Source organism: Argopecten irradians, chromosome 4, assembly GCF_041381155.1.
Source record: "Argopecten irradians isolate NY chromosome 4, Ai_NY, whole genome shotgun sequence".
Classification (NCBI taxonomy): Eukaryota; Metazoa; Mollusca; class Bivalvia; order Pectinida; family Pectinidae; genus Argopecten; species Argopecten irradians.
Window position 1 is genome coordinate 46068909 of NC_091137.1, and position 144179 is coordinate 46213087.

At 34.0% G+C, this 144179-nt stretch overlaps 4 protein-coding genes and 1 long non-coding RNA gene across 7 annotated transcripts; 3 read left to right on the top strand and 2 right to left on the bottom strand.

The window, feature by feature from the left end:
* Positions 1–596: 596 nt before the first annotated feature.
* On the bottom strand, positions 597–2114 carry LOC138322536 (uncharacterized). The gene is made up of 3 exons (XR_011208418.1): positions 1868–2114; positions 984–1161; positions 597–606 (listed from the first exon to the last, which is right to left on the bottom strand). It is a non-coding gene; the product is annotated as an uncharacterized lncRNA (long non-coding RNA).
* An 11304-nt stretch (positions 2115–13418) lies between these two features.
* LOC138321834 (myc box-dependent-interacting protein 1-like) lies at positions 13419–52515 on the top strand. Its single transcript, XM_069265823.1, has 14 exons — positions 13419–13571; positions 20971–21051; positions 22728–22782; positions 37792–37886; positions 38196–38291; positions 40420–40527; positions 41011–41096; positions 41780–41855; positions 42331–42425; positions 43162–43316; positions 44165–44316; positions 44717–45112; positions 45637–45738; positions 46321–52515. The coding sequence occupies exons 1-14, from the start codon at positions 13503–13505 to the stop codon at positions 46402–46404; spliced, it is 1650 nt and encodes a 549-aa protein (XP_069121924.1). The 5' UTR covers positions 13419–13502; the 3' UTR covers positions 46405–52515.
* A 2585-nt stretch (positions 52516–55100) lies between these two features.
* Positions 55101–88221, bottom strand: LOC138322327 (SWI/SNF complex subunit SMARCC1-like). The gene is made up of 39 exons (XM_069266361.1): positions 88086–88221; positions 87638–87757; positions 86365–86450; positions 85581–85828; positions 84406–84472; positions 83765–83837; positions 82857–82931; positions 82272–82325; positions 81683–81786; positions 81307–81440; positions 80887–80975; positions 79840–80054; positions 79300–79413; positions 78354–78510; positions 77681–77806; positions 77247–77445; positions 76727–76849; positions 76071–76235; positions 75306–75430; positions 72840–72953; positions 70969–71168; positions 70541–70693; positions 70029–70252; positions 68176–68200; positions 68042–68045; positions 67453–67667; positions 66966–67079; positions 66007–66163; positions 64361–64486; positions 63927–64125; positions 63407–63529; positions 62749–62913; positions 61981–62105; positions 59789–59902; positions 58777–58974; positions 58017–58151; positions 57652–57802; positions 57180–57449; positions 55101–56336 (listed from the first exon to the last, which is right to left on the bottom strand). The coding sequence occupies exons 1-39, from the start codon at positions 88197–88199 to the stop codon at positions 56266–56268; spliced, it is 5271 nt and encodes a 1756-aa protein (XP_069122462.1). The 5' UTR covers positions 88200–88221; the 3' UTR covers positions 55101–56265.
* A 182-nt stretch (positions 88222–88403) lies between these two features.
* Positions 88404–98649, top strand: LOC138321835 (coatomer subunit zeta-1-like). 3 transcript variants are annotated; one of them, XM_069265827.1, is made up of 8 exons: positions 88404–88504; positions 90067–90135; positions 90593–90674; positions 90890–90981; positions 91469–91602; positions 92348–92438; positions 94424–94480; positions 96986–98649. In XM_069265827.1, the coding sequence occupies exons 1-7, from the start codon at positions 88487–88489 to the stop codon at positions 94448–94450; spliced, it is 513 nt and encodes a 170-aa protein (XP_069121928.1). In that variant the 5' UTR covers positions 88404–88486; the 3' UTR covers positions 94451–94480; positions 96986–98649. The 3 variants fall into 3 exon arrangements, with proteins under 3 accessions (XP_069121928.1, XP_069121925.1, XP_069121927.1); XM_069265824.1 differs by lacking the exon at positions 94424–94480 and adding an exon at positions 95552–95572; XM_069265826.1 differs by lacking the exon at positions 94424–94480.
* A 1190-nt stretch (positions 98650–99839) lies between these two features.
* On the top strand, positions 99840–100376 carry LOC138322328 (antho-RFamide neuropeptides-like). Its single transcript, XM_069266362.1, has one exon. The coding sequence runs from the start codon at positions 99840–99842 to the stop codon at positions 100374–100376; it is 537 nt and encodes a 178-aa protein (XP_069122463.1).
* The last annotated feature ends 43803 nt before the right edge of the window (positions 100377–144179 follow it).

A 144179-nucleotide genomic window follows, 5' to 3' on the forward strand; every position in this document is an offset into this window, starting at 1 on the left:
AAAAGACACATGTGATGATGAAGTTAACAAAGACATATGTGCTGAATGAGACTTTACAAAAGAACACATAGTGTGATGAATTTTACAAAAGACACCATGTTCAGGTGTGAAGGTACAAATAGAAGACGCAGAAGAAAAAACAAAGACGATGTGCAAGTAGTAATCGAGTGAGGGTCATGAAAGTAGAGAAAGTAACAAAGAAGGTTGAGGGATAAGTTACCATTAATTAGTAAATAAGAAAAAACCACATTTTTGTTTCTAATTGTCCTACAATATACAATTGAATTTATTGTTAAAAGACAAGAAAGAAAATACAGAAAAAAATAACCCGGTATTAATAAACATCTGGTGGCACAAAAAATGCACAATAATAGCGTTGGTAGATGGTGTCAGCCCGCGACGACGCATGCTACATTAGGGCCGGCCTTAAGTCATATAAAGCTTGATGCTGCTGAACATGTTGGTGATACTACACACGCTTGTATTGATGAGGTACTGCGCCAGGCCGATTGTCCACCGGGGTGCCGAGATGTGTACGACCTTCCTGTCGCGCTGTCACCGTCTTCTGCGTTCGAGATCTTGATAATTAGCTCCATTGACATTTGTCTATGGGAAAAAGATGCCATTAGGATTAAGAATATGCAGCCTAACTTATCTTGAACTTTGACCACACCAAAAACCCTGCTTAATATGATGTAGACTTATAAACATTATATATCCCCCATTCTTGTAGGGTTTATCTTTGCCCTAATTAATATAAAGGGCTGGATTCAATGATTTTCCATGTAATTATCCACTCCTGGGTTTCAGCTATCAACATACTATGAAACATACATGAGTTTCGGGCACTCAGATTTCCTCCCACTTTTAGATCCCTCTTAGTGATATATAAGTTGTATAACTTGTCTCTCACAATCGACGTAAAATTAATTAAGTTTATATTTTATCAAACTTCAGTATGAAATGTGAACCTGACGTTGTACCTGATTTCGTTAATCTTCTGTCCACCTCGGCCGATGATGCAGCCAATCAGGTCGTTTGGAATTGCCATCTCGTGTGACTGTTGTTGGTGGTGGCTATTTGGAATGGCCGTGTTGTTTGGTCGCTGATACGCCATCGCTGGGATACCTGGTGCCGTCATGGCGGGTATCATCCGGTGATCTGTTGTACAAAATCAGTGTTATAGATTACAAATAATTTATATTTTTACAGAGATTAATGTAGCTTATTTTTCTATTATAATCCATTTTTCCTTGAAATAATTTTCTAAAGTATCTTTAGAACAATAATTATATTTAAATAAGAAAGAGAGGTTTGAAAGCAGCAAAGCTTGCTTCTTGCTGCTTTAACGAACAAGAGCTAAACAATTTTGCAATATGGGGTCTTGGATATCTTTTTCTCAAACTCCTCACTTCTCTCCCTAAAATGGTTGTCAATATCATGGGCAACACTTAAATCACTGCAAGATCAAATGTCAATTTTTAAAGATGCTAACATTTCAACACTTGCACAAAAACCTTAATCAGTGGCCAATGAATCCATAAGTTGTCTCCCTTTGAGAGGTGAGCTTAAAAGCTGAGATAGATATATCAAATACATTCTAATTAAAGAAATTGCAATTATAAAATATGAAATATGGCTATATGTCATCCATTTCTTAAGGTCAGCCTCAGTACCATAGGTTTTTTATTTTTCATCCTATTACCAATGTGATGCATCAGTTTTGATATTGAATTTCTTATGAATAACACACTTACAAAATTTTGAAATATTTTGTAAGTAAATTTTGAAATATTTTGTAAAGTAAATTTTTGAAATATTTTGTAAGCTATTAATTTTAAGACTTTTTGAAATCATTTTTACATACCTGGTAGTATCGTTTGTGACTGTGGAATTAAAGGTATAGCCTGACCTAGCGACAGCTGATGTAGTTTCGACAGCTGTAAATAAATAAACAAACCGTTAGTAATGTAGTCATAAAATAAACAATAAAGGAAAGCAAGTCATCTTCTCCATTCTTCAATATTTCAAACAAGAAAATACATTGCATTAAGCCTATTTAAATCTTTTCCATTCTTCAATGTTTCAAACAAGAAAATACATTGCATTAAGCCTATTTAAATCTTTCTATTAAATTTTTTTTATTTCATACTCTTATAAAGTTTCTTCTCTTTCTCTGAATTGAAAATCTCAACTTTTAATGTACTATGTACAGTTTTTTGAATCTATTAATAATGCTTCAGTTGTCATGGTTTTACTATATGAATAATTAATATTACATAGTCGGATATGTCTTACAAAAGCAGCATGCAGTTATCATGCAAACATTCCTGGCTAGAGTGGACCTAAAAATGATGTTCAAAAAACGAAAATATTCACAGAAATAGCCTCCATAAATGTTAGAAAGTTGATGGAAATGCAAAATTCATCTGTATTAAATAATTTTTAACATAAAACTCCCCGACTGTTTAAGCATGAATCTTAAGACACAGTGGTGATTTTATGTTGGTTCATGTTTGATTTTATTCTCGACAGATCTCATCGACAATTTTTTTTTTGTTTTGTGAAAATTGGTTTTATTTTTAAGTTAGCCATACTACCCACTAAAAGTCAATCATAAATCCTGTATTACAGATTAGCGAAATTGATTTTAATGAATAAAGTCAGTACCATCGCATGATGGTCTGAGCTGCTACCATCAGAACTAAAAGGTCACCTGACATTTCGTATCAGTACATGTTCTCTGACAAGAACTTGTTTCCTGAAATCATGAAAATGACACATACTAAAGCCATATTAGTTGCTATGAAATAAGTGAAAATTACTCGCGATTCGCCATCCAATGGCCCCCACAAGGGTAGTAGTTTCTGTGGCATTTAACAGTAAAAACCTCAGGTCTGCAGGACTTGATAAAGTCGGCGTTTCTACCCACTCACTAGAGTCATTTGACATTTACTCATTTCTGGACTAAAGTGCTTAACCGTTTAAACTGGTTTTAAATCTAGTCAACTTTTTAAGAAGGTTTCAGTTAAGTACAACATATATTGCCACTAGCTGCAGTTAACACTAAAGTATGCTCTTTTAAAGTATGAGGGAATTTTAATCAATTCAATATGTCCCAACAGGCTATGCTGATTGGGCTCGCTATTTCCATAATGCTGGTTCTGTTGTTGTGGGTGAAAAATATTTGCTGTGTCATGCTCTTGTCATGATAATGCACACCAGCGGTCAAATATTTAAAATGGACAAATTGTTAGTTGGGATGGTCGTTGTTTAAAAACAATACAAAACATCAAAAGCATCCACATGCATTAGTCTGTAGTGTGTGAACAGCTCGTCGTTAAATAGCAGTGTCTAAATTGACCTAATTTACAGGTGTAAAGAAAACGAGCTAGAGCTTAAAATAAATATCTTAAGAATTTCCTACTTGTGTTGATAGTACAAACTTAAATTAAATGAAAAATATGACAATTTAACAGAAGTTAACTAAAAAAAAAAAAAAATGAAATGATGATGAATATCTGAGAAAAATGAAATGTATATGGTAATAAATTTGTTTGAAAAATGAGCCACCTACATATCCCATTTGTCACTTGAGCATGCATGGATGTAGGTATGTCAGGGTAAAGGATATAGGGTACGAGTTACAGGGTACGGGTGCAAAGTTCGGGATACATGGTACAGGGTACGATATACAGGGTACATGATACCGAGTTCAAGATAAAACGTACGGGATACAAGCTACGGGACCCAAGGGTTACGGGATTCAGGGTAGAAGATACAAGGTACGGGATACAGGTTACACGATACAATGAACAGGATACAGGGTACGGGATACAGGGTATAGGATATATGATACAGAGCACGGGATGCAAGGTATGGGATACAGGGAACAAGATACAGAGTACGGAATACAATGTACAGAATTCATGCAGGGAACGGGATACGGGGTATAGGATACAGGGTATATGATTAGGGTTACGGTTTACAGAAAACGGGAAAAAAAGGTACATGATACACGGTAAAGGATACAGAGTACGAGATACAGTGTATATGATTCGGGGTACGGGATACAGAGAACGAGATACAAGGTACAGGATACAAGGTACGTGATACAAGGTACAGTGTACGGTATACAAGTTACGGGAAACTGGACATGAGATTCGGGGTACGGGATACAGGGTATTGGTTACGGGATACAAGGTACGGGATTCAGGATACATGGTATGGAATAGAGGAAACAGGATACGTGGTACAGGGTACGGGATACCTGATACGGGATACAAGGTACAGGATACAGGTTATGTGATACAGGGTATAGGACGCAAGGTACGAGATTCAGGTTATATGGTGCGGGGTACAGGGTACAGGGTACGGTATACAGAGTACGGTGTACAGGATATAGAATACAAGGTACTGAGTACAGGGTATGCAGGGTATATGGAAAAGTTTATATGGTACAAGGTACATGGTACTAGAATCAGTTACATGACGGATGAACAGAGAACCATTCATTTTTACGAGACACAGAAAGTGAGATGTCCGCTAACATCGAAAACTGTCCACTACAGAGACATGGCCATATATGTATAACAACATTATGCACGATAATATCACCAAGAAATCTATTATATTATTTTTCTTGAACAAAATGCTTGCGCCTGTGTTCAAGACGATTCCAATACTAACGAGGCTCTGAGGAATACAAACGTGAACCATGTGGTCTCGTATATCATCAACACCAGTGTGGAGTCCCACAAGGCTCAATTCTTAGTCCTCTTCTTTTTGTTATCATTATTAGCGATATTAAAAAATATATATGCTAATGCGTGATGCCATTTAAGATTGATAAGCCATTCATACGATCTGTTTAAGAGATTTGAATTTTGTGTTTTGAAATAGATTCTGATAAGTTAGAAAGAGAACAGAGATAAGTAGCTAGAATAATAACGGGTTCGTCAGCATTTGCAAGATTGAACCCCAGATAAATAATATTTATATATAAAAACAATAACACAAACTCAAGTTAACAAATATATTTTATTAATGTGAATATCATTTGGTATTACTACTAGTTATCAATCATAAATGTAACAAAGTCATTAGATGTCTTAACCAAAATACTTCGTTTCTCTCAAAACTTCAATAATCTTTGCTGTTGGTCATTTGCTTCTGGGATCACTGTATTCTGGTGTTGCTGTTCCTTTCCTTGAAATATTGATCAGTTTCTCGTTCTTCATTTCTGCGTCTTGTGTCCCTTCGTTTCTCAAAAAGGAATTTAAAGTTTCTGGCAGGGACATACTGTCTTGCCATGAGCCTTTGACACGCACCGCAGTCGTTTTGATGGTTCGCCTGGCGGAAGCAGAAGATTCTTCTTAGGTCTGTTTTTGCGTGGAATCGAAGATAATTTCGGAACATCAGACTTCTCCTTTTTCAGAAGTGGAGAAGGTGGTGGTGGTGGCGGACACGGATAGATTATAGGGTTCCTGTCCACAACCCAGCAAGTGGGTTTAACTTCCCGTACAACGATAGGCAAGGCAAATAGGATCCTTAGTCCACGCGGCGGTGGGGCAATTTCCAGACGGAACCACTTCTTATCGTAAGGCTTTTGTGGTTTCATCCCTTCCATTTCCTCCTCTGTCATGTATGGGTGTATTTTCGGCCTTCTATTGCGCTTTAGACACTTAAAAAAGTCAAAGCAGCCCATTTTTGGTCTCTGATAGAGATATGGTCAGTGTGTATGTTGATTTCAGGATATCAATTATGACGTCATCTGTAGTTACTAATGCATTGTGACGTCGTGGGTTACCGTAAGCTCGCGTGACGTGATTGCAGCCGGAATATTATTGAGGTTGAAGTTAGTTTGGTGTGCCATCTGTTGTATTTGGGTTGCCCGTCCCGTTTAAGAAATGAAAGGGGAGAATGCTCAGGTAACATAACTTTACTAGATTAGCAATTCGATTATCAATGGTCAAGTAGGCTGCAACGTTACGCGTATACAAGATAGACGAATTATAAAACTAGTGACAATTCAAATTTGCACATAATCTACATATATCGAAAATCATATCATTATGGACCCATCAGAGTGCACATATACCATTTTAGACGTTTTAATAGGGGTACATATAAAAAAAATCGGTTAAAATCATACTCTGATCAACGTTGTAGGCTACTATACACGTAAAGGGTGGAAAGCTCCCTGACACAAAACTTCCACCCCGCCTTGCTTTATCGACAAAACAATCGCATAAAACTGTTGGAAAGAGCGATAATTTTCCATTCATTATTATCCTGTACAACTTTACAAGGTGCCGTCACTAAGACGATAGCAAACCCGTTCATTTTAATCTCACTGCAGGGTAACGATGGGGTCATATTATGACTAAAACTGTCAGAAGCGTCCACACTTGTCCCGACTATTTTGATGTACATGTGTAGTGAAACGAAGGGAAGTAACTCTGGTAGAACAGAATTGAGTCTCGGCAAGTGAAGGCTCTACTCCATCAACAGAATTGCATAGATTATGTTTTTCTTAGGTGCAAAGTTTCCATCTGCTTAATTAACAATATGATCATTATATTTTGTTTCGTGAATTTTCGAGTATAGTTTTAAATACTCATATAAATGCAGTGCATATGTTATAAATTCATGAATCTACAAAAACATTTTTTTACTAACAGAATTGCAATGTCTCCATTATATTTACGGGGGCATCAATCAAGAAAATGTGGAGTCAGGGGCCGCTTCATGCGCCCTAGAAGAAATTAAACTTTAATTTGTAATTTGTTTTTATTTCAACTTAAGCCATCTTTATATTTCATGTTGTACTGCACAAAGAAAAGAATTAAGGCAGTGGTCTGTTGAAGGCGAGACACTGTGGAATCATGTTCCTTTTTTTTTTATACAAATAAGAACACTTTGAGAAGGCGTTTGTATGTAACAATTAACTTTGCCCGACCCTGTTGCTAATATGTCCCTTGTGGTTTTCCTCCACCATTAGACAACAACAGGTGTCAGTGCATTCTTGGGGGGCTGGGTGTATATATGGTAATAGTTAAATTAATTGTTCTCTGTGTATGGTTGCATGTGCATGTCTGTATATAAATTGTAGTTAGTTTGTGTTGGTAGAGTTGGTTGTTGGATGCCATAGACACTAAACCCAGTAATCCCTTGTGGAGTGTAGCTGACTTCGCTGTACCGTCATATAGGCGGGTGCTCCGAAAAATAAACGGAGGAATTTACGTTGTTACATACATACATATGGCAATAAAACTATGTTTAAACTAACGATTTTCAAGGGAACAATCCATTTTTAAGGTGTATATTATCATTTACAAAATGCCCTATTTTGATATATTATTTATAAGATGTGTTGCTGATGGAAAAAATTAAGCGGGGAATTATGTATTATGGCCTCGAAGTTAATTAATCCATTAATATCCTAATTAGGACCTCTTTGTGTGTGTATTTTATTATTTTCATACATTATCTGTCACATATGATAGTTTTATATTGATTTTTTTTCCCAATGGGATCACTTCGGACAAATTAAAGGAGGCAGTGGATCTGGTGGCTGCGAATATAATTTCATTTTTTTTTTTCAAATTTCGAACAGGAATAAAAACGCAATGGTGGAATTTGATTAAAGATTAAAAAGGCCAAAACATCACAAAACAACAAGACATGGCTGATCTAAATCATATTTCAATTGAAATTGTCATTTTGTAGTTTCACGTCATAACAACGTTTTTTTTTTTTTTTTTTTTTTTTGAAAAATGACAACTTGGAACGGCAAAGACATTTATAACTTTCTCTGTGCTTTTTACTTGTACAATGTATATATCCGTGTGTATATCCTTTGTATAAACCCTTTCCTTCTTAGCTTCTTTTCTTCCCTTTTTATATTTCTCCTTCTTTAAAGCTGACAATTCAAGTTAAAAAGTATTGTTTATTAAGATAACAAATATGTGCATGCTTTTTCTTAACTTGCATTGTCGGTAAAACCTGGTTTTACCAGTATTGGTAGAGTGAGGGTACGTAATTTCGCACAGTACGTAATTTCGCACACCTGACGATTTTTCGCGATCTTCCTTTAAATGTCAGAACGATTTGCTCTGTTGTTTATGTTGTGACTAAAGGAGGCCTCTCACTGTGATTTTGTCATATTTAGTTAAACTTTTCAGGATAAGTTTGTTTTGAAAAAACGAAATCGAAACAATACGGCCTATCTCAGTAAAGAAATTTATAGAAAATAAACCACTTGACATAAAATAATTCTGGGTGATAAATAACTGATTCACGTACAAATATGTAGAGAAACTATCCTTTTTTAGAATATATCGAAACCCGTATGAAAATCCATCAAATATAAGCGGAACACAGATATTTTCTGCGGACACGCTATGACTTTCTTGACCTCGTTTACATTGTTTACTATGGGGAGCGGTCGTTTTTCGTAACGAAAATGGCGGCGAAATGTCACTTTTTCATTTAGAAATATAATTGTGTTTTGATGTCATTTCAAGATTGGAACTGTATTTAATCTTTGTTTATGATGTTGTTGGTCCATGAAATGTTTGAAAATAATTATTTTCTCCAAACTCAAGAAAGTTTGAGGGGTGTGCGAAATTACGTCCCCCAAACCCGTTCAACTACATGTTAACCTCAAGTTAATAACAGCTCCCGTGCGCAGTGATACGTCTGCGCATATCCGGTTACATACTCGTGTGTTGTGAAGCACTTGTACATCTGCCGATGTAAGTCCAGCCTTTTTGGTTCGGAATGAAAGTATTTGAAATTCATTAAAATCAATGCCAAAAGTGTGCGAAATTACGTACCCCCACTCTATCGCAATTCCGGAACTAGCTTTTTACCCCCCCCCCCCCCCCCCGGCTGGTGTCGTGAAGAATAAACTGAATAACCACACATTTGTGGTATATGTAGTTGTAATTTGCACCCAGATACAATATAAACTAGTTTAGAATCATTCTGTAAACTTATTCAGCAGCATCAATATCATTTTAAGTGGATTGCGAAGAAAATAAGAAAATATAGTGAACTGCATTTCATTAGTAACTTAATAATATTCCCAAGATAATTATCAAGTACAAGTGGTGTCGTGGTAAGTCCTGAGCTTTCTAAGCTGACGGCCCGGTTTCTACCCTTATCGTCGGCAGGTTAATTTTATTTTTTTTTTATTTCATATTTTTATTTGTTGTTAATTCACCATGCTTGAAAATATTCTTTATTTTGTCTTTATATTTATTTTTGTTTTATTTTATTTTTATTTTCCAAAAGTTTATTCCAAACATAGACATGTATAGCATATACACTAAATTACGAACATCCCACTATTACGGCCACTTATTTTCAGTTCCGATTTTTTTTTTCTCTTCAGAAATACAATCACACCGCTATTCCGTTTTACGACCAATTTTAATAGTCCCAACGACCACTAAATTAACACTAATTGACCATTTGATTATGACCACAGGCACATGTGACTTCACACCTCGCTGTGCCTCACCTTCCCGCACGCAGCAACCCGTGAACAACTACCCGCAGGTACATCAGTCAGTCTTTTGTTTCCGTCGACCTAATTATCAGATTATCTACATGTACTAGGAGAGTGTTAATCGCCATCATTTGCATACTTGTGACTGGCAGTTGACGTGATCGAAACCACAAGTAATGCAACGTTCTTTCGATAGCTCTGGTGGCGAGATCGAACGATTTAGGCAGTTCTTTCTCATACGTGTAACGCCAATGGAATTAAAATTCTTTAATGTATGAGATATATTGATCTTATTTCAGATATTTATGAATTACCGTACGTCAATCATCTCATTTCAATAGATGTGTCATCTATTTTGTTGCGGTAAACAATCGGTGTTTTGCATTAGTTAAAAGTACGCTTGACTATTGCACAGTAGTCTTTCAAACACTTTACCGATTGTGATCGTAAGTTATTATTTGACCAATCATTGCACATGGCGGGGTAATTAAAATCGATTTACGTAAATATTAATAATAATTTACACAGATCAATACCAATTTTAAAACACATAGATTCTCATTTACCTCAGGTGATACTATGTGATAATTAAACCAGAGACATAGATAGTTTAATAACTATCTAAATTTCTGATTAAACTAACGATATGTATTTGAATTATATAATTAAAACATAATAGAAAGTAATGTCTAGAAAAAGTATTTTCATTTAGATTGTCAACAATTACTTCAGTGAAATTCAGTTTAAGATTTAAGTAAGCACACACCATTAACTTAATTTAATGAAAAAAATATGTCTATGCTCTAGAAATAAATGGTATAGTCATTATATGTCCCTAATTTAACAATCTTTAAAAAAATATTTGTAAATTATTGGTTTTGATTAGATACGCATGCATTAAAATATGATATGATTAAGATTCTAATGGCCGACAAAACTAATTGATCAAATATAGTAATTTGCAAATTTGTCTTAACCAAAATATATCAAACTGGTTTTTTCCCCACACGTACATGTACATACTCAGCATGCTATGTTATGTTTCTTATGTTTTTTATATAAATGTAATGTATATGTCATGTCAAGTTTATGTTGATGTCCCATGTATTTGTAAATGTGTTAAATGCAAAAAAATGAACAAAAAAATAAAAAAAAAATATATATATAATATACATTTATATATACATGTATATTGCATTTTTCATAAAATTTCAATTTTGAAACAAAAATACAGTACATATATTATGTACCGGTCAGCTAGGATACAGAGTTTCTGTTCTTGATCGTCATGATCATAGAAGAAACCTGTGTCCACCTCAGAATTAAGACCACCTCGCTATTAAGACCACTTTTACTCGGACCACTGGGTGGTTTTAATAGATAGGTTTTAATGTAAATACTGTTATACATATTCTCAACACATGTTATATAATGTTTCTGACGTCCCTTGCTCATACACATTTTCATTTACAGCGGTTCGGGGCGGTAGGGAGCTGGGTTTTCGAGAAAAATATTTCAAAGATTAAAGGATAGATAACCACCCCATATATACATCTCTTCGTATCTGTAGCAGTGTGCAGCCAAGCGTGAAGGTGTGATACATTGATCATGACCACATCAAGTTTCTTTATTAGTTCTCTTTGACAAATACATTGTATAGAGAAACATAATATATAAATATCAATTTCAAAAATTTGACAAGTAGAAAATATGTACATATAAGGAAGGACAAATCATAAATTCTTTTGGAAAATATCAAAACAATAAGCAGTGATCTAGAGTTGGCTGTTCTATTGTTTAGAGGATTAAGTGTCATTTTATAACGAAATCTTATCGTTTGGTTGTTTATGCAAATGAAATGAAAATTCGGAGGTGTTTAAAATATAAATGAAATTGTAATACATGTACGTACTATTCTGTACTAGGCAAATGTACTTATATAATTTGTAACACAATGTTTTTTCAGAGTAGATTATCATGTCAAAGTAAAATTGCTGAGTGAATCTTCTATAATATATATTGAAACCACTGAAGCTTATAATTTTCGTTACTGTAAAGGAAATTTTAGAAATATCAACCCATTTCAAATGATTCGACTGAACTAATTAAGTCTTCCCATCTTCTCCTCCCGGTAGGAGTATGTTATTTTTTCATTACATTGTACAGATCAATATGAAATATTTAATGTAAGTAGGAAACAAATTTGACATATTTCAGAGTCAGCCTAATTCAGGTATTCTCTGATAGCAGATACTAAAACCGTGATATTCCACAAAATTAGTACTAATCTGATAGATTTGTATCAATTCATCAAAACAGTAAAAAGTAAGCGTGTCACTATCCTTCATTAATTCATATATACTACAATTATGTTTTTCTTGAACCAAGCCTTATAAGAACAGTTTTTCTACCAATATTCATATTTCAAAGTAAATTATCATGTTCAAGCCTTATGAAAACAGTTTTGGAACCAATAGTCAAATTTCAAAGTAAATTATCATGTCAAAGTAAAATTTCTGAGTGAATTTGCGATCCGAATTTTGGACATATCCTTGCTCCAAATTTTGCTGAACAACTTTCCATAATGTTTAATAAGAAGATATTTACAAATTGTTGTTAGAAAAGGACATTGATGACAATATCTGTCATTTAGGTAACTCGTGCCGTTACCGTTTGTTAGAATATATGTTGTAATGTACTACAAACTTGATAGACATAGAGAAAAAATATTAACATGTTTTGACAAAAAACATCCTTCGTGCCATTTACATGTCGTTTAGTTAATTAACTCGGGTTTTTAGTTCTTTAGTTAATATATATATACATTCATGTACTTGAAACTTGATAAAGCATATACCGGTAAACAGCTGATAGCTGACAGAGATTTTTTTTCTCTCTTTCCCTCTCTTTCCCCTCTTTCTCCCTGATATGTTGCCAAAGTAGTATTCGTGAAGTTATGAAGCATGAAAGTCATCCTTTATGACAAAATACGTTAGTTATATATGTTACACGGTCTGACAACCATTAAATTTTGTACTTATAGATAGTATGGTGTTCTTAAACTTGCTAGATACATTTTTGTTAAAAAGGAAATCCTTGATGTCATTCATTTTAGTCATTAAAGGTCAAATACGTGTACGGTATCGCTTAAACATTATATGAGATTTTATATAATATAACCAGTAAGTTTTTTCTTGATATCTGAAGAATGCCTGTTTAGTTTTTAACAAACAAAAAAATCAATTTAATTTGACATTACAAGTCACCATGATGCTGAAACTTTTCTTTATATAAACTTGACAACATAAATACTTCCTCTTTGATTGAAGGTTCTGCACTGAAATGCATTATGTGTATTTAGAATAACTGGACCTGTACAAAATGTGAGAAAATAAATCAATGTGATAAAATATTACGACCAAATAAAAAACAATTATTTGTATTAGTTTTTCAGCCTTAGTTTAAGTCCTGTTTTCTTTGGATCGTTTTCCAATTTGCAGTTATACTGATAATATAACCATTGACTTATCAATCTTTAACACTCGAATCAACTCCTATCATCCAGAAGTTTTACCGCAGCAGTACTTTCAGTACTTTGATTCTTAACTTGCATTGTCAGCTTTAAAGAAAAAAATCTTAATGTTTTACTGTTTCAATCTGTCAAATGAACGACCGCTGTCACCCAGCTTGCAGTGTTTTAAATCTTTATTTATTACAAATTATCGGTAATTTGATATCACCTATCCTTTCTCCATTCATCTTTTTACTGGAAATAGTTTACATAGTTGTGCTGGCGTAGAGTTGTTTATTATAGCGCACCCTAAACTTATAGTGCGTATCATATTAATACAATAGCAAGTGAGCTTTCCAATTTCACTGTCACTGTCGACGGGCCGCAGGCAACACTGGAACGGACTATAGAAATGTACATCGCCGCCAACAGCCAATCAGAAAAGTTGTGACAAGGTCAGCGTGAAAAATCAACATGGCAGAGCACAGTAAAGGAGGCATTTTCACGAGAGCGCAAAAAACTTTAACTCGTACTAAAGCCAAGGTAAGTGGCATTTTTAAATTGTCATAAACGACTTGAATTATTGATATGAATATGCTTTTGTCATTTTAAGAAAGAAAAACAAACGCTCGAGTGTGAATTTAGCCGTTGCCGGAACAGGTGTTGTCGAATGACAGCAATATGTGTGTATTATGTATACAGGAGTGTATCGCCTTGTGTTCTGTCGGGGCTCAGCGTGAAATCTGTGTCACACATTGTCAACACGTACCTCTCAGTCAGAGCCAAGCCCTTGTCCTCAGATATCTTATTGTATATTCTGCCATTTCATTTTGTTTAAAACAATATCGCGTGATAATTACAGATAGCAGTGAAAACGAAAGTAACTTGTGTTGTAAACACGGAAGTCTTTTAATGGCCTACACACAGAGAGAACATTTCCAAAGCGTGATGGATTGTGTATTGTTAAAGCTAACGTAATATGTGTTAGTACATTTCACAGATTAACAGTTTAATGTTTACGTTACAGTGATTGTCAAAAAACATTGACCAAACTTCAGGCCTTGAGCCAAGTCGAGGATCAACTACATAATGACACCTAAGAGGTGTTGTAAATAAATACCTTATGTAGACTCAAGAGATTAAACTTCTACTTAGTTCGTCTATCTAGATCTAACAAACCTTGTAGCGGGTGAAATAATTCATGTATTCCCAAGATGACATGATATCTCTCTAGCTTGTAATTGTTTGATGATTTGGCATTTATTAACTTCGTTATTGCCTGAATGAGAAGTATTGAATGATGTGACAATGATACCTTTGTAATTGTTTTGTAAATGTAATTTAGAATGACAGCAGGTAATGAATTTTTGTGAGACAGAAAACACTTTCGCTGTCATGTACTTCAAGCAGGCCATAGGAATCATATTAGAGGGGACCCTAGCTATTGTCATATCGCATGGACCCCTGAATTTTTAAATGGCCCCTATGTTACATGGAACTGCTTAATTACTTGCTCCTTAACATTGTATTGTCAATGACTTGTAAAGTTTGAGTTCACAAAGTTATTAAACAATTAAGTATACATATTACTTTTCCTTGTAAACCCATTTAGAATAGCTCTGAAGGCTCCAAGCTGTTCCGATCTGTTCTAATCTGCACCAGTATCGCCGATGTTGATCATGTGATGCAACTCAGGAATCTCTGATCAGGATGGGTATATATTGCCAATGTCAATCACTTGATGCAGGTTTCCGATATTACCCAAACATTTTAAATATGACATTGATCTGGGTCGGCTATCTGATCTGAGGCGGCTATTTCTGATACCTCTGTTTTTATTAAAACAGCAAGCTGGACTTTCCAGTAGTGTATATTATAATTTTGTAAAAAAGATCATTTATTATGTGAATTGATAACTTTCTAATTGCATGAGTCACCTGGTAAAGAATTGAGACCTCCTTGTCATTTGAAGATTATGGCCTGTCACTTACACAATACACAATGTGATGTAAAAATTATGAAATGCTGACATACCGTATTTGACCCTATAAGCACTTCCATCCCTGTAAATGCCCCTCCTCAATTTTAGGCTTCAATTTCACTTAATTCGAATCAACTGCAGATTGAAAATATTCAAAATTTTTGTTAAATTCTGCTGATTTCTTTTGCAATTTGAATCATGACTTTCTTTGTAGAATAATTTTAAGAAAGGCTAGCTCAAATGTTTTTCTTTTAAACCCTTACTTGCTTCAATTTTTAAGCGGCCTGGTCACTTACTGGGTCAAATTTGGTGGCTTGGATTTAAGTATTTCATAACATTTTTATTGAAATTCTTCTTTCTTAAAAATTTGTTTCAAATAGAAATAAAAACAGCTTATTTGTGTATTGGTGATCATGATTAACAGGAAATTATTATGTAATATTTGAGAAATTGTTTATTTTGATTGCCGGTAAATGTACAAAGTCCAGTATTTTATATAATTGTTTAAGTCCAATTCACAAGTGCATTATTGATTTTAAGTGCTTATACATGTGCAATCGAAAGGGCAAGCGATTATGACAAGACAAAAATCACAGAATGAATTTAATCAACATCTTTTGGCAAAATTTCAACACATTTTCTAAAGCATGTTTTTGCTTTTGTTTCTCTTAGATATTTCTTAGATCTGGCAAACATTCAATTTCATTTGTCGACATGTTTTTGCCATTGTTTAATTAAAAAGACTCTCCATGAAATGGACACCTTTAAAATTGACACCTATATATGCATGTTAGGTAGATTCTGTGATAAGACAACATGTATGGTGCCTGGCATGTCCTGGTATAATACCAAACCTATTGACTATGAATTACCAATACCTAGGGTGATGATTGAAATGAATGTGGTCGTTGTTTGTTGACATGAGTGGACACGGGACGTTGATTAAGGATATCCGATAACTGACCGTGATAGCCACGTCCGTCCTTGATACTGATAGCTCCAATGGAGCGTAAGTATAGCCTTTGGTCGGGCTGAAAAACAATTGAAAGGCCATACCTGTCACTCAGACTGTGGCCGAGTGTTAGCCAGGTACACACGTTAGAGTATATAGCTTACAGGCATCGGACAGCTTTACAAGGGCTTAGTATTGATGTACATTGTAAAATGGATCTACAGGTGGTCGGGTTAAGATGTACTATCTCTTTATCCCTTACTTATCTTATAAATGATAGAAAATTATAGGGCCCTGCATCAAATACTGAATCGGCCAAAACCCTACAGAGGTCTTTTAAAAGGAGGCTGTATATTGTGCAATTGCTTGCTAGATTGGTATTACAACTCTATAATATAAGGAAACAAATCTCACTTTAAAATTGATCATACATGTATTTGATTTTTGTTCCTGACAATGATTTGAGAATTAAAGTTATTTGTTAAATTCATTGAGTTGTTCTAGAATTTGAGGAGTTGTATTTGAGGAATTGTTCCTGAATTGAAAGAGTTGCATTTGAGGAGAATGTTGTTCTAGAATTTGAGGAGTTCTTTTTGAGGAGTTGCTCTAGAATTTAAGGAGTTGTTGTAGAATTTAAGGAGTTGTATTTGAGGAGTTGTTCTAGAATTTAAGGAGTTGTTGTAGAATTTAAGGAGTTGTATTTAAGGAGTTGTTTTAGAATTTAAGGAGTTGTATTTGAGGAGTTGTTTTAGAATTTAAGGAGTTGTATTTGAGGAGTTGTTCTAGAATTTAAGGAGTTGTATTTGAGGAGTTGTTCTAAAATTTAAGGAGTTATATTTGAGGAGTTGTTCTAGAATTTAAGGAGTTGTATTTGAGGAGTTGTTCTAGAATTTAAGAAGTTGTCCCAAGTTTCCTATATGAATTGACTGATTGTTGGAATTTGATCATGAGGATATTTCTATAATTTTAGGAGTTGCTCTAGAATTTAAGGAGTTGAATTTGAGGAGTTCATTAAGAATTTAAGAAGCTGTCCCAAGTGTCCTAATATGAATTCACTTCATATTGATCACGATGATTTTGCCTGGACCCTGTACCCCAGGTTTGACCTGGATAAGGTCTACTGGTAATGGCTATAGGATTAACCCTGTCAGTTGGGACTATATGAATGCAGTGGGATGTGTCCGTCTAATCTAAGATTGATCTCCGATTACTATCTGATTTACAATGGAGCTTTTAAATACTGTACTTTCTGAAGGGACTCGATGTCTTGTGAGGGTACTCCTATGTATTTATTTAAGAAACAACGAAACCCTTGTGGTGGTCATGTTCGTATTGAAGCTATTACTAAATTCAAAGTGTTTAACCCTGTCCAGATTTATACCAAAATAACTCTTACTCATGACAGTGTATTGGAACATGTGATACAAGGTAATGGAGTATGATGGGTAGAGGAGTGTATCAGAATTAGAAATTAATTATTAGGGTTGAAAAATTTCATGAAAAATTGTCTTGAAAAAGCCCACATGTTCAGGCGAACCAGTTGATGTACAGAAAATAAAGAAAACCAACTATGACTATCCTCGGCTTATTGTGATTGAATATTAACTTTTGAATAGTATATATTAGCATGTATTATTAGGATGACAAGGTTTCAAACCTCAGTCTAGCTATACTTTTATTTCTGCTGCTCTACGTTAAGAAAAAAAAACCAAACTTCTGAATGTTTGTTTAGATAATCAACTTATGTTGATCTCTCCTTGTAGATTAGAAATCAACAGAAATAAGAACTTCAGGTGAGAAGGAACAGAATGTATACTAGTATATATAATTACCATATTCAGTACCCCTCATGTCCCTGAATATTGATTAAGACATATGACCGATCCATCTGACTGACCACACAGTTAATAGAATGTCTTTTTCTCTCCCTGGCCTAGAGGACACTATACATCAGTATGTATATAAGGGTCAATCCAGCCCATTTCCTTTGGTCAATGTATTATAGATCTTGGCTGCTTTGTGGTTTGACCACTCTCAAACATGTACATGTAGGCAAACGTCTTTAATTTTGAAAACTTTAGTAGGACTGAAGTAAAATCCGTGAAATAATCATTAATTAGAATTTTTCAATATCAAAGTAAATTTGCGAAGATTAACATCCACGAATAAATTAACATCTACATCATTTAAATCCATGAATATTGATCTTTACAAATTTGCTCTGAAATGAAAATCATAAAATTGAGTGGCTGCGAATTGAAAGAAAGTTTGTTCACAATATTGAAAGTGTCATCGAAACTAAACAGTACCAAAACGGTACTAAACAGAGTGTTCATATATGTTGATAAGATTCATGCTTTCATTTTAACTCATTCATCCCTGAAATTTCAAAATGGACTGGTCTAGTCTTTGATTAAGAAGAGTCTAAATGTGTCTTCAGGGGTGAATGTGTTATCTTTCAGGCAGAAATTTTTGAAAATATATTTTATTTTATTTGGAATGAATACCTGTATACTGTGAGTTATGTACGTCAGCTTGCAGATTTTTGTAATTTTATGTCCGGTAAAGAGTTGTTATATGTAATAGGTGTTAAGTAACGTTAAATCCTTAGATTACAATCATATTCAAAGTGTCAGTTACTCAGGGACATGAAAATGCATTTTAGTGTGTATTATAGAATAATTAGATACAGGCTATTTATTTCTAGTCATGATGAGTAATTTCTGGAATTAAAATTTATGGATGTACAGGTACATAATGGCTGCTGTTTATAAGTGATAGGGTACATTCGGGATGCAGAGGAACAATTTCCAGTACAAACATATTGTATTTTTAGATCTGCAAGCTATAAGGGTTAAGGGGGAAAGGGGAGTAGGGAGCGTCATGGGGGAGGGGTTTAGAGTGGATATGGAGCAGTGGAGTAGGGAGGATGAGTGTGGTGGGGTCTTGGGGGAGGTGGTTAGTGAGCAGGGCTGTTGGAGCGGGTTGAGTGGGTGGAGCAGTAGGAGGGAGGGGGTTGAGGATATGGAGCAGTGGTAGGGAGGATGAGTGTGGTGGGGTCTTGGGGGAGGTGGTTAGTGAGCAGGGCTGTTGGAGCGGGGTTGAGTGGGTGGAGCAGTGGGGTAGGGAAGATGAATGGTGGGGGTAATAAATGGGGAGTTGGGGAGGGGGATCAGTTGGTGGGGCTGTGGGAGAGGTGGTGAGAGGAGGGTGTGGGAGGGGGCTGGGGTGTAGGGGGAGGGGGATAAATGGGTAGGCCGTGGGGGAGGGGGTGAGTGGGTGGACTATGGGGGAGGGGGATAAATGGGTTAGGCCGTGGGGGAGGGAGGATGTTAACTAGAGTTCCGGATTTCATTGATATATAGATTGAAATGAAACCAGTTTGGTTTGACCAAGTTAAAGGCTAACTGAATATTGGAAAAATGTTTTAAAGTTTTTATTCAGTGTCACACATAACTCTGTGGTAATTATAGGTCATTCACCCAAATCTGTATAGTATCCATTCTTGCACTGTAACAATATGTCTAAGTTTAGTGAATATAAATGAAGTCGTTGCCCTAGGCGACGTTCTGTACCACAGAAAAATTGCCTCTGAAGGTGTAGCTGATAGCAAAGGTGTCCTCGGGTCCCCTCGGTAGTGACACCTTGGTCTAGAAACTCGTCAGTTATGGTAAACAACAACAAACGCTAAAGAAAGTGGTGTAAGTGTCATCTTCAGTGTGACTGTCATATCGTAAGAGAAGATGTCAGGTTCACTTAGCATGTTATGATAAAGTATGGCATAATGTTACGGTCAAATTTTCTAGGAATTTTGTTTTGGTTATCCATAAAACCATGAAATGTATATGTGTCACTGATGAAATCTTACTTATTACTGAATTCTGTAATTGTATACATGTGTATATTTCAGTAGGGGTCATATTTAGTGCTTTTTGCTCCAGAAATTTATGTAAAAATATTTCAAAGGTCAAATTTCACTGCTTTCATATCGTCAAAATCAGCATGATTCGCAAGTTCACAACTTAACATTTTTCGGTTAGCCAGTTGTTCAAAAGTGTTTGGCCAAAGAAGTTATCATGCCAAAATGCGGTCATTTAGACTGCATATTCAACAAACAAAATGATGCAGGCGACTTCCTAATATTCTACCACTTACTAGTATTTTATATCTGGATTGCGAGTATAAAATCCAAGTTTACCAGTTGCTGACCATTGGTTGCTGCTTTTTCTTTGGTTACTGCAGCTTTCCTCTATTTCTAAAATTTGTAACACCCTGAAATGGCTTTTGCTGTAATGAGAAGACAATGACTTTATATTATCTACTTCTGGTTCCATAGAAATATAATATGTACTAATTCCATAGTAAGATGGCCAGTTGAGGACATTGTGTCAGTAATCCAGTACATCAGGTTAACTAGTATAAAAGTATACCTGTATTGATATATCTATGGCTAGTATATCTTGTTTCAGAATCCATGTATACTTATACCTGTCTAATTGTTATCTATAGATATAAATCCAAGTGTGTGTTTAGGCGTATCTGTTATGAGATGAAAGACAGAGTAGCAGTCCCTATGGATGATATTGTTGTTATCTACATGGTGAAATGTTTTCTATAAACAACACTTTGTTTACATGATAAAGTCTAGGGCATTGTGTCTAATGGAGAAATATCTTACACAAATACAATTTTGATATCTTTGTGATAAAACTGATTTCTTTTGGAGAAATCTACAGTCAAACTTGTCTATTAAGACCACACATGACCGAAGGGAAAAAAATCCTGTCTTTATAGCCAGGTGGTCTTTATACACAGGTCAAATTGTGTTGGTATACAGAGGTTGGTGCCATTTGGACCCAAGTGGTCCTTTTAAGCAGGTCATCTGTATACAGAGGTTGAATGATGTTGGTATTGTCCATTTGGACCCAAGTGGTCCTATAAGCAGGTGGTCTGTATAAAGAGGTGTCTGTTTAGGCAGGTTTTACTGTTGTTTTCTTTGTTATTTACAGGTACTGCAGAATCTTGGGAAAGCAGAGAAGACGTCAGATGAAAAGTTAGACGAATATGTTCACAAACTCGACAAACAGCAGGTACGGTTACATAATGACTGTAAAATTGATTGAAATATGGAAAATACGGCAAAACATGAAATTTTCCTTGTGTAAGAATAAAATTTGTTTTCATGGTTTCTATGACAATGAACCACAAAAAGGAAAAGAAAAGGGAGCATGGGAAATATTTTTATCAAAAAAAAAAATGATATGAAAGCCGCTATATATATCTTGCACCTCGGGAAGAGTAAATCACAAATATTTGATGTTATCTAGTATGCCTATATGCATAATTGATTATTAATTATCATACAATTTAATTGTGAAAATAAAAAATGAAGAATGTCATTAAAATATTAGTTTCAACACGGTCAGCTAGTCCATAAAGCGCCTGAAACTGTTTCGAATTTACAGTATTCAATCCAATGTGCGCCCTCATCCCTATAAGTGCCCCTCCCTCTTTTTTAGGCTTCAATCTCACTGACTTCAATTTAATGTATGCTGCTTTTCTTACCAATTTCTTTTGCAAATTGATTTATGGCTTACTTTGAAGAATAATTTTATGAAAGGAAAGTCCAGATTTGTTTCTATTAAGTGCCCCTGATTTGTTTCAATTTTTTTAAGCACCTCGGGTGTATATCATATAGAATACGATAAGTTGCGTTATTAGAAAATTTTTCTGAATTTTTGTCCGTTTCCTGAATTTTTCGTTGGATTAAGGTACTGGAGTTAATAAGTGCATTTACTTTATTACATAATTATCACATGACATGATAGCGGCATACCTGACTAGCTACTCAATGTAGTAGATACCTCAGTTTATCTGGCTAGCTAGCCAGGTAGAACTTGAATCGTTGTGGGGAGTTTTTCTGTACTTGTGGTTTGACATGTCTTGTCACTTTAACGTAGACTTATGAATCATCACCATATAAAAATGATCACCGAAATGTTACTATCTATATCGCTTCAATTACATGCCAAGTAAGAAATATGCAAATTTAGTTTAATGAAATGTGAAAAAGATTTTATAAATTTTTTGTTAAAATTTAAAGAGCAGTTAAAAGTAATCTGATATTTGTTTCTCAAAATTATATAATTTGAGTTTGTTGCAAGTTTCAGTTCATTTGTAGCACTGTGTTGCTCTCTTATATTTTCTTGAGAAATCTGCTTGCAGCGATTATGGAAAAAAGTTACATATCTGGAATAATGATATAATTTAGAAAATAATGATATAGTTTTAAATTGATTTCTGGATTTCTTTATGAAATAAATTTTGTGAGAGTTCTAAATTTTGCATCATGTCTTATGTAGAAACTTTGTAGCACTCAAACACATATTGTGATAATGTATCGCCGTGTATTTTAAGATATACCGTTTTTAACCCTATAAGTACCCAGGGTGGTTAGAAAATTGAAAAATGATAATAGCACTTATAATAGAACTGAACTGTGCATGGCTAAAACTTCACAAAATTATTGCACAGAATAAGCCATTGATCAATTTACAATCAAAATAAAATGGAGGAATCTTACTCCACAGTTTTCGTAGCTTCAGTCTGTATTTAAGTCAATGAAAGTATTAAGTTGAAGCCTCAAAATGAGGGAGGGATACTCATTAGGACGGAGGCTTTTATTGGGTCGAATACGGTATCACTTTCTGTAATATTTATTGTTTTCATGCTGAAGTAAATATTTCAAATTTTATTTTCCAAACAGGAAATTGCACACAAGTTCCAGAAGGAACTGCGTACCTACATCAACGCGGCGAAAGGTAAGCTTGTAATGCTTCGTCTCATCAGGCTCTCGGCGGGTCGTATTACTAATCCTCGCCAGCCAGTGTAAAATGATATGTGCAAATGCACATTGTTTGTAAGAAAATGCTGCTCTTGTGCAACCATGCATATAAAATGTTTCTAGGTCGTGATGTGATTATACTAAACATGATATATATACCATAATTACTTACGTACATTTTACACATTTCGTATTACCAACAGTACACCAGATATTGGATGCCAAGCAATCAACCGTGATCTTTGTACCTCGTATCTGTTTTAAAATAGACTCTCTCAGTGCTGTCAATGGAATGGCAAGCCAAAAACATACAACATTATCAACATATCGTATTTATCCCCCAAAATTGGCATCTTGTTGTTATAACTTAAGTTTGTTAAATCATTGTTAGCTTCGTTTACATCAAGGCAATGGTAGCAATCTGGTTGCTATTTGAATCCTGACAAAGAGTGTTGGTGTTTTCTGGAACATGTAACTTTAATAACTTCTCTTGACTCATTTGACTTAATTGTGAAAGAGTATATGGCTAAACAATGCAAGAAAAGGTGTTTGTAAGTTTTGAGGGACTAAATGGCAGTCCCGACTGGGTACACATTAACCCCCCCCCCCCCCCCCCCCCCCCCCTCCCTTGTTGAGGTTAGTTTTGTTTTCGGAGGTGGAGGATATTATTGTCTCCGGTTTCATTGTTATTCCACGTTTGCAGGGTATGGGGTTTAGCTATTGATTGTGACATGTGTCTGTGAGTGTAACGTCATACTTTTCAGAGAAAATGACATGAGTTTGGCTCACAAAATAATGACGTCAAAATGGATACCTACCCATATGGGAGGTGCACGGATGGAATAGACATTTGTGACACCTGTAAACTGTCTGTCTTTAACCAATGATTACAAACTCTTAAATGAGAATTTAATTATCTACAAGTCACTGGAAGATAGCCGTAGGCCAGATGCAAATGTTCAACAGTAAGACTGTTTTTTCCCAGTTTTTTTTTTATCCTATATCATCTGTCATGAAGCAGAGCTGAAACCAAGCTCAGGAGATTTTTTTCTGAAAATTGTGTGAAAAGATACACTTAGATTGTTTTGGTATTTGGAGAGATCACATGGTTTGTGATACAGGATAAGGTCTAATTGTAGGGACAGGTAAATGTCGGGGATGTCACCTGTAACGAGATACTCAGGTGTGTCCCTATACAGGTGTTGTAGTGTGAAGCTGTCCCCAAAGTCAATGCAGGTGGTATTTTAACTTATTGACCCCTGAAAATCTGTAATGAACTCTTCCTGCCTTTGAACAAGAAAAGTTCAAATGTATCTCCAGGGGTAAAGGAGTAAATCACCAGGTTTGCACATTTCCAAACCTATTTCCCCCCCCCCCCCAAAAAAAAAAAAAAAACCCAAAAAAAAAACCACTTCAACACTTCAAATACACTGTATACACATTTGCACATGAAAAACTACTTAGCAGGATATTGTAGATATGAAATATATTTGAACTTAATAAAATCAATTTGCAGCGCCCTATAAGATACACTCTTGATGTTTATTATGGTACAAGCTGGCCATATTATACCTACATTTTACAAATAGATATGTTGGTTAGTTGTAGGCAACATCTGCATTCAAAATGTTACTAGAATCAATAGAATAAATATCTCTCTGGGAGTAAATGTGATTATCATACAGGGTAGGGGGTTAAGTAGATTACTATGGTAATGAGCCCCCACCCACACAAAAAAGTGGAGTGGATGGGGTGGGGTGAGGTACCCGTACATCATTTTTACTTCAGGTTCCCATCAGACAAAATATTATCCACATCTAGTCACCATATGTGGGGAAACTAAACTCTAAGATAGAAGGAAGGACTGAGTTTTTGGTTTTTTTTTGTGGTTTTTTTTTGCAGCCGTGATTTCCTGTTTATGCAATAACAAGAAAACTTCCCATGCTTAAAAACATTCCACAAGGAAATGTTTTTAAGTTTTACAAAAAGACTAAAGGCCATGTTATACTTTACTCATGAAAGGCATGAGAATTTCCGGAAGTCTAAGTATTAGGGAAATTTTGTGTAGGTCTGGGACGTTCAAGATATATTTGTACATAGAAATGATAGTGACTCGAAATACACAACACTGTCTTGATATGTATACGCCTGACCTACATTACATACATACAATGAAAACTGATATTACATGCATCAATGACTTTGTAGTATTTGTCTCGGTAGGTATGTAGGTATATTGTAGTAGTAAAAATTCTCAACACTTTGGTTACAGACTACGGGAGGGGCAGGGGAGGTCATCGTTCTTCTACACCTGTTCTAATCACTTCACATGTTTAATTAATTGTTTACTGATTTCAACGTCAGTTTGAAAGTTTTAGTTTTAGTTTAAGGTAAATGTTTTGAAGACATAATTAATATCACTACAAATTAGATGCATACATGGTTGATTGGATGCAAGAAATTTAATATGGAGGTGCTTTTTCATGTTTTGATGGAAATGAAGATTATCTTATTTTTACAAAAATGAGAATGAAGAGATATATTACATCCATAGTTTGTGGAATGCTATAAATGACTGATGACCTTGATAGAAATGAAGACATACATTTTGTAAAAATTGAAAATGAAATTCTGTGTCCTTTTATTTTGAGGAATGTACATAAGTGATGGTCTTTCATATGATAAAGCTATAAAACTACCAGAAACATTTGAGAAATTTTAAATGAAATTGAAAGCAAAAGGCTTTTAACCGATACGGCCTGAAACTTGTGTCTGTGCTTGAGATTCGGCACCCAGAGTGACTTCCAGGGGAGAAGTCCCCTGGGAAACAGCAGGTCGACAAAAATTGCAGTGTCAGGTAGAGACAGAAATGACCATGCAGGGGAGAAGTCCCCAGGTCACTCAACCTCTGAAACTATATCCTATATTTGTTGTAATGTTATTGAAGTATAGTCATAAATTTATATCATACAGACGCTATATATATCCTCTTGTGACCTACTTGCGTTATGTAACATTTTAAACCGAGGTTTAAGTTCAATCTGCTGAGATTTCAAAGTAAGCATACCTTTAGGATATATATCTTTATAAACTTATTTTCAAAAAGCATGAATAACCAGATTTTCAAAAATTGTAGTAAAACAGCACAGCTCACTGAAAGGATGAATTTGGGTGGTCCCATTTTACTTGGAAACAAATTAGGTTATATTACCATTTAGATGTTATATACAGCTGTCACGGCAAACTGCTCATCTGTGGCTAGGCAGACATATAGGACAGGCATACATTGCTTCTAGGAAACGCTCGCTTGGCCAACAGGTTCGAAGTTGTTATAATTAATATACAGATTTTCTCTCAGCAGAGTTCTAATAATAGATTATCTCCCCCTAGTTTGAAACTTTAGAATTGGATATGTCGTAGAGACAAAAATTATTAAACTATACATTTTAGTGATGCTTTTAATATTCTGGGGACTGGTGACTTGTTTTGTATTTTACTGTCTCATATTCTTGATAAAATTACACACAGGCATTCTTTCTTCAGTCTGTTTTATTTCTGAGTTTATCACTATGTAAATTGCAAATGTTTTCACGCTTTTTCTCGGTAGTAGCTGGTGGCTACCTTACCAAACAACATAATTTAGTCTTTTCTTAAGAGTTATAACTGCTGATGTAAGACGATGGAGGACGGTTGGTTCTGTATGATTTTGTTTTACGTTTTGGAAATAGAAAGAGTCGTTTTTGGATCTGCCAGGATTTTATGGTGAAATACATGAACCAGAGTAGATGTAGAAAAGTGGGCCTCGATCTTATGATGCTTATTAGTGATATATAGTCAGATTTTATAGTTACCCCAACTCCAAGAAGATTATTTGCGTTTCATGTCTCCTGAACAAGATGTCAAAAGACACAAAATGTCATTAGATACAAAATGTCAAAAGACACTGAAATGTCAATAGACACTGAAATGTCAATCTCAATAGACACAAATGTCAATAGACACAAATGTCAAAGACATTGACAAAATGTCAATAGACACAATGAACACAAATGTCAATAGACACAAATGTCAATAGACACAAAATGTCATTAGATACAAAATGTCAATATCAATGAAATGTCATCAGATAAAAATGTCAATAGACACAAATGTCAGTAGACACTGAAATGCCAATAGACACAAATGTCAATAGACACAAAATGTGACATTAGAAACAGACATGAAATGTCAAAAGATATAAAATGTCAACTGGCGCAAAATGTCAAATGATATACAAACTGTCAACTGATGAATGATATTTTTCCAATGGACACAAAATGTCAATGGCTATATATAGACTTACAATTTTATCGTTGTAATCTGACCAGAGTTCGTAATACTGTCAGTTTTATCGGGATTAAAACTGGGATACTAGATATCCAGGATGATTACTGAACATTTTTTTTTCTCTAAATTCTGAAATTCAAACCGCTTTACTAAATCTGTCCATAAAGAGAATGTAGAAATATGATACAAATTGTGGTAAGAAAATGCTTGAATGGTTTTACGGTTCCATTTCCTAAGTATGACCAAGTGACCTATATTTGGTTTAGTCGTCCACAGAGGAAGATAGTCAGGGTTTATTTAAAAACTTTTAATGTAGTCAATACTGTATAATGCTTAACTCGAGTCCTGAAGACACTTTTGAACTCTTCTGATTCAAAGAAGCCAGGTACTGATTATAGGCCGGTGGTTTTTCTTTGGGTACTCAGGTTTCCCCTACCGCTTAAACTAGTGGCTGTTTACAGGATGTTAAATCAATCCAATGAAGCCAATTCTAATACATGCATTTATAGTTTGCACTTTTGTTAAAATTATCAGATAAAACTGTTTTTAATGAGTGAGGCAATTATTTAAATGGTTCGTCATTTTACAGTTGGATAAACTCTGTGTGGATACATTTATCAGTTGCCATGAATATTTATGGAGTTAATATGTTTAGTGAGCATTATGGAGAGACCCGGTACAGAAGATGAGTAAATATATTAAGGTCATTATGGATAAAAGCAAAAGTAATTTATACACTTTTTCGTGATGTGCGTGGAGGTATGCGGCATAAAAACTCCACAAATGTGAAATATTTACAGGGGGAAAAGTGTGACATTTCAGTGGTGATGTTGACTTGGTTGACATGAAATCAGAGTAGGAAGTTTCGTAGGGGTTCGTAGGTATTCGTAGACACGTTTATATACACCTGAAGATTATAGACGTTAGGAGACACACCAAAGTGAGGCTGACAGTAACACAACGTTGAGACATTCCTTTACGCTTGACTTACCTCCTCAGCAAAATGTAAACACTTCTCTGCCATAAATAGATGCCGTATCACGTTTTGTTACTTATTTATAGGTACTTATAATGTTTTGTATATTATAGAAATTATGTCTTAATGACATGAAACATCAACAATTATGGCAAAGTAAAACAAATGTTGACACTCTTTTCCAACATTCACATCTTAATGAATGAAGACAGGTTTTGATATCTATAATCCTGTAAACAAACAAAGGTTAGTGGTAGTGTTATTTTGCCAGTTGTTAGGACTTTGAAGCGGAGTAGTTACAGAATATTTCTGTCTACCACTAAAACCGCCATCTATATACCATTGTAGCAAAATGGTTAGGGTGTCCAACATTCAACCACTAGTTGTGGCCTTCAACTTTTGGGCTATAGTGGCTGAGTGGTTAAGGTGTCTGGCATCTACCATGATGGCCTTCTGCTTCTGGGATACAGTGGCTGAATGGTTAAGGTGTCTGACATTCAACCACTATGATCTTCTGCCTCTGGGGTACAGTGGCTAAGTGGTTAAGGTGTCTGACATTCAACCACTATGATCTTCTGCCTCTGGGGTACAGTGGCTAAGTGGTTAAGGTGTCTGACATTCTACCACTATGAACGTTCTGCCTCTGGAATACAGTGACAAATGGTTAAGAAATGTTCCAACATTCTACTACTAGCTATACTGGTGACCACTGGTAGTCCCATTATTCTACAAATGGCTCTCCATCTCTAGGTCATGGGTTTGAATCTGATGATCGGCAGCATTTCCTAGGAACCAAATATTGATGGAAAATCTTTCTCCTGAAATTTTGACTTCTCTTTAATTCATATAACAAATCAACCAAACCAAAGATAATACATGCAAATGTTATCTTTGATTTATAATATATATAACTCATTCACCCCTGAACATTCATAATGGACTGGTCCAGTCCTTGCTTTAGAAGAGTCTAAATGTGTCTTCAGGTATGAATGAGTTAGAAACTTTTAAATGATGGTCCATAATCAGTCTTTGTAAAAAGCATTTTTGGAAATTTTTGTGATGATGCTACAGAGTCACTTATTGTCACCTGGAACTTCATAAGCGATAGTTATTATCCATTTGATGGTATTTTTGGATGAACTTTGACATTTTACAAGCCTTTTTAGAATTCAGATGACATATGGGCCTTGTCAGATCTGAGGGTTCAAAGAGTAAACCAGACCCAGAAGGTAAAAATGTTAATCAGTTCGCTAGTGTTAGGGTTCTTTAAGGTAAATACACAAAAAAAAAAAAAAAACGTGTTAAACTTTATTTTCTTTAAGGTAAATACACGGAAAAAACCATGTTAAACTTTACCATTTGGTGCCACAAAAAGTGGTCTTATTAAGCAGGTAATCTTTATACAGAGGTGGTCATTAAGGTGGTCAGGTTTTACTGTATATATAGTGCAAAATTTGTAGTCAAAAAAACTAAATGAAAAATAAGCTTAGATATGTAGGTTAAGTCATTCACCCCTGAAATTTTATAATGGACTAATCCATTCATGGAGTTGATGAGTCAAAATGTTTTTTCAGGGGTGTATGAGTTCATACATTGTCCTTACATTATTATATTTGTAAATTGTTGTTTAGCTGCATGTACTGCAGTATCATTCATATCACTAGACATTGACTCATAACGTAAATGATCACCTGTGGAGGTATAATATACTGGCATGACCAAGTGCTGAAGGCAATACACATAGGGTCAACTCGGTCTGTGGGCCAGCTTAGATATACAGAGGAGGACAGGCAGAAATCTTAACCATAAATTATTGATTATTGTCATTTTGTTTCCATTTGATATGATAGACTGGCATGTAATTTCCCTCGAAATGTTTGTGATAGAGAGTCAGCTGCAGACTTGCAATATTATCTTTCATAGGTTACTGTATTTAAACCGATACTCTTTTGCGGATACTTTGCGATTTCCATTTCAAATCGAGTTCCCGGAGATCAAATTTCACAAAAAATGTCCAAGTATGAGTTGAAATATCTTTCATTGCAAAGCAAACAATAATTTGCGTAGACAATTTTAAATGTTATTTTTTGGTATGATGAAATATGTCTATCTTCAGGTGTAAACGCCTAAGTACTTTGAATGTTTGACCTTTTAGGCGGGGAAGACTTTTTTGTTTCTCCCCTATATTTTGGTGCTCCGCCAGCCTTGTGTACCTTTTCTGCAATGTTGACGCGGAGAATGTGAGGCCCCTGGGATGGGAGTAGGAGATGCTCACAGGTGGACCTAAATCATACCTGTATATTACCTGCTGCATGTTGTGCAAGACGGCCCTCAGTATATGTACATGACCGTCTCACTGTTGACTGTGATAAATGTCTTGGTTTGAACCCTCTGGTCATCTTGTGGTCACCTCAGGCCATATATTATCAAGCTCAGCGAGTGTGTGTGTTAGCAAATATGATTTTATCTTGAATGATCAGATTTACATCAACTTGATATGAATAGCAGTCAATGGTTTTAAGTGAGAACTGATTTCTAATGCATAAATCTGTGATATTCTGCTTATGGCTTTATCAGTCTACCAATGCATTATATCCCAGATTGTCTGGAGTTTCTTTAACTCTCAATCAGCACAGATAGACTAAACTGCTTTTAATGGTCTGCTTTTATATATCATTAAATTAGCTGCAATATAATTTTCATTGCGACATACACATAGCATTTAGTGGTGAAATTCTGGAACAAGAGTAGGAATGAATAAGCACCATGCAGTACACCATTATGATTTTAAAACAACTCTAATTATGGCTGGCTTTGTTTATCTTGGTTTTATGTCCAATTTAGCATCTATGGTTATTTCAAGGCATGCCATGCTTAAATTGTGAAGGAAATTTCTGTGATCCTTGAGAAACCAACCGACTGAAATTCTGTGGCAACTGCGTCACATATAGGATTAATGTATCGTTTATCATGGACATTTAATATTTGCACATTCCTTTTTCTGTGATTTCTCATTAGTATTGATATAATATATAGTACTGGTTTCTGTATTCACATAATCTACTTATAACTGGAGGATTCTACCTTATAAAATTACTTGAGGACACAATTTTCTTCACTTTTTACATTTCTCATAGACAATGCATTGATGGACAATTTTTCATCATCGGTGATATCTTGTACATGTGAATTCAGTTCTAAGCAGTTATTGGACCATTGACATTTGTGAAGAGTTTGACTTGAGTGAATCATTTCCATTGCTAGGATATTTATGATGTACAGCTCTATTTATATTCTGTATCTGTTTCCTGGTTTATAGCTGAAATCTTACCCATACATGAATATTCTACACAGGCAGTGAATAATTGTCCTGTTTAATTACTTAAACAAGTTAAAACTGTAATTGAATTGATTTACATTTATTTTTACTTTTACTTGTCTTAATTTTCTCCACCTTGAGAGCATTTCTTGTTCTTGAAAGACATAATGCATGCCACGGATGAAGTGTGAGCTATGTATATTGTTATGTGGGGTAGCTACCAGCCACTGCATTGGACTTATGGTATTTCAAAGCGATCCTCGACGTTTAAAAACTGATGTAAAATGTTATCCAAGCAGGATTTTGAATTTTGAAGTTCTAAGTATCGTTTAGGTAACATTACTTCAGAAAAAAAGAAAAAAAAAACATCTGAAAACTTTAATTATCAGAAAAAAACAATATTCTGAATGAAACAAATTTATCACAAAACTGGCCTGTCTAGTCATGTTATAAATATCGTAAGACGTAATAACACTATTGTGACGTCACAGGTAATAAATATGTCATGATCAAAATATGACATTGCACGATTGTCTCTGTAAACGGAGATGCCAAATCCGAGCCAGATTTCGCCACTCTTCTATAGAAATGAAATTAAAAGTTTTTTAAAATTTGTCTATATTTCAATAAATAATAGTTATGTGATAAATAGAATCTTACACTGGTGGCTATTTTCTGGTGGCTATGTAATATGAAATTTAATAAACTATATTTGAAATGATGACAGTGGAATATCAGAGTATTGGTCCCAGATGGTGAAACTCGAGTATAACTTAGGTCCTAGTTAGGATAATATTTAGTACCTAGATCATGACTCTGTGGACAAAAACTCATTAATTAGGATGAAGAAAAATAATAAATAATGACCTGTTATTTGTTAATGCGGTGTGCCGTGATGACATATATTGGTATAAAAAATGACAATCATTTATTTAGAAGTGGTATGGTGTCCATATGTGGAATTACACCCCCCAAAAATGGAGATTTCTGGTGTTTTAGAATAAATCTTGTCCAGCCTAACGATGCTACTAAGCGTAACACAGGATATGTCCTGTTGTTAATCTGCATAATATGCATATGGGGTGATGTTAGGAGAGAATGAATTGTGGAAAATTAGGGTAATTAACGACCACAGGATGACGAAGTGAAACTAAAGGTGGGTGACAAATTACACAGCATTATACAAAGACGACGCTGGGGATCTGTAGTGTTTCCTTCTGGCACCAGTTTTAGATTTTCTGACCGATTAAAAAAATCCATTGTAGACTGAATTTCCTCTGACCCTGGCAACAGATTTAGATTTTCTGATAAAATATCTTGTGTAAACTGATAATGAGTTTCTTCTAACCTTGGCTTCAGAGCTAGACTTCCTGACAGAAATATATCTGGTGTAGTTTCCTCAAACTCTGATATCAGATTCAGACATTCTGACCAATGCAGATTTGGTGGAGGCTGTCAGAATTTCCTCTAACCTTGATACCAGAATTGGACATTCTGACAGATATATCAATATATAATAAATACCATTGGGATTCTCTCCAGATTTATGAGATTCTAGTTGGATTTTCTTGATGTTTGTTTATGTGTTTATTTATAAAGATTACCTCACAAGTTCCTTAAAATCATAATCTGTATTATACACCGATGATCTTAAGTAGGTATTTCCTACATAAACACACACAATGGCCTTGTTCCGTGTCATCGTAACATTCTTAGGTGTATACTCCATCTCCTAGCTGTTCACAAATGCGTTCCAATTTTTTCTGGTTGAACGAAAGTTATGATGAACAGATTATAAACAAACTCTTTGTGTGAAATTCTGAAGCAGACAAAATATATACTAGATAGGACTCAGATTTAAGGGATTCAAGTGTGAATCCCATGTGGATCAATTGGCAGGTGCTGACCATAGGTCAGTGGTTTTTCTAAGGGCACTCCAGCTTCCTAAACCTGGCATACGTAATGTCCTTAAACAGGTCAGAGAAATCGCTATATTTGGAAGTAAACACCCTATCATGTGATCACTAGTTACCCATAATACACCTTCATATTTCGGCCAATGGCATGAATGAGGTTTAAGCACGTGACTCTTCTTACTACGTTTTTACTACAAAACACCACATGTTTTGTACCATTTGGGGGAGTATCCCTTGCAGATCATGGTTTCATCTCCAAAGTCGGGAAACAGATTGAATTTTAAAAATATATATTTGCATTTATCTTTTTACCGAAGCGTTTGTTTTATAAAGGCGTAACAAATTTTTCATAATTTTCTGAGAAATATAATAGCGGTAACAAACTTCAATTATCAAAATCCAAGATGGTGGCCTGTTGGCCATCTTGTTGACTGATCGGTCCCAAAATGCAATATGCACAACTAGGGCCCTGGGGGAACTTACATGTGAAATTTGAGAGAGATCCCTTTAATACTTTCTGAGAAATATCAGTAAAAAACTTTAATTATAAAAATCCAAGATAGCTGTCTGGCGGCCATTTTCTTGACCAATCAATCCCAAAATGCAATATGCACAACAAAGGCCCTAGGGGAACCTAAATATAAAATTTGAGAGAGATCCCTTCTGCACTTTTTGAGAAATAGCTGTAACAAGAACTGTTAATGGATGGAACGATGGACGGACGGAAGGAAGGACGACGGACCACAAACAAAAAGCGATTTGAAAAGCCCACCATCTGATGATGGTGGTCTAAAAATCCAATTTAGAGAAACTTAAAATCTTTGCTTGTCTTTGTGTTCCTCCAAATGTAAATATTTCTTATTGAATTATAAATAACCCAGAACAATATACATCATAATAAATCATTTAGATATATAGGTCATCTGTTGACACTTCACTCATCAAAGGGAGACAAATCTCTTATCATAATTGACCTATTTAGAGTTTGGTTTTGTATGGCATCATTGTGCCACTAACTGATAGCTAATATCAGTGTTAGTGAGAGAGTCCTTTTGTTCATTATAAACCCTCCGTTCCTATACAAATGTTGCTGCTCTGATATGAATTATAATGATACCATTTGGATATTAAAGTTACGCCAGATGTTACCATATATCTCTGCAACAATTACAGCGCTCAGCAATAAGTTACAACTCCAGGTATCAAACAGGACATTAAATGATGACAAATATGGGAACAAAAACTAGCTGTCAGTCTAAGGTTTATAAATAGACATATTTGTGCATATTAATTAAGTCAAATAGATATATTTGTACATATTAATTAAGCCGAAATGTTGATGTATTCGGAACCCATATATAGTCGACAGATGAACATTATCATGTGTAAGCCCTACCAGGCATCTGTGGGCATTGTACATGATGGAAGTATGGAATAATACCAAGATTATAAAGAAAACTTCATAAAATACAAGAAAAAGAAATACTTTTAAAGATTATAAATTAACTTAATTACAGTCATACCTGTCTATAAAGACCGTCAAAGGGACAAGGGGGAAAAGTGGTCTCTATAGCCAGGTGGTCTTTATACACAGGTTAAACTGTGTTGAAATGATCATTTAGTGCCCTAAGAAAGTGGACTGAATAAGCAGGTGGTCTTTATACAGAGGTGGGCACTAATGCAGGTTTCATTGAATATATCCTGCATTTGAAACTGAATCGAGCGTCATGGACAAAACGTAAAAGATGGAGCAAAGATTTGCTCTAGCGTGTGCTTTGAAAAAATCAATTTATGTAAATATATGATAATAGATGTGCAAAATATTACTAATTTGATATTATCTCATTAGGTAATTATTTTCTTGGAAAATTCTTCGGATATCGAGAACAAAGTCATCTCGATTAACATATTGATATTAAAGTATAGAAATAATATAGGTATAAGTGTTATGTACTACAAACACTTTACAGTCACAGTTTGATATTAAGCACATGTGACCATTAGTTTGTGTACCAGGAAGGAAGTTGACAATGAACTAGTGAAATTTTTCAAGGAGGCCATCATCTGATACAGTATAAGAGCATGTATCTAGCCATCTTTGTGAATCAAAATATGAAATGTAGATTGGTACCTCCTGGTGTGTTTTACTTATGCCCAATCCACAGCCTATTACATGACGAAATGAACTGCATTTCACAAAACATTTCAAATTGTAAAACCATTAAGAGCCATTATACCTATTACCATGTAATTTAACGTTTAAAAAGTGATTTTCAGGAAAATAAATATTGTTAGGGTAACAGAGATTTACATTAGGATATTAACTTATCCACCCCTGAAATTTCATAATGGACTGGTCTAGTCTTTGATTTAGAAGAGTCTAAATATTTCTTTTATGAGTTAGGTACGATAAACATTCATGGGAAAAAAACCAAAATGATTGTTAGCCGGACATTTGTACAAGTTGAGAAAGTTTTGCTTAATTTTAACATTATAAAACTTTTATGTATATCTTTCTCTCTCTTTAGTTTTGTTTGTGTATATCTTTAGTAGTAGGTTTAGGGTTATTTAGAAATTGTTGCTAAATTTTAAGCCCACCATCTGATCTCTTGTATCATTATAAACCTTTTACATATTTCGTTCTTTCTGCTGGACTCTGCTTGTGTATAGCTTATGTCTATTTCCACCCACTCACTTAGAACAGCTGAACTCTCGTATGCCTTGGGGGCAAAAACATCAAATATTAAAAAAGAGTCAGTGAAGAGTGTCGAATTGATACATAAACATGTGATGTATAATATACTGGTAACAGTACGTGTATCTATACATACGTCTACATATGATATGTAATACACAGCTCACATTGGTACACATTATTGGAGATGGTAATGACATATATTTCAACATTATTAATAAATCCATCGATATGAATTCAAAAGATGATGCCACAGTGTTCCATTGAAATGGTTAAGATGTCCTGACATATAATGCCTCAAGCCCTCCACCTCTGGGTCATGAGTTCGAATCACATGTGGGGCAGTTGCGAGGTACTGATTGAGGTCGGTCATTTTTCTCCGGTTACTTAGGCTTCATCCGGCACATCCTAGATGATCCTGGCTATTTACAGGCAGTAAACAAATCATAGCAAACAAAGCTAATTTAAAAATTGTTCATTTTATTTATGAAAATAAACTCTTGTTCTTGAAGTGCAATTTTGGCCTTGCAATCTTTTTTATATTTTTTTTTTACCCAAAACGCAACATTTAATACCCCAGACATGTTATACATCTGAAGGCTGCCAAGTTTTGGGGCCTTTGGGTGAGTCTTCAAAAATATATTGCCTTGCAATTTTTGTTAAATACATGATTCATATTTTGATACCAAGTATATTAAAAATTCATATTCAAGTTTTGACTTTCTTTAGATTTAAATGTTGATGATTCATAATGTGTTTTATCTAATTCAGTCAATATGAACTTTCAAAAAGTTTTAAGAACATGAAAGTTAATGTTTCCTGGACTTATAGAGACACGTATGATACGTTGATTTATTCGCCGTGATAACGGATCCTGTGACATTAGTATCCATTACACAAGACTTATTAACTTCCCTTAAATTTCACAATGGACTGGTCTAGTCTTTGATTTAGAAGAGCCTAAATGAGTGTTTAGGGGTGTTCCTGCTAGGCCTCACACGGTGACAGGCAGCTGTGTCGTTATGGATCTACTGATTCATAACAGCATGACAGTTATTAGGATGTTCTTAGGGAAAGTAAACAATTGTCCTCAAATCTGCAGCTTCAGATGGCTGACTATACATGTGTATTATACAATAGTGTAAAGATCACTTTTCCCATAACATCTTATTCAATGCTGCCCATAAGTTCTCTTGTCAATTTTGCGCCTGTAATGAACATTTCACTGGCATCAGAATGAACTTGTAAAACATTTGTAATATGTAAACATTTGTGATATGTCACTAGTAACAGGAGGGGAGCAAGGAATATGTCTATAGCATTTAATGTTATCCTCCAACCTCCCCCACCACAAACTATCTTGATTGGACCCTATTTCCTTGTATCTTATACCAAAACCAGGCCACAGTGACCTACATTTTAACCATGAGTCTTGCCAAATGAAAGAGCTTGTACATAGATGTATAAATATAATACTGTTCGGTCTCCTATACAATGAGGAAGTGGAATTCCATACTTTGTGTGTTGGTCAACCTATAGCTATAGGAGAGACACTGTATCACATACCAAAAGTAGATCACTGTGACCTATATTATACCTTTGACCTGCATTTTAGAAAAAGCTTGTCATGTCTGTATCTTACACACACATACACACACATACTCACCCATATATGCATTACTCTGATCCACTGGAACGTCATACTTTGATTACACATGAATATTAGAATAACATTGTTTCTTGCTTACTTGCAGCGATGCAGAATGCGTCAAGATCCCTATTTTCTACAATACAAGAGACATATGAAGACGATTGGGAAGGTGGAAGCAAAGTACATGAAAATCTACAGGTAGGAATTTGGGGTTCTAATAGCCTGGAGCTTGTCATTACCAGAAATTCATATAAATTACATTCTGAGGATACAAAATTTGAAAATCCTGCAAAGAATAAACTAAAGTTTTCAGTGTACCTTTAGGTATATGAATGGATACAAATTACTCTGAGTTTTTGGATTATATCTTAGTTATACACTATCCAGGATTTCTGGATAATTTCATGTATACAAAAGATCCTGATTAGGTAAACAAATATGAAATATGTTTATAATATGACTACTGATGTAAAGTGGGTAAAATTGTATGAAAATTTTATCTTTTAGTCCATGGAGCTAATGTGGGCAGACTACATCCAAAATCTTCAGGAAAGAGTCCAAGAACCACTGACTATCTATGTCAGTCATATAACGCCACTGAGGGTAGGTATAGTAACCATAGCAACTGGGGACCAATCATATATCACCTGTCAGGGTGTACAGTAACCATAGCAACTCTGGGCCAATCATATATCACCTGTCAGGGTGTACAGTAACCATAGCAACTCTGGGCCAATCATATAGCACCTGTCAGGGTGAGCAGTAACCCAACTGTGGACCAATCATATATCACCTGTCAGGGTGTACAGTAACCATAGCTACTGGGGACCAATCATATAGCACCTGTCAGTACAGTACCATTGCTACTGGGGACCAATCATATAGCACCTGTCAGGGTGTACAGTAACCATAGCAACCTGGGACCAATCATATATCACCTGTCAGGGTGTACAGTAACCATAGCAACTGTGGACCAATCATATATCACCTGTCAGGGTGTACAGTAACCATAGCAACTGGGGACCAATCATATATCACCTGTCAGGGTGTACAGTAACCATAGCAACTGTGGACCAATCATATATCACCTGTCAGGGTGTACAGTAACCATAGCAACTGTGGACCAATCATATATCACCTGTCAGGGTGTACAGTAACCATAGCAACTCTGGGCCAATCATATAGCACCTGTCAGGGTGTACAGTAACCATAGCAACTCTGGGCCAATCATATATCACCTGTCAGGGTGTACAGTAACCATAGCAACTGTGGACCAATCATATATCACCTGTCAGGATGTACAGTAACCATAGCAACTTGGACCAATCATATATCACCTGTCAGGGTGTACAGTAACCATAGCAACTTGGGACCAATCATATAGCACCTGTCAGGGTGTACAGTAACCATAGCAACTATGGACCAATCATATAGCACCTGTCATGGTGTACAGTAACCTCAGGGTGTACAGTAACCATAGCAACTCTGGGCCAATCATATAACACCTGTCAGGTGTAACAGTAACCATAGTACTCTGGGACCAATCATATAGCACCTCTCAGGGTGTACAGTAACCATAGCAACTCTGGCCAATCATATAGCACCTGTCAGGGTGTACAGTAACCATAGCAACTGTGGCCCAATCATATAGCACCTGTCAGGATGAACAGTAACCATAGTATCTATGGAACAATCATATAACACCTGTCATGGTGTACAGTAACCATAGCAACTAGGGACAGTAACCATAGCAACTCTGGGCCAATCATATATCACCTGTCAGGGTATACAGTAACCATAGCAATTGTGGACCAATCATATAGCAACTATCAGGGTATACAGTAACCATAGCAACTGTGGACCAATCATATAAAACCTTTCAGGGTATACAGTAACCATAGCAACTGTGAACCAATCATATAGGACCTCTCAGGGTATACAGCATCCATAACAACTGTAAACCAATCATATAGCACCTCTCAGGTAACCATAGCAACTTGACCAATCATAAAGCACCTATCAGGGTATTTATTGTAACCATAGCAACGTTTGACCAATCATTTAGCACCTCTTAGGTAACCATAAAAATTGTGGACCAATCATATAGCACCTCTTAGGTAACCATAGCAACTGTGAACCAATCATATAGCTCCTCTCAGGGTATACAGTAACCAAAGCAACTGTGGACCAATCATATAGCACCTCTCAGGGTATACAATAACCATAGCAACTGTGGACCTATCAAATAGCTCCTTTCGGGGTATACAGTAACCATAGCAATTGTGGACCAATCATATAGCAACTATCAGGGTATACAGTAACCATAGCAACTGTGGACCAATCATATAAAACCTTTCAGGGTATACAGTACTGTGGACCAATCATATAAAACCTTTCAGGGTATACAGTAACCATTACAACTGTGGTCCAATCATATAGGACCTCTCAGGGTATACAGTAACCATAGCAACTGTGGACCAATCAAACAGCACCTCTCAGGATACAGCAATTGTGAAGCAATCCTTATGCTAACACCGAATTACAAACTGGGTACAGTAAGCATTAGAACCAGCCTTGATCCTGTATTTACAATATTATAGCCCCTCCGGGTATAGTTACTAATGCAACTGAAGAATAATATTAGAGCATCTTCTTAATTGATAAAATACTAATCATTTCAATAACACTTTTAGACCTAACTATAAAAAATTAACTCACTTTCACTTTTTAGGCACGGATTGCCAAGCGTGGGCGTAAACTGGTCGACTATGATAACGCACGACACAATCTGGATGTGGTACAGAATGCAAAGAAGAGAGATGAAAACAAAGTGGCCAAGGTAAATATCTTGTTCCCAGTCAAGGTTGATATCTCATTCCATGTACTAGTAAATCCCCTATTCCTCCAAAAGAATATCTTATTGCTAGATAAGGTCTAACCTTTGATTCCAAGTCAAGGTCAATCTTTTGTTTCCAGCCAAAGTAAATTAAATCTCATATTTCTAGATAAATATCAGATGATAACGATTGATGGTTAAACAATTTGTAAGACTTGTGCACAAAAGAATAGATAATGATATTCATTTTTAAAGTTTTAGGTAAGTTCTATCTTCACAGTTATGATTCTATTCTACTTCAAAAATAATGTAACAATCTAGCAAGTTGTTATGTTTGAAAGCAAATTACTGGTAGTAAACAAAATGTGAGTTGATAGACTTACCATACTTATGATGAGTCTGATTCAGTGATAGGCTATGTGCTGTATTTCCTTGCCTTTCTTTATCTTCATGATAAAATCAAAATAAAATTAATTCCTATTAAAGGCCAAGGAAGACGCTGAACAAGCGAGGATGATTTACACAGAAATGAACGACTATCTTCACGCAGATCTCCCAGAGTTCTACAAAAGGTAACGAAAACCTGTTAATAGCAACTACAAAAGGTAACGAAAACCTGTTAATAGCAATGACCTACTGAATAATACCATTTTCATGAGGACAGAGTCCTAAATGGTCAATTTCAACACAATTTGACTTGTGTATAAAGACATACTTAGCTATACAGACCACTTAGAATCTCTGTCCCTTTGGTGGTCTTTATAGACAGGTTCGACTATATATGATAGCTAGCTAACTTTGTCCATATATGATATCTATCTGTGCCAAGGCGTCAGATTATGTCAGATACTTCTCACAGAACAGGAGATAATCTGAATTATAATCGTTCAAACTTAAACTTGTACTGTTGAACCTCGGAGATACAATATCATGGGTGTTTGGATAACTTTTACAATACACTTTTTTGAATTCTTGGAAAAAGATCAATGATGCTAAAAATCTGTTGTTTCACTTGATTTTGAAATATTTACCTGACTCAAATTCTCAGTTGAAATGCTTACCTTGAGTTAATGAAATTTCACTGCCATTACATTCATATTATGAATGGTATAATTATAATTGAGTCTAGGAAAATCAAATGTGCAGATTATAAAGAAATTAGAATTCAAGCTGCAGTGAATATATATCTAAACTCAAAAACTATTTTATTCACCTTTATTGAATTTAAACTTAATTTCATCCATTGTTGTTTCAGCCGTGTCAGTCTGTATGGCGCAACGTTCGAAAAACTTTTTGGCTCAGAAAACATGTTCCACTCAGAAGTTGGGAAGGTAAGAATTTTACGGCATAGGAATATTTTAATGATGGATAGATCTGTTATCTAAAATGATGCCTGTTACTGCAATAAAAAGTACTGGCTGTTTTTGAAGGTCACAATTTTTTTTCGATTTTGACCGAAAATGAAAGCATGCATAGCATGTTACGATATCTGCTTATTGTTTTATTTTAATTTGTTATAAACATTTCTTTGATTTTATTCACGTATCTTTATTATTATGGTCAATACTAGAATATCTTGAAAGAACTTATGACTTTTACAAGAAGGATAGATGCAACATTCAAAAATCCAAGATGGCGACCTAATAGATTGATGTTATCAGACAGGTTGTCTGCAAATAAGACCCCCCACCACGTTTTACCTTTATTTCTTCTCTGAGTGTAGGGGTCTTATTTGAGATGAGATATGGTACTGCTGTTGTACATAATCAATACCGAGTTAATTTGTTAATTTGATTTTGTCTTCAGTTAGCAGAAAATGCCAGTAACATTTCCAAGCACTTGTCCGACGAGAATCAGTTCACCTACAGACCCCGCCCTGTCAGCAAGGCGTTGTCACATGAGTAAGTTACACGTTCTGATTGGATAAAAGTTATTTCCTATGGTTGTCTGACTTCTCTCCTAGAAATGAAATATCTTTTAATAAATATTCTTAAGAAATGTTAAAGCCAGTCATTTAGTGCAGACAGCTCATTTACAAGTTATAATTTTAAATTTTTTTTTACACCAGCATTTACAATTTTGTTACCAATTTATTTTTGACGACCTGTGTTTCAAACTTTCACAGAGAAATTTGATTCGTCAACTAATTCAGAAAATTTTCGTCCTATTTCATGGTTTTCTTATCGCATGCAAAATACACAAACTTTAATCGCTCAAAAAATAAGTTGTTTGCGGTATATGCAATGCATGTTTAAGCTTACAATTCTGGAGTTTGTTCAAGCAAAGAAATATTCATGATATATAAATAAACTTTCAAATTACTTAACATTTTAGTGCAGGTATCAATACTTGATATTCCATCCAATAATGTCCTTATCCCTATAAATGCCCCTCCTCCTCAGAATTTCACTTGCTTAGAATTAAATTTGTATTGAAACTATGAAAACTGTGCAGATTCTTTTACAAATTGATTAATGGTTTACTCTTTGCAATAATTTTGTAAAATGTTAGCTCAAATTTGGTCCTGTTAAGCACCCTTTAATTTTCTTTCAATTTTTAAAGCAGCCTGGGAGCTTATTGAGACGAATACAGTAGTTTAAAATGTCTGTTACAACAGTAACTATTTGTTGTTTACAGAAACACACATGTAGTGAACGGAGAGAATGGTGATCATACTAATGGAAACAGCGGGTACGAGTCCTCGAGCCCGGTGGCGACACCTACACGACCATCCCAGCCACCGATGTTAAATGGTCACGATGAAGACGAGGGACATCATTCTCCACCAGAAAGTAGGTCACACAGTCCTTAGTGGCACTGGACACTGGTTCTTTGGTCACTGTATTAGATTTAGTTACATGTAAAATATGTTGTGAAGAAATGGGAGTGATGTTTCTAAATATTTGCCATACAATTTCGTATAACATTGCAAAAAGCAACTGAAATATGATCATAGTTTTTTGGTGGAAATTGAAGTGAAGAAGAATTCTTGCAGAAGAGATAGAAGTTATTTGACAGTAAATATTGTCTTTATGAAGTTATAAAGAGTGATGTGAAAATAGTTTGAACAGTTGAAAAATCACTTCACCCTTCATAGTAGTGGGGCCGCGATGGCCGAGTGGTTAAGATGTACCGACATATTACCACATGCCCTCCACCTCTGGGTTGGGAGTTCGAATCCCATGTGGGGCAGTTGCCAGGTACTGACCGCTGGTCGGTGGTTTTTCTCCGGGTTCTCCGGCTTTCCTCCACCAACAAACCTGGCACGTCCTTAAATGACCCTGGCTGTTAATAGGACGTTAAACTAATCAAAACCCTTCATAGAAAATTAATATTATCGATAATCATAAAATTATAGTTCATTGAAAATTTCTTTGTTTATAATGAAATATAATTTGAATAGGAGGTCAAAACATATCTGTAGCACTCTATTTAAACATAGCTCATTTACCCTGAAGACACATTTAGGCTCTTCTAAATCAAAGATTGGACCAGTCCATTATGAAATTTTAGGCGTGAATGAGTTAATGATCTTGTCAAAAGATGTTTAAGTGAACAATTTTCATGACTATTTTCACTTTCATCACATAAACTACCTTTTGGAATGTCATTTGTAATGGTGTATGTTTATTCTCTGCAGGTCCGCTGTACCAGAACAATTTGTCATTCCAAGAATCTGTAGCCTTGTCTCCACCTCAGGCCGAAAGTCAACAAGACAAAGAGGAGGTAACTCTGCCACAGGAGGAGCCATCACAGTCAGCAGACGACGAGCAGACGTCACAGCCACAGGAGGTAAGATCCACTATTACATGTTACCCATTTACCCCTGAATATTTATATAGATTCTTCTATTTCAAAGACTGGAATAATCCATTTTGGAACTTCAGGGGTTGAATGAGTTGTTAATTTCTTAAAATTTCTGAAAAAGGAAAAAGCAGAATAATTATTGCAACTGACTTTCCATTGACCTATGAACCCAGTGTCCAAATACAGCTGAAATTAATTGTGAACATTAATGGTATATTGCTGATTTATTATAGGAATTTGAAAAAAAATCACATTAAATTTTATTTCAGATATAAAAACTTATCTTATAAAATGCTACGAATATTGCACTTCTTCAGTTGAGATTATCGTAGAGAATAATACTACCTTTCTGTTCAAACCGATTACCCATATTTACTTTGTTCAGACCGTGCAAACTGAGGATCCTAAAGAAACAGTTGAGGAGACTTCTACATCTCAGGAAGTGACAACCAACGATGACGCACCCACTCAGGAAAAGCCAGCAGACGACGCCCCAGACTACCCGCCGCCAGCCGTACCCTCAAACCCTCCGCCGACCACCAGCGATTCTCCTCTGATGCAGATGAAGGAGGTAGACTCGCTGCCCTCAGAAGAACCAGAGCCTAAAGCTGGGGAGCCCACGGTAGAGGCCCCTGTGTATGATATTGTTCCTTCACCAGCTGAAGCCAAACCAAAAGAGGAAGAAGAGGATTCGAGTAAATTCAACGACGATAATTTGTATGAAGTACCAAAGTCAAACGCACCAGTGGAAGAGAAGCTACCCGAAGGGGCACTGTATAAGGTGTGTAGCCCTTTACTATTCTGTATTTACATAATACAAAGTTATCTTCCCTTATGGGTAGGTATTGATTATGACGTTATGTGTTAGTGAGCGTAACTTTATACTTTTCAGGGAAAATGATGCGAGTTTTGCTCACAAAATGAAGACATAACCATAGATACCTACTTGCAAGGAAGATAATTCTGTGTCATGCAAAGACGGAATACTGTAAACTTGTTTTTTCGAGTATGATTGAATTTTATGCAAAAAAAATTTACACCATAATATACAGTTTCATGATTACATGATACAGAGTGATGGTCAGAAAAAAAGGCTGTCAAAGGCTGATCCATAAAAAATGTCACTGCTGTTTGTAAAAATAATAAACACGTTTACCCCTAAAGACACATTTAGACACTCCTAAAGCAAAGATTAGAACAGTCCATTATAAGATTTCAGGGGTGAATGAGTTTTATGTTCACAGACCTTAGCCAAACTGGACGCGTCTTCTACTTTTCAGTATCTTAATGAATTTCTGTTTGTAGGTTGTGACGACCCATTCGTACACAAAAGAAGATGACGACGAACTCAGTTTTGATAAGGGTGATATCATCTATGTAATGACATACAATGGCACAGAGGAATTGGTAAGTACGATTCTCGCCCGCATCAGTATGAGATTGGAAATTTTTAAGTACTTTATCATTATCTGTATTTATATCAACTTTTAGGTCTTGTATTTTAATGTGTCCATATTGTGAAATGATATTCAATGTAAATATCACATTAAAAGTTCATTACCTGTATGAAACATCAAATTTAATTAACTTTATCTAATAATGATAATCATTTCATTGTAAGGAATTTCAACATTTTCATGCTCACCAAACAAAGAACGCCCCTTAAAATTAAAAAGGTTAATTTGATGATTACTCATGTAGTTTTATGATAAAGCTTATAAAATGTATAATGGTTTGAGGAAGAGGTCCACATTTTTTTCACAATTACTTTCAATGCCCTAACCATGATGAAATTTGGGGAGTTGACTTATTGTGAATGAGGAAGTATAGCCTAACCTGCGTTCGTTCAGTCCCTTTGATATATGATGTGGGGAGCAAGGCCTTTATATCTTACAACATTTCATGTTGACATGGATCCCCCTACAACCTCACGACTATAGATACATTTCAATGTTTGATATTGCACTGTATGTTTCATTAACTTAACAGGACGATGGATGGTTGATGGGGATGAAGAAATCGACAGGTACCGTCGGCGTTTTCCCAGAAAATTTCACCAAGCCTGAAAACTGATCGACTGTCGAAACCTAAACTTTTTAAAAATGGCCAGTGGATCTATAATGACAGTTTCCGTAGTTACACATCAGGATGTCCGACATCAGAAAGATGGAAGTTATTCACAAGGATTATCTTTTGCGATCACTGTGAAAGAATTCGGACGATATTTGTGTTCAAAATGAGAGTTCTTGAAATGTGAAGATACGAATGAATACACTGCGCCCAGCAGACGTGCTGTACTCGTTTCCGACGAGATACTTCGATTAACAGAGGCTTTCACTTCCTGTCGATGTACCGCTCTGTGTTCAGAATTCTTCTACAAAATCACCGCGACTTACGATTCTGCGATTTGTAACACCTGTATGTGTGACCTGTTTTCCAGATCAAAATTCAGGGAGATATCACTATGCTTTTCATACTTATGTTAAGAAACTAAAGTTATTCTATGCTTGCATATTACAGAGTTATCTGCCCTTGCAGGTAGGAATTGATTCTTCTTTTTTATGAGAGTAACATCATCTTTTTTTAGAGAAAACGATGAAATATTCTCTGACAAAATGATGACATCACAAGGAATACATACCCACAAGGGCAGATAACTCTGTGATGTGTAAAGATACACAAGCACACACTCTTGTAATGCGTGGAGATTTCCGTATTGTATAACTTGATATATTTGCTGTGTGGACGCTTTCGCTGATTTTGTGTTTAGCTAAAACGACAAATACAAAACACAAAATTTTAGTCATACATTATTGTGATCAGTGTACAATAGGCTTAATATTTTTGTACCGTTGAGATAATTTGAAATTTCAAAACCATGAAAGAAAATATCTACAAAAAGTTCAGGTTATACAGTAAATTTTCCTATAGGGCATGTAAAGAATTTGTTGCTAAATTCTACAGAGGTTAAAGGTCAAAGTTTGGGGTCATACAACAGGTTGTTTACGAAAGAACCTTGTAACTGGGCTTTACCGGATGTTGGTTATGAGCTAAAAAGAATATAATTGTACCAATATTGTTAGTGTAAATCTACGATACTCACAACAGCACATTTTGATGTCAGGAGAGTGTAATACCTGTTGAACTTGAATAAGGAAAGCAGACAAATATGGTTTGTATGGGAATGGTTGTAATTAAATAGCACTACCAAATGTACAAATCAGTGCAATGATAAATTCATATGCTATATAGTGAATGTCACTGTATAACAAACCTTGGTTGTCTGACACCCTGTGTAAAGGGGATAATAGACATTTGTATGAGATTATAGCAGGAAGATGAGATACATGATGTCAGAATACTCGATGGTCAAATTAGACAGGTTCTACCATACATAGCAATAGCTTTCCATTAACTCATATACCCCTGAAAATTCATAATGAACTGTTCCAACCTTTGAAGTAGAAGAGTTCAAATGTGTTTATAGGTGTGAATGAGTTAGAATATGTTGACAATGTAAACATTGGAAAGTTACGGGGGAAAATATGCATATACTTACTTTGGATCAAATAAAAATTTGGCTGATGTTTGGTTTAATGATTCAAAATGACAATTAAAGAGGTTGATAGTTTTTGTAGAAATTATTAAATGTGCATCAGAATTTTGATTATATTTGAAGAAAAAAACATGTTATATAATCAGATTAGGTGTTGTTGAAAGGAGAACAAGTTAAAGATCCAATGAGGTTGTTCATAAAGACAATGAAAAGTAGATTTTTACTGTATGATCTGGTGCTTTCAAAGTGTTTTATGGGTAGAAAAAAATCATGGTTCGCCGATAGAACAACGTCTAACAATTGCAAGATTTGCTGTTTTCATATTCATGATTCCAGTACAACCACAAATGAAATATTTCACTGTGAAAATTTTATGTTATACAGTATCTATGATTAGTTTGATGAAAGCGATTACGGTATTTGTGCAATTAATTAGGTATAGTTTTCTTTATAAATAATTAACAATGTATGGTAATTATCACTTCGAGTTGGTACTAATTAGAAAGGTTCTTGTAATATAGAAATCATTTAATTTTGATTTATATATAGATATTTAACAAAACCAAACTGGATGGATTTGTAGAAAGTACTAGATTTTGTGCTATTTTTTATAAGATTTCCAAGATATCAAGAGATATTTTCACAAGTCATTTTCAGGATACCAAGAGAGAGATATTTTCACAGAGTGCCTTTTTTATAATACAATACACGCAAGTACCAATAAGGGTACACATTCCGCAATCATACAAGATAATGTTACAAAATTCTACAGTCATATCATACCCATAATTCTTCTGTCGATGTAATTTATAAAGATGCATTATTATATGTTGTAAATATGTCATTTCATTATAAAATATACAAATCCTATTATATTGAAGTTTAATATAAATACATTCCATGTACATCATACTCTATATTTCATAAAAATTAGTCTACTTTCATTTTACATATATAATATGTACATTTGTTTTAATATGTTACTTGTTTATTTCTGGTGTATATTTTTTTCTTACGAGTTCACTCTCATTTCTGTATTAGGGTACCTACAATCCTAAAGCAAATTCTTGCTCATATCTTTTTTAATTAATGTATTTAATATTTTGGTACTTTGTTACTGAAAAATTGTGATAACTTATCAGAAAAAAATGAAGGAATAAGTCCTCAAAATGATTACGTATAAATTTCAAATATTTTACCAACACATGAAAGATTTGTTGCTGAAAAGTGGAGCACACTAGCTGTGACTGCAAAAGTGATTTCTTCAGCTGTATGACGACTTTAAATACTAGCTATATAGTTAAAACTCCTTAAGACAGTGGAACCGTGATAAGCTATTAATAATCCAACAGTTCGAGCCGGGTGTACATATATATCTTAGAAAGGTTTGTCAGGACCAAGATAACTCATTCACCCCTGAAGATACACTTAGACTCTTCTGAATCCTAGACTAGACCAGTCCATTATGAAATTTCAGGGATGAATGAGTTAAGCAGTCATACAAGTTTTAGTGCAATTATATTTTAGCATGATATGTCTAAAGGGTAAAACCCCTAAAATAAGATAACCACTAAAATACCTGTATGCTACCAGAACATCTTTTCATGCAAAATTTACCATACTGGATATATTCCAGTTTTATCAGGTTCAAATGTAAATAACATTTCATATAAGTTCAATCAGCTATCAGTTTTGTTAATTAAAGTGTTCCATTATAGTATCGGGTAGATATGAAAATTTTTAATTTTTTTTTGTTGAAGATGTACTTATAATACTATGTATAAATCTTGCCATTTATGAAATATGAAACCTCCGCCATGGTGTCTAACCTAATGTAAAGATCTGTTTTGCCGATTGTTTAGGAAATGACCGTTGTATTATATTGACCACATGGGTCAGATAAACTGACCACAGCTCTTGCCCTATGCTAATAAGGAACACTCTGTTTTGTGGGTATCATTAATAACAATGGGGTGTACAGCTGTTGCACCCCCTCCCCCCACGTATAAATATGTAAACATTTGATAGCAACTTTTACTATTCTATATTTGCATATTACAGAGTTACCTGCCCTTGAAGACATGTATTGGAATCGAGAGCATTATGTCATATTTTTCAGAGCAAATGACAAAAGTTTTGCTTATAAATAATGACATCACACTTTTAAACCTACGTGTATACCTGCAAGGGCAGATAACTCTGTAATGTGCAAAGACGGAATGACCTGCTGTAGTTACACTATAGCTGACTATAAATATCATGCCATATTAACTGTATATATGATTATAGTTACTATATTATATATCTCCTGTATATTCAGTGTAAAGAAGTATTCTGCCACCAGAATTGAGTGCTACATTTGTACTTCATTATGCCAAGATAGAAAAAAAATCGAAGTTCTGTATTCACAGAACTTTAATATTGTAATATAAAGTCAATACTCGTTCATTATATTGAATGACTTTTCAGTTCCTGTTGAATATAACAGCGATACTGGTGTACTTAACACATTCCAGAGAAGGGAGATAATTCATATTTTTATACCTATATCGATTATATATGATTTTTATTGTATACATGATATATATATATATATACATGGTTCCATATGATTACTTGTTACATTGTATTGTCAAATACTCAAAAGTATGGTAGATAGATTTCATTTTTCAAAAAGTTGTTACTTTAAAAATCGATAGATAGATAGAACAGAATCAGCTTTCAATAGGTGCAATATCTCAATGCCTTTTTCACAAGAGTCTTGATCAAAAATGTAAGCACAATCTGTTTGACTTCTGCGTTATGAGTGTATTTTACTAGTGCAATTCATTCATGTTAAGATTTACAATATCATAATGAGTAAAAACAGGTTGTAATACAATTCGTGTAATGAAAAAGAAATAAAAATTTGTTTATTTTCTAAACAATAGATAAATATATATATATTAGGAACCGTATTTTCCCTATTAAGAGCGCCTCCTCTAATAAGGGCGCCCCCACGTTTTTTGCTGAAAAAAATCAGCTAATTTCATACAATTTTTGTGCCAGATTGTGACGATTTGTCTTTGCAGACGCTAATAAAATACTGTTTCACATCAATCTGATGCTTAACAGATATCCGATCAGCTATAAATGTATTGCACTGGGTAACTTAGGACATCTTTGCCAAGTGTTTACACATAGAAACAGCGAGAATTCCATGTTCAAAACAAAACGTGTCACTTGAATGCCCCACACATGTGACGTGTATGGATGAAGACTAACTGGCAACAACATTTTAGCGATGTCTATACAGGTTTTATGAATACTTACTGTATGTCTATGATAAAGGTTACTAAATAACAGGCATGTTATCATTTTTAAGCATTTAATTGTGTGCTCTTGTCGGTATTTCCCATCTGCCACAAAACGAAAGTAGCGATCGAAAGCACCGTCCGCCATTTTGTGTACGCATGGTAAACAAACAGGCTAGCATAAAATGCCAAAATTCCGTGAAACATACATATTTAACCAATGTTTAATACTTCTGGTGCAAACATTTCTTCATAATTATGTAATTTCAATACTTACTTGACTTCAAAACGTAATTTGGCTATAGTAAGTTTCAGAAAAATACGAAACTAAAAGCAAGATGACTTTAGTCTGTTTCAGAAAAAAAACATCTAAAAATGGTCTCAAATAACGGCGCCCCCTAGGCCATTTACCCGCGCCCGGCGCCCTCATTAGGGAAAATACGGTATTAGGAAAATTAATTTTGTTTTTAAGTGTCACTGCAATATAGAAATAGCTGGTAAATGTCATTGCTTTGGAATGTGCAGACTTTTGCACTGATTTCTTATCCAAGACAAGAATCTACTGTATTGTTTTTTTTCGAAAATAAAAGATTATTCATTGATGCATGTGCCGGGTACTTCTATATACTATACTTTAATATTACAATTCATTATCCATGCGTTTCTTCTTTGCATTTTACATAGTTATCAATCTGCACTCGTGGGCAGATTTTGATTACGACGTCATGATAATGAGAGCGAAATTTTCTTTTATAATTTCACTGAAAAATATGATTTTCTCTCCCAAATATATTCTGTATTTGCACATTACTGAGTTATATGCCCTTGCTGATAGGTATGATTGTGACGTCATGTGCGTAACTTCATGCTTTTCGGAGAAAACAATGTGAATTGTGCCCACAAAATAATGACGTCACATTGGATACCTACCCGCAAGGGAGATAAATCTGTAATATGTAAAGATGGAATATAATCAATACCTACCCACAAGGACAGATAACTCTCTAACAGGCAAATATATAATTAGAACCAAGATGTGGATGCCATTCTAATATTTTGTATATCACAGGGTATTGGTAGATTGTCATGTCCTACAGGATAATATGGTACATCATAGCATGATAATATAGTCGGTAGGCATGCCAAATCCCTGTGATGTTATTTCTAGTATCAGGGTTGGAATCAATAGTATTGCCAGTAAGTGCCTAATAAGTCAATATTTTTGTAAGGTTAACTGTTAACTTCAACAATTTCATGTCCAGAACAGTTTTGCTCTATTTACATAATGTAAAAACAATTTTTGAAATATTTTGAAATAAAATACCTACCTACCTATGTTGTGTTTCATGTTTCCTGATGTCATCTTAATAAAATGTATCTTTGGAGTGAGGAAGGGATTTGAATCCAAAATAACATTTATTAAATGAAAAATGACGTACAAATATAAGAGAGAACCCAACATAATTAATCGTTAGTTTTTGTGGGCCTGAATATTTGATAGCTATAGGAAGTCTTCTGTCACCTATAGCATGGTCCCTAATTTACATTAGGCTGAATCACCTCAGATTGTTGTTTCACAAGCCGTCCTCAATATATTTTGGGTAAGATTTTAATGAAGATGTCAGCTGTCTAAAACAATAAACATGGGCTAGGAGGCACTTGTATTAAAATTTGATGGATTATAAATTCCTGTTTATTCCTTATACTAAAATGCTCTTATATTTATTAAGTGATGGGGAGTCAAAGAAAGTGCATCCTGGCAGCCCTCCCCCTTTCCCCTACAAAATGACTTTTGAGACCACTTACTTTATAAAATGCCTTACTCTATAAAAAAGCTTTTAAGACATCCCCTTTTCATCTAGAAATGGTTTTGAGACATCCCCCGTACTCTGTAAAATAGCTTTTGACATCACCCCTTTTCATCTAGAAATGGTTTTGAGACATCCCCCTTACTCTGTAAAATAGCTTTTGAGACCACCCCTTTTCATCTAGAAATGGTTTTGAGACATCCCCCGTACTCTGTAAAATAGCTTTTGACATCACCCCTTTTCATCTAGAAATGGTTTTGTGACATCCCCCTTTTCATCTAGAAATGGTTTTGTGACATCCCCCTTTTCATCTAGAAATGGTTTTTAGATATCCCCCGTACTCTGTAAAATAGCTTTTGAGACCACCCCTTTTCATCAAGAAATGGTTTTGAGACATCCCCCGTACTCTGTAAAATAGCTTTTGAGACCACCCCTTTTCATCAAGAAATGGTTTTGAGACATCCCCTTACTCTTTAAAATAGCTTTTGAGATCACCCCTTTTCATCAAGAAATGGTTTTGAGACATCCCCTTACTCTGTAAAATACCTTTTGAGACCACCCCTTTTCATCTAGAAATGGTTTTGAGACAACCCCTTACTCTGTAAAATAGTTTTTGAGACATCCCCCTTACTCTGTAAAATACCTTTTGAGACCACCCCTTTTCATCTATAAGATGGTTTTGAGACCACCCCTTTTCATCTAGAAATGGTTTTGAGACATTCCCCGTACACTTTAAAATAGCTTTTGAGACCACCCCTTTTCATCTAGAAATGGTTTTGAGACATTCCCCGTACTCTTTAAAATAGCTTTTGAGATCACCCCTTTTCATCAAGAAATGGTTTTGAGACAACCCTCGTACTCTGTAAAATAGCTTTTGAGACCACCCCTTTTCATCTAGAAATGGTTTTGAGACAACCCCTTACTCTGTAAAATAGCTTTTGAGAAATCCCCCTTACTCTGTAAAATACCTTTTGAGACCACCCCTTTTCATCTAGAAATGGTTTTGAGACAACCCCTTACTCTGTAAAATAGCTTTTGAGAAATCCCCCTTACTCTGTAAAATACCTTTTGAGACCACCCCTTTTCATCTAGAAATGGTTTTGAGACAACCCCGGTACTCTGTAAAATAGCTTTTGAGACCACCCCTTTTCATCTAGAAATGGTTTTGAGACAACCCCTTACTCTGTAAAATAGCTTTTGAGAAATCCCCCTTACTCTGTAAAATACCTTTTGAGACCACCCCTTTTCATCTAGAAATGGTTTTGAGACAACCCCGGTACTCTGTAAAATAGCTTTTGAGACCACCCCTTTTCATCTAGAAATGCTTTTGAGACAACCCCTTACTCTGTAAAATAGCTTTTGAGACATCCCCCTTACTCTGTAAAATACCTTTTGAGACCACCCCTTTTCATCTAGAAATGGTTTTGAGACAACCCCGGTACTCTGTAAAATAGCTTTTGAGACCACCCCTTTTCATCTAGAAATGCTTTTGAGACAACCCCTTACTCTGTAAAATAGCTTTTGAGACATCCCCCTTACTCTGTAAATTAGCTTTTGAGATCACCCCTTTTCATCTATAAGATGGTTTTGAGACTACCCCTTTTCATCTAGAAATGGTTTTGAGACATCCCCCTTACTCTGTAAATTAGCTTTTGAGACCACCCCTTTTCATCTAGAAATGGTTTTGAATCATCCCCCTAACTCCGTAAAATGACTTTTGAGATCACCCCATTCCCCTAAAACATTACTTTTGAGACCACCCCCTTTCCTCTGTGAATGAGTTTTGAGACCATCCCTTTTCCTCTATGTTATGTTTTTGAGACGACCCCCCCCTTTTCTCTGTAAAAAGACTTTTGGGATCACCCCTTTCCTTGACATAAGCTCACCAGCCAGGTGAGCTTTACTTGGCAGTTGAACTAAAAACCCAAGTGATTTCTGATAATTGATAAGTCTTTCATCTTCAGGGCAGAAAATCCTACTGATATTAACAGGAATATATCTATCGCTATTAAATATAATCCTGTATCAAGTTTCTTCATTTTCAGTGAAATGACAATTTAGGTTGTGGTACTGATATATGTTGATTATTTAGAGAAAACCAAACAACCTTACTCTTATTGGTACATTTATTTTACAGATGACAAAACATTCACTAAATGAGAAATGATGTACAAATATGAGAAATCTTGGTGCCTGATTTGGCAGAAACAAATACTGACACTACGATTATGGAGTAATAATGAACACCATCTTCCCTGTCTTTGGATCGTTCAACTGATAACACTTTGATTTGTATAGTTTGTGTATTAACTCATCCACCCCTTAAATTTCATAAAAGACTGGTCTAGCCTTTGATTTAGAAGAGTCTAAATGTATTAGTTAATAATTTGAAGACAAATCTATAAATGTTTATAAGGTATGCCCATTTCATCAACATCAAAGTTCCCTTGAAACATTTAACATCAAACAAATCAAAGGTAAACTTTCCTCAAACCTGTTACTTTGCTACAAAATGTACAGTACAACACAATGTATTGAATTGAGAAAACCGTTAACAATCCCCGTCCTCCAAATTTTGATAAAATTGCAATTTTCCATATATATAATCTATAAAACAAATTCAAAATCTGGCTTACTGCTTGCTACAGAAGAAGACAAAATCTGAAATTGTTAACAAGTCACTTGATGTATTATTGAAATAAGTTATTAACATTACCTTCGTCAGTAAAATGAACCTAATAACAACATAATTAGTCAATATATCCATCATTATAATTTATCCTTTACAGTTCAGGGGAGATAATTCTCATTAACAGTTCAGGGGAGATAATCCAGCTCCATGAGATGACACACTAATAAATCATGGCTGACAGAGTTTGAATGAAGACGAGTGATATCAGCGAGAAAATATCCAGACTGACTCCAGCAATGAATCTGTAATGAATTTGATCACATATGGGTGGGATGATCCATGTTAACAGTCAACAGCACAGAAATGATTCAGTGCAAATTTGTGAATGAAAGAGTCATTGGTCTCGCCATTGTGAAAGACCTGCAGTTGACTGTGTAGCGTAGTGCTATCAATCGTGGGTCTTCCCACGATATGGTCGCGCATCAATACACCATTCTCCAGCTGCCATATATATCTCGCTATCTCCTCAACATGCTCTATAAATCAGATCTTTTGTCTTTTTCCAACCTTTGCTGAACACATTCCATCAATGGAGCACCTTCGCTATACAGGTAAATACAATCACAACATTTAAGTCTAGACTGGTCAAGGTTTTGGTACGGCCGGGGACGGCGAGTCCGTAACCATAGGCTCCGAATCACTTTGTGTAGATGGTGCTGTAAGAACAGAAATCAACACCTTATAAAGAATGTCAGTTTGGGTTTGAACAGGACTTTGTTTCACGAAAATTCCTTAACTTTGAGGAATTCCCGAACTGAAATTCTCCATAGGAAATCATTAAAGATTTTAAAGAAGATTCCTTAATTTCAGAGTTTTCTTTCAACGTCTGCAATGATTTCTCTTGGAGAATTTCATGGCAAGTTAAGGAATTCCTTAAAGTTGTTCAAGTTGCTGAAGTTGTTAAATGTTCATGTAACTGGGCCCTGGTCGATATTTGTGAAGTCTTAGCTGGTTTAATTTCTCAATCAAATCAAAACCTGTTGGTTTAATTCCTCAATCAAATCAAAACCTGTTAAATGCTTAAACAACAAACTTGATCCTAAATCATGGTTTCAATGTTCAGGGGGACAATAACTTATTACAATTTTCCCAGTTAAATTGTCATCAAAATCCTATTGTACCTGAACGTGTTACGCATTCTAATTTGTAATTCTGCTCCAATACAAGGTTTAACAACTCTCTGTTCCGGTACACCTCAGCACGAAGCCTATGGCTTATAGCCAATCAGCGTGTCACTATTGTGTTGGTTGATTCTCTTGGAAGAACAAACAGCTACTAGAACGAACCTTAATTTTACGATTCTAGGCCAGGGGTCATGCTGAGGTGACCCCGAACGGGGAGGTGTTTGTTCTTGTATTAGAGCGTATCGTATTGGAGCGGAATTACAAGTCTAATCATAGTAAAATTGCTGTATATTATTACGTATACGCGAGTACTTTCTTTCGTGGTTGGAGCTTTCTAACCACTTCTTGTATAGATATAAATGGATATTAACCTACCTGGAGATTCGACACTGCTGGGTTTTGTAGGTGTGGCTGGGAGGTGCATGCTCTGTGGAGGCAGGCCCTGTGTGAGCGTCTGTGGAGGGGGCTGTGGACTTTGGCTCTGTGATGGGGTCTGGAATAAGGGGGCGGGTGATCCTTGTGCAGGCTGGTGAGCCTGTGGCCCCTGGGGAGCCATTGGAGAACCAGTCATTGGGTAGCTCTGTCCGACAGCTGCAGCTAAAGACGGTGTGGAGACAGGAACTCCTCCCGGTCCTGTAGTACCTCCTATTTAACATTGTTTTCAAAGTGTATGCAATAAGCGACACCGTTTATAATGAAAGGAATTTTTAATCAATTTTTAAATTCACAACCGTTAATCTTCGCAAACTTGTTTCATAATTTAAAATCTCGAAAAGTTAATGGCTGTAAAAGAAAGTTGTTTTACAGTATACTATATTATGATATAAAAAGTTTCTGTAAGTTTTACCTTGCTCCGAGGACTGTTGAGCTGACTGCTGCTTCTGTTCAGACACGAGTTGCTGCATGGCAATCTGCCGGGCACGGTGTTCGGCCGCACGGATTTGTTCGTTGTGGAACATCTGTCGTTCTTGTAACAACTGCTGTCTCTGGAACTCCAGCTACGACAAAAACAAATAATCATGTTTATCCAAAGATCAAAATCATGCAGGATCTAAAATATGCAATAATTTAAAAATTTGAAATAATGGAACTAAAATCTCAAATATGCAGTAAATTTAATTTAAAATTTAATGTGATAAGTGATTCTGTTTTAGATCTCTAAACAGATAATATAATTTACAATAAGTGTGAATGGCTACAGATAATACTTACAGCATCCCTCTCTCTATCCATGATGGTCTCCAGTTCCTCAAAGTGTCGTAACTTGATCTCTAACTTCTTCATTTGAGTCTCGACTAACAAGGCTACCAGTGATTTGATCTTACGCTCCTCTACTGCTGCTAGATGCTGAAGTATAAACAAATTCTCATTAAAACATGACTTTTCACTGAAGTTTTTTAACCTGAAGTTGTATGTAAAACAGTAAACTATTTGTAACTAATTATTAATTTGTAAATTGAACTCCCATATTTCTACTGCTGCTAAATGCTGAAACATAAACAAACTCTCACTAAAAACATGTCTTTCTTTCGTAACTTTACCTAGAGCTGCACACTAAGACAAAAAATATTTGTAACAAATTATTTTTAAGCAAATTTAACTCCCATAATTGCCACAAAAAGATATACTTGTAAACAGTTCATTATAAATTTCGGATAGAAATTGTATACTTTCTCTGGTTCCAAAAAATGTTTAATTAAAAAAAAAATGAACAGATAATCTGTCAAGAGATTTTTATTTAATCTATAGCATAATAAAATCTGAACCATTTTGAAAGAAAAGAAATAAAATATCAACATTGCTCTTGCTCTGATTTCTTGAAACAAAAGTGCAGACTTTATGCAAAACTTTTTGAAAATATTCTCCGTACATAACTTTAATATATGGAAATTGTTTACTAAAATTTGTTTTGAGAAATCCGGACCTGAAGTGAAGTCCCACAATCACTATTACCAGTTTACCATGTACCTACCTTAGCCTTAACAGCTGCCGAAGCCAGTGCTGACGCTGCAGCAGTAGCCACATTGCCGTCAGCCTTCCTCTTGGACAATTCCACTTTGGTTTCTTCCACTTTTTTCTCTTCTGTACCTTCCTTTGATTTCTCCTCGTCATCTTTTGTATCCATTTTTTCCTCTTCGCTAGTCTTTTCTTTCTCTTCATCTGTCTTTTTCTACAAACCAAATATTTTCTACATAAAATTTGTAAAAACAGGCAGCTTTCTTTAAAATGTTAAACTTCTTTAAACATAATGTTTAACCTCATCAAATTTGAGTTTACACAGAGAAAAGTTCGATTGACCCATTTATCCCTATAAATTCATAATGAACTATTCTTTCCTTTGTATTAGAAGAGTTCAAAATGGCATTTAGGGGTAAATGAGTTAAAACTAACAAAAGACTTCAAATTAATGAGGGTTTTTAAGTTATAAGAATTTGATTGACTGAGATTCAACTGTGCATTTTAGTTGTATTGAGTTGCAGAGACACCCTGACAGTAAACTAATGAATGCTTAACTTTCTATGAACAATTTCCTAAAACAAACAATTGTATTCCTAAATCATCATTGTAAAAACCTAAGATGTTTACAATAGGAACAAATGCTTAAATTTGATATTAAAGATGCTCCACAGCCCGACAGAGCATAAATGGCATTCATCATCAGAACAATAATTAGTGTTTAATCTTGTATAAATATGTCTAATTAACACAAAAAATAATATAAGATAATTTATTTTGCCTTTGGTGCATGCGCAATCAGTACCTCATTCTATAAAGGATATAGTGCCACGATTTTTTTCGGGATGCAATTAATTACAACTTGAAGTAAAATTAGAAGCTCAAACTTTTCAATGGTGGTAATGGTGTAAAGTAAGTAACTATTGAAACTGAAGAAAAATATGAAATCATCTGCTCCTGTTTTTGATCGTGAAAAAATATGATTTGTCAGCGGTGGAGCATCTTTAATAATGACCAAATAAACAAACCTCGTCTTTCTTTTCCTCTGATTCTGATTCTTTCGTAGTTTCTTTTTCTTTGTCCTCTTTCTCTTGTTTATCATCTTTTTTCTCTGCTTCGTCCGTTTCCATCGCCTCTTCAGTCTGTACAGATAGAATGATTCAATCATTGCCTTATTCTGTAAAGTTGTTAAATTGACTGGGATAAAATTGTAATTTTACAAACATAAACAGAATCACAAAGATTTGATCCACAGACTAATAAGAAATGTGTAAATGTATAAACTGTTGCACACAGATCATGAAATTTGAATTGGATGACATCCAACATTCTCGCTGCAAGTGCAAGTGAAAATGGCTTTATAAGGAAATTATTCTAAATACATATTTACATCAATTATACGAGAAAAGAATCACATCTCTGATTGAAAGGTAAACCAGGCCCAGATTACCATCAACAACATTTTCCTTTTATTTACCTTTCCCCCGAATCACATCCCTAAGAGACAATAGAAAGACTACACAATTGACTATATAACTTTACCTTTTCTTTACCTTTCCCCCGAATCACATAGAGACAATAGACAGACTACACAATTGACTATATAACTTCACCTTTTCTTTACCTTTCCCCCGAATCACATAGAGACAATACACAGACTACACAATTGACTATATAACTTCACCTTTTCTTTACCTTTCCCCCGAATCACATAGAGACAATAGACAGACTACACTATTGACTATATAACTTCACCTTTTCTTTACCTTTCCCCCGAATCACATAGAGACAATAGACAGACTACACTATTGACTATATAACTTCACCTTTTCTTTACCTTTCCCCCGAATCACATACCTAAGAGACAATAGACAGACTACACAATTGACTATATAACTTCACCTTTTCTTTACCTTTCCCCCGAATCACATACCTAAGAGACAATAGACAGACTACACAATTGACTATATAACTTCACCTTTTCTTTACCTTTCCCCCGAATCACATACCTAAGAGACAATAGACAGACTACACAATTGACTATATAACTTCACCTTTTCTTTACCTTTCCCCCAAATCACATCCCTAAGAGACAATAGACAGACTACACAATTGACTATATAACTTCACCTTTTCTTTACCTTTCCCCCGAATCACATCCCTAAGAGACAATAGACAGACTACACAATTGACTATATAACTTCACCTTTTCTTTACCTTTCCCCCGAATCACATCCCTAAGAGACAATAGACAGACTACACAATTGACTATATAACTTCACCTTTTCTTTACCTTTCCCCCGAATCACATAGAGACAATAGACAGACTACACTATTGACTATATAACTTCACCTTTTCTTTACCTTTCCCCCGAATCACATAGAGACAATAGACAGACTACACTATTGACTATATAACTTCACCTTTTCTTTACCTTTCCCCCGAATCACATAGAGACAATAGACAGACTACACTATTGACTATATAACTTCACCTTTTCTTTACCTTTCCCCCGAATCACATAGAGACAATAGACAGACTACACTATTGACTATATAACTTCACCTTTTCTTTACCTTTCCCCCGAATCACATAGAGACAATAGACAGACTACACTATTGACTATATAACTTCACCTTTTCTTTACCTTTCCCCCGAATCACATAGAGACAATAGACAGACTACACAATTGACTATATAACTTCACCTTTTCTTTACCTTTCCCCCGAATCACATAGAGACAATAGACAGACTACACTATTGACTATATAACTTCACCTTTTCTTTACCTTTCCCCCGAATCACATAGAGACAATACACAGACTACACAATTGACTATATAACTTCACCTTTTCTTTACCTTTCCCCCGAATCACATCCCTAGGAGACAATAGACAGACTACACTATTGACTATATAACTTCACCTTTTCTTTACCTTTCCCCCGAATCACATACCTAAGAGACAATAGACAGACTACACAATTGACTATATAACTTCACCTTTTCTTTACCTTTCCCCCGAATCACATACCTAAGAGACAATAGACAGACTACACAATTGACTATATAACTTCACCTTTTCTTTACCTTTCCCCCGAATCACATAGAGACAATAGACAGACTACACTATTGACTATATAACTTCACCTTTTCTTTACCTTTCCCCCGAATCACATAGAGACAATAGACAAACTACACTATTGACTATATAACTTCACCTTTTCTTTGTCTTTCCCTTCCTCCTCATCCTTTCCATCTTCTTTCTTTCCTTCAGACTTGGACTCTTCATCTTTTTCTTTATCTTTTTCCTCTGATTCTTTCTTCTCTTCTGTTTTGTCTGCTTCTAAAACATCAAAATATGTTAAATACATATTAACAAAAGCATAGATAAATAAAAGCACAAGGAGTATTAGATTTGGCAACGACAGGTTTTGACTTGGTTAAGACCATGGCAACCAAATAAATATTCCTCCATTGTTTCCATGGTAACTGTTATTGAAGCATGCGATGTGTCAAATCATAGACTTGAAACTGTTACACCAATGTTAACTTAATTCATTAAAGAATTATTTGACCTGGTCCCAGAATCATGTAACAGTCTTAGACTTAAGTTTTGATAAGCCAATCAAAAATGACTTTTGGTAACATCATCTGTGATTGGCTAAGTCTAAAATTAAGATTGTTTTAGACTTAAGACTGTTTCATGATCTTGGAGTCAGATTTTGAAATATGAAATAGGAAGTTTCATTGTCTTACAGCACAGAAAAAATGGCCCATATGGACAGAAGGACAGATGGACATGACGTAAACCTATAGTCCCCCCTGGTCCTTAATGAGGGGGACTATTACCAGACCTCAGGATCATGACAGAACCAATCACAGATGATGTTATGAAAAGATACGTCATTTTGGATTGGCTAAGCCAAAACTTAGTCTAAAATTGTCTCCTGGCCCAGGAGCTAGACCTGCTGATGAACGGCACTCACCTTCTTTAGGCTCTTCCTTCTCAGCTACCGTACCGGCGATGCCACTCTTCTCCAGACCAAAAACATTATCTACAGCCTTTCCTTCCTTGACGGCTTCCTCCACCATCTTGACGTGGGCGTGGGTCAGGGCAGGAGGAACTTCATCCTTCATCTTAGCAAACTCCTCTGTGGAGAGAAACAGTGGGGATATTTTAATCATATGGTAGGGTGTATGATTACAGCCAGAAGGAATAAAAGAATTGTGACTGAAACATATTTCTTTTTTTTACACTTTAAAAGGACTATTTCATCAAAATCCCAAATGCAACATCCAAATCTTACATTTATTCAGTTAATATATATATCATAAGTAGTACATGTGACAAAATTTGAAGTTCTGGAGTGAGTTAGATTTTTTTATTTTCATAAGCCTCTGATAATGCATCAACTAATTAATAAGTAAATTGCTATTTGCTTAATATGCCTTTGGAATTCATAACTTAAGCAAATTTTGCTGATATTAATTTATACACAGATAAATTGATTTTTGTAAAAAAGAAAGAAAAACTATCAATACCCAACTAACTAATAATTTAACAAGTATCATTGACAATATTGAAATATTCAGAAGACTTAAGAAATGTTAAGAATTGTGACAGGAGACAAGACTCAAACTTACCTAGAGCGGCCTTGGCTGCAGCACTCGCCACACGTGGGTCAACGACCGAGGCAATGAAGGCTACGGTGGACATGATGGGGTTACCACTTTGGGAGAAGGGGATCGGCTGGAATGCCAGGGGACCTATAAAGCAAAACATATGACAATTTCTTTTTCTTTTTCACAGGTTTAATGATTTTCACTAATAATTTGAAATAAATTGTCGATTTAACATTCATTTTCATTGATAATTTCAACAAATATTAAAGTTATTTCCTTAATGAACTCAATCATAAAACTGTAAGAATAGAAATAGGAACATAAAATCACTCATCCCTGAAAATTTAAAATGAACTCTTCCAGCCATTGAATCAGAAGAGTTCAAATTGTGTCTTCAGGGATGTATGAGTTACTTGAATTAAATCTGTTAACTAATTCATCCCTGAAATTACAAAATGGACTATTCCAGCCTTTGAACTAGAATAATCCATATGCATCTTCAGGGTGAATAGGTAAAATTTTTTAATGGATATCAGCATACCAAGGTGTCCGAAGTCCTCCTCCAGGAAGGGGTCCTCGATTGGCAGTCTGAGGAAGTGGAGGATACATTCATCCTGTGTCCGACTGCCGACATGTTCCGACACTTTGTTCCAATCATCCTTATACATCTCCAGGGCCTCCAATAACAGTAGAGTCTCCTGGTCCGTCCACTCCCGGGATCTTGTCGCTGCACCCTTGTCCTAGGAGTAAATATCAGAATTAATTTTTGATTTTTTTTTTACCCTATTTCAACGCTTCTTTGTACTGTCATATGACGACTTTGATAAAATCTGAAATTACAGACAATTTTCTTGCTACTAAATTTCTGAATTACAGTTGAACCCATTTTGATATTCAAATACTGTTAATTTGAAATGAAATAGAATTCTTATCCATATGGTTTTCGCTATAATTATTCCGGACAGGATAGTTTACCTTGAGTGCCTTTTTGGCGTAAATGTCCATCCTAAGACTGAAGTTGGAGAGCTCCTTCTTGTCATCTCCGTCACGCTCCTTGTCCTTATCTCCGTCAAAACTGACGATTTGTTTGGCCGCTGATGGCTGTCAAGGAAAATGTTACACACAATGTTAAAAATATCTGAATAGCATTTAAACAATTAAGTTTCTCCTGATAGCATTTTTCTGATTGAATAAACTGCAGGGTTGCTTTTATCAAAAACAACGGGGGACATATTTTGTTTACATTTCAAAATTCACAATTTAAGTTACAGTAAATCAACCTTTTTCTCAGCAACTGTATTTTGTATTTCTATACCTAAGATCTTTTTTTGCGAAGATTTGATTTTGCCATTTTTCGGAGTTCTAATTAACCAGTATTTGAAACAGGTTGGGAGATTTCACTTACATGATTTTTTAACGTCCGCAAACAAAATACAATTGCACATGAAAATAAGATGGTTCGCAGTAGTTAACTCTTACACCCCTATACAACTTTAGTAGACTCTACCATGCATTGATATGGATGGGTCCATTATGCCCTACAGTGGTAAAAGGGTTAACTGATATAACAAGGACATAGTCATTCAAATCCCCCGCCAATGGAGATATCAAAGCTGAAGTAAGTTTGATTGTGGAGACTTTTAAGTATAAAAAAAAAACAGGAAAAAGGAAGTTGAGCTAAAGAAAGATGGAGTATAATTCAAGTAGAGCGGGGCTGCAATTGTTGAATCAGGTATACAGCCTTGACATTTATATTAGACTATATACATAAAGATGGGTGGAGTTTTGCAAAGTAACATTTACCATTTACCATGATATTTTCAGCAATGTTTCCATGGTAACGGAAAAAGTGCAAAAAATGAAAACCTAAAAATAGCAAAAGGTACTACTAGACCATAAAAAGAATGTGTCTATGACGTTTTGTGGAAATATCTCTGCTGGTTTTAGAGTCATGCTCCGGAAATGAACCTGGTACAAAAATATGATATTTTCAGCAATGTTTCTATGGTTACAGAAAAAAGCAAAAAAAATGAAAACATAAAAATAGCAAAAGGCACTACTAGACCATAAGAACAATGTGTCTATGAAATTTCATGGAAATATCTGATTTTAGAGTTGTGCTCCGGAAACGATTCTTACACAAAAATCTGCCATTTTCTGCAATGTTTCCATGGTTACAGAAAAAAGTACAAAAAGTGAAAACCTTAAAATAGCAAAAGGCACTACTAGACCATAAGACCAATGTCTCTATGAAGTTTCGTAGAAAATATCTCTTTTGGTTTTAGAGTTATGCTCCGGAAACAAACCTGGTACAAAAATATGATACTTTCAGCAATGTTTCCATGGTTACGAAAAAAATGCAAAAAATGAAAACCTAAAAATAGCAAAAGGCACTACTAGACCATAAGACCAATGCGTGTATGAAGTTTCGTGGAAATATCTCTACTGGTTTTAGAGTTATGCTCCGGAAACCATTCGTACGGACGGACGGATGGACGGAACCCATTTGTATATCCCCCGCCAACTTCGTTGGGCGGGGGATAACTAACCCTCCATAATATCACAATACACAGATTGACATCCCTGTCCTCCCACACAAGGTCTTTCATATCTCTCCTTACCTGGTTGATCTTTGGTGGGTTGGCTGGTGCCAGTCCTGAGGGAGTGTCTGCCATGATGTGGAAATGTGAGGTGGGTGGAGGGCCCATGGCTGATGGCTTGTTGTCAGCATCTACCTGGTAGTTCAGTAGACCCCATTGTTCTAGGAAGGCGTGGACCCTAAAGGGAACAAACATATTATACATTGGGGCTGCTGAGGGGATGTCAATATAATTATGTGGATAAAAGTTTAGAATATACATTGATATAGAAATTCATAGAACAGTCATCTTATTTAAAGTTGCTTCATAAATGAATAAAGATTATCTGAATATCGATATCACCTTTTTTTTCATTAAATCAATAAAGTTCAGCAGGTATCAAATCAAAGCTTTATGGACTAGTTGTTCAATTTTTTTTTTAATGAATATCTTCCTCAGATATTCTAATTACACCAAATAATGCAGTCTGATTGAAATACAGATCCTTATAACCACTCTGTTCAACAGAGGATCTGACAACATTCCATCAGGGGTCAGATTTAGGTGACCTTTATACCACCTGTACTTCAGATTAAATGCATTTTCTATACCTTGCTACATCAATTGAAAATGCTATTTCATCGCAGTATACATATAAATATTTAGCTTTGTTGTGATCCTTGGTGAGATGACTACGTTCACGAAAACATTTCTGACAGCTTTTTAAAACTATTTCCTCCCCTGAAATTCTCTTTCAAGATTATGTAGGCAACAGCTTGATTGGCCATTTCTAAAGGTCACCACAACATGACATCTAATGGAATGTTGTCAGATCTTCTTATCAAATGCAGTGATAAGAAGGAACTGTATCTTAATCAGATCGTAAAAAAGGATACACATTAATGAGACACATCATTCAGCAAAATTAGTGACCAACAGAACACACGTTTTTATGTTCAATCCTTCTTGAAGTCTAATAATGTGATTTTATTTGATCTTACCTCATTATTGCACACACGTCACCAGCCAGATTTCTCCTACAGGCAGTACTGGTTAGGTACTCCGTCGGGTTGAGACGGTACGTGTCAATCATGAAGTTACGGTAGGCCAGGTAACTGGAACATAAACAAAAGGTACATTATTTTAAACAAAACTTTTAAACAGAATTAACTCATTCACCCCTGAAGACAGATTTAGCTTCTTCTAAATCAAAGACCGGACCAGTCCATTATGACATTTCAGGGATGAATGAATTAAAGGTTAAGTGAAACCATAAATGTTTTGTGATAAAAATTGTACTATGAAAACCAAATTTAATGTTTTCCATTGAAAGTAAAATGAAAAAGAAAAGAAACATCTCTAAGACATAATTTTTTTTCTTCCTCAAAAGAAATCGAAAACATGACACTACGGACAAGGATAACATTATAAGCTCTTCAGTTTCATGGGCATAAAAGATGATGCTAATGATTTAAAAGATTTACATACATTTCTGGTGTCTTTGATTTGTTCTTGCTGTTGAAGAACTCCGGCAAGGCTCTTTTCTCTATGGAGTGGACACCATTATAATCAAACCAGGCTGAGTAACTGGGGATGATGATGTGGTGGGTCTGCTCTGTCACATTGTCCTCCTCCTCTTCCTTCTCTTTAGGTACCTCCTCTTGTGCCTCAACCGATTCAACTTTACCTTCCCCTTCAGGGAACTGTTGTGTACAAAAATAGCTTTTATTAGTTAAAACTAGAAAACCGTCCCATTGATATTTACCTATGCAGCAGTGTTTTCTGAACCTCTTCAAAACTATTATATTACGTTGTATTATATTCCCAAGAAAACCTATATAGTAATTTTCATTGAAGCTAGACAATTTTTGAAAATCTTTATCCCATTGAGAGCTAAGAATTTTCAGGGAAATTTTCAATCTGATTAAAATTCAGATCCTTATTGGGTCAATAAGTTAATAATTTGAAGAGAAATCTGTAAATGTTTATAAGGTATGCCCATTTCATCAACATCAAAGTTCCCTTGAAACATTTAACATCAAACGAATCAAAGGTAAACTTTCCTCAAACCTCTTACTTTGCTACAAAATGTACAGTACAACACAATGTATTGAATTGAGAAAACCGTTAACAATCCCCGTCCTCCAAATTTTGATAAAATTGCAATTTTCCATATATATAATCTATAAAACAAATTCAAATCTGGCTTACTGCTTGCTACAGAAGAAGACAAAATCTGAAATTGTTAACAAGTCACTTGATGTATTATTGAAATAAATTATTTAGACATTACCTATACGTCATGGTACTAGAGCCACACTAAATTAACCCAACATAGAATATGTCAAAATACCATCAATAAAAATATAGATCAAATATCCGGTTACCGGAGGGAAGAAATTCCTCAAATATTAACGCAGTTCAGTGTTAGAGGAAGCAAATCCATACTTATTAACTAGTATTCAGAGGGGAGATAATCCTCATTAAACTCGTTTCCAGGTGAATAAATCCAGCTCCATGTGAATTGCATTCCTCTAATAATATCATGGCTGACAGAGTTTTGAATGAAGACGTAGTGTACATCAAGCAAGAAAATAACCTAGACATGATCTTTCCTATCGATGAAACTGAAAAGAATTTGATCAATTTTGTTAGTGTATGGGTGGGATGATCCCTGTCAACAGTCAACAGCACTCAGTAAATGAATCAGTAGCAAATATGGTAGTAATGAAAGAAGTCCTGTGGTCTCCTCATTGTTGTATCTTTAGTGCCATTTTTGAGTTGTGAAAGACATCACTTCCTCCGCAGTTTGACTGTGGTAGCTTAGTTGACTTATTCAAACGTGGGTTCTTACACTTTCACTGATAATGGTCGTGCATCAATTACACCATTCCGCCAGCATGCCCAATATGTTATTATCACACAATCTCCCTCAACATTGCTCCCTAACAGGCTATAAACAGTATCTTTTGTGTCTAATTCCAACCATTGCTGAAACACCCATCCCGACAAATGTAGCAGACCCCTTCGCTATGACATGTAAATACAATCACAACATTTTAAGAGTCTAGACTGACCCAAGGTTTTGTCGTACCGCCGGGGACGGCGTAGATCCGTAACCATAGGCTCACGAATCACTTGTAGTAGATGGAGCGTAAGAAAAAAACACAAACAACCTTATAAAAGAATGTCAGATTTGGGTTTGAACCAGAACTCTAGATTCCATGAAAATTCCGTATAACTTGAGGAATTCCGTGAACTGAAATTCTCCAATAGAAAATCATTAAAGATATTTAAAGAAGGTTCTCTTAATTTCCAGATTTTTCTTTCAACGATCTGCAATGAATGTTCTCTTGTGAGAATTTCTATGTTAAGTTTAATGAATTCCTTAAAGTTGTTTCAAGTTGCTGAAGTTGTTAAAATGTTCATGTAACTGGGCCCTGGTCTATATTTGGTGAAAGTCTAAGCTGGTTTAATTTCCTCAATCAAATTCAAAACCTGTTTGGTTTAATTCCTCAATCAAATCAAAACCTGTATAATGCTTAAACAACAACTTGATCCTAAAACATGATTCAATGTTCATGGGACAATAACTTATTACAATTTTCCCCATTTAAATTGACATCAAAATCCAATAGTACCTGAACTGCCTTTAACGCATTCTTATTTGTAATTCTGCTCCCAAAATATGGTTTAACAACTCCTCTGTACAAGTAACTCCTCATCAATGAACCTGCTATGGCTTATAGCCAATCAAGCCGTGTCACTGTAGTTGTGGTTGATTCTCTCTTGGAAGTAAAAACAGCAAGCTAGAATGTACCCTTGATTTACGAATCTCGGTCACGGATCATGTTTGAGGGTGACCCTGAACGGGGTGTTGTTTAAGATCTTGTATTGAAGCCTAACGTAGAGTATCGTAGTGGACAGGAATTAACAAGTCCAATCATAGTAAAACAATTGTTCTGTATATCATTACTTTAATTACATATTCGTGAGAACTTTCTTTCGTGGTGGGAGCTTTCTAACCAACTTCTTGGTATAGATATAAATGGATATTAACCTACCTGGAGATTCGACACTGCTGGGTTTTGTAGGTGTGGCTGGGAGGTGCATGCTCTGTGGAGGCAGGCCCTGTGTGAGCGTCTGTGGAGGGGGCTGTGGACTTTGGCTCTGTGATGGGGTCTGGAATAAGGGGGCGGGTGATCCTTGTGCAGGCTGGTGAGCCTGTGGCCCCTGGGGAGCCATTGGAGAACCAGTCATTGGGGTAGTCTCTGTCCGACAGCTGCAGCTAAAGACGGTTGTGGGAGACAGGAACTCCTCCCGGTCCTGTAGTACCTCCTATTTTAACATTGTTTTTCAAAGTAATAAATGCAATAAGCGATTTTATATCACCGTTTTTATAACCGTCCCTAAAAGAAGAGGAATTTTTAAAAATTTTTTAAATTCACAGCGTTGTTAATCTTCGCAAACTTGTTTCATAATTTAAAAATCTTCGAAAAGTTAATGGCTGTAAAAGAAAGTTGTATTTTACAGTATACTATATTAGATTATATATAAGTTTTCTGTAAGTTTTTACCGTTGCTCCGAGGACTGTTGAGCTGACTGCTGCTTCTGTTCTGACACGAGTTGCTGCATGGCAATCTGCCGGGCACGGTGTTCGGGCTGCACGGATTTGTTCGTTGTGGAACATCTGTCGTTCTTGTAACAACTGCTGTCTCTGGAACTCCAGCTAACGACAGAAACGAATAATCATGTTTATAACAAAGAAAAGATCAAAATCATGCAGGATTCCTAAAGTATGCAATAATTTCCAAAATTTGAGGAAATGGAAACTAAAAGCTCAAATTAGATCCATTAAGTTTCAAAAATTCCTGCAGGGAATGGATCCTGATAAGTAAGAGTATTCTGTTGAGTAATAGATCACTAAACGATGTATTAAATTTAATTTACAATAAGTGTGAATGATTTTCCCATCAACAGATAATATAGTCTGAGGCTACTTACTGCATCCCTCTCTCTATCCATGGTGGTCTCTCCAGTTCCTCAAAGTGTCGTAACTTGATCTCTAACTTCTTCATTTGAGTCTCGACTAACAAGGCTACCAGTGATTTGATCTTACGCTCTTCTACTGCTGCTAGAATGCTGAAGTATAAAAAATTCTCATTAAAACATGAACTTTTCACTGAAAGTTTTTTAACCTGGAGCTGTATGTAAAAACAGTAAACTAATTTTCTTTAACTAATTATTATTAATTTGTAAATTTGAACTCCCATATTTCTATTGCTGCTAAAATGCTGAAACATAAACAAACTCACACTAAAAACATGTCTTTCTTTCGTAACTTTACCTAGAGTTGCACACTAAGACAAAAAATATTTGTAAACAAATTATTTTTAAGTAAATTGTAACTCCCATAATTGCCACAAATAAGATATACTTGTAAACAGTTCATAATAAATTTCGGATAGAAATTATATACTTTCTCTGGTTCCAAAAAATGTTTAATTAAAAAAAAAAAAATAAGAACAGATAATCTGTCAAGAAGATTTTTTATTTAATCTATAGCATAATAAAATCTGAACCATTTTGAAAGAAAAGAAATAAAATATCAACATTGCTCTGGCTCTGATTTCTTGAAACAAAAGTGCAGACTTTAGCCAAAACTTTTTTGAAAATATTCTCCATACATAACATTGAATATATGGAATTGTTTACTAAAATTTGTTTTTGAGAAAATCCGGACCTGAAGTGAAGTCCCACAATCACTAATTACCAGTTTACCTGTACCTACCATTATGCCTTAACTGCGTTGCCGAGAGCCAGTGCTGACGCTGCAGCAGTAGCCACATTGCCATCAGCCTTCCTCTTGGACAAATTCCACTTTTGGTCATTCCTTCTCGGGGACTTTTTTCTCTTCCCTGTACGCGGTTCGCTTCTTTGATTTTTCCCTCGTCATCTTTTGTAACCATTTTGATTCCTCTTCGTGCTAGTCATATTTCTTTCTCTGTCATCTCATGTATCGCATTTTTTTCTACAAACCAAATATTTTCTACATAAAATTTGTAAAAACTAGGCAGCTTTCTTTTAAAATGTTAAACTTCTATTAAAAACATAATGTTTAACCTCTATCAAATTTGAGTTTACACAGAGAAAAGTTTTGATTGAACCCCATTTATCCCTATAAATTCATTAATGAACCTATTTCTTTCCTTTGAATTAGAAGAGTTCAAAATGGCATTTAGGGGTAAATGACTAAAACTAACTAAAAAAACTTCAAATTAATGAGGGTTTTTAAGTTATAAGAATTTGATTGACTGAGATTCAACTGTACATTTTAGTTGTATTGAGTTGCAGAAACACCCTGACAGTAAACTAATGAATGCTTAATTTTTCTATAAACAATTTCCTAACACAAACAATTGTATTCCTAAATCATCATTGTAAAAACCTAAGATGTTTACAATAGGAATAAATGTTTAAATTTGATGTTAAAGATGCTCCACAGCTCGACAGAGCATAAATGGCATTCATATCATCAGAACAATAATTAGTGTTTAATCTTGTATAAATATGTCTAATTAACACAAAAAATAATATAAGATAATTTATTTTGCCTTTGGTGCATGCGCAATCAGTACTTCATTCCATAAAGGATATAGTGCCACAGATTTTTTTCAGGATGCAATTAATTATTTTTTATATTTTCAACTTAAAGTAAAATTAGAAGCTCAAATTTTTCAATGGTGGTAATGGTGTAAAGTAAGTAACTATTGAAACTGAAGAAAAATATGAAATCATCTGCTCCTGTTTTTGATCGTGAAAAAATATGATTTGTCAGCGGTGGAGCATCTTTAATAATGACCAAATAAACAAACCTCGTCTTTCTTTTCCTCTGATTCTGATTCTTTCGTAGTTTCTTTTTCTTTGTCCTCTTTCTCTTGTTTATCATCTTTTTTCTCTGCTTCGTCCGTTTCCATCGCCTCTTCAGTCTGTACAGATAGAATGATTTAATCATTGCCTTATTCTCTAAAGTTGTTAAATTGACTGGGATAAAATTGTAATTTTACAAACATAAACAGAATCACAAAGATTTGATCCACAGACTAATAAGAGATGTGTAAATGTATAAACTGTTGCACACAGATCATGAAATTTGAATTGGATGACATCTAACATATTCTCGCTGCAAGTGCAAGTGAAAATGGCTTTATAAGGAAATTATTCTAAATACATATTTACATCAATTATATGAGAAAAGAATCTCTGATTGAAAGCTAAGCCAAGCCCAGATTACTATCAACAACTTTTCCTTTTCTTTACCTTTCCCTCGAATCACATACCTAAGAGACAATAGACAGACTACACAATTGACTATATAACTTCACCTTTACCTTTAACTTTTCCCCCAAATCACATACCTAAGAGACAATAGACAGACTACACTATTGACTATATAACATCACCTTTTCTTTACCTTTCCCCCGAATCACATACCTAAGAGACAATAGACAACTACACTATGACAATATAACTTCAACTTTTCTTTACCTTTCCCCGAATCACATACCTAAAGATCAAAGAGACAGACTACACTTTTGACTATAAAACTTCACCATTTCTGTTATATTCCCTCATCGACATACCTAATAGACAAATAGACAGACTACACTATTGACTATATACTTCACCTTTTCTTTACCTTCCCCCGAATCAACATACCTGAAGAGACAATAGACAGACTACACTAATTGACTAATATAACTTTCACCTTTTTCTTTACCTTTCCCCCCGAATCACATAGAGACAATAGACTGACTACATATTGACTATATAACTTCACCTTTTCTTTATCTTTCCTCCTCGAATCACATACCCTAAGAGACAATAGACAGACTACACTATTGACTTATATAACTTCAACTTTTCTTTGTCTTTCCCCACGAAATCACATTGAGGTACAATCGCCAATACACAATACACTATATAACTTTCACCTTTTCTAAGAGACAATAGACAGACTACACTAATTGACTATATAAAACTTCACCTTTTCTTTTTACCTTTTCCCCCAATAACGAATCACATACCTAAGAGACAATAGACAGACTACACAATTGACTATATAACTTCACCTTTTCTTTATCTTTCCCCCGGATCACATAGAGACAATAGACAGACTACACAAATTGACTATATAACTTTCACCTTTTCTTTACCTTTCCCCCGGAAATCACATAGAACAATAGACAGAACTACACAATTGAACTATATAACTTCACCTTTTCTTTACCTTTCCCCCGAATCACACTAGACCTAAGAGACAATAGACAGACTACACAATTGACTATATAACTTCACCTTTTCTTTACCTTTTCCCCCGAATCATAGACGCTAAGAGACAATAGACAGACTACACAAATTGACTATATAACTTCACCTTTTTCTTTACCTTTCCCCCGAATCACATCCCCCCTAGGAGACAATAGACAGACTACACTATTGACTATATAACTTCACCTTTTCTTTTACCTTTCCCCCGAATCACATACCTAAGAGACAATAGACAGACTACACTATTGACTATATAACTTCACCTTTTCTTTGTACCTTTTCCCCGAATCTTTGTCCTTTCCCCGAATCACATACCTAAGAGACAATAGACAGACTACACAATTGACTATATAACTTCACCTTTTCTTTACCTTTCCCCCGAATCACATAGAGACAATAGACAGACTACACTATTGACTATATAACTTCACCTTTTCTTTACCTTTCCCCGAATCACATAGAGACAATAGACAGACTACACTATTGACTATATAACTTCACCTTTTCTTTACCTTTCCCCCGAATCACATAGAGACAATAGACAGACTACACTATTGACTATATAACTTCACCTTTTCTTTACCTTTCCCCTGAATCACATAGAGACAATAGACAGACTACACTATTGACTATATAACTTCACCTTTTCTTTACCTTTCCCCTGAATCACATAGAGACAATAGACAGACTACACTATTGACTATATAACTTCACCTTTTCTTTACCTTTCCCCCGAATCACATAGAAGACAATAGGACAGACTACACTATTGACTATATAACTTCAACTTTCTTTACTTTCCCGGAATCCACATAGAGACACAGAAATGACAATAGACACATAGAGACTACAGACAGAACTATTTAACTTCACCTTTTACCTTTCCCTGAAACACTTAGAGACAATAGACAGCTACACTATTGGACTATATAACTTCACCTTTTCTTTACCTTTCCCCTGAATCACATAGAGACAATAGACAAACTACACTATTGACTATATAACTTCACCTTTTCTTTGTCCTTTCCTTCCTCCTCATCCTTTCCATCTTCTTTCTTTCCTTCAGACTTGGACTCTTCATCTTTTTCTTTATCTTTTTCTTCCGATTCTTTCTTCTCTTCTGTTTTGTCTGCTTCTAAAACATCAAAATATGTTAAATACATATTAACAAAAGCATAGATAAATAAAAGCAGAAGGAGTATTAGATTTGGCAATGACAGGTTCAGATTTGGTTAAGACCATGGCAACCAAATAAATATTCCTCCATTGTTTCCATGGTAACTGTTATTGAAGCATGCGATGTGTCAAATCATAGACTTGAAACTGTTACACCAATGTTAACTTAATTCATTAAAGAATTATTTGACCTGGTCCCAGAATCATGTAACAGTCTTAGACTTAAGTTTTGATAAGCCAATCAAAAATGACTTTTGGTAACATCATCTGTGATTGGCTAAGTCTAAAATTAAGATTGTTTTAGACTTAAGACTGTTTCATGATCTTGGAGTCAGATTTTGAAATATGAAATAGGAAGTTTCATTGTCTTACAGCACAGAAAAAATGGCCCATATGGACAGAAGGACAGATGGACATGACGTAAACCTATAGTCCCCCCTGGTCCTTAGTGAGGGACTATTACCAGACCCCAGGATCATGACAGAACCAATCACAGATGATGTTATGAAAAGGTACGTCATTTTGGATTGGCTAAGCCAAAACTTGTCTAAAATTGCTTCCTGGCCCAGGAGCTAGACCTGCTGATGAACGGCACTCACCTTCTTTAGGCTCTTCCTTCTCAGCTACCGTACCGGCGATGCCGCTCTTCTCGAGACCAAAAACATTATCTACAGCCTTTCCTTCCTTGACGGCTTCCTCCACCATCTTGACGTGGGCGTGGGTCAGGGCAGGAGGAACTTCATCCTTCATCTTAGCAAACTCCTCTGTGGAGAGAAACAGTGGGGATATTTTAATCATATGGTAGGTGTATGATTACAGCCAGAAGGAATAAAAGAATTGTGACTGAAACATATTTTTTTTTTACACTTTAAAAGGGCTATTTCATCAAAATCCCAAATGCAACATCCAAATCTTACATTTATTCAGTTAATATATATATCATGAGTAGTACATGTGACAAAATTTGAAGTTCTGGAGTGAGTTAGATTTTTTATTTTCATAAGCCTCTGATAATGCATCAACTAATTAATAAGTAAATTGCTATTTGCTTAATATGCCTTTGGAATTCATAACTTAAGCAAATTTTGCTGATATTAATTTATACACACAGATAAATTGACTTTTGCAAAAAAGAAAGAAAAACTATCAATACCCAACTAACTAATAATTTAACAAGTATAATTGACAATATTGAAATATTCAGAAGACTTAAGAAATGTTAAGAATTGCGACAGGAGACAAGACTCAAACTTACCTAGAGCGGCCTTGGCTGCAGCACTCGCCACACGTGGGTCAACGACCGAGGCAATGAAGGCTACGGTGGACATGATGGGGTTACCACTTTGGGAGAAGGGGATCGGCTGGAATGCCAGGGGACCTACAAAAGCAAAACAAATGACAATTTATTATTCTTTTTTCACAGGTTTATTGATTTTCACTGATAATTTGAAATAAATTGTTGATTTATCATTTATTTCATTGATAATTTCAACAAATACTAAAGTTATTTCCTTAATGAACTCAATCATAAAACTGTAAGAATAGAAATAGGAACATAAAATCACTCATCCCTGAAAATTTAAAATGAACTCTTCAAGCCATTGAATCAGAAGAGTTCAAATTGTGTTTTCAGGGATGTATGAGTTAATTGAATAAAATCTGTTAACTAATTCATCCCTAAAATTACGAAATGGACTATTCCAGCCTTTGAACTAGAATAATCCATATGCATCTTCAGTGGTGAATAGTAATTTTTTTAATGGATATCAGCATACCAAGGTGTCCGAAGTCCTCCTCCAGGAAGGGGTCCTCGATTGGCAGTCTGAGGAAGTGAAGAATACATTCGTCTTGTGTCCGGCTGCCGACATGTTCCGACACTTTGTTCCAATCATCCTTATACATCTCCAGGGCCTCCAATAACAGTAGAGTCTCCTGGTCCGTCCACTCCCGGGATCTTGTCGCTGCACCCTTGTCCTAGGAGTAAATATCAGAATTAATTTTTGATTTTTTTTTTACCCTATTTCAACGCTTCTTTGTACTGTCATATGACGACTTTGATAAAATCTGAAATTACAGACAATTTTCTTGCTACTAAATTTCTGAATTACAGTTGAACCCATTTTGATATTCAAATACTGTTAATTTGAAATGAAATAGAATTCTTATCCATATGGTTTTCGCTATAATTATTCCGGACAGGATAGTTTACCTTGAGTGCCTTTTTGGCGTAAATGTCCATCCTAAGACTGAAGTTGGAGAGCTCCTTCTTGTCATCTCCGTCACGCTCCTTGTCCTTATCTCCGTCAAAACTGACGATTTGTTTGGCCGCTGATGGCTGTCAAGGAAAATGTTACACCCAATGTTAAAAATATCTGAATAACATTTCAACAATTAGGTTTTCTCCAGATAGCACTTTTCTGAATGAATTAACTGCAGGGTTGCTTTTATCGAAAACAACGCAAAAAATATTTTGTTTCCATTTCAAAATTCCCAAATTTATTTTACTCTAAACCTTCCTTTTTCACAGCGACAGTATTTTGTATTTTTATACCTAAGGATCTTTTCGTGAAGGTTTGATTTTGCCATCTAAACTTCCAGAGTTCTAATTAACCTTTTTGAAACAGGTTTCGGGAGATTTTATTTGCATGATTTTTTTAACGTCCGCGAAATTCAATTGCACATGAAAATAAGATGGTTAACAGTAGTTAATTCTTTCACCCCTATACAACTTTAGTAGACTCTACCATGCAATGTTCTGGATGGGTCCATTATGATCTACAGTGGTGAAAAGGTTAACTGATATAACTAACCCTCCATAATATCACAATAGACATATTGACCTCCCTGTCCTCCCACACAAGGACTGTTATATCTCTCCTTACCTGGTTGATCTTAGGTGGGTTGGCTGGTGCCAGTCCTGAGGGAGTGTCTGCCATGATATGGAAATGTGAGGTGGGTGGAGGACCCATGGCCGATGGCTTGTTGTCAGCGTCCACCTGGTAGTTCAGTAGACCCCATTGTTCTAGGAAGGCGTGGACCCTAAAGGGAACAAACATAATATACATCGGGGCGGATGAGTGGATGTCAATATAATTATGTGGATAAAGTTTAGAATATACATTGATATAAATATTCATAGAACAGTCATCTTGTTTAAAGTTGCTTCGTACATAAATAAAGATTATTTGAATATTTATATCACCTTTTAATTAAATCAATAAAGTTAAGCAAGTATCAAATCAAAGCTTTATGGACTTGTTTTTCAAATATTTTTTAATGAATATCTTCCTCAGATATTCTAATTACACCAAATAATGCAGTCTGATTGAAATACAGATCCTTATAACCACTCTGTTCAACAGAGGATCTGACAACATCCCATCAGGGGTCAGATTTAGGTGACCTTTATACCACCTGTACTTCAGATTAAATGCATTTTCTATACCTTGCTACATCAATTGAAAATGCTATTTCATCGCAGTATACATATAAATATTTAGCTTTGTTGTGATCCTTGGTGAGATGACTAAGTTCACGAAAATAATTCTGACAGCTTTTTTTTAAACTATTTTGCCCTCTGAAAATCTTCAAGATTCTGCAGGCAGCAATTTTACCATTTCCAAAGGTCACTAGATTATGACCCCTAATTGGATGTATAAGATCTTCCTATCAAATGCAGTGATAAGAAGGAACTGTATCTTAATCAGATCGTAAAAAGGATACACATTAATGAGACACATCATTCAGCAAAATTAGTGACCAACAGAACACATATTTTTATGTTCAATCCTTCTTGAAGTCTAATAATGTGATTTTATATGTTCTTACCTCATTATTGCACACACGTCACCAGCCAGATTTCTCCTACAGGCAGTACTGGTTAGGTACTCTGTCGGGTTGAGACGGTACGTGTCGATCATGAAGTTACGGTAGGCCAGGTAACTGGAACATAAACAAAAGGTACATTATTTAAAAAAAAAACTTTTAAACAGAATTAACTCATTCACCCCTGAAGACAGATTTAGACTCTTCTAAATCAAAGATTAGACCAGTCCATTTTAAAATTTCAGGGGTGAATGAGTGAAAGGTTAACTGAAACCATAAATTTTTTGTGATAAAAATTGTACTATGAAAACCGAATTTAATGTTTCTCATTGAAAGTAAAATGAAAAAGAAAAGAAACATCTCTAAGACATAATTTTTTTTCTTCCTCCAAAGAAATCGAAAACATGACACAACTGACAAGGATAACATTATAAGTTCTTCAAAAAATTAAAAAAAAAAACAACAACCAAAAAACAACATTATAAGTTCTTCCATTTTCATGGACATAAAAGATGATACCAATGATTTCAAAGATTTACATACATTTCTGGTGTCTTTGATTTGTTCTTGCTGTTGAAGAACTCCGGCAGGGCTCTCTTCTCTATGGAGTGGACACCATTATAATCAAACCAGGCTGAGTAACTGGGGATGATGATGTGGTGGGTCTGCTCTGTCACATTGTCCTCCTCCTCTTCCTTCTCTTTAGGCACCTCCTCTTGTGCCTCAACCGATTCAACTTTTCCTTCACCTTCAGGGAACTGTTGTGTACAAAAATAGCTTTTATTTGTTAAAACTAGAAAACCGTCTCACTGACATTTGCATATGCAGCAGTGATTTCTAAACCTCTTCAAAACTATTATATTACGTTGTATTATATTCCCAAGAAAACCTGTATAGTAATTTTCATTGAAGCTAGACAATTTTTGAAAATCTTTATCCCATTGAGAGCTAAGAATTTTCAGGGAAATTTTCAATCTGATTAAAATTCAGATCCTTATAACCAAAGGGTCATGTTCGGATGACCTTTTTACCATGTATACTTTAGATCACATACATTTTCTACACATTGCTACGTCAATTGATAGTCCCATTTCGTCCCAGTATACATATACATTAAGCTTTGTTGTGTTCTTTGGGCGAGAAGACAACGGACATGAAAATAATTCGGACAGCTTTTTCAAACAATTTTGACCCCAGTCAAGATTCTGGCAGTGCCAATTTGATTGGCCATTTCCAAAGGTCATCTGGATGTGAGCCCTAATGGGATGTTATCAGATCCCCTTATTAAATGTAGTGATAATAAGGATCTGTATTTAAATCAGATTGGAAAATTTCAAACCATATTGTACATCTACATATACTCTAAGCTCATTACCAAACCTCTGCTAAGGTAATTACGGATAGGCAGACAGATGAACACAGTGATTGCTATAGGGCTCTTGCATCTCTGAAGTGGGGCCTTATTATAGATGAGGAACTTTAATTTCACACATTATGAGAGGTCAGATAAAAGCTCCTAGTGGCAGATTTATTTTCAGACAAATTTCTATTAATTTTTTTTCTGATATTGAAATGACAAGCTGTATGTACCTTATCGTTTGTTTCTTCATCAAGGTCCATAACTGTACCCCCTTTGATTGGCATATTCTCCGAGTCTTTCGTACTTCGTGAACTGCTGGCTGTAACACACACAATTCAAACTCATCAGTTTTTTCAACATTTGTCAGTTCACTTTAAATTTTTAGAATTCATACATTTAAACAAATATTTCAACATATTTCACACATGTGACCAATATATTTTTATTTTAACCAAACACTCTCTTAATTTTTTTTTGTTTACATAAATATTTTTTTCTTTGTGATACTAGACCATGCAAGGAATCTTTTTATACAACAATATTAAAATAATGAGAAAAATAAGCATGTATAGTAGTATGATGTTCACATCTTTTAATGATATAAAAAAAAACCTGACTTTTCTTGTAAAATCATATCTTTAAAACCTTACGTTGTTTAGACAGCTGAACTTCCTGGATGTTGGTTTCCGGGGACGGATTATCCATATCCTTGGTCAAGTCCTCATCATCTTCATCTCTCGTGCTCTTCTTCTTAGTTGATCCTGGGGCTGTTGACGTACGCCCACTGTCAAAAAAAAAAAAAAAAAAAAAAAATCTTTAATAAATATGATAATCCACATTTTATAAATAACAGCATCAACATAGAGGAATATTTAAAATAATTAAATATTTTTTCTCTTTTCAATATGATGGCTAAATGAAGCCATTGTTTTTTGAAGTAAAAAGGAGTTTTAATACTCGCCATTTATGAAGCTAAAGAAAATGAAATCAAATATTAAAATCAATAGAATGTATTAATGAACTGACCTCTTTCGTTTCTTCTTCTCTATGATGGGTGGGGAAGGGGACCGCTTCCTCTTAGTCTTTTTGTCACGTTTTTCTCGTCGGTCACTATCCTGGCTATGAGCCAACTGTAAAACAGATGTAATATCATTAAACATATTTTTCATCTGATATAAAGAGGTTTCCCTTAGTCAATACCTGGTACTCATCATTCTTGAACTAAAAGTTTAAAATTTCTTTCATATAATGTTGTCTTTATGAAAAATTCTAGAAGAAGACAGTATTTTGAAATGGAACAATAATACAATATTTATTTTAGAGCAATCAGTGTTCAATGAACAAAGAATAACTTCAAATAAATACACAAATAACACCGATATTTGTTTTAACTCATACCATGATACTCCTGAAGATAAACCCCTAATTATACATTTGAACTGTTCTAATTGAAAGACCGGTACAGTACATTATGCAGTTTGTGGGGGACAATTTCGAAAGACCACAAGATATGGAAGTGTAAACTGCATTACAGAAAACTGTCCTACGATTCAATCAATTTGGCGACTCAATCCTCGTGGATTTTGAATAACACTTTAAAAATAGTTTTACTTACATCCTCCACAGTCATCTTTACTATCTTTGTTTTCTTGCTCCTCTTTGTTTCAAACTATAACAGAATGATAATGATGATCAGGTAAGAGGTTACAAAGTTATCTATAAATGTTGACGTTAAAATAAATACTACTATCTTACAGTATTACAGACAGACTTTTATGTGTAACAGGATCTCTGAATTATTTTAAAATGTAATTACACATAAGGCTAGCGCTGTAAACTTCAAAATGGTCCTAAATTACATTAATCTTTCTCAGTTACATCAAGTTTTTTTACTTTTAAAACACTATATTTCTTATATGCCAAAATAGCTAAGGTATTTCAAAGGTTACAAAAGGACATGGTCTTTGCATATAAAATTGCAACTAATTAATCTACAGACTTATAAGTACCTTAAATCTCATAAGTTTCTACTCCTTAAACAATAAAATTAAATTCTACCCAAATAAATGTGGGGGGAAATGTTCATTGAATCTTTAGGATCCTAATTGGTGATATCCAAATATCTGAATACTGATTTGGTAAGAAGTACAGACAAATGTGTATCGTGTGACCTTTAATTGAGGAATCTAAATGGACCTACCTCCTCCTCAGCATAGTCATCCTCATTCATCCATTCATTGTATTCCTCAAGGTCCAAAAGCCATCTGGCTGTTACCTATACAACAGAAAAGTCATTGAATTCTTTGTTATTTACATCATAACCACAGAATATCTGCCATAGCAGGCTGGAAGCCTGGATATGAAAGTAGTGTGCAAGTAATATCTAGCCACATGAACCCAGAAACACTACAGAAACAGATGCAAGATCTTGCATTCTCCAAAGGAATTATAATAAGCAACACAGAAAATATGCTATAATAAAATTAGAAGGCTATCTAAATAATTATTTTTAACAGCAAAATAAGAAGAAAAGGAACTCCTGAACCAGGTTCCAAATACATTTGGTAAACTCTAGTTTCTTATGATTAAACTGGTAGCTAATTATTTCTTTAGATTTTTTTTTTTTGTATCTCTATATGTAATACTTTAAATCAATTTCTTTCATACCTACACATGTAATACTGGCTGGTCCAGGGCAATACACTCATTCACCTGAGGCTGTATTGCATGGCTATCCATGCAATAAAGCCTCGTGACGTCACGGCGTCAACAAAATCTATTTCCTCAGTAAAGTTTTAACATTTTTTTTCACAAATATTACTGGTTTTACTATAAAAGATGCAAACAACGGAATTTGTGTTGAAAGTATCACGTAATTTTTCTTGTATGGAAAATTGACATCCAGTCGTTGATTTCTTCGAATTTATTTCAAAATGGCTGGATATTATAGTTGTAAAATTGCAATAAAACGTTGAGGTATGAAAGAAAAAATACTCTTTCATAAGTGGATATGAAGGGTAGATTATACACATATGAAAGAGTCTTACATTATTAACCTGTATGTGTGAATGAATATATGGTATTTATGATTAAGTATTATATTCTTACCTCCCATGGTCCATGGTGAGATTTCTCAGGAGGGTCATCCTCTAAATGGACATCTAAAGCCCAGGTGTCGTAACTACAACACAAATTGTTAATTTCAAACTCAGAACAGCTGTGAAAAACAGATTTTAATAAATAGAAATTTGATTAGACCACTTCATTCGCTTTAAAATTAAGTCAATCTAACAAAGTTTACGGATTCAGAGCTGTGTCATGTTTAATATGGTCTATTTTATTAAAATTTGTATTTCCATCTCACATTTCAGACTATGAGCACAAACAGTAATTATTACACATCAACAGCCATATTTGAATTTTTTCCACTTACCTGTCGGGGTAGATACCACCAGTGTATGAGAGCGTGTCTGTCTCTTTTCATCACAGGACGTATCCACTCTTCTGTAAAAAATATAGAAAGACATTTGATGTAGTCCTTGAAATGAGTAAATCAAAACCATTCAGTATTTGGTTCATGACTATTATAATTCAGTTTTAATCTTGCCCCACATCTATAAAATGTTAATCCTGTGTCATGTTTAATATGGTCTATTTATTAAAATTTGTATTTCCATCTCACATTTCAGACTATGAGCACAAACAGTATTATTACACATCAACAGCCATATTGGAATTTTTCCTCTTACCTGTCAGGTAGATACCACCAGTGTATGAGAGCGTGTCTATCTCTTTTCATCACAGGACGTATCCACTCTTCTGTAAAAAATATAGAAAGACATTTGATGTAGTCCTTGAAATGAGTAAATCAAAACCATTCCAGTATTTGGTGCATGACTATTGTAGTTCAGTTTTAATCTTGCCCCACATCTATAAAATGTTAATGTCAAAATGATCCTAGTTTAAAATCAAAATAAGATGATCAAAGTAATCAAACAATTGATTCATTTTTTGTTAGATAAAATTTTACTGATATGTTATAAATACTGAAAACACAGAAAGGATAAGAAATGTACTGATCAGTGCCAGAAGGATCTTTTCAAAGCTCCAATCTTGATTATTTTGTCTTACCGTCCTTATCACTGTTAGTCGGTAGAGGATGAATGATATGGGTGGCGTCATCAGGATCCTCCGCCAGAGTTCCTTGGTGACGTTTTATGATGTCCTTTAACTTTGGCATTAGAGATTTATCAATGTCAGGCTGTAGGAATATACATGGCATGGTGTGACATTTGTTTTGGACAAGGGACTTCTCGATTTGGAGGAACATCTCCACGTTCCTGTCCATTCGTGATGGAGACTGGAAATCGAATCTTCTCCTGATGGGGAAAACAAATTATTAATACCAGTAAGATGTTTGATCAGCACTTATTTTGAGAACATATTCTTTTTAATTTCTTTCACATGCTATTAATGGGATAGTAATGTAAGATTGTCTTACATTAAACAGACTTAGACACTTACTTTATTGTAAAAGAAGAAAGTGTGGGCCGAAGTAAAAATCTTGGTGGCAAAAATCCGGACACCCAATTTATTTATGGCTGATAAGAGGTTAATATGCCTAAAATTAATACTGTTCAAATACATGATTATCTTAATTAATAAATGAAACAAAATGATTGTATATTGGTCCTCAAAAATCATAAAAACAATTATGACAGGCAAAATAATCAGTGGTCCAGTGATGGGCCCTCAGCTCTCCAACATAAAATCTGGGGGTTCATCAATATTTTAAGAGCCTTGGGCCATCAGCCTTATATTAGTGTTATGTTATAAATACTGAAAACACAGAAAGGATAAGAAATATACTGATCAGTGCCAAAAGGATCTTTTCAAAGCTCCAATCTTGATTGTTTTGTCTTACCGTCCTTATCACTGTTAGTCGGTAGAGGATGAATGATATGGGTGGCGTCATCAGGATCCTCCGCCAGAGTTCCTTGGTGACGTTTTATGATGTCCTTTAACTTTGGCATTAGAGATTTATCAATGTCAGGCTGTAGGAATATACATGGCATGGTGTGACATTTGTTTTGGACAAGGGACTTCTCGATTTGGAGGAACATCTCCACGTTCCTGTCCATTCGTGATGGAGACTGGAAATCGAATCTTCTCCTGATGGGGAAAACAAATTAAATTACCTGAGATACCAGTAAGATGTTAGATCAGCACTTATTTTAAGAACATTATTCTTTCTAATTTCTTTCACATGCTATTAATGGGATAGTAAAATTGTCTTACATTATACAGACTTAGACACTTACTTTATTTTAAAGAAGAAAGTGTGGGCCATAGTAAAAATCTTGGTGCAAAATCCAGACACCCAATTTATTTATGGCTGATAAGAGGTTAATATGCCTAAAATGAACACTGTTCAAATATACGATTATCTTAATTAATAAATGAAACAAAATGATTGTATATTGGTCTCAAAAATCATAAAAACAATTATGACAGGCAAAATAATCAGTGGTCCAGTGATGGGCCCTCAGCTCTCCAACATAAAATCTGGGTGGGGGGGGGGGGGGGGGTCCATCAATATTTTAAGAGTCTTGGGCCATCGGCCTTATATTAGTGTTGATGTATATGGCTGTACAACATTTTGAGACGAAAAAAACTTTGAGAATAGAGAGACGAAGAAACCAACATACCATCCTTGATCACTTTTAAATTTATAAACGGCAGCAATAATGTGACACAAGGCGCCACCAGCTTTGAAGTCTAAGAAACATTTCATCTGAAATTTAAAATAAAAATATTTTTAAATATGGTTAGAATTATATTTACAATATCATATATTGGAATCAATGAAAAAAAATAATACTTTAATAAGTAAAAATTACAAACATCTTGACTTCTAACTGTCATATCCTTGAATTCATTGTATTAAAGTGAATAGTCGGGCAAAGAAAACCAGTTTAAATGCGTTCATTGGCCTTCCAAAAGTTCTCATATTAATACGACAGTCAAGTTCTGCTTAGTTTCCCAGTTCTGACCATTAAAGTAAAGAAAAGTTGAAAGCATTGAAAGCGAGGCTGCATGGAAATGTAACCACGGACATATATAGTGAGCCGGGAGGACGTTTTAGAATTTCCATACTTTAAATTAATTTCTTCGTACGCAGACAGACTTTGACGAGAGATTTTATTTTTCCATTTCATAAGAAATTATACTGGATACATTCACACCATTTTTACCGACTTTAGCCATCCTTGCTCGACTGCTCACTTTAAACTGTGTTGCTAATAAACATATCTTAAAAGTATTTGATCTGTAGTTCTCACATTTTTATCAGTGTCAGCAAAATAACATAAAAGCTACAATAATACAGAAATTGCAGGTTTTTCCCCCTAACTTTGGAAATGGGGCCATGGGCTTTGAATTTTGGAAAACGTGTGACAAAACCAAGATTTGGGAAAATAATAAAAATATAAAATAAAAATGATTAATTGCGTCCCGAAAAAATTCAATGGCACAATGCCCTATATATGGAATTAAGTACTGATTGTGCAGGCACAAAAAAGTGAAACAAAATATTTTTATATGCATACTTGCGTTAATTAGACACATAAAGATACTATTGTACGCCAGTTATTGTTCAAATGATGAGCATCGTATCTGCTCTGTTGGCGGTGGATAAAAAAAGCATTTCCATTGGGGATGGGGTCAAAACATGCCGAGAAAAATGCCTGCATATAGTGGTTTTAGCTATCGGAAACCTTATTTCTTGTTAATGATAAATTAAAATTAATCAATTTTATAGATACAATGTATTCATTAAGCGAATAGCGAGTGAGTCAGCTAAGCCATGTTTCTGGAACACCTAACGTTATGTTATGTACATCACAATGGTAAAGGAATAACCATAAGAGAAATGTACAATGGGCAGGATATATGTCACAATTCTGTGAATTTAACACATACAGGTAATTTGGTGAGAGCAGAGTTGCTGACAGATTTCCCAAATGCATCTTCTTGGAACTGCAACAACTGGATAACAAGGTTGGCCAAACTTTTATTGGTAGGCGGATCAGCTTGCGTGTACTGAAATATGAAAAAATAGGAGAGTGTATTACAAACATCACAATCCAGTCTGTGGGTCGAATTGTCTTGCTATCAATCCGGATATTTTCGGTGCCAAGTTATGGGACTTTATCAACTCTTAGATCAACACATGCAAACTTGAACCATTTTAATCTGAATATAAAACGACATTGTTCTACCAAACAATACAAACACACAAAACTACAGTCTGCATTTTCAAATCAATGTAAAATTTGAACAAAGAGAGATGCCGGCAAAATTTTACATAGCGAACCGATGGTGTTATTGAGCTATATCTTCGAGAATGCACACATATGGGCTAACACACCTTCCTGCAATTTTTATGAAGCCATGTCCGGACCGAATCAAATTGCGCTATTGTTTCCACTGCCTCGTAAAATTTAACATTTGGAGAACCGTCTTTCTTTCTTTGGACCGCCATCTTGGACAAATTTGGCGTGAGCAGTCCCGCACCGAATGTTTTCATCCGTAAATTAAAATTACGGTTTATGGACATTGATAGTCTATATTTCCTTGAAATATGATTTTTTTTCAAAAAAGAATTTGATTTTGAAACTAATTTATGATAAGGTTTATATATTTTAAAAATAAATATGCGAGGCTACTTTAAATATTCTTAGTCGTTAAAGCGTTTGCAACGCACGTACATTTCACTCTGCGCCTGTTTAACGCTGACAAGCACCTCCACGTCAAGTCGACACGAAAACCATGGACGGTGGTATTTTGGTGAGCATAATACTGCATTCTTTAAGTGTTTTTCGATATATTTCCTCAAAATCCAAACACACAGAGAGTTGATTAGTATCTGAAATATATACGAGAGCTATAGAATCCACTTGTTTTACGTTGCACTTTAACAAATATCTATCAGTGGCAGCCGGCATCTCCCCCGGGCCCCATTCTTTTCATTATGCATTTGTACCTGCAAACAAAGTCAAACCAGGTGCTAGTAGTGTCCTAGACTCGGTTATAACCGGAACAATGACTTTTAGCACCATCAATCAACCAATCAACCAGGCACTTTTATTTGCCAGTCGCTGCACATAGTGAAAATCCAAATAGAGCAAGATCAAATCATAATGATAATGATAGTGGAGACTATTTCCTTATCCTAATCAGTAGTATTTTGTGAGATTAAAACTGTCACAGTAGACTCGTTAAGTCTGTCACTCACCTAACAAGAGCATGCTTCTTTATCTCAGCTGGTAGAACCATAAATATTCACGCCGGATTCAATCCCTTGACAAGAATTGTGTATTTATCTTAGTTCTTCTACGTGTACATTAATATGATTTCTCTGTCACTGTATATTTGAATTGGTTGCAATACCATCCCAAAGTCACTAGTACAGCACTGAATAACTGTAATTAATGACCTGTTTTGAACTGAAGAGTCCTTAATATAGGGGTTTATAGAAAATATATAATAGGGCCAGTATTTTTTAGCACTGTATAAATTCAAATATATCTTTAAATGAGTGAGTTTTTTTATTATTTGCATCTACTTTTTTTATTTAAATTCAAGTAAACATCAAGAGAAATCTTTTGATCTGTGATATTCTCTAGAACATAATTTTTTAGATTTTTTTTAAATCCTGAAACCGAAATCTGGATTCCCGACCTTTGACCCGGATATTAGAATAACCATAACAAATATGGCCAGCCTGCTGCAGGAATGGCTTTGCTGCCGACTTTTTTGAGGAATAGATTCCAGTTCTTTAACATCGTTTTTGTAACTATTAAAATTTACTGATCTGATAGCTGAGATGACTTATTGATCCGGTTTTTGGATATGTTTGTGTCAAGAAACATTGAGTTGCAAATTACGTAAACTTTCGCATGAAATGCTATGCATCAATATATACACTGTGGTGATCGGGAGGTTCTACAGTCGTCAAACAAATTAGACAACATGATTTCCAGAATAAGATTTAAAGTTAGATACGAATATTAATAGAACAATGTTTTAAAAGTGTTATTATGACTTATAATATATGTGTTTAGAAATATCTTTTTGAAGAAAAAGTCACTAGCCCCGCAAGTATGGCTAAAATTTCCACTAGTCCAAGTTGAAAATTTGGTAGCCCCCGGGCGTCGGCTAGTGGATTTTTACACCCCACAGCGTTTTGGAATCTCGAATCCCACTTATTGTAAGTAGTGATATTGTCATCTTCTACACGTCACACTAGAGGGATCAGTTGCAAAAAAAATATTTTTATAGGTTGTTGATATGGATGGAAAATCATATTTATGTTACTTGGAGATAATCCCAGTTTTTATTTTCCACAGGAACCCTCTTTGTACACAGTGAAGGCCATGGCCATCCTGGACAATGATGGCAATCGTATGCTAGCTAAGGTAAGAGTTAAAAGACAAGAAATAGAGAATTTCAACACATCTAAACTTGAAGGTTTTAAATTTGTTTATGGTTATAAATCTGAAAATACAGATAATGATACCCCGGTACAGGTAAAAATAATCAACATTGATTTTTATACATTTTCCTATATATTATGAAATGTTTTTCTAATGCTTGACATTTTCATTTCATTTCAAAATATTTTATTAAATCATTCAATTTAATAGGGATTGGGCAGCAGGCTTTGCCTAAATAAGCCCTCTCCCTGACATCATTATGTTAAAATAATATATAGCTGAAATCATATCATACCACATTGCGTCTTTCATTGATTTCCACCTCTAAGTTAGACACTAACTTGTAAACACTATGTACTATGAAAGTCTGAAATATTGTCTATAACTTCATATCTTTATTTGCCTGGTATTGAAATAATGTTGTTTTTTTCATTTCTAGTATTATGATGACCAGTTTTCAACAGCCAAAGAACAAAAACAGTTTGAGAAGAATTTGTTCAACAAAACACACAGGGCTAACTGTAAGTGTATTTCTCTACTTGTCAGTTCTTATAAATGGACCAATATGTTAATCAAATTGAAAAAATCAAATGATAAGCTGGTAGCTATCTGATATATTTTCAGTAATATGTATTATATAATAATTTTATAAATCTAATGTAAGAATACCTTATACAAAAAATAAACCTGTTTGAATCATATTTTTCTGTTTTCAAGAATATTTTCTTTCTTTCAGCTGAAATAATAATGTTTGAAGGACTCACTTGTGTATACAAGAGCAACGTTGATCTCTTTTTCTATGTGGTTGGAAGCTCACAAGAAAACGAGGTACAGTGTATGGAGAGAATTTTCATATTCATCCTCCAATAAGTCTCCTTGATCTGTGTGTCATTTAAATTCTAATTATAATTAAATTGTTAAAGTAATTATAGTTTGTATGATCAGGTACATCTTATACTGCAATTATTTAATTTCTTTTGAAAAAAATTTATTTTATCAAAATGTTAAATCTTCTAGTTCATAATGTGCATGATGTAACTTAATTTACTTTTATTTACAATCTTAATTAGTCCCAGAGATCTCTATTATGGTCATTATTTTGCATCAGCTATGTAGAAAATCAGCATCAGTGAAAAAAATCTTTACACAATCTTATAACTTAAAATTTTTGTTTGAAATTTGTTTCAAATTATGTCAAAACTACAATTTTTGTCACATGTACACCATTCCTCACATTATGTTCCTCAAATTTATATACAGTACAGTTGTATAATGAAAATGATCACATTAATCTGGGATTTGTTCCTCCTTGCAGTTAATTCTAGCAAGTGTTCTTAACGCCTTATATGACGCTGTCAACCAAATCCTGCGAAAAAATGTGGAGAAGAGGGCTTTATTTGAGAACCTAGATGCTGTGTATTTGGCTGTCGATGAAATCTGTGATGGCGGGTAGGGATTTTATAGCTATCCGAACATTTATTTCCGTGATGACCATATTGATCATCTATTCTGTATTTGTATATTACAGAGTTATCTGCCCTTGCGTGTAGGTATCGATTGTTACATCATGTGTTTGTAAGTGTAACGTCATAGAGAAAACAATGTGAATAAATTTCACTCACAAAATAATCACGTCACGATGGATACCTACCCACAAGGGAGCTAACTCTATAATATGCAAAGATGGAATAAGTATGTAGGTATAGTTTTCATATCTTGAAGGTACAGTATTAATGTAAGTTGACAAAAAATGTTCAGCTTTTTAAACCTGTTTTTATCAAACCTCATTAACTGAAATTAATGTATTAAACATGCAGACTCTATTTTAGGTAGAAGTAGTTAATTGGTATTGAATCTGACCAAACTAAAGTCATTCACCCTGAATACACATTTGAACTCTTCGGATTCAAAGACTGGAAGAGTCCAATATGAATTTTTAGGGGTGAATGAGTTAATACTGAACATTCAATTTCTCTAAATGTAATGGTGTATGGCAAAATATTCTCAACGCGAAAATAAAGAAACAGTACTTTTCAGTTATTGCCGAATGGAATAAAAAAAAATATACACAACGAAAACTATGGTTCTTTTTGTATAGGATAAATATTTCTTAAAGATTTTTAAGAATAGAAAATAAAGATATCTAAGCTTATTGTTGTTATATTTTAGGTAATTCTGTTGTCGTTTGTTATAGGATAATCCTAGATGCAGACTCGACCTCTATAGTACAGAAGGTAGCAATAAGGACGGACGACATCCCCCTAGGAGAACAAACAGTGGCACAGGTACACATCATAATACTAAAGCTACTTATTCAGCATTCACAGTGGTAGCATGTGCTTAACCTCATCAGATAGCTGTCATTTTATATACCTGGACCGGACTAGAATGCATCATAATGTATAGGTTTGATGAAACTAGTTTGGATTTAACTTTGTCTTGCATCATAATGTATAAGTTGATAAAACAAGAGTTTAGATTGAACTTTTAGTCTTATATCATAATGCATAGTTTGATAAAACTAGAGTTTGGATTTAACTTTTAGTCTTGCACATAAGTTAGGTTTGATTAATAAGCTAGAGATTTTATTCGAGTTTGGATGCTGTAACTTATTAGTCACACTGAGTTTTATCAAATACAGGCGGCTTTAGGTTTTGATAAAACTAGCAGTTTGGATGGGGGTGCGAGGGTTACTTACTTTAGTGCTGCCATTTCATCGTTTTTTTTAGATAGTTTGACATTCTTATAAATCTCGTCTAAGAGAGGAAAATGAAATATTATTTTTTTAATTTGACTATTTTATTGAAATTTAAACAAGTCTTAACCTACAAACACACTTATACTGGCAGATTATAATGAAAACCAAAGTACTTTTAAAGACAAAAACCTTATGTATCATTTCCATAGTTATAATTAAAAAAGAAAATAAACAAGATCAATTTGTTTCAAAAATAATCAAATTTTGGTTGATACAAGACTAAAAAGAGCCTGATAAATCCACTAAGATAAGTATGAAAAGATGCGTTTTCATATTGAGATGAAAAATAATTTTTTCCTGTCATTGGCTTGCAGTGAATTGCCTTGACAAAAAGTCTTTTTCCAATTACTTGAAGGGACATAACTCTTTATTATCCAAGATTTATTTTGCACAAAGGGACATAACTTCATATTTCCACTAACATCCTATATTGCAGACAAGGATATTTGCATAAAGAGATTCAGTACTTTCTGAGGAGTAGCATGTTTCTACCATCCGAGGTCATATTAGGCCTAAACCTTACTAATACTGGTCATTATATTTATTTATAAAAAAAACCTATAACAGTGGGTTTGGTTAAGCTTCCTGCATCGTTCACCATTCTATTTCTTTAAAGTACTGTTTCTGTATTTCTTGTTTAGGTAAAGACAATAAGTTGATAAAACTACTTACTACACAAAATTTTGTGGTTAGGTCTTCTTACCCTAATTTTAATAATTTTTATACAAAAGTTAATTTTGAGTTATTTCCCCTGTATCGACAGCCAGGCTCCAATCGTGCATGTATTCTCAATCAACATAATCAATTTAGTACACATGATCATTAGATAAGCATGTTTTTACAATTTTGTCTACAAGATTGATATACCTCTAGTGATATCAAGCCCAAGAAATGTAGATTTTAAGATTACTAGGTTAGAATTCTAGGTGCTTCACAGAAATGGTCTTATCGCAGCGTTTTTATCCCTGAATTACTATAACCTATTATAGTAATAAAAAAAAGAGCTCAACTTTTCAACTGTTTGATGAAGGTTTAGTTTAGTTTACTGTAGGGAGTTTGTGTTTTAGTTAGTATGTTCTTTCAAATTAAATTATGCCCCTATAAAAGCCTTTCTTAAGATACAATTGAGGCACTTTAAAGGGACATTACTTTTGAGGCACTTTAAAGGGACATTACTAGCTCTGTCTTTTGCTCTAGCATATAACCAATATATCCATTGAGTTGGTTCCAATATGACTTGGACTTCGACTTGAACAATCATTTTGGTAATAACAAGCACAATATGTTATTTTACGTAGGTAATATCTTCTGACAAATAATATCTTCTGACAATATGTATTTTACATAAAATTAAGTATTTTACCTATCTTCTGACAAAATGATTCAATTATAACAAGTAACAATATGTTATTTTACATAGGTAGTAGAATATCTTCTGACAAAATTATATTTTACCTATCTTCTGACAAAATGATACAATTATAACAAGTAACAATATGTTATTTTACATAGGTAATAGAATATCTTCTGACAAAATGATGCTGGACAGATTAGTCACACAGGGGCTTGGTAATACATGACTTGTTGTGTGACACCTTCATTTCCAGTCGTGTGAACTCCCTGATTAACAAGCTTTACATCACCTAATCTAACCAAATCTATTCAAAGCTATTCTTACACTTAATACTCTTTGTTATTTACCTTACCTTGAAAATTACCATCAAAACATCCAAATCATTGAAGATATCTTTTAAAATGTATGATATATTTGTATCACCTACACATGTTGTGCAGTGTACATATATCACCCTTGCTTTGTTTATGAAGTCAAATGTCAAATAGGGGTTAGTTCTTTTTTATTATCATTGTCATATTATGAAAAAACTAGTATTCTGTATTTGTATATTACAGAGTTATCTGTCCTTGTGGGAGGTATTGATTGTGATGTGTTTGCGAGCATAAAGTCATACTTTTCGGAGAAAATGACGTGAATTGTGCTCACAAAATAATGACATAATAATCGATACCTACCTGCAAGGGAGCTAACTCTGTAATACGCAAAGACGGAATACTTGAATGGCATGAAGATGATGTGCTATGAAATGCATTAGATAGGTGGCAACTGTTACCTTACCTTACCTATAAAGAGATCAAAAATGTTATTTTCATTTTCATTTTTGGGAGACATACATTTTTTCTCTCAAGTTTATGCTCTTGCACTATAGGTAGACTAACATCATTATTTATGTTCTAAAGTCATCATTTTTTAACTTTTTCATCCTAAGTGTGCCTTTTTTCCTTCCAACTTTGTCTATCTTTTGTATATAAAATAAATCTCCATAAAAAATCATAATTGAGAAAGTATGACAGTATGCGAAGTTTTTACCTGCGGAATGGTGGATTACTTTGTCGAGCAGTTATAATTTAAGAGAAAAGAAGTTTTGCCAGTTGAGAGAATTAATACATCAATCCCAATGAATATACCAGTAAATTACAAATGGCAGTTTTAACACAAATAGCAATAGGTTCAAATCATTACTGATGGGCTATGTTATAAGCAAAACAAAGAAAATTAAAAAAAAAATCTTACTAATAGCATCTTTGATTAATATATGTATGGTTTAATTTTTTGTGTTAAAGCAACTCACTAAAAAACTTGAGGTGAGTACTCCAAAGCCTTCAGGTGCGGAGGCCGTGGGTTAGAGTCTACTTTCATTTTCCCATATAAATACATGTATATTCATGTACTGGTAGTCATTTGTTCTGTATAAACTTGATATAGGCAGTCAGCTTGTTTTTAATATTTTATTACAGCACAATGATTTAGTTTAGTTTACTTACTGTACATTTATGACATCAAATTTCTTCAGCTTATGAATATACTTCATTCACTTGTAAATCAGGTTCTCACTATCCATTTAAGAAATTCCACAAAGGTGTACGCTGTGTTATAGATATAAATGATTAGTATGATAGAGCTGGGTTGGTGGCTTGGTGTGAGGTTCATGCTGATAGTAGTCGGTATAGACGAGACTGTATATCTTCCAATAAAACAGAAGCTACCTGGTGAAATTTTAGGGATTGTATCAAAAGTTGCAAAGTATATAATATACCATACACATATACCATCAATTAAAGAAATCTAGCAAAGTTTTAAAGATTTAAAGAAAAAATTCAAGGATTTTATTTAAATCCATAAAAATACCAGATATAGACTCTGTCCTCCAAAAGTTCTATTACATACATAAACAAATTTGTTCAAAAAATTATCTTAATGAATTGAAGAAACTTTATAAGTTGACAAATAATAAACACAGATGACTTTAGTAATAGGATTGATAATTTATTGTATCAAAATTTCTGTAGCTTGTGTGTATTTACAAAGCAGTACTTTTGGAGGGCAATGTATTTAGAAATACAAATCTATATTTTATATATATGTGATGGCATGGTAATTATGATACTGGCATGATGGATTACCTCCCTTTGGCCATTGGTGGTTGTGGCTGAGCATGTTCACCCAGCATTTAGCTACCAGGATGACATTTTGTGGGTTTAGGCCTGGTTTATCTTTAATGCACCAAAACAGCTGGATCCAGAGTTGTTAAGATAAAATTAAAGTAAAAATATCTTGGTTTCATCGCACAACAGCTTTTCAAAACCGCTTACATCATATAATCACAGAACAAAATTCTATCCAACATGATAACGACTCAATAGTATTGTTTGATAACTATTTATAAAATTATATTTGAACACAATTTTTTTTTATCTAATTCAAAGTTAATTTTGATATTATTTATTATACGGATAGCAACACAATGAAACGATTAACATATATATAATGTATGGTTTTGTCCATCTTCAAAAATTTCTTGATGTGTTCTTTTTTAGTAAAATTGTTTATCGTTATTTTGTTAACCTTGGATCTTGTGATATCAGAGGACTTGAGAATATAATGACTCTCTGTTCTGGATCGGGCTGAGTAAATGTGAAGGCGTTAATCTCATTTAAACTGTCAGATAGTCCTGTTTCTTACTCCCCGTCTAATCTTCTTTCCTTTTTTTTCTGCAGGTTCTTCAAAGTGCGAAGGAGCAGATAAAATGGTCATTACTAAAATGATGGACAAATGTATATTTTTTATCGTTATCTTCATCGTGGATTGTGGATAGGTTTACACAGTGGGGAAAGTAAAGTTTGACAGTTTACATGCAGCGATGCATCGCCATGGCGACCAGAGAATTTTCCAGCAGTATTTGTTTCCAACAGCAACAAGAAGGCTTCATGAGATATGACCATCTGATTTTACTTGGGGCTCAAGATAACGGGAGATAGCTTGTCTCTTTTCTCATTTCTTAGATTATTTTGTGATGAAGCGCTATCTACAATTGAGCTCTTTAACATTTGTTAAGTGCAAATTTCTTTCGTTTTTGTTTTTGCACATGCTGAAAATAAAGATTCCAATGTACACATGCAAAGTTAAAAGGCAGATACATTGTATGTATGATCAATCATATATATTTGTAAGATAATAGTCAACACATGCTTTCTTCTAAAGTTTTTTTTCTCAAAAAGTTGAAGACTATCCCCTAAAAACACTTGGTAGCTACAAGAAGACATACATGATTTATTAACTTTTACCCTTTAGTTTCAAAAAAAAAAGAAAGAAAAAAAACTTTCGTTAACTTATCTTAGAAATATATTGTAGTATATATATGATATGTTTTATTTAAAATGGAAATCTAAAATTCTAAAATGGAAATGTGTTGCATGGCATTTTAAATTTCAAATCACTGCTACCATTTTGCAGTTGAAACATTTCCTTGTTATAAGTGTTATGTATGTGATGGTATGAACAGATGAGAGAGAGGATGTATGGAAATTTGACTGTATGAAAATACAAAATACTTCTGTATGTTAGGCTATCCGCTGTACTAACAGTAAATGTCTAAAAAATAATTAAGGAACTTCATTTACATTGATATACATGTTGGCATGGTTTCTACTTGCAATGTAGTAGAAATATGAGATATTTAACTCATCAACCCCCGGAAATTTATAATGGGCTGTTCCAATCTTTGAACAAGAAGAGCTCAAATGAGTCAAGAGGGATGATTGAGTTAAACTCTATCATGCATTGTTTTCGATAGAGATGTCTTAATTGGTCAGGAATATACCGGTATGAAACTTATTTAAACTAAATTATCCCTAAAGACATGTTTGAACACTTCTAAAACCAAAACTGAAACAGTTCAATACAAAATTTCAGGAGTGAATGAGTTAAAAGAAGAAGAAAAAAAGCATGATTTTGCAAATTTAAAATAATGTTTTGAGTGTAAGGTAAATACAACAAAACTAATGCTAAATTTTAAGACATGCAATTTAAATTTTTTTTAAATAAGACAAATAGACTGATACTGTTGTATTCCAAAATACTTGTTGAGTATGGTTTTACATGGTGATGAGTAATTATTTCAATTAAAAATACAAAATGAAATTTTGAATTGCATATTTTGAACATTTTTGATAGGCAAAAAGCAAGTTTTGAAGAGATTTTATAGAAGTTTATATATGAAATGACTGATGGTGGTTGGAACTAAAGACGGTAATTTACAAAGTGCTTGTATATTCTTTATACTGACATGTATATATGATTTTCATAGTTGTCATAGAAAATTTCATTTTGAAACATGTGAGTACGAATGGAAGGAAATAAATTATTCATGAAACGTAATAAAGTTTGTGGTTTTCTGTGGAAATGACATCAGATGTTGTCAGTAGTGGACAATCTGGGAGGTCAGTGTTTTAGAAAGACTGTATATTACCGGTTGTTTGGATGAACTTGTAACGCCTTTGGTGGGAAATTGAATGAAAACCGAGGACTTTTACCACCAAAGTTGAGATGTGATTTCCTGACGGTGTTGCATATCTGTCAACCCATCCTGTTTTTCGGTGGCCCATGATGATAAATTGCTTTAGTTTCAGCAGTAAGACCATTAAAACTAACATGGGTACATTTAAGTTTATTCCATTAGCTTAAACAATAACATATTCATCATTGAACAACATTATGCATTCATATTTATAAAAAGAGGTTCCCAAACAAGTGACTGTTGTTTATCATGTTTATCAAACTCTCGTTCATTTGTTATTTTTCAAATTTTGAAAAGACACAACCTTCAGTGATTATCTTTTTAAAATTTTAAAATTAAACGAGAGTTTAGATAACATGATGAACATCAGTCATGCGTTAAGGAACTTGTCTATCCCATAACTTTAGCACTATATGTATACAGTGGTGACCATTTTCTCGTCTTTATTCAAGGAAACTTACCACCATACAATGTGTAATAATATCTTTCCACCATAAAATATAGTGACTAAATAAAGAGCTATTATTTTGTTGTCTACTACTAAGAAATAACTTAAAATCAACGACAACATGATGAAATGATATTTCTATGGAAAAGATGATGAACCATGAATGTATGGACAAGATGGATGAACCAAGGATGTATTGACAAGATGTTGAACCAAGAGTGTATGGACGAGATGATGAACCAAGGATGTATGGACAAGATGATGAACCAAGATGTATGGACAAGATGTTGAACCAAGGATGTATGGATAAGATGATGAGCCAAGGAGTCAGACAAGATAATGAACCAACGATGTATGGACAAGATGTTGAACCAAGGATGTATGAACAAGATGTTGAACCAAGGATGTATGGACAAGATGATGAACCAAGGATGTATGGACAAGATGATGAACCAAGGATGTATGGACAAGATGATGAACCAAGGATGTATGGACAAGATGATGAACCAAGGATGTATGGACAAGATGATGAACCAAGGATTTATTGACAAGATGATGAAACAAGGATGTATGGACAAGATGGATGAACCAAGGATGTATGGACAAGATGATGAACCAAGGATGTATGGACAAGATGATGAACCAAGGATGTATGGACAAGATGATGAACCAAGGATGTATGGACAAGATGATGAACCAAGGATGTATGGACAAGATGATGAACCAAGGATGTATGGACAAGATGGTGAACCAAGGATGTATGGACAAGATGATGAACCAAGGATGTATGGACAAGATGATGAACCAAGGAAATATGGACAAGATGATGAACCAAGGATGTATGGACAAGATGATGAACCAAGGATTTATTGACAAGATGATGAAACAAGGTTTTATTGGACAAGATGATGAACCAAGGATGTATGGACAAGATGATGAACCAAGGATGTATGGACAAGATGATGAACCAAGGATGTATGGACAAGATAATGAAACAAGAATGTATGGAAAAGATGATGAACCAAGGATGTATGGACAAGATGATGAACCAAGGATGTATGGACAAGATGATGAACCAAGGATGTATGGACAAGATGATGAAACAAGGATGTATGGACAAGATGATGAACCAAGGATTTATTGACAAGATAATGAAACAAGGATGTATGGACAAGATAATGAACCAAGGATGTATGGACAAGATGATGAAATAAGGATGTATGGACAAGATGTTGAACCAAGGATGTATGGACAAGATGTTGAACCAAGGATGTATGAACAAGATGTTGAACCAAGGATGTATGGACGAGATGATGAAGCAAGGATGTATGGACAAGATGATGAACCAACGGATGTATGGACAAGATGATGAACCAACGACGTATGGACAAGATGATGAACCAACGATGTAAGGACAAGATGATGAACCAACGTTGTATGACAAGATGATGAACCAAGGATGTATGGACAAGATGATGAACCAAGGATGTATGGACAAGATGATGAACCAAGGATGTATGGACAAGATGATGAACCAAGGATGCATGGACAAGATGATGAACCAAGGATGTATGGACAAGATGATGAACCAACGTTGTATGGACAAGATGATGAACCAACGATGTATGGACAAGATGATGAACCAACGATGTATGGACAAGATGATGAACCAACGATGTATGGACAAGATGATGAACCAAGGATGTATGGACAAGATGATGAACCAAGGATGTATGGACAAGATGATGAACCAACAATGCATGGACAAGATGATGAACCAAGGATGTATGGACAAGATGATGAACCAACGTTGTATGGACAAGATGATGAACCACGGATGTGTGAACAATATGTTGAACCAAGGATGTATGGACGAGATGATGAAGCAAGGATGTATGGACAAGATGATGAACCAACGTTGTATGGACAAGATGATGAACCAACGACGTATGGACAAGATGATGAACCAACGATGTAAGGACAAGATGATGAACCAACGATGTATGGACAAGATGATGAACCAACGATGTATGGACAAGATGATGAACCAAGGATGTATGGACAAGATGATGAACCAAGGATGTATGGACAAGATGATGAACCAAGGATGTATGGACAAGATAATGAACCAAGGATGTATGGACAAGATAATGAACCAAGGATGTATGGACAAGATGATGAACCAAGGATGTATGGACAAGATGATGAACCAAGGATGTATGGACAAGATGATGAACCAAGGATGTATGGACAAGATGATGAACCAAGGATGTATGGACAAGATGATGAACCAAGGATGTATGGACAAGATGATGAACCAAGGATGTATGGACAAGATGATGAACCAAGGATGTATGGACAAGATGATGAACCAAGGATGTATGTATGGACAAGATGATGAACCAAGGATGTAGGACAAGATGATGAACCAAGGATGTACAGACAAGATGATGAACCAACGACGTATGGACAAGATGATGAACCAACGATGTAAGGACAACATGATGAACCAAGGATGTATGGACAAGATGATGAACCAACGATGTAAGGACAAGATGATGAACCAACGATGTATGGACAAGATGATGAACCAACGATGTATGGACAAGATGATGAACCAACGATGTATGGACAAGATAATGAACCAAAGATGTATGGACAAGATGATGAACCACGAATTTATGGATAAGATGATTAAACAAGGATGTACAGACAAGATGATGAACCAGGGATGTATTGTCAAAATGATAAGCCATGGATGTATGGTCAAATTATTTTCCTTTTAATAATATCCAAACATTTCCCGCATTAAAATATGTTATGTTAATATGACAATGATGAAAGATTCATATTATATGTTCTGAACAAATAATGGGGTTACGAACTGAACTGAAACGTTCTCATTGTACGTTAATGTCATTTATGATGCGATACTGACGTGGATGTATGTTATCATAGCTGTTACACATTTGACGTCGCTTTTATAAAAAAGGTTGTTCCCCCACAACGTACATCAACTATTTGGTAACGCCCATTTGAAATGTTCCACAAGTTTTGAAGAAAAAATATTAGCCACAATAGATTTAAACAAAGTCCGTGATTTGTTTACAAGGAAATTAACCCTAATACCATTTTCACTTAGCCCAGATCAATCACTTTGACTCCAACCTCGGTGTTTCGGTTTTCGTGTTCCAGCGAGATCGAGGCTAAATGTTGCGGCGACATCAATGTCAATTTTTTTTATAAAATTAGAGAGGAAGAAAGGTTAATTTTGATTGGGGCGGAATGTTATCACAAAATCTCATTATACAAAAATAAAAAGAATATTCTTCTTACCCATATTTGGCTCTGGAACATCTTTTAGGCATTGATTTATGACGTCATTTTCAGACAAAAAATAAACTGTTTCCACTGAAATTTGCCATCTGCTTGATGTATTCTGGGAACTTACACAAATCCGCCTTAAAACGTTTGAATTCTCATTCACTGAGCCTGTTCTGCTTTATCATTGCAAACCTTTCTTGAAAGCTCAGTATTGCATTATATCATAATCAAAATACAGTAAAACTTTCTTAAGCCGAATCTGTTTGATACAAATTAAAAACCTGCGGTTTTGGCTCCTCTTTATTTATATTTCTTTGGGAAACGTGTAATCACGAATTGTCTTTTGATACGAAGAGATTTCGTGGTCATTGTCAAGCATTTTGTTCTGAAAGTGCCAATGGTCATTGTCAAGCATTTTGTTCTGAAAGTGCTGAATGTAGCCTTGTTTAAAAGTGAAACTTTGGGCTGAAAAAGGGAATCGATTGATAGAGATATTCGATTAAACAAGTATACATAAAAAAAATAAAAATAAATTACTTAAACTACTAGTTTACAGTGTATTTTTAAAAATTAAGAAGTGTATTTTTAAAAATTAAGAAGAAATTCACACATATCGTTCAATGCAAGCGAAATGCTGACGCGATTCACCAAATATTTCGATGTACAGTATAATCCCGAGAACTTTGCCAGTCAGTTTTAGGATTGTATGTCTCCACATCGCTAACTCTAAATGACAAAACTCTCGTGGAAACCATATTAGTACCAGACGAATAATGAATGCATGAAGTAAAACTTCTCGAAAATAGGAGCAGACGACCCAGGAACAGATTTACTGGGGAAACAAGGACAGACGACATGTATGGAATAGGTTTACGGATAAATCTTCCTTATTCTATAAACATTGACATTTGTATATATCCTTTTCTCATAAAATCGTGACTTTTGAATAGAACACGAGAAATTGCCATTTGAAGTTACCGAAAACAATGACAGCGAGCCGAGTACTGCAATTCGATTATGAGTAGCAAGATGGACAGGTGGTATTTTGGCCAAATGATACTTGGTGCTTTGCAGATTAGACGGTATGAAGAATATCGACCAGATTTTGGTCATCCGAGAACAACTCCGCGTATATTGTTTCACAGACTAGACTGACCACGGTAGGGAACTCACGATTTGATAGATGATAAAGACTGTCTGTTAGATGTTTATGTACCAAATCACCTGGACGCTTGATATGCTACACTTAGGCATGCCAAACACGTCAAAGTTAGGTGTCAATCAAACTTGGCGCCGCCCCCCTGGTAACCATAAAACGTCAGCAGTTACTGCCCTGTTATTAGTTTTATTGGACAATAACTATCCACTCTTCGAAATCATTACACACATATCAATTGGAGCTAGGCGATCTGTTTCAGTGATAATATAGTATTAATTTTATATTCACGACCACCGACCCAAACAGCACACATGTACTTATCTATAATGTATGGTCAAGCCGGTGGTCATTCGGTTGACCAATAAAGCTTATATCTATATATGGGATACATGTTTTATTGTATGCCTGCGAACATTAAAAATTGGTGTCTGGTAGGTTTGCAGTCTTTGCCTTTTGACTGCTGGTCAGTAGTTTTTCTCTTGGTACTCCGATGCATTCATCTACCTCTCAATCCTGACATGTTCCTGCATGATCCTGGGTGTTCAAACAAAACCAATGGCGGCGATGGTAGCAATGGACGGTCATGCAGTGATTAGAATGTGGCTGAAGAATTTATTCGCTAAAGTCACTGCCTCGCAATTGTTAAAACCAATAATGCATTACAGCAAATTTATTTCGAAGTCTCGTAAAAAGGAGAACTGTTCGTTATCAGAATTTACCAACCGTACCTTGTTTTGCGAGTTCGCTAACATGTTAAAGTGCAACTAAGCCAACTAAGAAACGAAGTGCAATCTCATGATCTGTTGCAAGGCGTGAACGCGATTCATTTTAATCTTTATAAATCCGTGCTATATTCATCGTTTTTCTTAGAACTCTTGGTTTGATGACGTAGTGATCTATTCTGCTGAATTTCACATACATGTACTTGCAGATCATGGCGATGGGATTCTACTATCGGTGATTCCCGATAGTCTTTGCATTTTAGATAAAGAGAGCCATGTTTCTTCAAACCAGTTTTCAGTTCCGCAAGCCTGTCCATAATATCTTTATTGTAGTTTAGTCAGATAAATCATGTTCAAAATACATTTGGCAAAACAACAGTGGATGGTAACTTATCTTTTTTGTGCATCCACAAATGCTTGAGTCACCATGCATTTTTTGTTTTTTTTTGTTTTTTTTTTTAGAAAAGTAAATCTGGATTCATTGGGGGTATCTTCAGTAATGTATAACTTATCATTCGTCATAGTTAGGCAGTCAACAATTAGAACGAATATACGTACCGACCTATCATTCTTTCACCATTATCTGTCTAAAATTCTTAAAAGCTACGATATTGCGGCTAGGTAATCGTATTTATGTATATGCATGCCAAGTCATTTGTATTTCATAACACATTTTTCTATTTCAGATGTCAATGAGCAAAGACTGACACCTATTGAAGTCAAGGCGCTTCTTGTGTGTCCTCAATAGACCTACTGTACATACATATGTCACTAACATTCGTCTAGTGTCCAGTATCGGGCCAGGGCAGGTACTGATGACACGCCGGACCAGTGACAGGTTTAGTGGACATTGATGGTCATTCTACGGTATGTAACGTACACCACATGAAACCAAAATTACACCTGTGTGTTTGTACTCTCTCAGCCAAACACAACAAGTGACCAGCGGATTTTATTGCCCGTTAAACTGATCAGGGTGTCGTCTGCTAGTCTGGCCCGACAATATATTGCCGACTGGTCATTTTATTGCCCACTGCCGTGGATGGTGTTAGAGCTAGGCTTTACTCACACCCCCACTCAAAGAACAGCTGTCTTACACGCTATCTATGTTTTTTATGAAGAACAATGACAAACGTATTTGTCACCTTGGCGAAAGCTGGATTCTATTTTAAGGTTTAGTACGCAAAGGTTGTTGGAGATTTGTTATTGTTTTGGTTTGGACCTTCTTTGTTTAGACTTAGTCAGAAATCCATCCTATCAAATGTTCATAGATGGAACCTGCTTTTTATTGAAATTTAAAAAAAACCCCAAAAAACAAAAAACAAACAAAACAAAAAACAACCAAAAAACACCCCCCCCCCCAAAAAAAAAACCATCCTCCCCCCCCAAAAAAAAAAAAAAAAAAAAACAAAAAAAACCCACCCCATTTACATACTAGTAATTGAATATGAACGAATCTCTCACAGAATCTGATTCAGTCCTTACCAAAATACCCTATACTATTTCTTCAAGTAAAGTGATACAAACCTGTACACATGCGTGACTACAGTGAAAACGTCATAGTCATAAATCTCGTAATTTTTCAACACAATACAAGACCAAGGTCAAGGTCACTGTCTATTTTAAGTCCAGAGCGCCATCAACGTCAAGGCCACCATATGTTCTATGGTTGATCTCGAATCTCGTGATTTTTCACCACAATACAATATTAAGGTCATGTTCACCGGCTCTATGGTTAGTCCCAAATCTCGTGATTTTTCATTTTAATACAAGGTCAAGGCCATTTGCTGTTCTGTGAATATTACCTCGTGATTTTTCATCACAATAGGAGAACAAGGTCAAGGCCATCGTCTAGTCTATTGGTTAACCACAGGCAACAGATACAATTAAAGATAAAATTCTACAATGTCATACTTGATGCAGTTATTTTATTCTATTTCCTATACACATATTCAAATTAAGATATAATAATGTGATTCTTAATGAAGTATCTACCGGTAGTTAATACTCAATATAGCTATAAATCCCATGCTTACCTCAAAAACATATTTAAAATCAGTTATAAACATATCACCTTTTTCCTTTTTCCGTTTTTTATTTTAGAACTTTTGCTCCTGTTCCGTTTCCGCCCATGCGTTTCTAGGCCAAGGGTTATAATCTTTCCTGTACTTTAGTTAAAAGGTTACATGTTTATCAGATATGACATAAATCACAGGTCATCAAAAACTTGCCACCCTATCTGTCCATGTTGATCTAAACGACCTCGTAATACATCAGACTTTCTTTCAGCCCCCTCCAATATGGGCCCTCCCTTCGCTGATCTCATCCACAACTTCCTCTGTAGACATACGATATTTCCCGACCACAAACCATCTTAAAACAATCTTTGGCGATGTTGATGATAAAGCCCTGTGTGCGAGTAGGTATGAAAGAGCGATTTTTAATTTATCTTTGAACAATTAATAAAAGTCAATAAAATGTTACTGGTGTGTGACAAAATGATTTCTTTACCAGATTTTATTGTAGACGCAATGCTCTATGTCAATATATAATTACTTTTAGTGCCGATGTACTATATCTATCACTTGTAATTTATTTACATGTACTTATATCTAAATGGTAGTTTTGTCATTTCTATTTCCACAAAACCGAGGTGACAAATTGTGTATTTTACACGCTATTAGAGTTAAAGAATATCTATATATAGTGAATTATACATTTCGAATTAAAAGAAGATTTAGTAGACGTTATTTTACTATTCATATTCAGCTATCCAAAGAGGAGTATCGTTCTGGTGTAGTTGTATATTGTAAGCAGATAGAATGAACTATTCAGTTGGCGAGGTATTTAATAAAACATGCAAACATGGGACGAAAGAATGGAAGAAAGATTTGTATTATGGAAAGGCACAAAACAATATATAAATGTGTTTACCATTATTTTGCCGTCCAAATGATACCAAACTTGTGACCAGCGGAACCTTTGCACATTCAATGAAAACACAATTCATCTATTTTATATAATGACATTGTTATCCAACCAGTGAACATTTCACATTTTGACATTTCAATTATTTGTATGATGTGTACACTGTCATCTTCATCGGACAAAAATCATCGAAACGTCACTCATAATTTTGTAAAACTGTCATTTCACAAACCATAATTTGTAATCCAAAGAAATATTTAGAAACACCCAATTTACGTTTGTAAATGAACTAAAGAGAATGCCGCTTAATTAGATGAAACTCTGTACATGATGTGATATGATTTAAACATCAACCCTGCTTAGCCTACATATGCTTCATATTGTAATATTACATTCATCAACTCCTCCAACATAATCTATTTTTCTACCACTTTAACAACAATCCTATTAAGCGAAGTGTTCTTTTCTGTGACATAAACGAAGCAAAATAATCGAACTTTCTACCCGAACTAACTAAATACCTTACAGTTGCTTTTGGTATCTATCTATTCATGCCTTCAGTTTCAAAGGTATGACACAAATGCTAGTAACATTTCCACTCTCACTGTTATTTCTAGATTTTGACTTTTTCTATGACCTTAATTATTTTGCATTTGACCTTTCCTATGACATAAACTCTTGTATTCTTGACCTTTCTTAAGGCCCCAAGTCTTGTGTCCTTGACCTTTCATATGAGAGTAAAAGTCAGTCTTTGATATACAACTCTATTCTATTTTACAACAAAACGCAGTATCGGATATAAAACTCTATTATATTGTACAACAAAATGCAGTATTCGATATACAACTCTATTCTATTGTAAAACAAAATGCACTATTGGATATACAACTCTATTATATCGTACAACAAAATGCAGTATTCGATATATATAACTCTATTCTATTGTACAACAAAATGCACTATTGGATATATAACTCTATTATATTGTACAACAAAATGCACTATTGGATATACAACTCTATTCTATTGTACAATAAAATGCACTATTGGATATACAACTCTATTATATTGTACAACAAAATGCACTATTGGATATACAACTCTATTCTATTGTACAACAAAATGCACTATTGGATATACAACTCTATTATATTGTACAACAAAATGCACTATTGGATATACAACTCTATTCTATTGTACAACAAAATGCACTATTGGATATATACTCTATTATATTGTACAACAAAATGCACTATTGGATATACAACTCTATTCTATTGTACAATAAAATGCACTATTGGATATACAACTCTATTATATTGTACAACAAAATGCACTATTGGATATACAACTCTATTCTATTGTACAACAAAATGCACTATTGGATATACAACTCTATTCTATTGTACAACAAAATGCACTATTGGATATACAACTCTATTTATTGTACAACAAAATGCACTATTGGATATACAACTCTATTATATTGTACAACAAAATGCACTATTGGATATACAACTCTATTATATCGTACAACAAAATGCACTATTGGATATACAACTCTATTATATTGTACAAAAAATGCACTATTGGATATACAACTCTATTATATTGTACAACAAAATGCACTATTGGATATACAACTCTATTATACACAAATCTATTGTATATTACAACAAAATGCACTATTGGACTATTGGTATACAACTCTATTCTAATGTACAAACAAAATGCACTATTGGATATACAACTCTATTATATTGTACAACAAAATGCACTATCGGATATACAACTCCATTCTATTGTACAACAAAATGCACTATTGGATATACAACTCTATTCTAATGTACAACAAAATGCACTATTGGATATACAACTCTATTCTAATGTACAACAAAATGCACTATTGGATATACAACTCTATTCTATTGTACAACAAAATGCACTATTGGATATACATCTCTATTATATTGTACAACAAAATGCACTATTGGATACACAACTCTATTATATCGTACAACAAAATGCAGTATTCGATATACACCTATTATATCGTACAAAAATGCAGTATTTGAGGCACAACTGTATAATATTGTACAACAAAATGCAGTATTTGAGACTGCTCTATTATATGCAGCACAACTCTATTATATTGTAAAACAAAATACAGTCATTGAGATACAACAGTATTATATTGCACAGCATTGGACCATCGCTTAACCACCTTATAAGGACGACACACAACTGCATTGCATCTGTACATTTTACATCGTTGCAGCATCATCCACTTAAAGGATGAAACATCTGTATTCTATCACACAACAATCAAATATAACTCAGAAGTTTTTCTAGGGCAAGTTATTAAAAGTCAATCAACATTGTATGAAGTTATTGAAAATTGCACTTTTATTTCTGCACAGACAGTCGTTAAAGTTTGGTGTCTGAGTACGCTTGTTCTGAACAAACCTTTTGGTATGATTAGACAATTATGCAACTAAAATATTGCTGTATTCTACGCACACGCACAAAGCGTTTGCACTTTTAAAAATTCCCAGGTGGTCATTGACCCATTGCATTAAACTAATTCATCATCAAGGAAACATACTGTAGTACAATTCAATTCAGCTAAATATTGGACTTTTATTTCCGTATAATTATCAACTTGATATCATATCTCAAAATTTGTACCATGTCCGCCATTTATCATTGTGCTATCAACGGAAACGGATTATTTATAAACTCTGAAAAAATAGAACTCACAAAAGTATTTAAGTGGATATCTGCAATTACGTAATTTGTCTCATAAATATTCATAAAGATGACAATGTGCGTGTAAGATGACTATAGCTGATTGCGGTTCGAACAAGATGTTCACAGTTTTAGAAATATATTTTTAAAGTTTTTAATTTTGATGGATGATAAATGTTGGGTCTTTTCCCACCACATCTGTGAATGACTTTATGTTGTAATTCTTTCACTTTTGTCTTATTAATGTTAAACTCACCATATTACAAATTATTTGTCAGTTACTCCCACTTAATAAACAAAGTTCATCTCTTAAACGAAAATAGATTTATTTTACATAACAACTATTTTTGAAATTCTCTACCTATTTAAAACAACAATGATATTGAAAAAGACAATTATATACGCTTTCTTAAATAAATTTCAAGAATGAAAAATGTATTTTCATGGCTTAAAGATGGATTCAGAAACAAGGATTCATAATGAAGTGAAACTTTCATTGAAATATCGTAATTGTCTGCAATTATCATGATATTTTATAGGGATACTTTCATTGGAACAGTAAAACAGTTGGTCAAAATGTCAAAATCGAAAGATGTAAATCATAGAAAAGGTGAAAGGCACAAGAGTTAGGTCATACATGAATGTCAAGGACACAAGAGTTAGGATCAAAGGAATGTCAGGGACACATGAGTTAGGACATAGGAATGTCTAGGACACAAGAGTTTGGACATAAGAATGTCAAGGACAAATGAGTTGGGACATAGCAATGTCAAGCACACAAGCGTTGCGACATAGGAATGTCAAGGACACAAGAGTTGGGACATAGGAATGTCAAGCACACAAGAGTTGCGACATAGGAATGTCAAGGACAAAAGAGTTGGGACATAGGAATGTCAAGGACAAAAGAGTTAGGACATAGGAATGTCAAGGACACAAGAGTTAGGACATAAGAATGTAAAGCACACAAGAGTTGTGACATAGGAATGTCAAGGACACAAGAGTTAGGACATAAGAATGTCAAGCACACAAGAGTTGTGACATAGGAATGTCAAGGACACAAGAGTTGGGACATAAGAATGTCAAGGACAAAAGAGTTGGGACATAAGAATGTCAATGACAAAAAAGTTGGGGCATAGCAATGTCAAGGAAACGATCGTTAGGATATAGAAAAGTCAAGGACACAACAATTTGGATCATAGAAAAAGTCAAATATAAGACTCTGCGAACTGCATGCTTATACAAGGTCGATGAGAGCTGCTGTAATGAGTACCAGTTCAACAAACATTAGGGTATATTACATAACGAAGTTAGACTCCCGTTACTTTCTACCAGAAAATTATGCAATGTGAGGGGGAGCTACAAAATGTATTAACTAATTCAAATAGGTGTCTATTTCATGGTCAATGAGTCCCACAGCACACATTCACAGTGATCAATTAGGCACTGGTTCCAATGGAAATATATTGATAGTAACTTCCTATATAGAGACTTTTCTGGGGAAATACTAAAGTACCATATTCACAATTCGATGTTATCCAACGGTACCATTCATACTTGAAAAAAGACTAACAATTCATAATTTGTTTTTGATAACAGGTAAACTTTAATTTCATAGCAAAGACTTGTATCCTTACCTTCTTTCATATACGTTAACATGAAATACGGAATTCGAAATGCTAGACTTTTATTTCCACGTACTTTGATATGACAGTGTTCACAATATCTCCATATGAAGAAGAAGAAGAAGAAGAAGAAGAAAAAAAAAGAAGGAGAAGAAGAAGAAGAAGAAGAAGAAGAAGAAGAAAAAGAAAGAAGAAGAAGAAGAAGAAGAAAGAAGGAGAAGAAGAAGAAGAAGAAGAGGAAGAAAGGAGAAGAAGAAAAAGAAAGAAGAAGAAGAAGAAGAAAGAGGAGGAAGAAGAAGACAAAGGAGAAAAGAAGGAGAAGAAAAAAAGGAGAAAAAGAAGAAGAAAAAAAAACACAAAATGTTATTAAAGTAATGTAATCAAATGGTAGAATTTCATTTCGATGTACTTTAAATATGACATTGTTCGCATTTGTAAAAATGATCCCAAGCCTTATGTTATTGCAGTAATTATAATCCAATCATGAGTAATTAGCTAAAACCGACATATTACGTGTTACAACTCATTACAATACACGGGTACAGGACATTATTGGTAATTACATTTCAAAGAAAATGCGCTAGTTTAATAGCTTCTATAACCATTGGAATTGCAATTTTGGAACATTAATCGACGATTAAGTTTCACACCTAACCAAACGAAAAAACTATAAAAAACAAAAACAAAAATATATAAAAGATCGATGTTTTTTTTAAAAATAGATTTTAAAAGATGATTTATCATCAGATACTGGTTAGTGAGGTGATGCAATGATTAAACTATACGACAAAAAATTATGATAATAACAATACATTTCTAATTAACTGAGAAATTACATAAAAAATACATAAAATCATTCTGAATGTATACTTTGGTGAGTAAGTTATGCATATTGTTATTGTAAATAGGTGGAATTAACATTAACCAATTTACCGATATGGCCTTACGACTAAAGGGACAATTCACTCAGGCTAATTCTTTTACCTAACCCAGAAGCAAGATATAGCATAAATGTATTGTTCTACATTTCTTATGAAACATATAACATAAAACATTGATAAATTCCACGACATTGTTGCAGGTAGAATATGGACGCTGTACCTATACCCGAGCCAAAGTCACGCACGTTAAACAAATGAACTACATAACCACTGAGAAGGTGATAAAATGATTTTTAGGCAAGATAATTCACCTAATAAGTTAAACACACTATTGTCAGAGCGAATTGAGCAGTTCTAGACAAAAGTGCTTTACTCTACGAGCAAGGGACAGGGTTCGGCATACAAGAAGTTTGACCACAATGTGTAATGGCAGACAGCGAGCGAGTTTGAACATTTCACACACATGTCGCCACCATGGGCTTTTCAGGCATATCGACTGACCTAATTTTCCATTAGAACTGTTTTTTCCCGATATATGTACAAATTTTAATGTTCTCTTAGACTGAATTGTCCCTTTAAAATGCATAAAAGCATTCCGAATATACATTGGTATGTTACATAAACATATTTTACTATAAACACACGTATGTGATAAAAAAAATTGCGCAAAATTGATTACAGCTTATATAAACACTCATTTCACGACATGGTACAAAATATACAAGTATATTTACATTTACTTGTCACTTCTACTATATAAACTAACCAAGGCAAAGTGAAGTATATGACGGTATAACTGACACCCAAAACGTGACCATTATGACGTCACTAATGTTGACGTGGTGACGTCAACTGATAACCGTCAAAATGGCTGTTCCATTTTTTGGATTAAATCGTCGTTGATAAACGGTTTTCCTAGTCTAGCTTAAACAATGTTAATGCAGAGACCCTAAAATGAGTTGATAATGTAAATATAAGCATTAAACTAGCGCGCATTATGAAGATTGTCTGCAAAGCTCTGGCATTTATATAGACCATAGCATCCTCGATACTCCAGGGGTTACAATAACTGACGTTATATCCGCCCCTTGACTATTTCATAGTAAATCTGAAGGCAGTTCAGAAGAAAATATCTGACCAATCACAGGCCTGAAAGGATTTCCTTTGAAGACTACAGAGAGAGCGACGCCCAACTTCAAAGCCACACAGTCAACTACAGTGTACCGTTATACAGCTCTTTTGATGTATATCAAAGGGCATAATTATCTGTTCTATTCTGTTGCCTCCAGTTTTACTATGAGATAGTCCAGGGGTGTAGAGATCGTATATGATCGTAACCCCTGGAGTATCGAGGATGAGACCATAGATGCCATAGGAAGATATTTTAATGCTTAAATATGCTATTTATTCAAAAATCGTATTGCTCATTACTAACACTATGTAGTTTATGAAATAGAGACAAAGAGAGAGGAGAGAAAGATTGGTGAGTATTGAAATGTTGTAAACAACAAAGTTTTTTTTTCTTTTTCTTTTCCATCCTTCGTCCGTTTCCTTTATCCAGTCACCCTTCTAATTCCTATGTACTTGTTCAGAGCGCATAACAAACCAAGGTGTGAAAACACATGTAAACATTCATTAATATTTATTACCTTTTGGTTTTATATATTATAAATTCCCCTGGAAAAACAGTTTATTAAAAGCTTTCTCATATCATTGTTCTGTTGTACATGCAAACGCATTCACTGTGCTTATCCAAACACTGAACATTCCCACATTCATTAGATCACCCCAATATGGAACTCGGATTATGAAATAATGCACGTGACATATTCAAGGTTATTACCATGGTAATATAATGGTTGACGAGAAGCATGTATAATTAATAGTGGGAACTATTTATATTAACCTGTTTTTATTAACCTGCAGAATGTACTTATCTAATATGTATTTGTATTGTCGCCAAACATAGTAGGGACTACTCGGTCGATGTTTTATAACAGTTACTCTGACTTTTCAAATGTCCCTGGAGAAATTTCTACACATTTTTTTTATACAATTTTCAATAAGGTTTTAATTAACTGTGTTTTATTTTGTTTTCTGTTGTTATGATCAGTTGTAGTTAGATTAGTTATTCAATATGGTTATATTATTATTTGTTATTTGCATTTAGCGCCAAATAAATAAAACAATCATCCAAACTAACTTAAAACAAATCCGTTTTCTTTATACTAATTGTTTTAGTGAACTTCTTCAAATCTTAAGCCAGTATTTTTCAATTCTATCTCAATATAACCAGTTTCTACTGTAAATCTGACTGGAAAATGAGTGGCGAAGTTATCCGAGATTTGACGTGACTTTGCACACGTGACTCGGGTAGAATACTGGAAAGGTTTACGTCCGTGGTAATTATATAAATGATGTTTGAAATGATTTTCAGTCCGATGTGTAAAACATTAATGAAAACATTTCGATACACTCGACATTTTTTCAGAACATTTTGTAACATAGTTTACTCTTATTGTAGAACTTTATTCCACAATATTTGAAAGAATAACGAATTAACTCGTTATCAATACAGGTACTTGTAGGTGAATATTACTATATTAAAAACTATTATGTTTCAACCATGTCTTTGAATTGACTTACTAGCTCTTAGTTTTCTTTACAATTTGGAAATGCGTCCCTCTTTTTGCTATTCCAACCTGTCTTCACCTTCACACCAATTGACTGCCAACACCATTGACGAGCGAAAAGAGACCTAGAAAGATATTATTCCATCACATGACTGTTTCATCCTTCAAGGAGGTAATGGGCTCATCAGTGTTTTAAAGTGACTTCCAAAACGAACATAACAAAATAGCAGCATTATGTTTATTGCTGGATTTTTTTCCCATACAAGTTTAACTTTTTTCTGAAGCATTTGGGATAATAAGTTATAATGATTGGTTAAATGATGGTATAAATTGTATCAGAAATAAAGCAAATACTTTCTGTTGCCTGCGTGAGAATATTCCGTCTTTGCATATCTACGTCATTATCTTGTGAGCGCAATTCACGTCCTTTTCTCCGAAAAGAATTACGTTACGCTTGCAAACACATGACGTCACAATCAATACCTACCTGCAAGGGCAGATAACACTGTAATATGTAAATACAGAATACTTATCCAACGTCTCGGCTTTACACATGGAACCAAAGTAACTTTATTTGGATATTTGAAATCTCATTTCATTATTATTGTAACAAAAATAGAATTTCCTTTGGACAACAAAAACGAACTGCGGTATAGGAAGATCAAAAGCCACCATTCCTGATTTATTTCCGCCTTTCCTTTGAAATACCAAAAAAGTAAATGTAACATTCATCCAATCATTGTCGAATATCACGTGTGCATCCGTCAGCATATTTCTGGTCATTTCTATCCGTGCGTGCCATCATAAACCCATTCGTTTAGTGGCCATGACCTTTTAATCAAATGCATGTGTTAACTAGTATATATGTTTTTCAGTATCTGAATTCACCATTATCCAAATTGTCGTCTGCTTGGACCGGAATAACCTTGGAGAAATGTGTGCTTGATGACCTGCTGTCACGACAACAGTCGCAGTACCTACACGTATATAGGTCACGAACAATTGGAATTGGCATTAAAATTTTAAAGACAAAAAAGTTCTCAAAGTTGATGTTCAGAAAGGTGTGACTAGAAGGCGTCATACGATACTGTCTGCAGCTTCAGCCATTCACATTGTACACATCTAAACCCTCAAACCAAAATGCACCAAGCCGAATGACCTTATCCATTATCATACTTTTTATAAACTGTACTATCCTATCGGTAATATGCGATGACAAGCGTATACAGTCATGTAGTTATATTCCAACCAGTCGCGATTTTAGACGTTATTATGTGTTATATCTATATTCCAAACATGGTTATGAAGCTTTCCATGCGCATGCCAGCTTGTCGATTTGTCGTCAGGCAGTCGTCAGTCTGTCGTTTGTCTACGTTTTGTTCATGCGAGGATACAATCCCTAGATATATATTAATTGTTTTATCGATCAAACCCTATTCTCAGTCACAATTAATTATGCATTAGGCAGTGGCATTACATGTCTGTGAGATTCATTATTTAAACGCGATTCATTCAGTATAGGTAAGACGCATGATCTGAAACTTGTGTGACGTAATGTTCGCCCATTCATAAAGTAAACAAAAAACCTCATCATTACAGGATATCTTAAATCACAATTAGCAGCAACCGACTTATCCGCTTTCTTACATCCTCATGTATGATTCAGTTTCACAAATAACGCGATAGGCTTCCTTTCGTTCTATATCATAGTTTACAAATTACATTTGATTACAAATATATTATGAATTTCATTGTAAAATAAAACCTGTAGCGTTCCAACTAGTAAAACAACATACAAAATGACAAGTTTGTTCCGAAAATTGTTTTTGAAAGAAATATTGGAAATTTGAGTTTCATTCCTATTTTTCGTGCAATCGACACCTGATTGATTACTGTAAACTTACTAATATTCGCGGGGTTTTAATTTCGCTAAATTTGCGGATCTATTCAAAATCGCGAAATTTAATAGCCCTCGAAATGTATCAAAATCATTGTTTAACTTGCCATTAGAATGGGAGTTTAAAAGGCTAGAAAGATAATTCGCGAAAATAACCCACTCGCAAATAAATTCAAAACACTAAATCGCGAAATTTTACACCCGTTAAAAATAACAACTATACAGCACTAACTGCAGTTAACGTATACCAGTGACAACTGTATTATATGATCATAAATTTATAACTTTTTCTTAATTAAAAGTAAATATTGATAAAATTGAAATCTCCTCATTGAATAAAAAAAAACCGATTCGTATACAATTTTTTATTTGCTTTATTTTTACAGATCATATTAGATACATTTCATTTCAAAGCATGCAATTTAAATTTATTTTTTGCCTTGAACACAAATTGTTAAGGTCACTGCAATCGCTTTTTTATGTAAATATAATACAATTCCTCAGATTTCCTCTGTTTGTATGACTTAAGTCGTAAAAGGAATGCAATATGTTGTGACAAATCCATATAAGTAATGGTTATTATAACCATAAGACGTTTTCTTTGATGTGTACTAAGTGTATTAATTATATTGTTACCAGCGATCACCAGCAGTAGTACACCTTCAATAATGACAGCGATATGTGCTCCGATATGAGTTTAATAAAGCAATGAACCATTACTACAATTATTTATATCTCAGTTTAGTAGTACAATTTGCATAAAAGCAACGATCTACTGATGAGAATAATCTCAAATACATTTTTTTTTAAATCCTATTCACCTAAGTAGAATAGTTTATGATCCATTTTCTATTTCGACAGATATATCTATCCATAAAACACCTTTTAAACATGGTGTTACCAATATGCTTATCTAAGATTAAAAACCTTACAATGAACGATATTGGAATCGAACCATTGAACTGTAATCTTAGCTGGTAGTAACATATAAGTTGATTAACTGCCACAGTAAAGTCTGTATTTACCATTGAACAACCTGTAATTGCATTCCAAGGTCTGGTGCCATAGCAACGCTAATTAGGTCACCGATGCCCATATATGTAATCGCTTGTGATGTTGGCTAATAGAGTGTTCAATTTCACTATCTTGTTTCAGGTCTATAAAACTGATGGGAGCACACCTTTGTGACAGGCGCCGCGAGGCCTGATCTACACGGAGTCATACCTGGGAAGCGGCGACCACCAACACGGGCGCAGGAGCCGATCAACAAGACGGAAAGCCATTAAAATCACATAAATAGGAATTACATGCAGTTTCATGTTGTGGGTAAGAATCATGTGACTTTCAACACTTGTATGTGTAATGTATCTCTACAATCCATCTCAACATGTAACGATGACAATATTATCAGAAGATAATTTTTTGTCTTTTACTCTAATAAGCGAGAGTAACCTGGATGTAGCACATTGGCATGTCGCTTACAGAAGCCCACACAAAGACTAAAGCAGCAATGCTGACTTATTTATGTTAAGTCTTTTGTATTTTGTGTTTTCATAATGATTTACGAAGCAAAATGAACATGTTTCTATCTAAATTATTTAGAGATGTTCCTGTTTAAGAGACGCGATCAGTAAATTACTGACACTATACAATATTTCACTACTTTTTTATTCTAAACTAAAGTTAAAAAGAAACAATATTAATTATTAATGGTCTTTGCCAAACTTTTGAAAATATAAACAGAAGCAAATTCTAAATTAGAATTAACAATTAAACTGGTGTTATAAACACTACAATTAATGAAATATAATTTCACTTTTAATCAGATAAATGATATAATTGTTTCGTTTGTCGTTATTTTTTGATGAGTCATCAACCTCAAAGTTTTATTACATAGTACCACCTAATACAGACATTAAATCATTTATATACCCTATTAACGTCCAATGCATTATTGATAACTTATTAAATGGTGAAATAGTGTATTCTATCATTTTTTCATCTATATCCTATATTAGAGGTGTTTTTGTTTGTTGCATCGACATAGAGAATACAAATAAAATATTCACATTATACTCTTTCAGAATTCACACAAAAACTACTGACTACACAAAACACAGATTTGAGACATCAAATCAGCAAATGTTGACAAAGAACCAGGCGATTCTGAAGAGAAAGTGATTTGTTTTGTGTCATCAATCTATAAATAGCTAGGTCGCAGACGAACAGTGAGTCATATTTGTCATTTATATATGTTGTGAAACACTTTCAATAAATACCAAAAATATCTTGAAATATTATGAAATTAATATGAAGTTAGGTGTCTGCAACAACAAACAAATACCAAATATCTATTGAGTTATTATAAATGAACATATATTTTCGATTATTTTTCTCTGCATCTAAGCAAATAAAGTAAAAATAAATTTCATATCGAGAAATATATTCAATTTGATTGGTAACTGTAAAAGAAAATTATCACCATGTTAACTTGTGTGCTATGCATTGTCGATTTTATTAAAAAAATATAATAATATATTTATAAATTATGCAATACAACTAATCAATGGATTATTAATATATTTTGTTTGGCATTATCACCAAATGATCCGACCATTGTTGGACATGTATGAATGTCAAACAAATCTTCAGGCCATTGAAGCTATAATACAGACCCCAAGAACGATCGCAGATGTACGGATTTGATTTTGAAGCTGAAAAAAGAGGTACAGGATTGTGCTGAACTTCATCTTGTTAGGTTGACATGAAATTATTTGTCGTGTCGAAAGTCATATATTTCATTGTAGTATTTACACAATAGTAGCGCTACCACAACCAAAGACTGACATAGAAATATACATTTACAAATTCTTTCTATTTGCTTGGTATGTTAACACACTTTTTTAGTCTATTAAAATCATTTTGGATTTCAAGACGTTAAATTTCGTGTTAAATCTCAAAAATGGCTTGACTTACAGGTATATAGTTAGCAAACAAAAGAATGACATGTGACGCTTTAAGAATAATTTTTACCGATAAAATTAAGTCATTTACCATTTTGAATGAAATATGTTTTCAACAGGTGACGCAAGGAACATTATGTAATTAACACTGCACCAACCTTTAATTGATTGATTAATTATTTGGTTGATTGATTGATTGATTGATTGTTTGATTGATTGATTGATTGATTGATTGATTGATTGATTGATTGATGAGGCATAACGGAATTGCTTCGTTTATAACCAAGCTTAGCACACTTGATCTTTCTGATGAAAACATATTGGCTTTAATCTATTTAGAGTTTCATAAGTGCAATAATTGAACATATTGCGTGAATTATTGCATTTACTACATATATTTTTCTCAGTTTATCTGTTTTCGGTTGATATTGTCTATTACTATCATGTTCTTCTAGGTAAACATTCAGACTAAATCTTCAATATATTTTACTTGAAAGACAATATATATCAAAAAGACAATAAATATTTCAATTAGACAATATATTTCAGTAAAACTAAATATTTCAACAAGACAATACATTTCAATCAGACAATACATTTCAATAATACAATATATTTCAATCAGACAATACATTTCAATAATACAATATATTTCAATATAGACAATATAATTTCATAATACATATTATTCAATAAGACAATACATTTCAATAATACAATATATTTCAATAAGACAATATAATTCAATGTATTACTAAAATGAGGAAAACAGAACCAAATATGAGCTTTATGTTGTTTCCAATTACTGATGCGTTTACACAGTTACAAAGATAGTGTTTTATTTGTGTCTTAACTCAGGTAAAATTGTCACACATATTTGCCTATTTTCCTGTATATATATATATAAACGCTTGTATATAGGGTTTTCTATTTAGTTTAAATAGCATCGATAAAACATCAGTGATTAACATAGTTTATCATGTTTAAAGTAAATGTTACACACATATTCATAAACTTCAAATTTTAATTTTGCTAAAAGCTGTTGATATTGTTTACATATTCAAGGACTTTAAATTTTAATTTAAGCTGCAGAGGTCATAAAGAGGCTAACAACAGAAAACTAATAAGGATATTAACCTTGATTTTCAGCCTGGAGTTCAATAATTCACAAGTTAACTGCATTCCCCCGATCAGTGTGCTATTAGCTGTTGGGAAGTCTTATGTAAAACAACCATTTTCCTGTTAATTTCCATTACCCGAAGGCGAAGACTTTCATTAACTTTATACACTTCTGCCATATCATATGTTTCAAGGGAAGAGATCAGATAATTTTCATTGCTAATTAATGAATCTGAAAATTTTAACTCTAAAATCTACCTCGAGAGTATAAGTCGAAAACGAGGCTGAGAGTTCTTTGTTACATATTTCTTTAATGGATTCCAGTGTGTCTTGTAAAAGACAAGTTTGTCTAGATATAACTATTAATATAGACTTACATAAAGGCAAGTTGCTATCTCTATGGACACAAGAAACGATGACACATTATGTAACGACATGTTTCATCCAAGCATATACGTTTTTCTTTCTCGGATATTTCACTTGTATTATCCCTTAATATTACTTATTATGAAATCATTTTAGTTTATTATGGTTAAATAAAAGTATTAAATCAAGAAGATCAAGATTGTGACACCAATACATTGAACGAATACTATGTAACTATCAATAATACATTACGTAAGTTGCTATTGAAGAAAATAAAAGTCGGTTCTGATTAACAACTTCAAGGGTAATAATTATGCACTATCTTGATGTTCTGAAGTATGTTTTCACTTATCGAACTCACTCAAAATATTATTTCATTTCAGGTTTTCTTTTAACTGTTTAATTCTAAAACCTAGTTATCAAATCGAGTTATGTTGGATAGCGGAATATAAAATGAATGTAAGTCACGATGTATTTCAATTCAATATTTTGATTGAAAAATAATCATTACTAGAATCGGAGATATATGTCATATACTTAATGTTCCTAATTCATCACAATTATACAGATATATTTGGATATGACTTTCTGGAAGAAGTTTCTGTAAGATTCAATTCATGATTTAAATGAACTGTTATCAATAAAAGTTTTACATAAATTATGTAAGAAGTGATTGAGTTATTTAATTTTTTTCTTAAATCAAATATAAATTAACATGGTAGCATTGGCGCGTTAGTAAGAAAAATCATAATATTTTTATTGACTACTTTTCACATTCTATAGAGCTCATGTTTTTATTCACTTCAATAAGTGATTTAAAATTATCAGAGGGCAAAATTTACCGGGATTGTTGTGAAAACATAAATCCAGGACCGCTAGTGAAAATATGGGTATGAAAAAGAGCAATGATGTGCTGATGAAATAACTAATAAATGATGAAAACTCATGTGTAAAATACAGGTATTAAAAGAATGACTAAAATTTGCCATAAATCTTAAACAAAGAATAATTCTGTCGATGATTCAAACATCATACGGCAATTCTGTTCGGGTATTGCGTCAAATATACAATAATTAGACTAATTACACAAACTGCCTTTTCTTGAGGCATATTACAAAACCTCACTGTATATTCAATAATAATGAAATAAGACATAAAAGGTTTTTTTTGACAATACTGTATATGTTTTATTGTGTTTATCTTATATGAGTATACTTCAAATACAGAATAAATAGTAGGTATTTAGTATCATATAAATTGTCAAAACATTGTCTTTTTAACTTCAAAAATTATGTATGAAATTATTATAACTATTAAATCAAATATGATTGTATAAATAATTAAAGCATGTATTCAAGTACAACGTTCTTACAGTAAAATAAGTTATGGAAGTATTTATAGTTAATTAGTTATATATTGTATACGAAATAACTAATAGTTAACACTATATATGTAAGAACAAATATTGTTTGAATTTGATAATGATTAATTTTCATGTCAGTTAGCGGTACTGTAACATTAAATAATGTGTAGAGTACTAAAAGTATATATGGAAGTACAAATGAAAAATTATAAAATATTTGTATATCGATTTGTTCTTCCGAATATAATGTGGGTGGTCTGTTTTAGTATGTTTTTTTAAAAATGTATTTAAAACCAATTCAAACATGTTTAATACAACATATACTCATTAAATTCTTATTAGATTCTGTTTTAAAACGTTTACCGTTAAAAATTATTTAATTGTTTTAAATAAATATTCAAGATCAACGTCATAGCTAAATCTAGCGATGATGGAAATAAAATGCACAGTGGAGTTTACAACAAAAGGAAACATTGAAAATATATTCTAAAGTATCAGATGAAAAATAAACATATATCTTATTTTAATGCAAAATGATTATGGGGTTTGTAGCGAGAGAAATTGCCGTTGTAAATATAAATAATATCATTTCATGGGAAATTTATATCAATAATATGAATGCTATTTTCCTTATAATTACCTTTTACAAGTGAGAGACATGGCGTATCCTATTCACTTTCAAGACATTTGTGATATTTCAAATACGAATGTAACAGAAATACAGATCTTATTCAAATTGTGGTTTTAAAGTGTTAAGCTGTATGAGTATGCTACCCTTTCATGCCCTCGGCGGATATATTGTACATTCATAACAATTGCTTTTATTTTAGTGCTGGAATTATTTTTATTTTACAGCCTTCGAAATAAAAGCAGAAATTGATAACAGTTATATTACTACGACGAATTAGCTGTAGGATACGTTTTATTATAATACATAAAAGTCTTATTTGTCGGAAGCAAGAACATTATTTAAAATCGTTACACTATAACGTAAATGTGAAAATGTGTTTTATTTGGTGGGCTTAATGCTCATTCATTATCTCAATATCTCGATTCTCATGACATTCATTCAGAAGAAAGGCAAATATACCAGTCATTTATAGGATTGTGAGTGGAGAGACGTATATCTGGATCTCGGATATGGCACGGATTGGCTTGCTTTGTTATAGAACCTTTGATACTTAACACATAAACTAAGAAATGGACATTATGTGAACGTCATGTTGGTCTTATCACACTTAGCACAATTTATCCACGAATGGGAAATATGTGTCCAATACAATGTTATATGGTGATAACGATGTCGGATACCAAATTACAGAAACCAAGAAATATGGTCAGAGAAGAGCAGTCGATAACTCTTTGATCTCCCTCGATATTTAAGTGGGGGACACTTTGTGTGTTATCAAGGCATCAACTCGCCATACAGATAAAGGTATGGCGGGTCCAATAAACATTATCACAAAATATCTATAAACACTATTTATCTCAATTTATCTATAATTAAATAACACTTAATTGACCAAAGATAATTACTTTTCAATTTAGGATGTATCAGTGATAAAAAGGTTACATACAAACATACAACACATATTGTTAATGAATACTTCAAGCCGATGAATGCTTTGTTAATTACTATTTTGTATTGTTTGGAAAATGTTTGACTTTCTCCAACTGATGTTGAAACTCCCAGAGACACTATCGTCAATACATAGAACAATGGTAGCCTGTGGTAGACTCCCATGAGGGAAGTAACTTTTCTAATTGGTCCACAATGTATCATACTACAACAGTGCACATGTAATGTGAAATTAACAATAGAACACGGAAACAATGAAAATGCGCGCACGCGAACAATGAACCTTTGTGATTAACGCAACTTAGCATTGAGTTTCGTATTGTGAGTTGTTTTAATTGAGCATGTTTTAACATTACATTTTAATGAGGTTTGTGCTTCTTAGCGTTAAATGAATATTTATAAATCTCTTTAAAGTACGAATCAAGGATGAACAACCTCAGATCTGGAATGCCATCGATGAAAAGACATATTCAAAAATTAAACGATCAGCAAATTGTGTTTTGATTTTCTTTTTATTTAAATGATATTTTACTACAAAAAGTATCTGAAAGAGTTCTTGAATGAAACATATACGTTAGAAAATATTTTTCATTCTTATTTCAATACTTGAACTTATACCTTAGTAGGTAGAAAGGATTGTTTTAACACTTAACTGACATCTAATTTAGGGATAGTAATAATTCATGGGTTTATGCCAGATGATTTGCTTTCAATTCATATTTTACTACTTTGGATTTGTCTTTTTTTCCATATACCACGCACTATAATTTAAAGATATGAATATGAATTATACGTTTATGAAATAATAAAACGAATTTTATAAGTAGTTAGAAGATGCGACAAAATAAAAAAGGAAATAAACAAATTAATTAAGATGTAAATTGAAATCTGACATATTAGTTTAACGTTCCTTATTTGTTTTCTATTGTAAATGTTCGATATTAAATTTTGTCAAAATTTAAATATATTTATGATAATTACATTTTTTTTATTGAGAATGAAATTATGTATTTTCAATTTCTAATATAACAGAACAGATATTAATAAAAATTGAACCAGAGGTGTCTTGACGTACGCTTAAATGTTGCAGATAAGATGTTGAATAAAAAAAAAGAAAAAAAATTTCGCCACATGCATTTTGTTTGTGTGTTAAAATACAATATCATATAACTATGCTTATGTGCAAAATCTTAAACAATGGACTTAATTTTTTAACTTATCAATGAAATTATTCAATTATCGTACTGTGCGTCCTTTAAACGGAATCGCATGTCACGATTTGGTTATATGAATATCTATCTATTTTTTAAAGTACATGATAGAAAAAAAAGAAAAAAGTGTTATTATTCTGCAAAATCGCCAAAATATTTTCCGTCGAATGTTCCGCCGCCTATACGGTATTTGATTAAAACGCGTGTCATGTTTTCTGTCAATGCGGTAGATTTGTAATATCTCTTTTTATATAAACCCAAAATTCTGATGTATAAGATTAGGATCATGCAATTTGCAATGACGATTTGGAACAGCTATGTGTTATCACTCAATACAAGACGAGTCGTCTATTGTTGATGAAGACGAGTGTGGAATAATAAGCAAGATGACACTCACCGACGTGTGATTTAACATTTCTACCTCACTATATTATCTATAAAAACATCTCATTACGTTTGTAGTCCACCTCTATCAGATCAACAACGCCGCATCAGAAACGTCATATGTTTCTACCATTAGCGTTAAGATAATGAAATGAAATGCAAGAATTTTATTTCGTGGAGAGAAATCTAAATGTACAAATGAAAAGATGTTTGAATGATGGTAGAGCTAGATATAATAAGTCTCTTTCAGCGTCGTAACAAAGGTAGCGTTTGATAAGGTCACTGCTATCAAGACTTGAAATACAATAATATTTGATTTCATTGTTAGATGTTAATGGATATCGATTTCGTATATATATCAAGGTCCAGACAAATTCTACTCGGCGTCAGACTTTCTTTTCATTTTTTTCCGACACCAACAATAAAAGATTCAAGCAATATTTTTTTCTTATGGTCTATAAATGTTTATGGAACGCTCAAAATTTTATGCATTTTTGTTATTGTTTTTAAAACATTATCCTTTAAATCTAATGTTCAGGCTGGTGTCATATACATTAAGAGTGCTGTTAGTTTTGGAATAATTGTAATTGTAGATTCACTTATATCACTCATTTACGTGTTGTTGTGAATATTAAAATGCTATATATTACTTCAGATATATTTCAATAATATCATCATTTCAAATAAAATATATATTACCCGAAATTGTCTATTGATAAGATATCTATGTGCATCTCTAGTATTTTTTTAACAAAACCATAACACCAAGTATATACATCGTAAAATATTTATATGATTTTAAAATTTCAATCATTATTTTCTTTTTTAAAATAATTACCACAACAAAGATATCATGGATCTTGTCCATATGTTAAAATCACAACTCTATGTTTATAGATATATCTCATTTCCCAAAGTAAGGCTATTGTTTTTATAATGTTAACGACATTGTCATAGTAATTAACGTTACTGAATTCCCCAGGCATTTCTCATTTCATTCACCGTTGAATGACTGCGGTTGACCATCAATGATTTAAATAGATATTGAAAGGAAACTATCACCAGAAACCTACACTCGGTTTTAATTTCACATATAACTTCTAGTGTTTATTTCGCAATTGTTTTTATATATCAATTAATCTCAAACTCTGCATTTCGTATGCATTTGAAAGCACATGTTACACTTTCAATTCATTTATGTTTGTATGGTAAAATGTTAAATTCAAACGTCCGTATGAACTTATAAGGCATACTCTCAACAAGAGATAAACATGTTTCGATAACAAGAATGGCTACCATAAAGGCCACTTTAAACTATTATATATATATTCCTAAGTGAAATCCCCACCTCTAAATTTATAATTTACAGATTATAATTAAAAGGACATTCCAAAATACTTTCGATATAAAAACGGAATCTATCCTAGGGCTGCAGTAGAAGCAAGTAAATAAGAGAATCACAGATGACCAACATTGAACAGTTCCCAGCTGACCAATCAGAGACCAGCAGCTACAACAGCGCAATCAACAACATTGAACACGTGATGTTCGCATGTGCATTCAAGAAACATTACGTAAGAGAAAGGTTGCTTGAACAAATTTCACCATGTAAACTTATATAAATTGGTGAAAGCACACATGTATAATTTAAAACTATTGAGTTATTCATATGTAATAATTATGTTTTAGCGGTAGAAATATAATTACTTCGATTAAATGCTATCAAGAAGCATTTCGATAGCTTATCAACAATGGCGAAGTTATATATCTTAAAAAAAAGTTGAAAAGAAATAGAAAAAAGACACCCCCCCAAAAAAAAAAAAAAAATAAATAAATAACATAACAAAAATAATTGGGTAGTGTTCAATTTCATTGTGTATTAAATTTTGCTCTATATAAATCGATATTTTGATTACTACGTACCTTTAGTACTATAAAGCTTCAACGGAATCATCCGATACAAGTGAAGTCTAGTTTTTTTCATTTGCTTTAAAGTCTCCGATAAGAAATCATCTTTTATTTTTTATCCGACTAGCACATCTTAAAAATGGAGATTTTACAAAGTAGGACATATTTTATTGCATGTGTAAAAGGATCATGACTGTATATGATTTCACGGGTGAAGCTATACATCTCTACAAAGAACATGATATGTTGTAAATCGTCAAAGTTTTTTATGCAATAAACGATATCTTCTTACAAATTACCATACAGCGGTTCAGTATCATTTGTTCCTTTGATAGAAAATCAGGTTAATTCTTGTGAGCTATGCAAATTAACGGCAAAGACTCTGGTAGTGAAAAAAGTTAAATCACATGAATACGTTTTATACTTGCATATTGCAGAGTTATCTGCCCTTGAGGTATTGTATGAATTGCGACGTCATGTTTTTGTGAGCGTGTTGTTTTCCGAGAAAATGACACAAATTAATGACATCGATAATTATCTGCATGATAATATACAAGTTTTTTGTGTTATTTCTTTCAGCTGTTTAATTACAGTACACAGAGCGCCGAAAGAACCCAAACAATCCCGTCATTGTCCTATCTCCAAAGAAAGACTATCGGATTTAAATACAGATGTCTGAGAAAAGTAAGTATAAGATAATTATAAGTCAGACTGACACCTGACTTTCATACCTAAATTACAGTCGCAACATGAATCTAGGTAATTGCAACACTCATCACACCAATCTAGAGCAAAGGAATACACAGCACACAAATCTAGGTCACATGAATACACAGCACACAAATCTAGGTCACAGGAATATACAGCAGACAAATCTAGGTCAAAGGAATACACATCACACAAATCTAGGTCACAGGAATATACAGCACACAAATCTAGGTCACAGGAATACACAACACACAAATCTAGGTCACAGGAATATACAGCAGACAAATCTAGGTCACAGGAATGCACATCACATAAATCTAGGTCGCAGAAATACACAGCACACAAATCTAGGTTACATGAATACACAGCACACAAATCTAGGTCACAGGAATATACAGCACACAAATCTAGGTCAACGGAATACACATAACACAAATCTAGGTCACAGAAATATACAACACACAAATCTAGGTCACAGGAATACACAGCACACAATCTAGGTCCAGATACACACACACAAATCTAGGTCACACGGAATACACATAACACAAATCTAGGTCACAGAAATATACAACACACAAATCTAGGTCACAGGAATACACAGCACACAAATCTAGGTCACATGAATACACAGCACACAAATCTAGGTCACAGGAATATACAGCACACAAATCTAGGTCAAAGGAATACACAGCACACAAATCTAGGTCACAGGAATATACAGCACACAAATCTAGGTCACAGGAATACACAGCACACAAATCTAGGTCACAGGAATATACAGCACACAAATCTAGGTCAAAGGAATACACATCACACAAATCTAGGTCACAGGAATACACAGCACACAAATCTAGGTCACAGGAATACACAGCACACAAATCTAGGTCACATGATTATACAGCACACAAATCTAGGTTACAGGAATATACAATACACAAATCTAGGTCAAAGGAATATACAGCACACAAATCTAGGTCATAGAAATACACAGCACACAAATCTATGTCACATGAATACACAACACACAAATCTAGGTCACACGAATACACAACACACAAATCTAGGTCACAGGAATACACAGCACACAAATCTAGGCCACAGGAATACACAGTACACAAATCTAGGTCACAGGAATACACAGCACACAAATCTAGGTTACAGGAATACACAGCACACAAATCTAGGTCACATGAATACAACACACAAATCTAGGTCACAGGAATACACAACACACAAATCTAGGTCACAGGAATACACAGCACACAATTCTAGGTCACATGAATACAACACACAAATCTAGGTCACAGGAATACACAGCACACAAATCTAGGTCACAGGAATACACAACACACAAATCTAGGTCACAGGAACACACAGCACACAAATCTAGGTCATAGAAATACACAACACACAAATCTATGTCACATGAATACACAACACACAAATCTAGGTCACACGAATACACAACACACAAATCTAGGTCACAGGAATACACAGCACACAAATCTAGGTCACAGGAATACAACACACAAATCTAGGTCTTAATATAGAAATAAAGAATTCTGATGGGGACTTGTCATTGTTACCATAGCCAGATATTGGCTTTTGTAAGCTCCCCAAGGTTATATTATAACTAAATATTGAAGTAACAAACCCTGAAAACAAGGACCCGTCCTTGGTGTCTTAACTACAGCAAGGTAAGTCTATTTCACAAACTCAATATACCCGTGGGAAATTATAGTATGTGTTCGTATCAGCTTTAATAAACCGACTTAAAATGGGGATGTTGTTATAATGAGTAAAACTATCTTCCTTTCGCGATCACGGTAGCACAGTAAAGTAATCTCCAGCCTTAAATCGAAAGGTAAATCTATAAAATTTTCTTCTCAGCGATATTGTTTGATATGGGAATCGGTGATAGACGTGAAAGAGGATTGGTGTATAGTGTTCAACTAAATTTATTCTAGGTTATTCACATTGAGTTCATTATTCCCGACATATTTCCACAAGCCCTCTGCCTCTGGGTCGCGATTTCGAATCCCATTTGTGGCAGTTGCCAAGTACTGAGCGATGGTCGGTGGGTTTTTCCCGGTCACTCCACTTTCCTTCCAACATCAAACCTGGCACGTCCTTTAATGACCCTGTTTGTTATTAGGATGTAAAAAATAACAAACAAACAATCCAGAATATCTATACATTTCAAAAAAATGTTTTACCGAGAAAAGTCACGGTACTGTCTTCTAGTGTTCGATTTTGGAATTAATGCAGTTTCGCTCCATGAAACTCCCTTAGAGGGGGAGTATGTAACCCTGGTCAATGCATGCCGAAATATACCGCTCTGCTAACCCTGGTCAATGCATGCCGAAATATACCGCTCTGCTAGAGAGACTCGATCCGTTATGCGTCTCACTAGTATATATATCAACTTTTTTTATTTTCCATCGATTACGAAACAAGTTATACAACTTATGCAATTCACTCTCGATGGCCCGGATGTAGGCGCACTACACCAACCTATCACCTGACTGGTAATACAGAGGTTCCCAATTCGATCCACGGCGGAGCAGTGATTACGTTTAAATACAATCCTGTTCTCTGTTACACACACACACACACATATATATTCTGTATTTGCATATTACTGAGTTATCTGCCCTTGTAGGTAGGTATTAATTGTGACGTCATGAGTTTGCGAGTATAACGTCATACTTTTCGGAGAAAACGACGTGAATTGCGCTCACAAAATAATGACGTAACAATCAATACCTACCCGCAAGGGAGCTAACTCTGTAATATGCATAGACGGAATATGTAGTAGTATAGCAACAAAACGAATATTATTTGGGATATTTTAATTTTTCTGAATTATCCTCCTCGCTTCAGTGACCATTATAATACTATCGTTGTTACTTAAAAAAAACCTCGTTTTCGTTTTTGATTAAAAAGGGTCAAATACGACCGCAGTTGTTTTTTTAAAGTCGATTAGATATTACATTAATATGCAATTATCTTATTTTGGCAATCATGAATCAAAATATTAATAAAGTTATTTTCAACAAATTAATTTTCCTCATTAGAAATGTATATCTCATGATCTCTGAACCTTACCGTGCTAATGCGTCCTGTAATATTAAGTTAAATTGAAACAATTTCCTGATGAAGATTTGATTTTTGGATAATTAGATTATTTAGATTAAAATACTTATATACATGATTATGCAAACTACACAAGACGCGTGAAGCGATTACAAATTAATGTCATACCTATTTCCATGTTTGAATAAATAAAACTTAATTTTAAGCTCTGTAGGGAACACGTTTCAATATTTAGTAAGCTTTGTGTGATTTTTATTGACTTGAAAACACGTTAATATGCAAAAAAGTTATATTTGATTAGACAAACGGTTGAAAATACGCATTTGCAAATAGGAACTTGCCGAATTAAGAAGCGGATAGGACCATCATTGTCGTTGACGACGGTGAAGTGTGTCAGATGATTCTAGAAATCATGAATAAATATAGAACATTGTTTGTTAATGTTTCAAGAAATATAATAATGAATCTTCAATAACTTCTCAAATTAAATGAAAAGACAAAAAGTCGATCAGAGGGATTACAACGGATAAACCAATATGATTTATAAAAAACCGATACTGTTGTTTCCACTTTTATTATATTTTAAAGGCAAAACAAGTTATTTGTATGGAATTGCATTATATAGGCGAATTAATCTTTAGAACGGTTGCTACATTTTTCATAAGACAAATTAACATATATTAACAATATTATCATTGCGTCAATCCGCTTGCATTCTTTCTTTTAGGTTTGATATACTGATTCGTATAGAAAAAATATTCTGTTTTGGTTGCAGAACCAAGAATATGAAAATAAACTTATTCGGTCTTCAATTTTATTGTGACAATTGTATCTTGGACAAACCACGAAACGACGAATTGGCAAGGTGCTACTTATTATAAGAATTTGTCATGCCGTAAAATACACCAAAATTAAACAATATACGAAACATTCAGTTCCTGGATGTTCAGAACAAATTTTCTCACCTTGTTTGTAAATCGACCGAAATTAAAATGTAACCAATACCATTGTTGAAATTAAACTGATATTTCTGAGTGGAACCGATAGCATGATAGAGGACTACAACCTTCAAGGACGTAGCATCAACAGATTAATGAGCATTAAGGGTCTGGACCATGCGACCTTCCGGTGGGACAGGGTGAATTAGTTCATATGACATGCTGTCATTTTTTTTTGTATTAGGGCTCAGGTTCTTAAATTAGAGTAAAGAAAGAAAATGTGCGTGCGAAATCAACCGTAGCAGAGACAATAAAACAGTTCTAAATCCATTGCATGTGAATTAAGTGTCAACTTATAACGAAGCATTACTAATTTTGACAAGTTACAAGAGATGCATAAAGAGATACACTTTCATGTCCGAGTGATATCGCAGTCTTGTCTTTCGGTTCCGGAAGAAGTTCTTATCGTCATTATAGACACAACTGCTCTGAGAAATTGAGAAGAAGATTATTTTTTAATTTTTCATCGCTATGATTGATAAACTAAGTCTTTTTTCGTTCGATGGCTTTGTTTAACAATTTGTATTAAGAGATATCACTACGCCATCTCATATCTTCTACGTAATAGTTGATGAACTACTTCCGCATTACTTCTCTGGGTTGTTAGTTAAGCCAACATCTTAAGTTAATTTACCATCCATCTCGTTAAATATCTTAAACATGATGCTATCTTCTACCCTAAACTTTTAATCATCTGTCGGCTGTATCGTTCGCTTTAGAAATTACCGTCAATTTAAATGTTCCATAACATTTAATACGTAGTGTAATTTGCCCGGTTTAATTGAGAAGTCAAAAAGTCAGGTGAAAGTCGAGCTTCACGGCATCTGTGTCTACGTGTTCAATGTGTAGTGTCGCTTGGTAATAATAAAACCAGAACATTTATTACATAGAAGCCATTATTGTTTAAAAACAGATTTTTCTATCTCACAAATATTCTATTAATCCTTTTGTGTAAAATTCGTGCTTAGTCATTAATTTTTAGTATTTTCGATCCCTTCTAAGTCACAAAATATTTTATCAATCCATTTGTGTTAACTTACTGCTTCGCCATTAATGTTAATTATTTTGTATCCCCTCCCATGACATTTTTCATGGTAGTGTTAAGTGCACAGGTATGATCATATAACCGTCATTCTCTAGAAGAACTGAACTCGTTAAACATCAGAGTATGTGTTTAAAATCTAAACCGACAGATTATAAAATTAATGTGTTCAAAAAATATTTAATGATTCAAAACTAAAACGCAGCATTAAACATTTACATAAACGTCATAACTTTTTGTAGCAATGAACTCAGTAAACTTGAGTGGAGGTTTTCTTTCATAGATTAAGCGAATCTTATAATATTTTTATTGTGTTATCCGAGTTTTGTTTATGTTTGGTATCGCAAGGAATAAAATAAATGCATGATGCATTTTTTGTGTTGGATACCACTTTATTTGACTCTGAATTATCTTTGAAATTTGCTGTTATCTCAAGTCTTATGTGAAATATCCTCCCTCTGCTTCGCCCAATATATTCTAACGAGAATCACTTTATGTGCTTTCTTTATCAATTTTCAAACAATCGTCCTCAAGAGTAAGAAAATATCTAATTCATGTGTCTTCTTTTACAAATTTTTAGCATCTTGGTCATTTTCAGGTACATAAAAAATAGCTTATGTAAAATCAATCTTAAATTTAAATTATCATGATAATTATACTGCAATACAAATTTGAATTTTTCTTAATTTGGTAAATTAGTCTATATGTATGTAAAAATGTAATTTCTAAAATATGTTGGTATGTGTCCTTTATGCGTTTGTATTAAAAAAAAACCACCAGTAAAACCACTTTTAATTTTTAAACTTAAATAATTTTTATTTGAAGAGGATATTGTCTAATTTGTCAAAATATATTTCATTGTGTAATATAATAATATTATATGATAACATAATACTGAATGATTTACGATAAACATTGTATACATGTGAATTTTACACAACGCTACATTGTATATCCCCATTGCTAGGCATTGTTATTTATTTGAACATAATTACATAAACATATGTTGCTGTGGAACCTTTTCACCAATTATAAAGGAATAATATGCATATTTTATTGAAGCCACACACCTCGAACTACAGGAAATGGTGCATTTTATTGGCCGAGATAAAATACGATACCTATTAAAGATAGCTTTTATTTATTTTCAAATGATACTAAATTTTATATTGGCTTTGACACACGTTGGTGAACACAGGATCTACAAATTTGCATAAACAGAAAACTTTAAATGAATCGTCCTTCTTATCTGTCATCGCCCGTATTGCATTCTGCAAATGCATATCCTTTAGTTAAAGGACTGATTACATATTTCAAAAATGTAAGAATTACATTCTTATGAATACGTGCTAATCATTTTGTCTGTTTTTGTATATTTCTACAAATCGTATCATCATTCAGTTATTACATACATTATAAAACACATGGATTATCTTTCCTCACACATTGAAATATTATCAGATTAAAACTGAACAGACACGAGGAATACAAAAATAAAGACAAATCATTATATTATATAATGCAAAATATTTGTTTCAAAGAAAATATGCAATGATGATTTTTGCACATTTGTATAATCCATTGAAGAAACGCAATGTACAAGCATGGGACAAATTGTCACGATAAACATTGTTGAACTGAAATATAATGAAAATTACCGATAATGTGTAATGTTTGGTCTCATTTGGTGACCATTTAGGCTTCATTGGTTAAAAAAGACGATGCTTTATATTTTTGGTCGATGGTTTTTTTCAGGTACTCAGGCTTTCCTTCAACAACAAACCTGCCACGTCCTCACTTGACCGTTTTACACTACATATATCACATTAACCTATGGTAGTAAAATTAATGTCTCTGTATAGCCGATTTTTGTTTTTTGCGGATATGTCATTTTCGTGAGTTTGCATGTTATCGTCATAGTCGCGAAATTTTCTAATTTGAAATATCAAAAATCGTTTCATTTATACATAATAGCAAAATTTTGATTTAAAGTGTGTATTTTTCTAGTTTAAAGTCTAAATCACGGAGAACGCTCACCGACAAATTAACCACTTATTCGGTAATACCAATGCTATGAGTTATAAATAATCTTTGAAAACATATTAGATATTACCTCGATGTTTATATAGCCATTATTGTGGAATATATATTAAATGATCAAAGGCGTTACAATTTATCTCGACATTCATCTTTGTAATCAGACATTTTTGTCTATATGTTTTGCTCCCCCTACTTCCATTGTGATAGAAATTACAAAAATTGCCCATCAAAACTAATATCAAAACCAACGCGACAGAAAAATATCCGGAATTTCCTGTCTATAGAAGTCATTCATTAATGAATGTCACTTTAAAACAGTTCTCGTTTAAAATATTACTAAAAATATAAAAAAAACTAAATATTATTAAAAAACCCACATATTTCTGTATTTTCTATATCAAACAATAACAGCCGATTCTAAAGCAACAGTATCAAGTTTAGTCATTTAAAGACAAATATATCAAATTAAGTGTATTCAGGAACATTTATGCAAAACAATTAGTATTTATTGCAGTTGTATTGCATTTAAAAAGGACAATAAAGATTTTTAGTCTTTTAATCCCATAAATGTACAAAGAAGCGTCAAGGAAATTGCTATTTTCTTTGTTTAGACGAGACAAAAAGTTACAGAATAATTTTCTTTTCATTTATATTTTTAAAGCTGATAAATTCGTTTGACTGTCATTAACAGTCCATGTACTAGTGATTTAGTCGAGCTGCGTGCGTTCTATTTGAAAGGTACATGTCTCGTAAACAACGTTAATTGCACATAGTCTATTGATGCTGCTTGTACACATGATATTTGCCAAGATTTGGATTTGGACATTGACAAATGCGTTTTTGCAATACAAACTCTTTTGAGCGATTTAAGAAATTTCCACAAAATGAAGTCACTGAGTACATGTATAATGTGTTTTCAGTAATTGATATCTGTTGAAACACATTTACGATGGTTATTTCAACAAAATTTAAACCTGTTTAAATACATGTATATCGGAGTATAAATTATAAGATTAACTCTCCGTGTCAATGGCGCGTTCGTCTAAGTACGATTTCTTTCTCTTCCATATATTTTTTGGCATTCCAGTATTTTAAATTATAATATGGCCCTCCTTTACTCGTCCCTGATTGGTTGAAGATGCAATTTCCCGCGTTCATACACCACGACATCCACCGACAAATTCAAACTATGCATAATGACGTCATTCCCAACTTGATATAAGATCTAAGAACATCTACGTCGCATATTGTGAGTTCATATCGTGTGGCTTCATATTTAATTTCGATGCTGAATATAAGATATAAAATTGCAACAAGTCCGGATCATACCGAGGCTTTCCTAATTACATGATAATCTGTAGCGACGTCACCAAAATAGGATGAAAAACAGCAGGTTTATTGCAAACAACAGTGATAAATGTTCCAACTGTAACAGAATATTCCAATATTCCAAGAATGTTTCATTTCATTTCAACCAATTTTACCGTTAACAATCAATAGGATTGAGCAACAAGCTACGCCTATATAAGCCCTCTCCTAGAATTCAAAGAATATGTGTTGACAAGCATTATATCCGAAACTGTGTAAAGGCTGTTTATCACTATTTGTGTAATATATACTCAACGTCCGTACTATAGAATGTTTACTAGCGTCTCTGCTTATTATAGAAACGAGTAAATAGTCCTTATGAAAGGCTTAACATCATGCAAGATACATATGATAAAATAGGTATTGTTTTTTTGTGTATGTTTATATGGTGAGTTAATCTTCGACCTCGGATGAGCTTACGTATCCACAAGCAACCAGATCGAAAGTATATTGATGCATATGTGATATAGTATATGCTTCATGATACTTTGTTTTGTCCTTTAGGATGGTTATTGACCCTAATATTGTCACAAAGTTGTCTTAAATTGGAAAGAGTGCTCTAATACTGCTGTAGCATTGTGGTATCACACTGTAAAATTGTTGAATTTAATATCGCTGTAACATTGCTGTATTATAGTGTAATATTGCTGTAATTAATATTGCTATAATACTTCTGTAACTTTACTGAAACTCCTTTGTTAGTAAAAAGTTGTTGATAGTTTAAAAGGTTACTCTAACTTTCCACTGCTTAGATAAGGTGAGTTGATGAGAATGTCTTTGATAAAAATAATACCTTTCTCTATCCATTGATTAAACTATGACAATGGAAGGGATAACAAAGCTTTCCTTTTATTAACGAAATTTTTCACACAAAACTTTGATGTACAGATAAACAACTGTAACATATGCTTTACACAGAGAAAGTACTTTTACAAATCGATATCCAGTTCAAAAAAGTCAAATATTTTTGTGTCAGCTTCATTCTCTTCCGAAAAGGTCCTTCTTAATTCTCTTGTGACACACCGAAAATATGTAATATATTTTTGTTTATTTTCGCATTTTGACTGACGAAGGACAGATTAAATTAGCCCGATTTATGATTTATGATTTCATCGCGTTTCATTTCCAGAAAACATCATGAACGTGACAGAATGGCAGGATAATTCGAACTTGGCTCCGTTGATATGGATAAAACGAATATCAATGAGTATATGTAAGTAAGTGATATTGAATGTAATGAAAATCAATACTTAACCGTTCATCATAATCAGCATTTCAAGAAAACATCAATTTGGATAAATGTGCATATTTTTTAATTATAACTATTTTTATTTTGCATTACGTCATTGCAATGATTAAAATATACCATACCAATAAATACCAGACTTGTGCTATCATCATTGGTTGTTTCTTTAAATCTCTTTGTATATGAAATATTTCATTCGCCGAGAAGATTTAGTATAAATGTCAATCAAACTAGATACCAATTGTACAGAATTAAGTGATTTAAATCAGTGCACCTCAACAAACTGCACATGCCTTTGTAGATGAACATATAAACGATGTCTAGCAGGGTGGCAAAGTATTTATCTCAGAAAACATCATTTATTGCAAATTTTAACTTTCATCCATGCCTCAGGAAAAAATCTATGATTGAAGCCTTATAGGTCTACTGATACTTTCCTATGTTAGAGTTTCTCATTTGTTATTCTAACAGGAGAATACAGGAGAATATAGGGTGGAACATGGAGTAGGGGGAAATGAATTTATATAAACTCAGAAATTCTAGTATCAACAATGTCATAAATACAATTTAATCTGACATAGCCCAATTACAAAAGGTTATGTTTGAGATTTCATTTCAGAATTGTTTATATTAAACACAAAACATAATTGTTCACAATAGGTATTTTGCAAGCGTATAAAATTAAGGAATTATTCTTTCCGTCCTGATTTACATCTTGATCGTCATGTGTGACCAAAGCCACTATTTATGCGATAACGAATTTTTTAAAAAACATAGGTACTTTGATACCGAAAATACCAATTAAACCGAAACAAACATAGTAATGAATGAAATCGTATGGCGATTTTTGTTGTTATGCAAATTAGTTTTGGGTTCACGTGACCGTTGAGTGTTGTCTGGCTTGTGTTCCAGTACCGCTGGTATCTGTTGCTTTTAATTTCATTCTACAAGGAAGTCGTTTCGTGTCCCAGTGTTTTGCTATTATGTTTTCCCTATCTGGAATTTTGATCTTTCTGTTGTAATCTCTGCGCAAATTTGATTTCGTCACTTGCAATAAGAAGAGGTGCCTGCGCTAATGGCAAAACCAGATAAGACCCTGCCAAAATTTCCAACACAGACATGCATTTTTTTGCCTAAAATTGTGTGTCATATTGATGATCAAAAGGGTTGGATAAAACGACACCATTGAAGCCATTTTTTCTCAAATACACAAACATGTGAAATAACATTATTTTTAAATGAATTGTTCTCTAAAAATATTGTCTCGTGTGCATTCAAATCATGTTTGTTTTATTGTCTGTGGTTTTAGGAGGAAATAAAAAAAAACTCAGCAAGGAAGAAAACCTGGATAGAGTTATATGAAAAATTGTGTCTTAAAACAGTACAAAAAACAAAATACTAAATATAACCTGTACATAACACAAGTCGAATTTCAACATTTAAGTAAACATTGGACATAATTAAGTTATCAATATCAAGTTCATATATTACATACACTTAGATCTGTTCCAATTTCAAAACGAGTGCACGTGGTGTATGCATGGTGCCCCGACTGTCTAGCTGTCTATCCTGGGGATCGCTTGGTCAAATTTCCAAGTGGTGTAATGCTTACTATAGGTTAATGGTCTTCCTCTGAGTACTCCGTGTTTCTCGGCCTTTAGAATCTAGTCGTCCCCAAACGGCCCTGGCTATTGATAATATGTTTGAAAAAATCAATGTGTTGTGTTCATTGAATTATTACTGACTTCTACAAAAAATGAAAAGGGTTATTCGTTGTGTATTTAAAAGCTTTAGTTTTTGCTAATATAAAACAGTCCAGTAAAACAGTCTCCGTCTTAGGTTAAGACCTAATAGCTGAGACAATCAACATGATTATGATGTTTGAAGCCTAAACTTCGTTAGGCAAAAGACTACTTTTATGATGTTGAAGCACAGGTGATTTGATAAGCACAGACGGTTTTATACAGCGCCCCGTAATATTTTGTCGCACCTTAAATAAAAGCAGTCCAAATAAAAAGAATACGAAGAAGTGTTCTAGCAAATGGATTAACTTCAACATGAACCGGTGTTTGGAGTATATGGGTGTAATAATGATTATAGATAGAGACTTAAAAGCAATTTGTCTAAAACCAATCTCAAATTAAAAAAAAAACACATGAATTTTGCATCCAAGATTATTTTAAGACATTTAAAAATAGATATTGTAAATAAAATGATCGATTTATCTTTACTGTAATGCGGTTGCAATTCGCGCGTGGTTTATTTTTGCGATATTCAATTTAATCCCCGCGCATATGAAACGTATAGAAAACCGCGAAATATTGACCTCACGAATTGAAAACGCTATACAGTCATTTAGTCGCCATCTCATATCATGTAGTGCCTTTTTGTACTAAGATAACGCTAAATATTGATAATTCCATACATTTATACATGTATTCATTTCTCAATACTATACATTTATGCTAGAATGTTAAGTTTGATAATTTGTGACTATTCGTAACTGATATAAAGTGATGAATTACAAGTGAAAATATCATTGCCTTAATGTCAGCATCAATGAGGCGACATAGAAGAAAAAAAGGTTTTGCGATCTTGCTTGCTGAGATCACATAGTCTATCATTTGAAGAACTCTAAATTTCCGCGACTATCTCAATGTTCTGCGAAATCGACAAAATAACATACCCACGAAAACGACAAAATAGCATACCCACGAAATCGGCAAAAGTAGTATACCCAGGAAATCGACAAAATAACATACCCACGAAATCGACAAAATCGGCATACTCACGAAATTGACAAAATAACATACCAATGAAATCGCCAAAATAACATACTCACGAAATCGACAAAATAACATTAATATACAAACGAAATCGGCAAATTAGCATACCCACGAAACTGACAAAGTAATATACTAACGAAACCGATAAAATAACATACCCACGAAATCAACAAATAGCAGTACAAACATATAACACCCTAAAAACATATCAAATACACCTGTTTGTCAGGCCTCCAGTTATGCAGCGATTAGCAGATAGTCATGTTATGAATAATTTAAAAAACTAGTCATATCTGACAAGATAATGCTAGATTTGTCCTCAATAAAATGCTGTGGTAGACTTCATAAATATTATAAACAGCTTCTTTTATTATTTCAACAAACAATAAGATAGAAAAAATAATTTTTAAAGAATCACCTGAAATTGATTTTGCATAACGTATTATTCATATCAAAGAAATCCATATTAGCTATTGTGATCTTGTGATGTGATAACAAGATTTGAAATTATTATTATTAGAAAATAACAAAAACAAACCGTATAGATGAAGCACGAATCAGATTATGTATTCGCTTACGATAAAAATACATGCAGTCAAAATTAAATATTAATAGCGGAGGCTTTTTAACAAACATGAGAATATTACAACAAATCTACAATTATTGCCAATAAATCAAATTACCACAACATCAATAGGGTAAGGTTTTTATGAAGTTTGAAGTAGACCTTTTTGAAGATTTTGAGATAGCATCTTGTTGTATTTAATCTACTTTCAAGACATATCACTGTGACACAGTGGTTTTTCTAGGTATGATTAAATTGCAGAATGATCAAACGTTGAACAGCCACAAGAGACGATTAGTTTTAAGATTTGATCATGTGACAAGAATGTCCCTTACCTGAGCGCCACCTGCAAAGACCGACCGCCATTAACGAGGCAGAAGTACGGGAAAACATACATGAAAGGAACGATGTTATGACTGATAGAAGATAATACTAAATCACTTACACATCCAGAACTTTGATTCATGGACCGCGCATATTGTATAGAGACATGCAAGATATTACATCACGTGGGCTGGTATTAGCCAATGAAAAGAGATTTATGCTATGAGAACTGAGTTTAAATAATCAAACCATTTACAAAAAATAATCGATTGGAAAAAATAATCCTTTTACCAATAATTGCGTAATACAGAAACCATTATGTAATTTATTTAATTGCCAGTTGGTGAATTGAAGGTGTGTTGTTTTTTTAAATAAAATACACTGTAATGATTTCTCTGAAATATGTTTTTCTTCAAAATTTGTTTGTCTATTTTTTATTGTAAACGAAATTAATCTGTTAAGTCTTTTTGCTGGAGAATATCAAATGATTCACGGTGAAGACTGAGAATAAAAGACTTTAACAGAATAGAAGAATTAACGTTAAGTTATTAATTTGATGGTTGATTTCAACTTTGAAACAATTCTAACACAAACCACGCGTTTTGTCAGAGCTGTCGTCTTTAGCAAGTCATGATCTACTTGTTAATTGGCATTTTTGACTGAAGACCGCTCATGATGTATTTACTAGAAATGTTATTAATACAAGTGTCAATTTATTAAAACACACGAAACTATATTTTTCATGATGCAGTAAATAATAAAAACTAAAAATATACATTGTCCTTATTACTGATTTACTGAATATTTGAAAAACGTATCGTAATCTAAGATGTCAACTTTATTAGTTCAACACAGAAGATATGAGGAAATTATATTACCAATAAAAATTGATAAAAATTAATTCAAACTCCATAGAAATAGCGTGCTTCGATTTTTCAACAGCGGATTGTACACTATAATATTTCAAATCGATTTAAGTCAAATAAAATATGACATATATCGATATGACTTCTTAAAAAGGAAAGAGTAAAATTAGACCAGGTGCTTCACAAGAATAAGCGTCTTCTGATTCAATGATTACAACTACCCCTTATTAACTTATATTAAAGTTACATATGAAGATAACACTACCTCGTAAATGGTGTAAGAAAGAAAATCAATAAAATATTTATACAATAAGAATGGAAGATACCAAGTTGTTTTGCCGAAAAAAGTAAATATGACGTGTCTTTGTTTTTGATGGTTTTATTAATTGTTAATAAACACTTTACAGAAGAAAACCAGAAAAAAACATTGGGGTAAAAAAAGATATATTTTTAAATAAAGCAATTAATTTTACCATATTTACAAGTCGTGAATTCAAAAAAAGTGTCATGGTTTCCTAATGCCAAGTCTGTTTCAGAAAGGCGTGCTAGCGATATAGACAAAAACCATTACCACTCAAATACATATTTATCATCCCTTTTTTACGATTTTCAACTAAATGTTTTATAATTACAAGTCATGTTCCGTAGACAAAAGCCTCATGTTTTCCAGGTCATAAACATAGCAATATATATTTATCACGCTAATTAGCGATTTACCTGTACGGGAGTAACAGTAGTCATGCGCTCTCGTTATGTCTGTATTAAAACCTCTACTAAGGCAGTAAAGTCATATCCAATGTTACCTGTGGAATCATATGGACAATATACATCAACACAGGGTGTCACAATAAAAAGAATATTGTGAAAGCCTTTAACATTTAATGTTTATAATCAAATAAATGTTAAATTAATTTACCCATTATTGATCCGTTAGAGCAGTAAATCAGAATTTAGAGTGATGTTAGTGAAATAAGCCACCTGTTTAATTCTCCATGATTATTCTAAAGTACACGTGACCATATTTAGTTTAACATGTTTCTCCAAAAATATTGTGGTCGGTAGTTGCCGGTATGTCTGAACAGACAGATCATGAAAGGT

Coding starts and splice junctions, on each gene's coding strand:
- LOC138321835 (XM_069265824.1), top strand. Junction 90,675..90,889: donor CAAAACACACAGGGCTAACT/GTAAGTGTATTT, acceptor TCTTTCTTTCAG/CTGAAATAATAATGTTTGAA. Junction 92,439..95,551: donor GAGAACAAACAGTGGCACAG/GTACACATCATA, acceptor TTTGTGTTAAAG/CAACTCACTAAAAAACTTGA.
- LOC138322328 (XM_069266362.1), top strand. CDS start 99,840: ATGATGAACCAAGGATGTATGGACAAGATGATGAACCAAGGATGTATG.
- LOC138321834 (XM_069265823.1), top strand. CDS start 13,503: ATGGCAGAGCACAGTAAAGGAGGCATTTTCACGAGAGCGCAAAAAACT. Junction 38,292..40,419: donor GTCATATAACGCCACTGAGG/GTAGGTATAGTA, acceptor TTCACTTTTTAG/GCACGGATTGCCAAGCGTGG. Junction 43,317..44,164: donor ACATCATTCTCCACCAGAAA/GTAGGTCACACA, acceptor TATTCTCTGCAG/GTCCGCTGTACCAGAACAAT.
- LOC138322327 (XM_069266361.1), bottom strand. CDS start 88,199: ATGGCGGTCCAAAGAAAGAAAGACGGTTCTCCAAATGTTAAATTTTAC. Junction 80,976..81,306: donor AGTTCAGCTGTCTAAACAAC/GTAAGGTTTTAA, acceptor TGTGTGTTACAG/CCAGCAGTTCACGAAGTACG. Junction 79,414..79,839: donor AAATCAAAGACACCAGAAAT/GTATGTAAATCT, acceptor TTTATGTTCCAG/TTACCTGGCCTACCGTAACT.